Raw genomic sequence first — 144179 nt, forward strand, 5'->3', positions numbered from 1 at the left:
TGAATGGGGTGCTACGCCAGATGACCTGGCCTCCACAGTCACCAGACCTGAACCCAATCGAGATGGTTTGGGGTGAGCTGGACCGCAGAGTGAAGGCAAAAGGACCAACAAGTGCTGAGCATCTCTGGGAACTCCTTCAAGATTGTTGGAAGACCATTTCCGGTGACTACCTCTTGAAGCTCATCAAGAGAATGCCAAGAGTGTGCAAAGCAGTCATCAAAGCAAACGGTGGCTACTTTGAAGAACCTAGAATATAAGACATTTTCAGTTGTTTCACACTTTTTTGTTAAGTATATAATTCCACATGTGTTAATCCATAGTTTTGATGCCTTCAGTGTGAATGTACAATTTTCATAGTCATGAAAATACAGAAAAATCTCTAAATGAGGTGTGTCCAAACTTTTGGTCTGTACTGTGCATACATATATATTTGAACCTTAAATGAAAAACAAAAACAAATGCGCTCGTGATAATTAGATTTTTATTACAGTCATGAGAAATATTTCTGGTAACAAGTCACAGTTAAAGCAGAAAACGCTCAATAAAAAATATATACAACATTCATGTTACCTGCCTTAACAAACGTTCAAAGTAAAGTGTTCTGCTCCTTATACTCGCCATTTAGTGGGTGCAACCTATACATATATACAACGTGTAGCCTTCTAGCACAGAGTTACATTGGCACACTGCCTTAGTAATATCAGTAGTTTTCCATGAACCATGACAACATTTATGAAGAACAGTAGTCGGCATCGTATATAGGCCATATTTATTTATATATTTTATTTATTTGTTTTTCACTGTTTAACCACAAGACTTTTTCCTCAATCCCTTAACATATGCCATGTTCTTTTTTTTAGAAATAAGTGACTTTCTTCTGGTAACCCTTACAAACAAGCTATACTCGTTCAGTCTTTGTATTGTCATGAACTTCAAATTTTTCCATGCTGAGGCCTTTAGTCTCTGAGCTTTAACTCTTGTAATCTTTTTGCAATTTATTCGAACATTGCAAGAGCTCCATATACAGGTGTGTGTATATATATATTAAGGGAGTGATGTAAAATTTTTGCTTTTAAACAGTGAAAAACTGTTCAAAAATATATTTCATTTTAGTAAATTTCCCATTAAAAAAAATAATTTCTAAAGGAGTAATACTAGGCAGGGTATATTTAGGGTGCCACCATGTGGATGGCTGTGGTACTGCATTTACATTGCCCAAAAATTGATGTTACTAGGATTTATCTGTGAAATGTTGTAAGGCTATGTGCCCACGATGCAGAAATGCTCCGGATTTTTCCTGAGCATTTCTGCATCTCCCTGGCAGAAAAAATGCATGCGGATTGTACATGCGGATTGTACATGCGTTTTTTCAGTCAGAGAGAAGCGTTTGTCATGTGTTTTTCACATTCGATTTCGCATGCGGGTTGACAAGCGCTTTCCAAGCGATTTTAGCATCACTTGGAAAGTGCTTGACAACTTGGTCACACTATATAAATCCATGCAACCGGCATGGATTTATATAGTATGACCAATGTAGTTAAATAAAAGAATAAAAATGGTAAAAAATAAAAAAAAAAACATTATACTCACCTTCCGATGGCCCCCAGTCTGCTTCTCCGGTCTTCCCGGTGTCTCGCGGTTGTGTAAAAGGACCTTCCATGACGTCACTTAGTCATGTGACAGGTCACGCGACCGCCGATGTCAGCGGTCGCGTGACCCGTCACATGACTAAATGACGTTTTGGAAGGTCCTTTTAGACCATCGCGAGCCGCCGGGGAGCCAGGACGCATCACTAAGGAGACCGGGGGCCATCAGAAGGTGAGTATAATGTTTTTTTATTGTATATTCTTTTTTTTTTTTTTACAGGTACTATGGTACCCGGGTCTGGAGGAGAGTCTCCTCTTCTCCAGACCCGGGTACCATCCGCATATTGAATCGCTTAATATCCGCATGTGCACATGTAGTCATGTGGATATTAAGCGATTCAATGCAAGTCAATGGCGGTGAAAAAGCTGCGCTTCCGCAAAATAATTAGTAGTGCTGCGGATTTTTCCGCAATGATAATCTGCAGCAGAAATTTCCGCAGCATGTGCACAGCAGATGCGGATTATCATTGGGGAACATGGCAGACCTTCTACCAAGCGTTTTTTAAGCGTTTCTGCAGCGGAATTGCCTCTGCGGAAACGCTTAAAAAACACATAGTGGGCACACAGCCAGAATGTCCGTGTATAGACTGCGGTGCGCCCGGACCGACCACTGGTCTCCAGACCTGAGCGTACAGCTACATAGCCATATATGATGTTGTATGTTTGAGTTATGAGACTCTTGGTCAGTCCAAGCATTTTGGGCCATATACGGACCTGGAAATACGGTCGTCCATATCTGGCCCTATCTATAGCACAGGAGCGCTTGGCTGGGCTGAGCATTACTGTGTCTGGGGGAGTTGGGAAATCCTACATGTCATTCGAACTATAGTTTGGCCACAAGTTATTTCTTGTGTATGGGGGTCGGGGGGGGCTTTAGACATCACAATTTTTGGATGGTTGTTTTTATTTTATTTTTTTAGGCAATAGACATTAATCTTACAATTCCAACCCAGCTAGAACCGAAATGTACTATCTAAAATAAATCCTGTAAGAAAACTTTCCCAATATCTCTGATAAGCTTAATTTCTGAATATATTTTCAATAGTCCTGTGAAAGGCAACCATAGGTGAAATTACAAAAAAAATAGACTTATGTTGCCTAAAAAAGTGCAGATCAACTATGTTTTAATAATTACATGTATTTCCCAGGATATAATATTTGTGGAACATTTTTACTTAGAATTCTATATTGTGCCGCTCCTCTGTTATTCATCCTGGAAATGTCTGCATGGATGTGCTTTATCAATAGGGCATTGATTCGCAGACAGCATTGCTTGGTCAGTGTTAGGCTGGGTGCCCACGTAGCGTTTTTCAAGCGTTTATGCTGCGGAATTTCTGCAGCGGAAACGCTTGTAAAACGCTAGGTAATCCGCACCCCATGGTCCCCAAGGGGATTCCGCATGTTCTATGCACATGCTGCGGATTTTTCTGCAGCGTTTATGCTACGTACAAAAATCCGCAGCATGTCATTTAATTTTGCGGAAGCGCAGCGGAACTCCCGCCATTGACTTGCATTGAGACGCATAGAAACCGCGACTGTACATTTTTACAAGCGGCTTCTATGCGTCTCTGTGTGCGGATGGTACCCAGTTCTGGAGGAGAGGAGACTCTCATCCAGACCGGGGTACCATTGTACCTGTAAAAAAAGAATAAAATAACAAATAAAGTTTATATTCACCTGTCCGGCGTCTTCTCTCTGAATGCCGGCATCGCTGAAGGACCTTCGGTGACGTCACAGTCATGTGACCGCAGGCCCTTCACCGCTCTGTCTCGCGATATGCCGGCAGCCGGGAACCAGACAGGAACGAGCGCTGCAGCCACGCCGGGGCCTCCGGGGTGAGTATAGCTTTATTTGTTTTATTTTTACGGTTCACACTGTATAAATCCATGCTGTTTGCTGTTTGCATGGATTTATACAGTGTGACCTAGTTGTCAAGCACTTTCCAAGTGATGCTATCTCCTGGAAAGCGCTTGTCAATCTGCATGCGGAAACGCATGTGAACCCGCATGTGGATCCGCATGTATTCTGCAGGAAAAACGCATGCATAATCTGCATGCGTTTTTTTCTGCCAGGGAGATGCAGAAATGCTGCAGAAATTTTCTGCTTCATTTCTGCATCGTGGGCACATAGCCTTAGGCTATGTGCCCACGTTGCATTTATGAAGCAGAAAAATTCTGCTGCATAAATGCAAGTCCTCTCCCGGAAAAACGCATGCGGAATTCCGCACGCGTTTATCGCGCATTTTTCGCGCGTTTATCACGCGTTTTCCACATGCGGAATTGCCTTGCGTTTTTTATGCATTGGACAAAGGCAATTCCGCTTGCGGAAACGCAAAATTAAATGACATGCTGCGGATTTTTGAACGCGGCATAAACGCTGCGGAAAAATCCGCAGCATGTGCATAGAACTTGCGGAATCCCATTGGGGACCATGGGGTGCGGATATACATGCGTTTTTCAAGCGTTTACGCTGCGGAAATTCCGCAGCATATACGCTTGAAAAATGCTACGTGGGCACACAGCCTTAGATTTCTGTAGGGACGCACCCTACAAAAATCCAGGTATTGACTTATTGCCGCATTGCCAGGAGGAATAACAGAAGAAAGGAAGCTCCAAAATTATTATTTTACAGGGAATGTCAGGGGTAGGGATCTTATTTTTTGTAAACATATTATAAATAATATTTGTTTTATATGTTAATAAAAGGCTTATCAGGTACCTACATATACAATGTATTAATGTATTAGTAATTCACTTTTTTTTTTTTTGCAGCAGTGAGAAAATGCCCTAAAAATAATATCCAGTGTGTAAAAATAAATGTGGTAATCCCAGTGCACCGGAGAATTAAAAAAAAAAAAGAAATAAAAAAAACGCTGTGAAAATATGCCCTGATAGAAATCCTAAATAATTGGGGAAATAATTTTATTAACCCTTTTTTGAGTGTAAGAAAAAATACATAATAGATAAATAGATATAACTGATACCACAGACAGTAGATAGATATGAAACAGATATATAGATATATATATATAGATAGATGGTTGGATAGATAGATAGATAGATAGATAGATAGAGGAATAGATAGATGTATAGGTAGATGATAGAGGAATAGATAGATAGATAGATAGATATATAGATAGATGATAGAGGAATAGATAGATATATAGATAGATAGATGATAGAGGAATAGATATATAGATAGATAGATGATAGAGGAATAGATAGATAGATGTATAGATAGATGTATAGATAGATGATAGAGGAATAGATAGATATATAGATATATAGATGATAGATAGATGATAGATAGATGTTTGCATAAAACATATATACAATATTAATAAAAGTTACAGTCATGTCTTTCCCATATTGTATATAGATATAATCCACATAAAAAAGTGATTATCTTTGTAAATACATGCGATTCATTTACTTTTTTTGCACCGACTCTAAATTACAGCCTTTTTTTTAAATTATTTTTTATTCTCGTGTGTGAGAAACACTGATGTGTGAATGATCCCTGAGGATCAGTGTATGAAAAGGATTGGATTTACAAAATTAAAATCATTGTAACCCAACAGTGAAGTGAAAATTAAAGGTAAAGATACAACTTTGTGACATTATTACGGAACTGAGGAGTATAAATAACGAGGGGGTAAATCATCCAGCCGTTTATCCAACGACATGATGCGATTATTTGTGTGGGGGGTAATAAAGGAATGTTTCATTTTTCGAAGGCAAAATTGGCTACAACTTTTTGCAAATAGATGGTCACGTGTTTTATATTAACCAAGTAACTACTGTATGCATATATATATATATGGGAGGAGACACAGATTAGATATTAGAAAAAACTTTTTGACAGCTAGGGTGATTAATGAGTGGAACAGGCTGCCATGAGAGGTGGTGAGTTCCCCTTCAATGGACGTCTTCAAACAGAGGCTGGACAGACATCTGTCTGAGATGATCTAGTGAATCCTGCTTTGAGCAGGGGGTTGGACCAGATGACCCAGGAGGTCCCCTCCAACTCTACCATTCTATGATATATATATATATATAAAATAATACAATGGGAAGATGTTACCAAACAAAATCGATAGGGAGATACTGACCAATTAATAAACCAAACCTGCACCACAATCACAGGATTAATCTGAAATTATAGTCTATACATAAATGAATAAAAATACTAACCGCCAGTTAAGTATACCATAAGTAATATCCTATTTTAAAGAACCAACTAAACAGACCATGGATACATAGAAAGGGAGTCTGTTTACACTAAATGACTGTTCAAACCAAGCACAGTGTCACAATTCCAGTTCTTCTACAGTTTGACCACTAGTGGCTGCTATTGTTTACCTTAATAATTGTGCTGCAATCCCTCTCCTTACCACTGGAGGCTGCTGTTGTGTTCTGCAATTGCCCTTTACTAAGATGGCAGATTCTGAACCTGTGGGATCCATCTTGTTTTCTGTTTGGGCCTACTTAAAGCCGCATGGATCTCTCACTTATTGTTTGAGTATTGTGTCTAGCTGTTAGCCTAGTTGCAGTCTCCAAGCTCCTGAACATTCTTACCTAGATTGTTCTCACCTACTTACAGATTGTTTCCTTCAACTCCTTTTTCTAACTACAAGAACTTCTATTACTGCTTGCTGTTTTGCTCATGCTCCTTTGGCCACTGGTTTCCAGCAGTACTACACCAGTATCGTAACACACAGGCACTCGGTGCACCCTTGTCGTGGCCGGGCAGTCCAGTGCACCTTCCCACTTGCTTTTTTTCCATGTATCCCTGCTCTCCACTTCTTTGACTGACAGATCTGTGGTCAGAGAAGGGCAGAGATAGCTGTAAATTTGTGGGATGAGGCACTGAACTGTTTGCCCATGGTGAAGGTGCACCGAGAGGCTGCGCTTGGTTTGAACAGTCGTTTTGTGCAGACATGCTGCCTTTGATGACACTGGTGTAATGGTTCACACGATCTTTATATAGATTACAGAAAATAGTAACGATGTATCATGTGACCAAGCTAAAATAAAAAATAAGGAAGGTGATGTACAGGATATTCAGCAATAATGAGGCAAGAAATGGAGTTTTCATTCCTAAATTCAAAATAAAAATTAATATAGGATACATTTGTAATATATTGCTATTGTGTTTTTTTATTCTGAGCTCCAAAACTTGGTGAAGAGATAAAATTCCCTATATGTTGGAGCAGAGATGCAGTACCAGGCGCCGCCCAAGGAGTAGAGTGGCGCTGTTTCTGGATAAAAAGAAAAACTATTTTTGTAATAACAGAAAACCCTTTAAATAAAGTTATGCTACTAAAAGGGGGTTTCCAAAATAATAAAGTTTTCCCTCTATCCATAGGGTAGGGGGCAACTTACTGATCACTGGGGGGGGGGGGGGCGACTGCTGGAACCCCCAACAATGCCAAAAACTGACTTAAAAAAGCAGAGGTGTGCATGCTCCTCTATTGTTAGTAGGACTGCAGGCGAAATCAGAGTACAGCGCTCAGCTATTTGCAGTAGTCCCATAGAGGATGAATGGAGCGGTGGTTGAGCGTTCGCACTTCTGCACCATTCAAGATGGGGTTGTAGAGAGATCCATTCTTGGGATTGGTTCCACGGCCTCAATAATTGTGGTTCCAGCGGCCGGACCTCCAGCAAACAGCAACTTATCCCCTTCCCTATAGATAGAGAATATCTTCCTATTTTGGAAAAATTCCTTTAAGTGGCTGCATACTCAAAGTAACTTTGTTCCCAAATTTGCCTTGGGTTTAATATAATGTCCGGAGCACATGAAGCCGTGCTGCTGAGACCTAACGCTGCAATAAGCTGTAATCTGCCAGCAAGTTATCCCCTACCCAATAGATAGAGAATAATTTCCTTTCTTTTGAAAAATCCCTTTAACAGGTAAGTAGCTGCATACTTAAAGTGACTTTGTTAAAAATGTGCCTGTCCGAGCACATGAAGCCAAGCTGCTGAGACCTTCCGCAGCAATCAGCTATAATCTGCCAGCAAGTTTTAAATTACCTTGCCGCACCACCGTAGGGGAAATAAAGCATTATATGGCGCCCATCGAAATTAATTATTGCATGGATGTGCCGGGCACTCAGGAGATAGAGACAACTTTTGTAGCCACTCGAGTCTGACAAATAAAGGAGGCTTCTGAATTGTGGGTCCCTCTAGATCACATTAAGAGAACAGCAAGTGTTTTTAGGCGATGCACAAAATTATCCTAATTAGTGCAGGTGCAGACGAGCGTATTTTCCGTCTGAGTGTGATCCGACAAAACATCAGATCGCACTTGGACCAATGTTAGTCTATGGGGTCTCGCACATGTTGGATAGAGACTTCTCCATTTTTTTCTCCCTCTTCTCTTCATCCGAGAAAATCGGATCACACTATGATCAAACTCCGATCAGAGTGTCCTTTGCATAATCAGCCCGATTTTCTCGGATGAAAGAATCTACGGCCGTCTGCTCATGCCATTATCCAGGGAGACCTGACATCAGAGACTTTACATTCCTAATGACTGGAAGTATTCTTTCGAAGGAAGACAGCAGTTACCAAAATGAAATACACCAGACTATTCTTCCCTTTAGGATCCATAAATAATAATAATAAAAAAGTCCATAAATCCTCGTATTATAACCTAAATGTGCTCTTAGTGTTCACAGCATTTCACCTGTTAGAGACACAGTTTGTGCTCCAGAGCTGTTCTTCCTGCTATATTCAGGGACCCCTTTGAAGTTACAGAGCTGAGTCTTCTGGTTGTGCTGTCATTTATATGTATACATTTTATTACTTTTAATTGCTTATATGGTGCCATTAATTTCCATAGCGCTTTACATACATCATCATTCTGACGTCTTTCTCCTTCCTCCTCTTTTCACATCAGTTATGGGCAGCACAGTGGCTCAGTGGTTAGCACTGTACAGTGGGCAGCATGGTGGCTCAGTGGTTAGCACTGTACAGTGGGCAGCACGGTGGCTCAGTGGTTAGCACTGTACAGTGGGCAGCACGGTGGCTCAGTGGTTAGCACTGTACAGTGGGCAGCATGGTGGCTCAGTGGTTAGCACCATCACTTTGCAGCACTGGGGTCCTGGGTTCAAACCCCACCAAGGACAACATCTGCAAGGAGGTTGTATGTTCTCACTGTATTTGCATGAGTTTCCTCCCACACTCCAAAGACATCCTGGAATGTAGATTGTGAGCCTCAATGGGGACAGTGATGATGTCTGTACAATGCTGCAGAATATGATGGCAGGTGAAGATATTGGTTGTGTGATCCTGCCCTAAGTGTTACCAATGCAGATAAGTCTTGAAGTTTCTGTTCACTACAATGTAGGACTGAGAAGACTTCTATAATAAACAGCAAAACAGGCAGATTTTTTAAAAAAATATATAGTGCACCCAAAGGCACATCTGTATGAATGGGTTGAAAATATTTTCTTAGAAGTCTATGCAGGGTTGTTCCTCTGTTATTCCTCCTGGAAATGTATAATGTCACCATTGCCCTTGACCAGTATGTCAGACCTTCCGATGAATATATATATTTTCAGGATGAGTAACAGAGGAACAGCATCATGTTCTAAGTATAGATACCCTGTAATTGTTAATTTATAAGAAAAAGACGTCATTAAAAGGGGTATTCCCATCTCCAAGATCCTATTCCAATATGTAGTAGGTGTAATAATAATATTAGCAAATACCTCCAATTAGAAATGTAGTATAGTTCTTCTGATTAGCCATGTTGCTTATCCCATGTGTAGGGCATTGTAGTAGCTTAGATATCCATGATTATGACCATTAACAACTAACTGTCAATATCACTATATAAGTGGTCGTAATCATGGATACCTAAGCTACTGCAATGCCCTGCACATGGGGTAAGCGACATGGCTAATCAGAAGAACTATACTACATTTCTAATTGGAGGTATTTGCTAATATTATTATTACACCTACTATAGCTAATCAGGAGAACTATACTTTTCTAATTGGAGGGATTTGCTAATATTTTTACTACTTGGAGATGGGAATACCCCTTTAATGTGGGGCGTAAGGAGCACTATATTCCTATAACTACTACTCTTATCAGCCCAAGTGTGATGATAACGATAAAAAATCACAGGTATGATGATTTATTTAGGGTTATTCTGTAAGTATCTGATATAAAGACCGAAAAAAATAAAAATAAAACTAGAACCCTCCTATTAATACATAAAGTGCAACGTGTCATTTCATTATAATTAATGCGGGCAGAAATAACGAAATGGTAAAGGTCCGATTTAGAGTTAAAAAAATACTTTTGTGCCTTTTTTTCAATATACCGTATGCAAATATTACACATCTATCGACCTATTCTGATCAGAAGACTATATAGAAAAATAAGCCGGCACGGACGCCAAAATAAATATATGCTCTATATGGTATTGTGATTGGGCGACAATCTTAAAAAGGGGAAGGATCAATCACAGGTAAAAGAAAAAGAACTGATTTTTGTGCATTATGTGATTATTTTTGTGCATTATGTGTACAGATTTTTTTTAGCAGCTGATTTTGCTAGTCTTGGATAGGAGTTGCAGCCCCTTAATTTGTGACGATCCTGTCCCCTTTTTTTTCTGAGATTATTTTGCGTCATTAAGGCTTGATTAAAGACTGGCTTAGCTTATGCCTGAGATATCTTCCCTGTACATCTAGAACAAAAATTAAGCTGCATAATATTAGAAATCCATATCCGCCAACCACACTGCTCCCTCTGGTGGTCAGAATGAAAACTGCACTTCCAAGATTAGAGCACTCTTGGGGTGCACAATGGTCGTGTGGTTGTTGTTTTACGCAGGTAATACTGCATTATAATAATATGGAATTAGGAATGTAATACTGCCCAGAGGGTGGGCCGGTAACACGATAGCGTTGGCGTCCTTGGCTGGTTATGATGACTGTGCAACACATAGCTTGGAATTGGACATGCAGAACATGTATGCGGTATACCCAGCCAAATCACCTGTGTGCCCCCCATGTGCTTCTTTGGGGTCACAGAACAGACACATACAAATTGGATCGGTCACCCCCCTCCCGACATTTCTTGACCTTCGATTCGTATGGAAAAGCGCGGGCAACACAGCAGCTCAGCCACAAATCTTCACAGCCACGTGCAGGTAGGAGGACACTTCCACTGGTTAGACTAAGTGCTGTGGCAGCTAAATACAGGGTGTTACATCGCTCCCGAGAGCACAAGCGCACGGTGTATACTGCTGTCGGGATAAGGGATAGTTCCTTGCACAAACGATCCGCTGCGCCAAGTCCTGTACAATGACGTCCGGTGACATCACAAATCCGGCTCAACATAGAACTCCGTTCCCGCTTGGCAATTTTTTAAATTTTTTTTTTACACCACTCTTTCGTCACTCGGTAACGTGGCCGTTCTTCTGAGATTTTCCTTTACTTTTATAAACTCCGGAGCGTGAGATTCGTCTTTAGGTTCTTGTTCTTCTTTTTCAAGCTGAAGGAGCGAAAAGTAAAAATGTATCAATAATAAAAAATAGATATATTAAAGGAAATGTGTCGTCAGAAAATAAACTATTGTTTAAAGGGATCTGTCACTCAATGACACCCGTGTTTTGGGTTGTACAAAAACATAAATCAGGGCCTGGCTGCGTTAATGCAGCTAGGTATGTTTTACTCTGAAACACTCCGGCGTTACAGAAACTGAAGAGTGACCCGGTGACCCCAGGAAAAAACGAAACCTGCCCGATGCAGCGCAAACTTCTGGTAGACATCATATTGTATATTGGGGGCTGTTGTAGATATAATACTGTGTGGGGTGCTGTGGGGGCCATTATACTGTTCTATAAGGGACTGTGGGGGGTCATTATACTGTATATAAGGAACTGTGGAGGTCATTATATTGTATATAAGGGACTGTGGGAGACATTATCCTGTATATAACGGACTGTGGGGTCATTATACTGTATATAAGGGACTGTGGGGGCCATTATCCTGCATATAAGGGACTGTGGTGGCCATTATACTGTATATAAGGAATGGTGGGAGCCATTATACTGTATATAAGGGACTGAGGGGGACATTATCCTGTATATAAGGGACCGTGGGGGCCATTATACTGTATATAAGGAATGGTGGGAGCCATTATCCTGTGTATAAGGGACTGAGGGGGACATTTTCCTGTATATAAGGGACTGTGGGGGTCATTATAATGTATATAAGGGACTGTGGAGGCCATTATCCTGTGTATAATGGACTGTGGGGGGCATTATACTGTATATAAGGGACTGTGAGGGACTTTATCCTGTGTATAATGGACTGTGGGGGGCATTATACTGTATATAAGGGACTGTGGGGAAATTATCCTGTATATAAGGGACTGAGGGGGACATTATTCTGTATATAAGGGACTGTAGGTGCCATTATACTGTATCGGTGACTAGGGGGCCATAATACTGTATGGGGTGCTGTGGGGGCCACAATACTGTATGTGAGGGGCATTGGTGGACATCGTACCATATTATGGGGGGTTATGGTGGTGACCATACTATATAATGGGTGGTTGTGGTATGGGGGGCTGTAGTGGACATCATAGTGTATATTGAGGGGCTGTTGTGGATATCATACTGTATGTGCGGCTGTGGTGACCATCATAGTGTGTAGGGGGACAGCATGAGAAGAGGGTATAGTTTGGAGAGGACAGTGTGGTGGGCAGTATGAGGGCATAGTGTGAGGAGAGGGCACAGAAAGGATTTGGAGAGGGGACAACAAACTGTCCCATATGGCGCCGGCTTCTCCCAGCGCCGCTCCAGGTGATTGACAGGTCTCTTGCTAAGCACACACATGGTGAAGACCTGTCAATCAACTAGAGCGATGCGAACGATAGATCTTCAAACTATATTTTTTCCTGAAACACCGAAGCATTTAGGAGAAAAACATACCAGGTTTTTGTGGTTACATGTACATTTTAACATTTTTGTCAATTTTCTTTTCTTAGAAACAGATTAAAAATGGAACACATACTTTGTACCTCAGTGTTCCATCTGTTTTTAAAGGTTTCATTGCCAAAAGTCAATGGATAAAATTTTTTTCTAAGAGTTTCAGATTTTAAAAATGGATGCAACACGGATGGCACATGGGAGAAAAATAGAAAGCTGGGCTCAGCGGTCTTGGGTCGTCTATGTGAGCATAAAAGCAGAGGCCAGTGATTGGCTGCAGCGTTCACCTGCTATAGACAGGATATCACTGCTGCAGTCCTGTCAATAAATACCGACAAGGCACAGCAAAGAGGCACCGGAGCAGCAAGGGCTTCAGTAGATTAGAACTGCTGATTTTAGTAAAGCAGTCTTGGCCACCCCTTTAATCACATTTATTATTCCCAGCAACCCATAGTCTACATTCACACATTTTACATCCAGGAGATATGGATTATTTGTCGCTCAGGTGTCATCTGTTTTGTATCCCTGTTACATCCATTTTTTTTCTTTTCATCCATTTTTAAAAACTGATGAAGATATAAAAAGTTTGTTTTTTTTATCCATTGATTTATCGCACTGGATCATTTAAAATCAGATGAAACATGGATGGAAAACTCAGTTTAATATGAGTCTGATCCACAAAACAGGTGAAAATAGGACCTGCACTGAGTTTCAGGGGACAGACACACAGATCTGTTTTTAAAAGTGATATGTGTATGGATCAAAGAAACTCTGTGGGTCAGTGCCCTTCAAGCGAGCACCACAGCCAGGGCTGGGACAAGGGGTAGGAAGCACCTGCCTAGGGTGCTACTCATTGCCTCCATGTGGAAAGAGCACTTTGAAAAAAAAAAGAAAGCTGACATTGCTGAATGCCTGCGGCCGCCCGGCCCCTTCCCCCAGCCGCAGGCATTCAGCACACTGATGGCTGGGGCGCAGTCACACAAGTGAGCGGTATCAGTCACTGACACTGCTCACTCCTCTCTTTGCTTGCTCCCCGGCCATCGCTTCCTCCCTGCACTCAATTTTATTCGCGTTTACAATTGATATGAGTGCCGCTCGGCACAGGAGCAGAGGAGCTGTAATCAGCTCCCTGCTCCGCCAGGAGACTCCATCAGAACACAGGCTACTCCCGGCCTGCTCCCTATTTTGCCTCTGGATGGAGGCTTTTATACCTGGGGCCTGTGGGGGAAATTATACCTATGACCTGTGGGGGGACATTATACCTGGGGCCTGGGGGGGGCATTATACTGGTGGATGTGGGGGGCATCCTACTGAGGACTGTGGAGACATCATACTGTAAAGAGGGCATTATACTGGGGTCTGTGGTGACCATACTGTATTGGTGGCTGTTGAGGACCTTACACTGGGGTCTGTGGTGACCATAGTGTATTTAGGGCTGTGAGGCACTTTATATTGGGGGCTGTGGTGACCATACTGTATAGGGTGCTGTGTAGGACATTATACTATATATTGGGCCTGTGTTGGAAATCATATTGTGTATTGGGGGCTGTGGTAGATATCATACTGTGTGGGGTGCTGTGAGGGACATTATTCTGCATATAAGGGGCTGTGGGGGCCATTATACTGTATTGGTGACTTGTGGACTGTAATACTGTATGAGGTGCAGAGAGCGACCATCATATAATATGTGGGAGGCTGTGGTGGACATCATACTATATTATGGGGGTTATGGTTGTGACCATACTACATACTAGGGGGCTTTGGTGGACATCATACTTCATGGGAGGCTGTAGTGGACATCATTGTGTATATTGAGGGGCTGTTGTGGATATCATACTGTATGTGCGGCTGTGGTGACCATCATAGTGTGTGGGGGGACAGCATGAGAAGGGTAAAGTTTGGAAAGGACAGTGTGGTGGGCAGAGTGAGGGCTTAGTGTGAAGAGAGGGCACAGAAAGGATTTGGAGAGGGGGAAGAATGAAATGGGGGCACAGTATGGAGAGAGGTTAGCATGGTGGGGGGACAGTGTGGACTCATAGAGAGTGTAAGGGAAAACAGTGTAAAGAGGGCAGCCATGGTATAGGTAGTGGTTCATAAGGGCCGACGGTGTGGCAGCTATAGCTGATAATTTCAGACAGTAGGGTAGTTATAGCTCATAAGGACAGACAGTGTGGAGGTCATATATCATAGGAGGCTTATTTAGGTCACAATATGGACATATATTTTTATGCAGAGAACATTTTAATAATACTCTTATTTTTAAAGGCATAGTGTGGGAATGTGCTGCTTTAAACCGGAGAAGAGGGAAGTCGGCAGAGATGAGCTGTGGATGTGAAAAGTCATCATGGCATCTGGTAAAATGAAGACGAAAAGAAACGGCTCCATCAAAGAAGATGTCACCTATAAGGTACCAGTATACATATGTCTTCTTGTTGCTACTGACTACGTCTCATCAGCACTATTGTTCCTGTATTGTCTGCAGTCGGATAATGATCACTGCTAAGGATATACTGGAAGTTGAAGGTTCAAAAGATACAAATGTATATGGGTTGACTAGACATTAGATTTGATTGTGGTACTAAGCTTGGTGATGTTGTCATGTACTGATGGTGGCTCTGGTAATGTATTAATGGTGGTTCTGGTGATTTATACATGTACTGATGGTGGTACTGGTGTTGTATTTATTTACTGATGGTGGTTCTTGTGATGTATTCATGTACTAATTATGGTTCTGGTGATGCATTCATGTACTGATGGCTCTTTTGCTGATGCATTAATGGACTGATGGTGGTTCTGGTGATGCATTTATGTACTGATGTTAGTTCTCGTGCCGTATGTGTGTACTGATGGTGGTTCTTGAGATGTATTCATGTACTATTGATGGCTCTGGTGCTCCATTTACGTACTAATGATGATTTTGGCTTCATATTCATGTACTTATGTTGGTTCTGGTGATGAATACAGCACCAGAACCATCATCACTACATGAAATGAATACATTACCAGAGCTATCAGTAGTATATGAACAGAGCACCAGAACCATCATTACTACATGAATACATCTCCAGAGCTATCAGTAGTATAAGAATACAACACCAGAACAACCATCACTATATGTATTTTTTGGTAAAAAAGGTAGCAATTCTAGTGGAAGTGGTTGTCAGCGCCTCGTTACCTGACCCATCGGAGTGGGGGGGGGGGGGGGGGGGGCTGTGTTAAAGTAGTCTCTGACCCATTCCATTGCTGCAAGGCGAGGAAGGGGGAGATGGAGGGGAAATTATCAGCTTCATCTGATAATTATCAGCTTCATCTGCCTAGGGCACCAAAATGCCTTCTCCCGGCCCTGACCACAGCCCCTTCACTGTGCTGGATCATTGGGGTCCTGGAAGTTGGATCAGCCAAACATGCATGGCCTACACTAAGTATTTGGTCAGTATTTTACAGAGGGAAAGTATAATAGAAACACGTCACTCCTGATTTTGGCTATAAAATACTGAACAAATACTGAACGTGTGAACATGGCCTAAGAGTAAGCCATTGATGTAATGATCATTAAAAAAAGCTTTAATGAATATTCCTAGAGTCCAATTCTTACACCTGCATGCATCGATTTTAGACTGGCGCAGAGAAGAGGGTACCTGCTCGAGCCTCTGTTGTCTCTTTAATAACTCCTGCTCAAATGGCGACTGCATCTTCTTGGTCTCCTCCTCCTGTCTCTTCTGTTGTATGATCTGGTCTCTTCTCCGATTCTCCAAAACTCTTTGAAGCTCTGGCTTCTTGTCAATGCTCAGACCTCTACGAGAACCAGATGTGATTATTTAACTCGCAGCAATCACAGGTTACAATGAAAAACAATCACAGTAAGAGCAAAAAATCACCAAAATGCTTCAAAACAAAAAGGCCCTCATCAAAAATATGCTTCCCTTAAATTGAGATACTTCCGTTTATTTCAGTGACCTGAGCCGCTTCTGGCTGCAATGCCCACTTCTGCCACTAGAGAGCACAGTGGCACCACATAGACAAGAATGATCAGATCACAGCAGATACATCCTATGTAATCACAGATCCGTGTATTTCCTTTTGATGGTGACTTTCTTCCTTAGGCTACGTTCACATGTTCAGTATTTGGTCAGTATTTTACATCAGTATTTGTAAGCCAAAACCAGGAATGGGTGAAAAATACAGAAGTGGTGACGTGTTTCTATTATACTTTCCCTCTGATTGTTCCACTTCTGATTTTGGCTTACAAATACTGATGTAAAATATTGATCAAATACTGAACGTGTGAATGGGGCCTTAGACTTTGCCTTTTAACCCCTTTAAAGCCCAAGATGCACTAATATGTATCTGTGCCCTGGGCTTTAAGAGCCTGATACGCATTAGTATGTCTTTGCGATCGCGCCCACACACAGGCTGTGCGGGCGCGATGGCCGCCGGGTGTCAGCTGATTGTCACAGCTGACACCCGGTACTATGTGATGGGAGCGGTCCCACACCGCTCCCGGCACATTAACCCCCGCAATGCTGCGATCGAAGTCAATCGCACCATTGGGGTGGCAAGGGGAGGTGATCGCAATACTCACCTCCTCTTCCGTCCTCCAGCGTTGTCTGCCGCGGCTTCCCGGATGTTGCCATGACGACCTGATGTCGTCATGACAACATCCGGATCACCAGGAAGATATTTTGGTCATGCACAGTGCATGACCAAAGTATCTTCTGCATCTGCAGCGCTGACAGCCTGCATAGTACGGGGATGGTGCTCCATCCCTATGCTATGCAGGCGATCAGAATAAAAAAAATGAAAGTCCCACAGTGGGACAAAGTATAAAAGTAAAAAAAAGTGTCAGAAAGTGAAAAAAAAATTAAAAAAAATTGTAAAAAAATAAAAAAAAATAAAAAAAATAACCCACCAAAAATAAAAATATAATGTACCCATTAATAAATATTATTATGAAAAAACAAAACAAAAAAAACCCAACAAAAGTACACATATTTCGTATCACCACGTCCGGAACAACCTGACCTATAAAATTGTCCCACTAGTTAACCCCTTTCAGTGAATACGGTAAAAAAATAAAATAAAAAACGAAGCAAAAAACAATGCTTTATCACCATACCGCCAAACAAAAAATGGAATAACACGCGATCAAAAAGACGAATATAAATAAAAATGGTACCGCTGAAAATGTCATCTCGTCCAGCAAAAAACAAGCTGCCATACAGCTCCATCAGCCGAAAAATAAAAAAGTTATAGCTCTCAGAATAAAGCGCTGCAAAAAAATTTTTTTTTCTATAAAATTGCTTTTATTATGTAAAAGCGGCAAAACATAGAAAAACAATATAAATGTGGTACTGCTGTAAATGTACTGACCCGAAGAATAAAGCTACCTTATCAACTTTACCACACGCGGAACAGAATAAAAAAATAAAAATAATAATAATTCCTGAATTGTTGGGTTTTGTTTATTCTGCCTCCCAAAAATCGGAATAGAAAGCGATCAAAAAATGTCATGTGCCTGAAAATGACACCAATAAAAACGTCAACTCATCCCGCAAAAAACAAGCCGTCACATGACTATTGGCCAAAATATGGAAAAATTATAGCTCTCAAAATATGGCGATGCAAAAACTAGATTTTACAAAAAAATGCGTCTTTCAGTATGTGACAGCTGTCAATCATAAAAACCCGATATGAATCTGGCATTACTGTAATAACACCAACCCGAAGAATAAAGTCGTCTAATCACTTATACCGCACTAGGAACGGCGTAAAAAATAAACTCTCGGGTTAGGGTTGTGTACAGTTAGGGTTGAGGTTGGGGTTGTGCTAGGGTTAGGGTTAGGGTTGGGGTTAGGCTAGGGTTAGGGTTGGGCTAGGGTTAGGGTTGAGCTAGGGTTAGGGTTGGGCTAGGGTTGTGCTAGGGTTAGGGTTGTGCTAGGTTTAGGGTTGGGTTAGGGTTGGGGTTGGGATATGTGGAGCCCCTGAGGGTTCAGTCGCCACAGAGGTACTGCATCTCACCCAGAGGTGTGGTATCTCACTCTCAGGTAAGGAAGGAGTACAGCTCGGGACCCCAACACCTGCATTCACTACACCACATTTCCGGGGGACAGGGCGAGATTGCTCCTACGGGAGAGCACAGTCCCTGGTCCCTGGCTGGAGTGGGAGGGAACCACCTAGAGAGGGGGAACCATGTAGTGGATGGGGTGGAGGAAGTAGAAAAGGGGAGCACTTGCCAGGAGCTGTATAAAAAGAGGGAACCATCTTAGAAAGATCAGACAGTCAGAGGAGGAGAAGTGAAAGGAGCAGAGGCTCTGTATGAGCTCTGCTCTAGAGGCGGGCCTGGATAGTGAGGCCCAAGTCTGAAAGGAGAAGGAGAGTGAGCAGGAAGGCTTCAGGAACAGAAGGGATCCTAGGGGTACGGGCAGTGCTGGAGGCCACCCGTACGCCCGAATCTACAAGACAGTGGAGGGATCAAGCCGCAGAAGGGGGACCGGCCCCTAACTAGCACGGATATTTCAAGTCCATCTAGCAACCGGAGGTGGCTGTACTTTCAGGGTGCAGTTGCCCACTACCACAGTTAACAATCGCCGAAAAGGTGGCCACATAGGGCCCAGGGGACTGCAGGTCGTCCGCCAAGACCCGAGGCCACCGGCTTGGGACACTGACTGTGAGGCGCAGGGCAGGAGGGTGAGTGCCAGCGCAGGAAGACGACTGAAGAAGGCACATAGAAAGGGGTCCTGTGAAGTGCTCTGGAAATACCTGAGGGTGGACTGAGCACCACTCTGAGTAAGCGCAGCACGACGTGGACAGTTATACCGAGCTCTGTAACTTGGACTGCAATAATCGTGAGTAAAGACCCTGGGACTGCACTATCTTGTCTCTGTGTTCCTTGCTGCGCCACCCCTCACTGCACTACAGCGCCCAGCACAACCTGCACAACCACCATCATCCGCACACACTGCCCTGAAGCTACACTCTTCCTGTGGGGAGTTATACCACCCTTGCTGCCAAACCACCAGCTTCAGAGGACTGTTCCGCAGCGGCGGTCTCCACAGGTGGCGTAGTCGGACATTATATATAACCTACACACCTAAATTCCCCTTGGATTGACCGCCTGGGTCACAGACCGGGTCACCGCCACTGTGACTACAACCCCCAGCATCCCACCGGCCCGTCTCCGGGTACCCCACGGCCCAGGGGGCGCGTGAGATAGGGTTGGGGTTAGGGTTGGGCTAGGGTTGGACTAGGGTTAGGGTTGGGGGTGGGGTTAGGGTGGGGTTAAGGTTTGGATTAGGGTTAGGGTTGGGATTTTTTTCAAAAGTAAAAAAATAAATAAAAAAAAAATGACGATATGGCAACTAGTGTTGAGCAAGTGCTCACTACTTGAGTTTGCATCGGGTGCTCGGGTATGTATTGAGTATCGCGGGTGCTCGAGTGACATGCTCGAGTCTCCGCTCCATATGCTTCGCGGCCAGAAAAACCTCGCGGGGATTGCCTGCCATGCACAAGCGATCCCCGCATTTTTTTTTTGGGTGTCTAATAACCGTGAAACATGTGGGCGGGGACTCGAGCATGTCACTCGAGCACCCGTGATACATGGTGCATACCTGAGTACCCGATGCAAACTCAAGTAGCGAGCACTTGCGCTCAAGACTAATGACAACTTATTCAATATAATGACCTAATGTTATCAAATTCTGTGTTTTACCTCTGGGTTCAAAATGTTCACTATACCCCTTGATAAAATCCTTGAGGGGTGTAGTTTCCAAAATGAAGTCACTTGTGGTGGGTTTCCACTATTTAGGCACATCAGGGGCTCTCCAAACGCGACATGGCGTCCGCTCTCGATTACAGGGAATTTTGCGTTCAAAAAGTCACACAGTGGTCCTTCCCTTCTGAACTCTGCCGTGCGCCCAAACACTGTATTTTCCCCACATATTGGGTATTGGCGTACTCAGGAGAAATTGCACAAAAGTTTTTGGGGTCCATTTTCTCCTCTTATCCTTGTGAAAATAAAAAAATTGGGGCTAAAACATCATTTTTGTGGAAAAAGTTAGATTTTTTTATTTTCATGGCTCCATGTTATAAACTTCTGTAAAGGACTTGGGGGTTCAGGGTGCTCACCACACATGTAGATAAGTTCCCTGAGGGGTCTAGTTTCCAAAATGGTGTCACTTGCGGGGGGTTTCCACTGTTTAGGCACATCAGTGGCACATCCGCTAATTATTCAAGCAACTTTTACATTCAGAAAGTCAAATAGTGCTCCTTCCTTTCCGAACCCTGCCGTATGCCCAAACAGTGGTGTTCCCCCACATACAGTTAGGTTCATATATATTTGGACAGAGACAACATTTTTCTAATTTTGGTTCTAGACATTACCACAATGAATTTTAAACAAAACAATTCAGATGCAGTTGAAGTTAAGACTTTCAGCTTTCATTTGAGGGTATCCACATTAAAATTGGATGAAGGGTTTAGGAGTTTCAGCTCCTTGACATGTGCCACCCTGTTTTTAAAGGGACCAAATGTAATTGGACAGATTAAATAATTGTAAATAAAATGTTCATTTCTAGTACTTGGTTGAAAACCCTTTGTTGGCAATGACTGCCTGAAGTCTTGAACTCATGGACATCACCAGACGCTGTGTTTCCTCCTTTTTGATGCTCTGCCAGGCCTTCACTGTGGTGGTTTTCAGTTGCTGTTTGTTTGTGGGCCTTTCTGTCTGAAGTTTAGTCTTTAACAAGTGAAATGCATGCTCAATTGGGTTGAGATCAGGTGATTGACTTGGCCATTCAAGAATTAAACTCCTCGGTTGCTTTGGCTTTATGTTTTGGGTCATTGTCCATCTGTAGTATGAAACGACGACCAATCAGTTTGGCTGCATTTGGCTGGATCTGAGCACACAGTATCGCTCTGAATACATCAGAATTCATTCGGCTGCTTCTGTCCTGTGTCACATCATCAATAAACACTAGTGACCCAGTGCCACTGGCAGTCATGCATGCCCAAGCCATCACACCGCCTCCGCCGTGTTTTACAGATGATGTGGTATGCTTTGGATCATGAGCTGTACCACGCCTTCGCCATACTTTTCTCTTTCCATCATTCTGGTAGAGGTTGATCTTGGTTTCATCTGTCCAAAGAATGTTCTTCCAGAGCTGAGTTGGCTTTTTTAGATGTTTTTTAGAAAAATCCAGTCTAGCCTTTTTATTCTTGATGCTTATGAGTGGCTTGCACCGTGCAGTGAACCCTCTGTATTTACTGTCATGCAGTCTTCTCTTTATGGTAGATTTGGATATTGATACGCCTACCTCCTGGAGAGTGTTGTTCACTTGGTTGGCTGTTGTGAAGGGGTTTCTCTTCACCATGGAGATTATTCTGCCATCATCCACCACTGTTGTCTTTCGTGGGCGCCCAGGTCTTTTTGCATTGATGAGTTCACCAGTGCTTTCTTTCTTTCTCAGGATGTACCAAACTGCAGATTTTGCCACTCCTAATATTGTAGCAATTTCTCGGATGGTTTTTTTCTGTTTTTGCAGCTCAAGGATGGCTTGTTTCACCTGCATGGAGAGCTCCTTTGACCACATGTTTACTTCACACCAAAACCTTCCAAATGCAAGCACCACACCTCAAATCAACTCCAGGCCTTTTATCTGCTTAATTGAGAATGACATAACGAAGGGATTGCCCACACCTGTCCATGAAATAGCCTTGGAGTCAATTGTCCAATTACTTTTGGTCCCTTTAAAAACAAGGTGGCACATGTTAAGGAGCTGAAACTCCTAAACCCTTCATCTAATTTTAATGTGGATACCCTCAAATGAAAGCTGAAAGTCTGAACTTCAACTGCATCTGAATTGTTTTGTTTAAAATTCATTGTGGTAATGTCTAGAACCAAAATTAGAAAAATGTTGTCTCTGTCCAAATATATATGGACCTAACTGTATAGGGTATCTGCTTACTCAGGAGAAATTGCACAACAAACTGTATGGTGCAAATTCTCCTGTTACCCTTATGAAAATGCAAAATTGGGGGCTGAAAAACATTTTTGTGGGAAAAATGTGAAAATTTTATCTTTAAGGCTCAATGTTATAAACTTTTGTGAAGCACCTGGGGGTTCAAGGTGCTCACCACACATCTAGATAAGTTCCCTGAGGGGTCTAGTTTCCAAAATGGTGTCACTTATGGGTGGTTTCCACTGTTTAGGCACATCAGGGGCTCTCCAAACGCAACATGGCGTCTGCTAATTATTCAAGCAAATTTTACAATCAAAAAGTCAAATAGCGCTCCTTCCCTTCCGAACCCTGCCGTGTGCCCAAACAGTGGTTTTCCCCCACATATGGGGTATCTGCTTACTCAGGAGAAATTGCAAAATAAACTGCATGGTCCAATTTCTCCTGTTACCCTTATGAAAATGCAAAATTGGGGGCTGAAAAACATTTTTGTGGGAAAAATGTGAAAATTGTATTTTTACGACTCAATGTTATAAACTTCTGTTAAGCACCTGGGGGTTCAAGGTGCTCACCACACATCTAGATAAGTTCCCTAAGGGGTCTAGTTTCCAAAATGGTGTCACTTGTGGATGGTTTCCACTGTTTAGGCACATCAGGGGCTCCCCAAATGCAACATGGCGTCCGCTAATTATTCAAGCAAATTTTACATTCAAAAATTCAAATGGCGCTCCTTCCCTTCCGAACCCTGCCGTGCGCCCAAACAGTGGTTTTTCCCCATATATGGGGTATCTGCGTGCCCAGGAGAAATTGCATAACAAATTTTGGGGTCCATTTTTTCCTGTTACCCCCGTGAAAAAAAAAAAAATCGGTCTAAAGTAACATTTTTGTGAAAAAAGTTAAATGTTCATTTTTTTCTTCCACATTCCAAAAATTCCTGTGAAGCACCCGAAGGGTTAATAATGTGGTTTTGAGCACCTTGAGGGGTGCAGTTTTTAGAATGGTGTCACTTTTGGGTATTTTCTGTCATAAAGACCCCTCAAAGTGACTTCAAATGTGATGTGGTCCCTAAAAAAATGGTTTTGTAAATTTTGTTGGAAAAATGAGAAATCGCTGGTCAACTTTTAACCCTTATAGCTCCCTAATACAAAAAAAAATTTGGTTCCAAAATTGTGCTGATGTAGAGTAGACATGTGGGAAATGATTTAAGGGCATAAAAATGTAAATTTTGAAAATTGCAAAATTTTAAAAATTTTCGCCAAGTTTACATTTTTTTCACAAATAAACGTAAGTGATATCGAAGAAATTTTACCACTATCATGAAGTACAATATGTCACGAAAAAACAATCTCAGAATCAGGGGGATCCGTTGAAGCGTTCCAGAGTAATTACCTCATAAAGTGACAGTGGTCAGAATTGTAAAATTTGGCCTGGTCATTAACGTGCAAACCACCTTGGGTTGTAAAGGGGTTAAAAACCCAAATAATGATTTTTCCGAAACACTTGACACTAGTTGTGCTTTGCACAGATATAGCAGAGAATGTCGCTTGACCCACACCTAGGTTATCATTGCTCAATTTTTTCTTATGCCGGATCCCCTGCAGAGACATAGATATAACAGCTATGGACACCTTTGACAAAAAAAATATTGAATTTTACATAAATTAATGGCTACCTTTAGGCTATGTGCACACATGGAGTATTTGCAGCAGATTTTTCTGCAGCAAAAATGAGAGTGTTGGCAAGAAAAACGTTGCATAAAATAAGTTTTTTGTGTCCATTTTTGATGTATTTTTTACTTGCGTATTTTTCCCATCCGTTTGAACGGGGAAAAACCGCTGCAAAAATGCTGAATGAATTGACATGCTCCAGATTGAAAAAAATGCTTTGACGGTTGAAGTCTGCAAGGTAAAAATAAGCAGCGTATGCATGATATTACAGAATACTCAATCACTTTGCTGGTGCTGTAAAACTTGCCATTTTTGCCACGACAAAAACACAAGGAAAAAAAGACGCGGCAAAAACAATGTGTAGACAAACCCTTTTAAATAAAATTTCAGCTTGCAATCTTCATTACTTCATTCATTTTCAGACCCATTGATAAGCAGTTTGCAGTCTAATCCAAGTTTCAGATGTTTTTCTTGTGGGAGTGTCTCTCCCTGTAATACAGGTAGGATGTGAGGTCTTTGTGTACTCAGGCAGCTGTTGTCTTCATTACCTTATATATCATATACACAGTCGTGGCCATAAGTGTTGGCACCCTTTTAAATTGTTCCAGAAAATGAAGTATTTTCACAGAAAATTATTGCAATTACACATGTTTTTTATACACATGTTTAATTCCTGTGTGTGTATTAGAACAACACAAAAAATGAGGAAAAAAGGAAAATTGGACATAATTTCACACAAAATCCCAAAAATGGGCCAGAAAAAATTGTTGGTACCCTCAACTTAATATTTGGTTGCACACCCTTTGTAATAAAAAACTGCAATCAATCGCTTCCTATGACCATCAACGAGCTTCTTACACCTCTCAACTGGAATTTTGACCACTCTTCTTTTGCAAACTGCTCCAGGTCTCTCATATGTGGAGGTGCCTTCTCCCAACAGCAACTTTAAGATCTCTCCACAGGTGATCAAAGGGATTTAGATCCAAACTCATTGCTACGACTTCAGAACTCTCCAGCGCTTTGTTTCCATCCATTTCTGGGGGCTTCTTGAAGTATGTTTGGGGTCATTGTCCTGCTGGAAGACCCATGACCTAGAACGTAAACCCAGCTTTCTAACACTGGGCACTACATTGTGACCCAAAATCCTTTGGTAATCTTCAGATTTCAAGATGCCTTGATACAGTCAAGGCACCCAGTGCCAGAGGCAGAAAAACAACCCCAAACATCTTTGAACCTCCACCATATTTGACTGTAGGTATTGTGTTCTTTTCTTTGTAGGCCTCATTCCGTTTTTGGTAAACAGTAGAACGATGAGCTTTACCCAAAAGCTCTATCTTGGACTCATCTGTCCACAAGATGCTTTACCAGAAGGACTTTGGCATACTCACATACATTTTGGCAAACTTCAGTTTAGCTTTTTTATGTCATGTCAGCAATGGGGTTCTCCTGGGTCTCCTGCCATAGCATTTCATTTCATTCCAATGTATATGGATAGTTTCTGCTGACACTGATACACTCTAAGCCTGCAGGACAACTGGAATTTCTTTGGAACTTGATTGGGGCTGCTTATCCAACATCCAGATTATGCTGTGTTGCAACCTTACATCAAATTTTCTCTGCCATCTACGTCCAGGGACATTAGCTACAGTGTCATGGGTTGTAAACATCTTGATTATGTTGCGCAGCGTGGACAAAGGAACATCAAGATCTGTGGAGATGGACTTGTAACCTTGAGATTGTTGATATTTTTCAACAATTTTGGTTCTCAAGCCCTCAGAGAGTTCTCTTTTCCTTCTTTTAGTTGTTTACCTACAATTTTGGAAAGGTGCCAACAATTTTGTTTGGACCATTTTTGGGTTTTTTGTGTGAAATTATGTCTAATTTGCTTTTTTTTTCTCAGCTTTTTTTGTGTTGTTCCAATACACACAAAGGAAATAAACATGTGTATAACAAAACATGTGGAACTACAATAATACTCCGGGAGAAATACTTCATTTTTTGGAAAAATTTCAAGGATATCAACACTTTTGGCCATGAATGTATATATACAGGGTCGGTCTGGGCTGGCGGGATACCGGGAAATTTCCCGGTGGGCCCCGCCCCCTGCTGCAGAGTAGAGGGGGAGAAGAGAACAAAAAAAAAATTCTGCGGTTTTAAGGGGCACGGGCCCTTTAAAAGCGCAGGCACAGTGTATGCAGGGACGCGCGCACGCAGCGTTCATTACCTGAACCACCGCGGCGCACGTCCCAGTGAAGCAGCTGAAGCTGCGTGTCTCCCTTCGCCGGCCGGCGTATGACGTCATCGTCATGCGCCTGCTGTGAAGGAGGCGAGCAACTCAGGAGAAGGAGGACACCGCACGGGAGCGCAGGAAGGTAAGAGGTGTGTGTGTGTGTGTGTTGGTCTGGACCCACTGGCTGGACACACAAGGCGGGGGCCAGATGGACACACAAGGGGGGGCCCAGCTGGACACACAAGGGGGGGGCCCAGCTGGACACACAAGAAGGGGGCCCAGCTGGACACACAAGAAGGGTGCCCAGCTGGACACACAAGGGGGTAGGCTGGCTGGACACACAAGGGGGGAGCCAACTGGACACAAAAGCGGTGGTCCTGGATGGACACACAAGGGGGGAACCCTGGCTGGATACACAAGGGGGGTCCCAGCTGGACACACAAGGTGGGAGCCGACTGGACACACAAGGAGGGGCCCTGGCTGTACACACAAGGGGGAACACTGGATGAACACACAAGGGGGGGCCCAGCTGGACACACAAGGGGGGGCCCAGCTGGACACACAAGGGGGGGCCCAGCTGGACACACAAGGGGGGCCAAGCTGGACACACAAGGGGGGGCCCAGCTGGACACACAAGGGGGGGCCCAGCTGGACAGACACCAAGGGGGTAGCCAGGCTGGACACACAAGGGGGTAGCCAGGCTGGACACACAAGGGGGTAGCTGACTGGACACACAAAGGGGGAACCCTGGCGGGACACACAAGGGGGAACCCTGGCGGGACACACAAGGGGGGAACCCTGGCGGGACACACAAGGGGGGAACCCTGGCGGGACACACAAGGGGGAACCCTGGCGGGACACACAAGGGGGGAACCCTGGCTGGACACACAAGGGGGAACCCTGGATGGACACACGAGGGGGAACTCTGGCTGGACACACGAGGGGGGGCCAAGCTGGACACACGAGGGGGGAGCCCTGGCTGGATACGCAAGGGGGTCCCTGGCTGGACACGCAAGGGGGAACCCTGGTTGGACACGCAAGGGGGGGCCCGGCTGGACACACAAGGGGGGGCCTTGGTTGGACACACAAGGGGGCGAGCCCTGGCTGGACACACAAGGGGGGGCCCTGGCTAGACACACAAGGGGGAACCATGGCTGGACCCAGGCAAAGGGGGGTGGGCAGGATGGGTATATGGGGGGGCAGGCTGGACACATGGAGGCCAGGATGGATATATGGGGGGCAGGATGGATATATGGGGGGGCAGGCTGGACTCATGGAGGCCAGGATGGATATATGGGCGGGGGGCAAGCTGGACTCATGGAGGCCAGGATGGATATATGGGGGGGGGGCAGGCTGAACACATGGAAGCCAGGATGGATATATGGGGGGGGACAGGCTGGACAAATGGGGGGCTAGGATGAATATGTGGGGGGGGCGGGCTCGATACACAGAGGCTAGCATAAATATATGGAGGGGCACGCTGGATATATGGGGGGTGTCAGGATGGATATATGCAGGGGGTAAGGGCAGTATGGATATATGAGGGGGGAGGCTGGACACATGGAGGCCAGGATGGATATGTAGAGGGCAGGCTGGACACATGGAGGATATATGGGGGCGCAGGCTGGAAACATGGAGGCAAGGATGGATATGTGGGGGGGCAGACTGGCCACATGGGGGGGCTAGGATGGGTATATGGGAGGGGGCAGGCTCGATACACGTGTGCTAGGATAAATATATGGAGGGGTCACACTAGACAAATGGTGGCCAGAAGGGACATATGGGGGAGCCTGGCTACACAAGGGACTTAATTACTGTTTGGGAGCCAGATTGAGGAACATACTTTATTAGTTTATGGTGACCAGTGGGGAACATTATTACTTTAGATTCCAATTATTATTATTACATTATTACTTCTGTAATATAATTTACTTTTTAGGAAATAGTTTTCCATGGGATGGGACAAAAGAGGGGTCCTGTTACTGTGCAGGACGGCACTATGTTGCTTTTTTTCTTCAACTGGTGTAGTGTAGAAGTCGGGGGGGGGGGGAAGTGTGAATATTCTCTAGAAGAGATCAGTTATTGATAACTGTGTGTTATTTTCTGCAGAGATGATTCCTGGCTGGAAGAAGTGATGGCTGTCTGTGCCAGATGAAGAAGAAAAGCGAAGATGAAGGACTTCACCTAGAGACGTCACTGGTGAGTCAGTGTATTACATGTACACTTACACTACACACGTGGTCAAAATTGTTGGTACTCCTCGTTTAATGAAAGAAAAACCCACAATGGTCACAGAAATAACTTGAATCTGATAAATTACAAATTTTTGAAAATGAACAAATGAAGGTCAGACATTGCTTTTCTGCTTCCACAGAATAAAAAAAAAATTAAACTCATGAAATAGGCCTGGACAGAAATGATGGTTCTTCTTAACTTAATATTTTGTTGAACAACCTTTTGAGGCAATCACTGCAATCAAACCATTCCTGTAACTGTCAATGAGACGTCTGCACCTCTCGACAGCTATTTTGGCCACTCCTCATGAGCAAACTGCTCCAGTTGTCTTGTGTGTGAAGGTTGCCTTCTCCAGACGGCATGTTTCAGCTCTTTCCAAAGATGCTCAATAGGATTTAGGTCAGGGCTCATAGAAGGCCACTTCAGAATAGTCCAATGTTTTCCTCTTAGCCATTCTTGGGTGTTTTTAGCTGTGTGTTTTGGGTCATTATCCTGTTGCAAGACCCATGACCTGCGACTGAGACCAAGCTTTCTGACACTGGGCAGCACATTTCTCTCTAGAATCCCTTGATAGTCTTGAGATTTCATTGTACCCTGCACAGATTCAAGACACCCTGTGCCAGATGCAGCAAAGCAGCCCCAGAACATAACAGCGCCTCCTCCATGTTTCACAGTAGGGACAGTGTTCTTTTCTTGATATGCTTAATTTTTCCGTCTGTGAACATAGAGCTGATGTGCCTTGCCAAAAACTTCCATTTTTGTCTCATCTGTCCATAGTACATTCTCCCAGAAGCTTTGTGGCTTGTCAACATGTAGTTTGGCAAATTCCAGTCTGGCTTTTTTACTATATTTTTTTTCAACAATGGTGTTCTCCTTGGTCGTCTTACATGAAGTTCACTTTGGATCAAACAACGGTGGATAGTACGATCTGACACTGATGTTCCTTGAGCTTGAAGTTCACCTTTAATCTCTTTAGAAGTTTTCCTGGACTCTTTTGTTACCATTCATATTATCCGTCTCTTTGATTTGTCATCAATTTTCCTCCTGCGGCCACGTCCAGGGAGGTTGGCTACAGTCCCATGGATCTTAAATTTCTGAATAATATGTGCACCTGTAGTCACAGGAACATCAAGCTGCTTGGAGATGGTCTTATAACCTTTACCTTTTAACATGCTTTTCTATAATTTTCTTTCTAATCTGAAACAACTCTTTCCTTTGCTTCCTCTGGTCCATGTTGAGTGTGGTACACACCATGTCACCCATCAGCACAGTGAGTATCTGTAGTCCTATATACAAGCCCACTGACTGATTACAAGATTGTAGACACCTGTGGTGCTAATTAGTTGACACAACTTGATTTAACATGTCCCTTTTGTCACATTATTTTCAGGGGTACCATCATTTCCGTCCAGGCCTATTTCATGAGTTTAATTTTTTTTTAAATTCAGTGGAAGCAGAAAAGCAATGTCTGACTTTCATTTGTTCATTTTCATAGATTTTTAATTTATTATTACTTTTGTCAGATTCAAGTTATTTCTGTGACCATTGTGGATTTTTCTTTCATTAAACAAGGGGTACCAACAATTCTGACCACGTGTGTATATAGTATATACAGAACTCCTGTGTATGTCACTGGTGATCACTGTATTATGTATACACTATATACAGAGCTTCTGTGTATAATGTCACTGGTGACCACTGTACACTATATACAGAGCTCCAGTGTATAATGTCACTGGTGATCACTGTATTACCTGTACACTGACACTATATACAGAGCTCCTGTGTATAATGTCACTGGTGATCCCTGTATTACCTGTACACTATACACTATATACAGAGCTCCTGTGTATAATGTCACTGGTGACCACTGTATTACCTGTACACTATATACAGAGCTCCTGTGTATAATGTCACTGGTGACCACTGTATTACCTGTACACTATATACAGAGCTCCTGTGTATAATGTCACTGGTGACAACTGTATTACCTGTACACTATACACTATGTACAGAGCTCCTGTGTATAATGTCACTGGTGACCACTGTATTACCTGTACACTATATACAGAGCTCCTGTGTATAATGTCACTGGTGACCACTGTATTACCTGTACACTATATACAGAGCTCCTGTGTAATACAGTGGTCACCAGTGACATTATACACAGGAGCTCTGTATATAGTGTACAGGTCACTGCAAAGAACCCCTTTAATGCAAACTACCGTAATTGTACATCCAAGTTAGTGTCGCACAGTAGATGTGCAGGAGCTACCAGTCAATGCTCCACTATAACAGGGATAGCAGATATCAGATATTTGCATATGGCTGTAGGTGGGCCCCTAGAGTCAGTTCTCCCTGTGGGCCCCAGACACCCCAGCCCGACCCTGTATATATATATTCAGTACAGACCAAAAGTTTGGACACACCTTCTCATTTAAAGATTTTTCTGTATTTTCATGACTATGAAAATTGTACATTCACACTGAAGGCATCAAAACTATGAATTAACACATGTGGAATAGCCCTCCAGGCTGTGTAAGGGCTATTTCACCAAGAAGGAGAGTGATGGGGTGCTACGCCAGATGACCTGGCCTCCACAGTCACCAGACCTGAACCCAATCGAGATGGTTTGTGGTGACCTGGACTGCAGAGTGAAGGCAAAAGGGCCAACAAGTGCTAAGCATCTCTGGGAACTCCTTCAAGATTGTTGGAAGACCATCTCCAGTGACTACCTCTTGAAGCTCATCAAGAGAATACCAAGAGTGTGCAAAGCAGTCATCAAAGCAAAAGGTGGCTACTTTTAAGAACCTAGAATATAAGACATATTTTCAGGTGTTTCACACTTTTTTGTTAAGTATATAATTCCACATGTGTTAATTCATAGTTTTGATGCCTTCAGTGTGAATGTACAATTTTCATAGTCATGAAAATACAGAAAAATCTTTAAATGAGAAGGTGTGTCCAAACTTTTGGTCTGTACTGTACATATATATATATATATATACACACACAGCTCCAAAAAATAAAGGGAACACTCAAATAGCACATCCTAGATCTGAATGAATTAAATATTCTCATTGAATACTTTGTTCTGTACAAAGTGCTGACAACAAAATCACACAAAAATCATCAATGGAAATCAAATTTATTAATCAATGGAGGCCTGGATTTGTAGTCACCCCCAAAATTAAAGTGGAAAGACAGACTACAGGCTGATCCAACTTTGATGTAATGTCCTTAAAACAAGTCAAAATGAGGCTTAGTATTGAGTATGGCCTCCACGTACCTGGATGACCTCCCTACAATGCCTGGGCAAGCTCCTGATGAGGTTGCGGATGGTCTCCTGTGGGATCTCCTCCCAGACCTGGACTAAAGCATCCGCCAACTCCTGGACAGTCTGTGGTGCAACGTGACGTTGGTGGATGGAGCGAGACATGATGTCCCAGATGTGCTCAATCGGAATCAGGTCTGGGGAATGGATGGGCCAGTCCATACCTTCAATACCTTCATCTTGCAGGAACTGCTGACACACTCCAGCCACATGAGGTCTGGCATTGTCCTGCATTAGGAGGAACCCAGGGCCAACCGCACCAGCATATGGTGTCACAAGGGGTCTGAGGATCTCATCTCAGTAACTAATGGCAGTCAGGCTACCTCTGGCGAGCACATGGAGGGCTGTGCGGCCCTCCAAAGAAATGCCACCCCACACCATTACTGACCCTCTGCCAAACCGGTCATGCTGAAGGATGTTGCAGGCAGCAGATCGCTCTCCACGGCGTCTCCAGACTCTGTCACGTCTGTCACATGTGCTCAGTGTGAACTTGCTTTCATCTGTGAAGAGCACAGGGCGCCAGTGGCGACTTTGCCAATCCTGGTGTTCTGTGGCAAATGACAAGCGTCCTGCACGGTGTTGGGCTGTGAGCACAACCCCCATCTGTGGACATCGGGCCCTCAAACCACCCTCATGGAGTCGGTTTCTAACCGTTTGTGCAGACACATGCACATTTGTGGCCTGCTGGAGGTCATTTTGCAGGGCTCTGGCAGTGCTCCTCCTGTTCCTCCTTGCACAAAGGCAGAGGTAGCAGTCCGGCTGCTGGGTTGTTGCCCTCCTACAGCCCCCTCCACGTCTCCTGGTGTACTGGCCTGTCTCCTGGTAGCGCCTCCAGCCTCTGGACACTACGCTGACAGACACAGCAAACCTTCTTGCCACAGCTCGCATTGATGTGCCATCCTGGATGAGCTGCACTACTTGAGCAACTTTTGTGGGTTGTAGAGTCCGTGTCATGCTACCATGAGTGTGAAAGCACAACCAACATTCAAAAGTGACCAAAACATCAGTCAGAAAGCATTGGTACTGAGATGTGGTCTGTGGTCCCCACCTGCAGAACCACTCCTTTATTGAGTGTGTCTTGATAATTGCCAATAATTTCCATTTATTGTCTATTCCATTTGCACAACAGCATGTGAAATTGATTATCAATCAGCGTTGCTTCCTAAGTGGACAGTTTGATTTCACAGAAGTTTGATTTACTTGTCCTCTGCATATGCTTTCCTTCTTGTCTATAGCCTATTTTCCCTGCCCTCTCTTACACTAAACATGCTTTCTTCCCTGTCGACAATGCGGTGAACTGTTTAAAACTTCCTCCTCCTATCACTCACACTGAGAAAAGGAAGGGGGGAGCAGAGAGAGCATTCAGGACCATGAGCCCTGTCTGATTTGAATCAGTTTTGCAAAAGTACTCACACAGCTGGATAAATGACTTTTGGTAGAAATTTTGTAATGAGGACTCTAGAAAGTTGCTTAACTTTATTATTATTATTATTATTATTATTATTATTATATTATTATTAACTTTGTATCTAAGTAGCAAATAAACAATAAAAAAAGAAAATCTCTGTATTCATGTACTAATTTTGGTTCTGGTGATGCATTCATGTACTGATGGTTCTTTTGGTGATGCATTCATGGACTGATGTTGGTTCTCGAGCTAACGTGTATATGGCCTTTAAAGGGGTTGTTCGGTTTCCTCAACTGTTACCCAATGCACTTTTCTGAACTTGCATTAACAATATGAACAAATAATAAGTAAAGAAATACATAAAAAATACAATTTTAATGTATTAAATTAATATTGATTGTGATTATAAGATACGGTACTTAGCAGTATTAACTTTCATCCTTTATACAACTGCCAAAAAAAAGAACAAGCACTACCGTAGAAAATACTATAAGAAAAATGAAATATGATGCAGACTGGGACGACACAGCATCGGGGTTTGGCTACTTCTTAATGCATGTCTGTGCTATGGCCATGCGGTATCATCGCTGCCGCTGGTGCTGATTGTGGCGGTGCGGCGGCTGTAATGCATACTATATGAAGTCTCAGCCGTGTCTCTCTGCTGCTAAATGTGAGTATAAAGGTTACTTGTCGGACAGGATTCCCTGGTGACCTTGTCGTCAGACTTCTACCTGACTTGTAAATGGAGAGTGATACTGAGCTGACAACTGCTGTTCTGGGACAGAAGATACTCGCTGTTTTCAAGGGCAAAGTCAAGAAAACAAATTGGTCTTATAAGAACAGTAACCTAGTACTACAAAGCACCGTCACTACCAGATTTCTCCACTATATTATTTTACTATTAGCATCTCATAAATTTCGGCATTCTTAGGCTACCTTCATACAACTTTTTGGACAACTTCTTTTTTTTATTACATGCATTTTTTGGCATTTTTTTTTTTAAATTAAAGGAGTATTTATAAATGGGACATTTACGACAAATCCGCAAAATATGCCATTTTGTTGTTAATAGATATTGAGACCCGCACTCGTCTCAACAAAGGGCCGCCCGTGCCGCTGAGACTGTAGAGGTGGCCATGTGCGAGAGGCTTTTCTATCACCTCTACATGAGTTCTGAAAATAGTTGCAATTTTGATAAAGAGCAACAAACAAAAAAAAGGTAATAAAAAGTAAAATAATGAAAACAATGAAAAATATAAAAAGGCATTGAATATATTGCATTTATCTACTGACTTTGGTACTCAGACTTTTTGCACCACTTTAGTACAAAATTCAGTAGTGGTTGGCCGGTAAGAGGTCTTTGATATGGGTCTTGAGAGGGTATCTCTTTCTAGTAGATGTGACAGGGAATCTAATAGCCCAGACAATAGGTATGACAATTAGTTCTATAGAGCAAAGCTAATGTTCCCACCAGGTTCCCACTCCAATCTCAAAAAACATGGCTATTTGGGTATCACTTTAAATGAGTTTTATCAGAACTGACCAAATCAAGTTGTCCCCTATCCATAAGATAGGAAATAACTTGCAGATCATTGGGGGTCTAACCATGGCGGACCCCAGCAATGTCAAGATTGTGGCTCTGGAACCACCGAGAATGAGGCTGAGGTGCTCCATTCATTTTTAATGCGAATGCTTGGGAAAGTGGAGTACAGCACTCCACCACTGCCAGTCCAATGGACAATGAATGGAGTAGGGGTCTTGCCTGTGCACCTCTGCTCCATTCAGGACGAGGCTGCGGAGTTCCATTCTCGAGAACGATGGGGGTCAGCCCTGATTTCGAGAACGTTGGGGTTCATCAGAAAGTTATTCCCTTTTCTACAGATGTGATATACCTTGGGATTTTGGGAATAATATTTAAACTAGAGAACTGAAATGCTTTCATAAGTTATGAAGAATGGAAGCCATACCTCCGATGGTTCATGAGCAGTTCACGATGGAGCTCCTGGTGACTTCTGGAAGCTTTTACAGGATTCAAGAGTTTCTTGGGCTTGATAAGTTCTGCGTTTGATTCTAGGTAGTCTGGATGAGCCAAAATACTCCCAATATCAGGCGGCTCCCTCTGAATCTCAGAGTACATAGAAGCTGCAGGTAAAACACACATGAGGCAACATACATTAATGCTGAACTAAACACAACCTGAGAAATTGTAAGCACAGAATTCCTAATCAATCAATCAATCGGTGTGCTGAGGTCTGGAGGGGGGGGGCTATTTGTTACCCTTTAGATCAGTGCTCCCCAATTCTGGTCTTCAAGAGCCATCAACAGGTCATGTTTTCAGGATTTCTTTAGTATTAAATTTAGTATTAATTGCATCACCTGCAAAGGCTATAATTCCATCACCTGTGCAATACTAAGGAAATCCTGAAAACATGACCAGTTGGTGGCTCTTGAAGACTGGAGTTAGAGAACAATAGTCTACAAGCCCAATGTCATCTTCTGCCTGATCTGACATTGGGCATGTAGACCTAGTGTTCTCCAACTCCAGTCCTCAAGAAACACCAGGATTTCCTTAGTATTGCCCAGTTGATAATTGTATCTCCTGCTCAGGCAAGAATTCCATCACCTGGGCCATTCTAAGGAAATTCTGAAAACATGACCTGTTGGTGGCTCTTGAGGACCAGAGTTGGGGAAGACTGCTTTAGACGAAAGTCGTCCAAACCTGTCGACTTCCCCCGACAGATGACATTGGAATTTTAGATGCCGATCCTCTTGTTTTCAGGGAAGATAAGATGATGGCACAGTTGTCTGGCAGCGGCTATCTCCTCTCTCCCTGTTGAAAACACATGAGCGCTCGACGGAACTGAGCGCTCATGCACATGGGTGTGGGGGGGGGAGACGTAGCTGCCATTCCGCTAACAGCTATTTCATGTGTATTGTCAGATTTAGGTGCTATGTGGACGCGTTGCCTTTTTTTTTTAACTGCAACGTTCTTCAAAAATTGAATATGGGAGAAAAATAAAAGTACCGCAGCCTCAACGTGTTAAAGCAGCCTTGATGTTCATTGGTTTTTGCCTTTACTGGTGTCAGCTACTTTTTAAATAGTTGTCTAGGATCAGAAAGTAAGAATAACTTTACTTTCTAGAGCCACTTTTATTCATTGGCTTTGGTTGGTGTTGAACATTTTCAGTGTCATGTGAAAGTTTTAAACAGTAGGGGGTCAGATTACAAATAACACTATCAATTGCTAAAATAAAGGGGCCGAAGCTCCCAGCACTGAGTGCTCGACATTGATTTAGCTTCCTTGGAAAGTTAAGGATTTCTAGAAAGTTGGTATACATGCTCGACTTTCTCGGAAGGGCTGAGCAATGGATGAAAGCTGCAGGGACACGGTGACTCCCATAGAAGTGAATGGAGGCAGTATAGCAAGCTATGTCCATAACTCCTGGGTTAAGGAAACAATGTAGCTCGCTGTTCTACGCTTTTACCATAAATTCCATTCACTTCTGGGAAACAGCAGCACTTTGATGTTTCTGTAGCTCCATCTCTTCTTTTAGGTGCTTAATCATGAATGGCTCAGATTGAAGTTCCCCTTTGGGTATCAAATATATGGTTGACAGATGGGTGTGCCATGGGCATTTACATAAATAAGGCGATTTCCATAGTCTGTTCCCATTTTTTGGGGAAAAATAGCATAAGAAGGACAAAAGAAGAGCTGAACTTCTTACAAAAGCAACGGAAACCTTCTTTAAAATCAGTGCTAATTAGCCAAGAATTAGATCTACATGAAGTCGGTCAGGTGCGCAGTCATTCTAGGCCAAAAGGCCCTCCAGGGTCTAGCAGTGTATAAATGGAATTAGCAAACGTTCACAGCGTCCTATAAAATGACACATGTCCTGGTTAATATTAACTTAGTGTCTAGATGTTGTACAGATGGGGGTTGTGTGAGAGAAAGAACAAAAAAAATTTGAAAAGAAGAAGAAAGTTAAAAGTAAAAATGGAAGGAATGGAAACGGGGAGAGTAATGATAGTAAGAATAAAAAACCCATAACGTTATAAAGGAGCATATAAAAGTAAGATATAAGAATTAAAGGGGAAGTAGAGTTATAAACAGAAGAAGAGATGCAGCAGATAAAGTAGGGTCCTGAGCTGAAGACCCTTCTATTCATTAAAGGGAACCTGGCAGCGGGCGGCATGCATTGGGCACCGGATATGTGATCTCGGCCAGGTTTGTTTAATTCCGAAATGCTGCAGCGTTTTAGGGAAAAAAAACATACTTTAAATACCAGGAAGGGACAATGCAGCTCAGTAGAATAGTTGGAAAGGCTGGTCCCTGGCGGCTTCTCCCTGCCCACTGCCAATGATTGACAGGTCTCTCCCTATACATGCATGCACTCAGGGGGAGAAGGAAGGGAGAAGCCGATGGGGACCGGCCTTTCTGATTAGTAATAACAAATAATAATAATAACAAATAATAAATTAGTCTACTGTTCGGCTTTTAAAGTATGTTTTTCTCTGAAACGCCACATCATACATGGCTGAAATCATGTAGATAAGAGTCCCCTGTCTCTCTGTACCACTGGAAACCAGGTATGATATACTATTCCTCTCGCTACCCCGGACCACCGGGGATACATATTAAATTATTCTCTATTCTAGACTTCCAGAATTGTAGATGTTACCTCCTTCTCTGCTGAAGACCACAATGAATGCAAACAAAGCATTTAACTACCTTAGAGCATGAAGGATATTGGCCTTGACCACTTCAACACCCTTGACCACCGTGGATGTTGGCACAAAGACTATAAAATCATTAATCTGAATGCTGCATTCAAGAGATAGGACATAAATATAATATTCTTGGGGGTGGAATAATTGGCACCCACGCTATCGGCTGTTTTCAATCCTAGTACTGATCAAATATAAATAGTGAACGGAACAGAACAGCTTCAATCCAGGGGCGGATATATCAATGGTGCAACCTGTATGGCCGCACAGGGGTCCAAGAGGTAAGAGGATCCATTTCCATCTCCAAAGCAGGTGGAATTCTGCATTATTATGAGCTATTGGACTGCAAAGGGTCCATATACTGTTCTTGTACAGGGGCCCTCTTCTGTCTCTCTCTGCCAGTGCTCCCATCACTGTGTAGCGGCTGTTACCGAGAACTGCAGATTAGCTACTATTTCTATGAATTTGTGCTGATCTGCAGCGCTCAGCAATGTCCACTACACAGTGAATGGTTTTCTGATTGACCTATAAATAATAATAAGTCATCAACATAACATAACAAGGCCGTATAATATGGTTTGGCCAAAACTAGTAGTAGGGAGTCACTTTTTTCAGTGGCTCTTCATTCAGAGACTAAAATAGGGTCTCCCTGATCCGGACCCCCTTCCAATATATAGGGTATACTGTGCATCAATATGTCACACTGACACCAACTCTTTAAGACGGACTGGTGGGGTTTGTCTTTGCACATGGAACAAGAAAATTTCAGTTTTGGTCTTCGAGTGTCCTTCAGACTCTCTTTGAGGTGTCGAATTTGCCTTCGATAGAGAAGTCACAAGTCCGAACGGCCTTTAATTTGTTGTGATGCATTAATTATCATCCTCTTTATAACCTGAAACTATATTTGCCTGCAAAGCAACAGTCATCTGATATGCCTAAGACACAGCAAAACAGAATACTTTGAGGAACCCAAAGGCCGTTACTAAAGACACCTAATCCCATTACTTATTAAAAGCATCCAATGGATTGTGCGCCAACAACACAGTTATTATACATTTCATTTTCCATTTGGGAAGCAAACATGAATAATGTAGATGCAGCTAGTGAGTGGGTGAGGCATCTGCAGTACAGACAGATATTAAGGACCTGTAAGAATATTATTATTATTCTTCAAGTAGTGCCAACATATCTCACAGGACTGTATAGATCATGGATCCATTTATATGCAATCTGAATTTGGTTTCATTTCTGTGAGAGTGGGTCTGTCTGTGGTTGCCTGACAGCTCTTAAATGTCCACTACAGACAGTCTTAGCACAAGTAACTCCATTTACCAGATGCCAGGGGTTGACCTGGTGTTCACCCTCTAACCCATGTACGGGGATCTGGACTTACACAGGGGCCCCTGGGTTGGGGCCACAGAGTCAGTTGTTGGTCAGTGGTGCAGGCTCAAACAAAGTATACTCCAGTAGCGAGATCAGAACCAGGAGGTAGCTGAAAGGATTAAATCATAAGGCAGGAGAATAGTCAATAAACAAGTTAAAGTCAGAATGAAGTATGTCCACTGGGAATACAAGCGCAAGGCACACAGGAGTTCACTAAAGCCGGTCAAATTATAACTGACAGTGTAGTGTACTGCAGGATTTCAGGAGCTGAAATAGCTTGCAGCACTGCCCAGGCTACACAGCATGAAGCAAACACTGACATATGTTAAATCCCAAAATCCTAGCCTGTATGGACCTAAGTCCTAGAGGACATAGAACTAGAATTGTCACCTGTGACAAGTGCAGCACCACCCAGCGATAGAAGCACACACAGGAAAGGCAGGCAACAACAAAGATGTCACAATTTTCCCATCCCAAGCACACAATGTCACATTTTCCAATTTGCTTTGACTCTAAAAGCTTCCTTACATGTTAAAGTTGGCCGAACCCATCAATATTGGTGGAATAAGCCAACAGTCTAATGTGCAATTGGCCTCCTGACTGTAATTTGACAGAGGATGTTGAGGAGAGAAGGATTCACCTTGTTGGATTTCTAACTGCTGATCCTTTTGTTCTCTGCGAGATATACAGTACAGACCAAAAGTTTGGAAACACCTTCTCATTTAAAGATTTTTCTGTATTTTCTTGACTATGAAAATTGTACATTCACACTGAAGGCATCAAAACTATGAATTAACACATGTGGAATTATATACTTAACAAAAAAGTGTGAAACAACTGAAAACATGTCTTATATTCTGGGTTCTTCAAAGTGGCCACCTTTTACTTTGATGACTGCTTTGCACACTCTTGGCATTCTCTTGATGAGCTTCAAGAGGTAGTCACCAGAAATGGTCTTCCAACAATCTTGAAGGAGTTCCCAGAGATGCTTAGCACTTGTTGGCCACTCTGCGGTCCAGCTCACCCCAAACCATCTCGATTGGGTTCAGGTCTGGTGACTGTGGAGGCCAGGTCATCTGGCGTAGGACCCCATCACTCTCCATCTTGGTCAAATAGCCCTTACACAGCCTGGAGGTGTGTTTGGGGTCATTGTCCTGTTGAAAAATAAATGATGGTCCAACTAAACGCAAACCAGATGGAATAGCATGCCGCTGCAAGATGCTGTGGTAGCCATACTGGTTCAATATGCCTTCAATTTTGAATAAATCCCCAACATTGTCACCAGCAAAGCACCCCCACACCATCACACCTCCTCCTCCATGCTTCACAGTGGGAACCAGGCATGTAGAGTCCATCCGTTCTCCTTTTCTGCGTCGCACAAAGACACGGTGGTTGGAACCAAAGATCTCAAATTTGGACTCATCAGACCAAAGCACAGATTTCCACTGGTCTAATGTCCATTCCTTGTGTTCTTTAGCCCAAACAAGTCTCTTCTGCTTGTTGCCTGTCCTTAGCAGTGGTTTCCTAGCAGCTATTTTACCATGAAGGCCTGATGCACAAAGTCTCTTCTTAACAGTTGTTGAAGAGATGTGTCTGCTGCTAGAACTCTGTGTGGCATTGACCTGGTCTCTAATCTGAGCTGCTGTTAACCTGCGATTTCTGAGCTAGTGACTCGGATAAACTTATCCTCAGAAGCAGAGGTGACTCTTGGTCTTCCTTTCCTGGGTCGGTCCTCATGTGAGCCAGTTTCTTTGTAGCGCTTGATGGTTTTTGCAACTGCACTTGGGGACACTTCTAAAGTTTTCCCAATTTTTCACACTGACTGACCTTCATTTCTTAAAATAATGATGGCCACTAGTTTTTCTTTACTTAGCTGCTTTTTTCTTTCCATAATACAAATTCTAACAGTCTATTCAGTAGGACTATCAGTTGTGTAGCCACCAGACTTCTGCACAACACAACTGATGGTCCCAATCCCATTTATAAGGCAAGAAATCCCACTTATTGAACCTGACAGGGCACACCTGTGAAGTGAAAACCATTTCCGGTGACTACCTCTTGAAGCTCATCAAGAAAATGCGAAGAGTGTGCAAAGCAGTCATCAAAGCAAAAGGTGGCTACTTTGAAGAACCTAGAATATAAGACATATTTTCAGTTGTTTCACACTTTTTTGTTAAGTATATAATTCCACGTGTTAATTTATAGTTTTGATGCCTTCAGTGTGAATGTACAATTTTCATAGTCATGAAAATACAGAAAAATCTTTAAATGAGAAAGTGCGTCCAAACTTTTGGTTTGTACAGTATACAGATTAGATAGCTGTTGGCTGAACGAATATTTGTCCAACAATTCTCTCCCAACTTCCTATTACCCTGAAGAGCTTGACTCCTTGGTTCTCTATGAGAGCCGCTGCTAGAATTCTCTGTTCTTTATGAAAGAGCAGCTGGCAGACTCCTCTGCTCTCTATGACAAAGCTGCTGCCAGACTTCTCTGCTCTTGATGAGAGATGCTGCCAGACTCCTCTGTTCTCTATGAGAGAGCCACTGCCAGACTCCTCTGTTTTTTATGAGAGAGCCGCTGCCAGACTCCTCCGTTCTCTATGAGACAGCCACTGCCAGACTCCTCCGTTCTCTATGTGAGAGCAGCTGCCAAACATCTGTTCTCTATGAGAGAGCAGCTTTCAGACTTCTCTGCTCTCGACAAGAGATGCTGCCAGTCTCTTCTGTTCTCTGAGAGAGCCGCTGCCAGATTTCTCTGTTCTCTATGAGAGAGCCACTGCCAGACTGCTCTGTTCTCTATGGGAGAGCCGCTGCCAGACTCTTCTGTTCTCTATGAGAGAGCTGCTGCCAGACTTCTCTGTTTTCTATGTGAGAGCCGCTGCCAGACTTCTCTGTTTTCTATGTGAGAGCCGCTGACAGACTTCTCTGTTCTCTATGAAAATGCTGCTGTCAGACTCCTCTATTCTCTATGTGAGAGCCACTGCCAAACTCCTCTGTTCTCTATGAGAAAGCCACTGACAGACTCCTCTGTTCTCTATGAGAGAGCTGCTGCCAGTCTGCTCCGTTCTCTATGTGAGAGCCACTGCCAGACTCATCTGTTCTCTATGAGAGAGCCACTGCCGGACTCCTCTGTTCTCTATGTGAGAGCCACTGCCGGACTCCTCTGTTCTCTATGAGAGAGCTGCTGCCAGTCTGCTCTGTTCTCTATGTGAGAGCCACTGCCGGACTCCTCTGTTCTCTATGAGAGAGCCACTGCCGGACTCCTCTGTTCTCTATGTGACAGCCACTGCCGGACTCCTCTGTTCTTTATGTGAGAGCCACTGCCGGACTCCTCTGTTCTCTATGTGAAAGCCACTGCCAGACTCCTCTGCCCTCTATGAGAGAGCCACTGCCAGACTTCTCTGCTCTCTATGAGAGCACGGCTGCCAGACTCCTCTGTTCTCACTAAGAAAGCGGCTGCCAGGCTCTTTCATAGAGAACAAAGCCGCGTGTTTCAGTATATTAGGAACTCTGGAGAGATAACTGTAGGATGAATGATCATTCAGCCAACAGTTATCTAAAGTGTATGGGGGTCTTAAGGGAGTAACCCCAAACATAAAGAACATCTTCAAAGGACATGCAGACATTATCCTAGATGGACTCATATTCCAAGTATAATGACTTTACTTGCCTGAGCAATCTGTCTTGTGGCTCAAGACAACAATGGAAAGTAGAAGGAACGTTGAAGAAGTCCAACCTGCAGTAACAGATTCAGAAATGAACCAGGTGTTCCCAGAGAGGCTTAAGTAGATGTAGAGAAGACTGCTTCTAATATGGCAGAAATAGAGTCTGTTGCCCCAATTTAACCATCCTCCAGTCAACAGAGATGTAGACTTTTGAGTAGCAGAGAGCCAATGCCGCTTTTAGAACTTGCTTTTTCTCCGGATCTGGAGGAGCAGGTTGCTTCCTTCTACATTGCATACAAGTAAATCAGCTCTCCTTGCATTCGAAGGCTGACCCGAAGAATAAAATAGAACTACACTGTGTGCAGAATTATTAGGCAAATGAGTATTTGACAAGCCCATGGGATGGGGGATGACTCGGTTACCCAGGCCTTTAGCCTTAAGGAGGCCGCGGTGGTCGGCTCCCGGGCCCGTACTCTGGGGTCTCTCTTTAAAAAGGCGCTGATAGATGTCAAGTTTATAAAAGTTCGTGACGCCACCTATGGTTTCTGATGATATTCACCAGCGCTGCGCAGTCCACTGAGGCCGGTGATAAGGCCGCTAGATGATATGGCTCCCCACAGGTGGAGCTGGGCCTCAGGGCAGTATAAGAACGGGGATGCAGGACAAGGAGACTCAGCCGGTTCAGAGCAAGAACAGGGACGGACACAATAGTCACTTCAGTACCTTTTACTGATGGAAATTCAGGCACTCCCCGGAGCACTGTAGGGTGAAGGGTGTATGTCCGGATCCTCCCCAATGAGCAGGTTTTGGGCCTCCTGGTTCTTGCTGCTGCATAATAAGTTTCTGACCTGCCTGGAGCTAGGCCTAACTTTGTCTCTGTCCTGCGCTGGCTGACCTTGTGGTAGGGCCTTCTCTTGGAGTGCACGCTCCCGACCTACGGGGCCTATGTGTCTCCTGGCTCTGGTACGTATCAGCACTTTAGCGATCCTGGGACCTGTAGTTCTCCAGGGATTCCGGTTTATCTTACTGGGTCGTGGAGATCCCGGCAAGCTTCGGACCCGGTGTCCGGTAACCGCTTCTTCGGGGTGAGCTAGTTAAGCTCCTCTGCCCCCTATTAACTAACTCTCTCTACTCTTTTGCCTTCGGCCTACTCGGACCCTCAATAGGCAACTCACACTAACGGCAGCGTGCCGCTCTTCACCGATCTTATGGCGCCGGCACACCTAAAGCTCACCTCTCTGAGCTACACGGAGTCTTGATCTGGAAGCTCCACTGCAGGATAGCAATTGCAGGAGCTGGAACAGACTCTTGTCCTCTGAGGTAACTCCTCTCAGGCTGCACTGGACTCACTGTTAAACCAGACTCTCACTTAGACTCACAACTGTCTAACTGCTGCCTGGCTCCACCTTCCCTTTTATATGTCCCTAACGGGCTCCCTCTGGTGGTCTGAGGTGGAAGGTGGAGATGTGTGAATGGTTATGGGGGCCTCTTGTGGAGGAATCCTTCAATACACCCTTCTAGGAGTTGTGATACCAAGCACAGCTGGGCTTCACATTCCCCCCTAGTTAAACTCAGCACTCCCGGGCTGAAGTACATTTTATAAAACAGTAACAATAAGAAATATAAGCAATACTAAACAATCTTCCCTTTATGGGAGGCACAAATCTTAAACGTTGCATAACAATAACAAAGCAGAGTGTCCTCAGAATCCAAGTCTCTGGTGGTGAGGTTCCCAAGAAGGATGTCCATCTCACAAGGTAGAGTACTTTGCGGTTTTTGAGGGACCTGTCCTAAACCCTCTATGTAGGCCCTGGGGTGGCTGCAGGGCATGAAGATCCCGAGTTGGACCTCCACACGTGCCACTCCAGACAGGTTTTCCTTCTGAGGTCACCTCAAGGGCACTCCAGGGAGCGCAAATATATATAATAAAGAGTTTTTGGGCTGCACACATTCCTCAGCCACGCAGTCCTTTGATAAATAAGGAAGTAAATAGGCAAAGTGTCCATATCACTTAAACTGTTCAAAAATAAGCAAAACACAAAATAATGTACATATGCATGGGAAATACACAATTATGCAGTACATTACAATTTAATATACAATACCCCAGGGGTAACTATCTACACTCTCTGAAATTTTGCTACTTTACTCAGTGTACCTAGCAGGAGGTTTACCTCTTGTGCTGCGTACTGATCTACGTAGTGCAATAGGTGGTGGGGTGTCAGTATCTGTATCCTCAGTTACTCTACCAGTTCTACGTGTAACCATGTTGTAAAACTACCTTAACCTCTCTCTTGGACTGGCAAGTCTACCATTGGCTGGGCCCTCTTGCTCCGCTCCTGCCGGGGATCCTTCATCCGGGGACACTTCTTGAGCTGGCTCTTCTGCAGCACTTACAGGTTCAACTTGCTGTGGAGGGTTTTCTGGCTGTGCATAGAATTGGAGTACTGGAATGATTACTGCACCTCCTATCTGAGGCCAATCAGCTGGGAAGTCTCCTAGGTCAGTGTGTATCACCGCTTCTTTAGGTTCTTCCTGGATTGTGAGAGGCACTTTTTCTTGGGATCTCAGTAATTCTGGACACAACTTTATGTTTTTCCTCCATCACGACTGATTATACAAGTCTTTTTGTTGTCAAATCTTGACGGTAACACAGTGTAGGGGTCTTTTTCCCACTGGTCATCATATTTGTGGTTGCGTCTTTTTCTTTTTAGTACTGTTTCACCTGGTATAAAAGGTTCTGCTGGTGCGTTTTTGTTGTAGTGCATTTCCTGCTTTTCTCTCACCCGAGTAAGACTGTCCTTGACACAAGCATGTACCCTTCTGTACTGCTCTTGTCTGGTCTTGTCCCAGTCCTCAGTGGTCATATCAGCTTCATGTTCAACAACACCAAGCTCCAGATCCATGGGCAGCTTTCCTGGCCTTGCCCGCATGAGATATGCCGGAGTGCAATTGGTGGAACTGACTGGTATATGATTGTACAGATCCACTAGGTCTGGTAGTAGGTCTGGCCACTGGTTTCTCTCCTCAAGTGGTATGGGTTTTAGCAGGTCGATGATGATGTTGTTCATCTTTTCGCAGAGACCGTTTGTTTGTGGGTGGTACGGTGTAGTTCTTATCTTTTTACACCCGTAGAGATGGCAGAACTCCTTGAACAACTCAGCCTCAAAGGCTGGGCCCTGGTCCGTCAGCACCTGCTCAGGGTAGCCATGGGGTCTGCAGAAATAGGCTTGGAATGTTTTTGCTGCTGTCTCTGCTGTCAGGTCTTTGACAGGGGCGACCACCAGGAAACGTGAGTAATGATCCACCATAGTCAGAGCATAGGAGTACCCTGACCTGCTGGGTGACAACTTGACATGGTCCAGGGCCACGATGTCCAGGGGCCGAGTCGTCTTGATGGGCTGCAGGGGTGTCTTCTGGCTGCTGAAGTCTTTCCTTCTTAGGCCGCAGGGTCCACAGTCCCGACACCACCTTTCAATGGAGCTGCGCATTCCTACCCAGTAGAATCGACATTTCAGCAGGGTCTCTAGCTTTTTCCAGCCAAAGTGCCCCGCTTGATCGTGGAAAGCTTCTAATACCATCTGGATGTCTGTCTTAGGGACTACTATCTGCCATACCATCTCATGGGTTCTTGGATTGACGTACCTCCGGCACAGCTTCTCACGGTAGATAAACAGCCGGCTTCTCTCGTTCCACAGCGGCTTTGCTTGCAGAGACGCATCTTTCTCCATGGAGGCACCTTCTTGGGTTATCAGCTGTTTGATGCGGCTGACAACCGGGTCGCTGTCCTGGGTCTCTTTCCAGCTGTGGTGAGGAAGGGGCTTTAGCGTCTTTTCACACGGCTTCCTAGAGGCTCGTTGCTCATGGATCATCCCACTAAGGTGAAAGGCAGGTAGCTCAATCTCTTCCAGGTCATCCACTTCTTCTTCTGTGTCTGAATGGTGAGGCATCCTAGACAGGGCATCGGCGTTGGCGTTCTTGCGGCCCGCCCGGTATTTGATTGTAAATTGGTAGTTTGACAGCCGAGCCATCCATCGTTGTTCCAGTGCCCCCAACTTAGCTGTTTCAAGATGGGTCAAGGGGTTGTTATCAGTAAAGGCAGTGAACTTGCTGGAAGCCAGATAGTGCTTGAATCTTTCAGTGATGGCCCAGACTAAGGCCAGGAACTCCAACTTGAATCTGCTATAGTTCTCTGGGTTCCTCTCAGTCGGACGGAGCTTCCTGCTTGCGTATGCGATGACTTTCTCTTGCCCATTCTGCTTCTGACTTAAGACAGCGCCCAGGCCTTCGTTGCTGGCATCCGTATACAGCAGGAACGGTTGGCTGTAGTCAGGGTAGGCTAGGATCTCATCACCTGTCAGGATCTCCTTCATCTCCTGAAACGACTCTGCTTGCTCCTTACCCCAGTGGAATGGAGGGTTTTTGCCTTTGGGGGACTGCCCTACCAGGAGGTCTTGCAGAGGAGCTGCTTTCTTTGTGTAGTCCTTTACGAACCTCCGGTAGTATCCTACTAGTCCCAAGAACTGACGCACCTCCTTGAGGTTCTTCGGCTCCGGCCACTTCTGGATGGCTGTGACTTTCTCCGGGTCTGGTGCTACGCCTTCTGGACTGACAATGTGTCCCAGGTACTGTACCTTCTTCTTGAGCAGGTGGCACTTTGAGGGCTTCAACTTCATCCCGTACCGGGACAGTGACTCAAATACCTCTGCCAGGTGTTTCAAGTGGTCCTCGTACGTTCTGGAGTACACAATTACGTCATCCAGGTAAAGTAACACAGTCTTGAAGTTGCGGTGTCCCAGGCAGCACTCCATCAATCTCTGGAACGTTCTGGGGGCATTGCAGAGTCCAAACAGTATACTGTTGAACTCGCAGAGTCCCATCGGGGTGGTGAAGGCCGTCTTCTCCCGATCCTCCTCAGCCACAGCTACTTGCCAGTATCCACTAGTGAGGTCAAGGGTGGAAAAGTAATTTGCAGACTTCAAGGCAGCTAGGGACTCCTCTATGCGTGGTAAAGGGTATGCATCTTTATGTGTAATGCGATTTACTTGACGGTAATCTACACACATTCTCATGCTCCCGTCCTTTTTCCTAACCAGCACTAGGGGAGCCGCCCAGGGACTACAACTATGCCTTTTCACTCCCGCCTTCCTCATGTCATGCAGCATTTCTTTTGCCTTCTGGTAGTGAGCTGGGGGTATAGGCCTATAGCGTTCTTGAATTGGGCAATGGCTGCCTGTGGGGATATGATGTTGAACCCCCTTAATCCTCCCGAAGTCAAGTGGATGTTTACTGAACACCTGCGAGTATTCTTGAACCACCCGGTGCATACCCTGTTTTTGATGGGCAGGAGTGGTGTCTGTCCCAACATGGAGCTGTTGACACCAATCCTCCACTTGGGTTGCAGGGTCATTATCCTCTACTTCGTCTGGTGAGGTTAAGGACTCCGCTTCATGGATGCAGTTATTATTGACAGCATGTAATTTGGCAACAGTGGCATAATGTGGCAGTTTGACCTCGTCTTCCCCTAGGTTAAGAAGACGGACAGGCACCCTCCCATTACGTACATCTACCACCCCCCTGGCGGTTAAGAGCGTGGGTCTATGTTCGGAGCAAAGGGGTTCTACTACCGCCTGGTAGCTCTGTCCTCTAAGACCTATGGCAGCTCTACACCAGATGAGCATTTCACTCATTGGGGGGATGACAATGGGTATGGGGTCTGTTACCCTCACGTTACCGATTTCACCATCTGTTAACTTTACTTGCTGTTGATACATCAGGACGCGGATCTCTCTCTGCAGTGCCCTCCTCTGTCTCGGTCTGGCAGTGTCGGCGATCTGTTGGAGCAAGAACACAACCTCTCCCAAACAGTTACCAACAATGTTAGTGCCTAACACCATATACGGGTTGCTGTCATCAGGATTAGTCTCCACTACAATTAGTCCCTGGTCCTTCAGCTCCACTCTCCCCACCTTTACAGTTACATTCTTAACCCCGTGTAGGTTAAGGGGGAGTCCATTTGAAGCATATACAGACAAATTTGGAGCTTGCGGACGTAGATCGTCCATGGACCAGAACCTCTTGTAGAGGACTTCAGGCATGATGGTTACCTGAGATCCTGTGTCCAGCAGGGCATGCATCGGGATCCCGTCCAGTACAATGGACAGGAAAGGTCTTCCTCCGACGAACCTATTGTACCAGTCTGATTGACCTGGTGAATCTACTCCTGGGTGTCGGCCCTCGGACCCAGGGTTTTCTCGTTTAAAGGACACTTCTGGGCGAGGTGTCTGGTCTTACGGCATCGGTAGCAGGTTGGTTCCCTCGGTGGGCGGCGCTGGTCACTGGTCCTTGGCGAGGGTGGTGTTGGCCTCCTCCTCCTCCGCATCCAGGGGACATCCTCAGGGCTATCGGCTAGCAGGATCTTCCCTCTTTCCTCGGGCCCCGTCCGCAGCTGCAGGGCACTCAGCACGGTGGTCAGGGTTTTGCTCAACTGACGCACCTCAGAGCGCAGACTGTCCAGTTCTTTAGGGGACGTTGCTGGAACCTTAGCTTCAGCAGCCACTGGGGAAAAGGTGGGTGTAGCAGGCACTGGAGTAGCCCCACCCTGGTAACGTTGGATGGCATTTGTTTCCAGGGGCTGCAGTCCTTTTATAGCCATGTCCTTGAGATTGTCAAACGTGGCATCTGGATGATCCAGGGACCACCAACGCACAGTCCTGCTCTCCTCTGGAGACTTCAGTCCCCGGACAAACTGTTCCTTCAGCATTTTGTTCTCATTCTCAACGCTGGTTGGACTTACTTGGTTCAGAGCCCACGGGGCCCCTTGGAGACGCCAGGCGTAGTCCCGAACATTGTCCTATGGTTGTTGGGAGCAGCTGTAGAACCTCATTCGGAGGTCCGCCTCAGTAAGGTCCTCAAATACAGTCTGTAGTTTTTGGAATATTGCGGACACTGACTCCTGGTCTGCGGCTGACCATGTTTCCACTTCCCATTCCGCAGCAACGGTCGGTTGTTCTAATACAACGGCAGCTCTTTGTTTGCCGGTCATTGAGTACATGTCTAAGATACCACATATCTTCCGCTTGAATCCAGACAGGGTATCTGGTTTACCGTTGTACTGGGGGAGCCACTTTGCTCCAGGAATGTACGGTAAAGTCATAGGAATTACAGGTGTTACAGGAGCTGCCGGTGGAGCGGCGGCTTCGGCCTGCTCATCATCGGGTGCGGGCTGAACTTCAGGGACGTTGACCGGTAGGTCGGCGTTCTGCTGTTCGATGGACATCTTAGCGCCTCCCTAGTTAACCGTGGCCTACCTTCTGTTTTTTCTTCTGGTAGGCTGCAGCTCCGCAGGTGATGGTTATCTTCAGGACCTTGCGTCGCTTGCATCCTACGTCAGAGCGTTCAGCGACGCTCCGTACAGGACCTGGCGCTTCCTGATTTGACGTCGAGGCGTGGGGCGTGTCCGGGACTTCGCGCTCTTTTGCAGGTACGCCCCTTATTTTCCCGCGGTTACGCCCTTCTTCTCGCTCAACGGCCCAACAATGGCGGCTACCTTCACCACAACTTTACGTACACAGTCCAGAATAAAGGCACACAGTACCTGGTGGCAACGGGCAAAACACGGTGTCGTTGCAGCGGGCACGCAATCCTGTTCGTGACGCCAGAAAGAGAATGACCAGCCCAAGGGATGGGGGATAACTCGGTTACCCGGGCCTTTAGCCTTAAGGAGGTCGCGGTGGTCGGCTCCCGGGCCCGTACTCTGGGGTCTCTCTTTAAAAAGGCGTTGATAGATGTCAAGTTTATAAAAGTTCGTGACGCCACCTATGGTTTCTGATGATATTCACCAGCGCTGCGCAGTCCACTGAGGCCGGTGATAAGGCAGCTAGATGGTATGGCTCCCCACAGGTGGAGCTGGGCCTCAGGGCAGTATAAGAACGGGGATGCAGGACAAGGAGACTCAGCCGGGTCAGAGCAAGAACAGGGATGGACACAATAGTCACTTCAGTACCTTTTACTGATGGAAATTCAGTCACTCCCCAGAGCACTGTAGGGTGAAGGGTGTATGTCCGGATCCTCCCCAATGAGCAGGTTTTGGGCCTCCTGGTTCTTGCTGCTGCGTAATAAGTTTCTGACCTGCCGGGAGCTAGGCCTAACTTTGTCTCTGTCCTGCGCTGGCTGACCTTGTGGTAGGGCCTTCTCTTGGAGTGCACGCTCCCGACCTACGGGGCCTATGTGTCTCCTGGCTCTGGTACGTATCAGTACTTTAGCGATCCTGGGACCTGTAGTTCTCCAGGGATTCCGGTTTATCTTACTGGGTCGTGGAGATCCCGGCAAGCTTCGGACCCGGTGTCCGGTAACCGCTTCTTCGGGGTGAGCTAGTTAAGCTCCTCTGCCCCCTATTAACTAACTCTCTCTACTCTTTTGCCTTCGGCCTACTCGGACCCTCAATAGGCAACTCACACTAACGGCAGCATGCCGCTCTTCACCGATCTTATGGCGCCGGCACACCTAAAGCTCACCTCTCTGAGCTACACGGAGTCTTGATCTGGAAGCTCCACTGCAGGATAGCAATTGCAGGAGCTGGAACAGACTCTTGTCCTCTGAGGTAACTCCTCTCAGGCTGCACTGGACTCACTGTTAAACCAGACTCTCACTTAGACTCACAACTGTCTAACTGCTGCCTGGCTCCACCTTCCCTTTTATATGTCCCTAACGGGCTCCCTCTGGTGGTCTGAAGTGGAAGGTGGAGATGTGTGAATGGTTATGGGGGCCTCTTGTGGAGGAATCCTTCAATACACCCTTCTAGGAGTTGTGATACCAAGCACAGCTGGGCTTCACATATTTTAATCACATGATACTTTTTATACATGTTGTCCTACTCCAAGCTGCATAGGCTTGAGAGACAACTACCAACTAAGTAAATCTGATGATGTGCATCTCTGTAATGAGGAGGGGTGTTGTCTAATGACATCAACACCCTATATAAGGTGTGCTTAATTATTAGGCAATTTCCTTTCCTTTGGCAAAATGGGTCAGAAGAGAGATTTGACGGGCTCTGAAAAGTCCAAAATTGTGAGATGTCTTGCAGAGGGATGCAGCAGTCTTGAAATTTCCAAACTTTTGAAGCGTGATCACCGAACAATCAAGCGTTTCATGGCAAATAGCCAAGAGGGTCGCAAGAAGCGTGTTGGCCAAAAAAGGCGCAAAATAACTGCCCATGAATTGAGGAAAATCAAGCGTGAAGCTGCCAAGATGCCATTCGCCATCAGTTTTGCCATATTTCAGAGCTGCAACGTTACTGGAGTATCAAAAAGCACAAGGTGTGCGATACTCTGGGACATGGCCAAGGTAAGGAAGGCTGAAAAACGACCACCTTTGAACAAGAAACATAAGATAAAACATCAAGAATGGGCCAAGAAATATCTCAAGACTGATTTTTCAAAGTTTTTATGGACTGATGAAATGAGAGTGACTCTTGATGGGCCAGATGGATGGGCCAGAGGCTGGATCAGTAAAGGGCAGAGAGCTCCACTCCGACTCAGACGCCAGCAAGGTGGAGGTGGGGTACTGGTATGGGCTGGTATCATCAGAGATGAACTTGTGGGACCTTTTCGGGTTGAGGATGGAGTGAAGCTCAACTCCCAGACCTACTGACAGTTTCCTGAAGACAACTTCTTCAAGCAGTGGTACAGGAAGAAGTCGGTATCGTTCAAGAAAAACATGATTTTCATGCAGGACAATGCTCCATCACATGCATCCAACTACTCCACAGCGTGGCTGGCCAGTAAAGGTCTAAAAGAAGAAAAAATAATGACATGGCCCCCTTGTTCACCTGATCTGAACCCCATAGAGAACCTGTGGTCGATCATAAAATGTGAGATCTACAGGGAGGGAAAACAGTACATCTCTCGGAGCAGTGTCTGGGAGGCTGTGTTGGCTGCTGCACGCAATGTTGATTGAAAACAGATCAAGCAACTGACAGAATCTATGGATGGAAGGCTGTTGAGTGTCATCATAAAGAAAGGTGGCTATATTGATCACTAATTTTTTTTGTTTCAGCATGTCAGAAATGTTTATTTCTAATTTTTGTGCACTGATATTGGTTTACCTGGTGAAAATAAACAAGTGAGATGGGATTATATTTGTTTTTTATTAAGTTGCCTAATAATTCTGCACAGTAATAGTTACCTGCACAAACAGATATCCTCCTAAGATAGCCAAATCTAAAAAAAAAACCACTCCAACTTCCAAAAATATTAAGCTTGGATATTTATGAGTCTTTTGGGTTGATTGAGAACATAGTTGTTGATCAATAATAAAAATAATCCTCTAAAATACAACTAGCCTAATAATTCTGCACACAGTGTATAGTATCTCATACAATTAACGGGAACCTGGGGTTAATCTGCAGATTAATAATATTCTGACACTGTGCGGCACTCACACTGAGAGCCCCGCTGCCGGGAGGAAATGAACTTTATTCCCTCCTGGCCGCCTTGCTCTTTCAGTCACAGTGGTGGCGCTGGCATAGGTTCAGTCACCACTCTGTGTATAGAGAGCAGCGAGTGTAACTGTGCCCCGGCACTGACTGACAGCCGGGTTTAATGCTGAGCCACTGTCAGTCAGTGCCAGCGCCGCCCCTATGACTGGAAGCCAAACGCTCCGGGAGGGAATAAAGTTTATTTCCTCCTGGAAGCGGGGCTCTAAGTGCGGGTGCTGCACGGTGTCAGAACGCTATTAACCTGCAGATTAACAGCGTTATTTTACATGACAGGTTCCCTTTAAGTACCCGTTATGACTGAGGTGCGCACTCTTCAACTACTTCTTGATCAGTCCAAAAATATTTGTTACTGATAACTTAAAGAGAATCTGTCAGGCGATTTTTTCATAGCATACTAATAGTATCCTGAAATAGGGCTTGGGCAGCTGTTTCAGGGTATGTTACGTTTATTGCTGTACTTTTCCCCGTTTTCTTGCTGCAAGCTCCGGACAATTCAGAGTCGCTCACTGGCTAGTCAAGTGTATGTAAATAAAAAATCAATATTCACTCCTACCCCTAATCCCACCCGTCCCTCTGTGCCAATGTCAAGGATAGTTAGGACGCAGACAGCCATATTACTCGCGTGAGGATAGCACGGCAATCCTCGGAGAGGCCCTCGGCTTTCCTGACCTGAGTGTGACAACGTGTATTTCTGTGTGACTTACTGGGCTGCTTGCTGTAGTTTTGATAAAATCACAGTTTTATCAGCAGGAGATTATCACTAGAGGACTAGTAAACCTGCTGCCATGTAATCCAACCCCATCCCCACCATTGATTGGCAGGTTTCTGCCTATGCATAGTGTACACGGAAAGCTGCCAATCAGTGAAGAGGATGGGGTTATACAGGGCTCAGCATTTAGAGAACTGGTAGATCTGCAGCAGAGAAGACAGTTTTTAATCAAAACTGCAGTATCCAGTAAATAAGTGATGCAAAACTGGAATCAGGGTCTCTTCCCCTTAAATATGCTGCTTTTAGATGGGGTTGCAAAAACCTGGTGACAGATTCCCTTTAATGGCATTTTGGAGTATGCGACTGGGTCTGCCTCTAATTAGATTTTAAAGGAGTTGTCCAGGTTTATCATGAAAGTCTGCAGTCACTCTACGTGACTGCAGACTTGTGAATCCTCAAATCACATGCAGCATGCGCTGTAAGAATTCTCCGGTGTCGGTGGCGAGACCGAGGGGTCATATGACTGCAAGTATGCGATATGCATACTTGACGCGCCCCCTGGGCCGTGGGGTACTCGGTGCCGGGCCCGTCGTTGTTTGGGAAGATGTCACAGTGGGGGTGACCCGGTCCGTGACCCAGGGCGGTCAATCCAAAGGGAGTTATTTACAGGGGATTAATAAAGTTCTAGATATATATAGTTCGTGACGCCACCTGTGGTATGCGGCTAAAGGGAGCCACCGCTGCGGAGCAGGTCCTTTGGAGCTGGTGTTAGTGCAGCAGGGTTGGTTCAGCTCTCCACAGGTAGAGCTTAACTTCAGGGCAGTGTGGATATTATAGATGATGCTGGTCATTGTAGAGCAGGGGTTGGTGGCGCAGATAATAATCACAGAGACAGTGGGGTGCAGTCCTCAGGGTCTTTACTCACGGTTGTTGTAGTCCAAGTTACAGGTACCAGTGTAACTTCCCTCGTTGTGCTGCGCTTACTCAGGGAGGGGTTCGGGCAACCCTCTGATATCTCCGGAGTACTTAATGGGACCCCCTTCTGTGTGTTCTCTCTCTCTGGCCATCTCCCTGCACCTCATACCAAGTGTCCCAATCCAGTATCTGCAGGCCTTGTCGGGCGACGTTTGTTCCGTCCCCTGGGTCCTCTATAGTTACCTTCTTGGTGAGACCGATATGGACTGTTGGCTGCACGACTTGAAATACTGCAGCCTCCAGTTTCTAGTTGAGTCATAAAGTCCTCTGCTAGTTGAGGGACAGGTCCCCTTTGTGTGGCCTGACCCCTCCACCTCCTGGTAGATTCGGGCGTACGGGTGGCCTCCAGCACTGCCCGTACCCCTGGGGTCCCTTCTTCCGTTCCTGGAGCCCTTCCTGCTCCTCTCTCCTTCAGTCCTGGGCCTCTCCTCAGGCCCTCTGCCTGAGCAGAGCTCCTGCAGAGCCCTGCTCCACTCCTCTCACTGTAGATTGTTCTCACTCACTGCTCTGACTGGACTGGCCCGTCTTTACAAGATGGCTTCCCTATTTATACCTTCATGTGCTCCCCTAAGCTACTTCCTCCACCCACACCCACTACATAGCCCCTCCCAACAGCTAGGGACCCAGGACTGTGCTCTCCCTTAGAAGCAATCTCGCCCTACCCCCACTGCGGGTATGTGTTGGATGCAGGTGTTAGGGTCCCGAGGTGTGCTCCTTCCTTACCTGAGAGTGAGATACCACACCTCTGGGTGAGATGCAGTACCTCTGTGGCGACCGAACCCTCAGGGCCGCCACATACTCCCAGCCACATTCCGACTAGACGCGTGTGACCTCTAGTTGGGATGTTGCCGGGAATATCCATATTGTATACTTGCTATACACAACGTGGGATGCGAGTATTCACAAGTCTGCAGTCACATAGAGTGACTGGAAACTTTTGTGGTAAGCATAGAAAATTCCTTTAAATTCTAATTAATATGCCCTTATGATGAGGCTAAAATGGGTTGCTAATATGATACAACCATTTTAAATCCTACATGAAGTCTCCATTGCTCTTACGAGTCCACCAAACCTCAAAAAAACTCCTTTAAGACCCTAAAATATATTTTCCAGCATTTTCACTACAGTTTTCCTTTGTTTGAAAAGTTTAAAAAATGAATTATAAGGAATGACAACAGAATTTTAAGTTTTGAAAGCATATAATGCACTTTCTATATAACCCCCACTGGAGAACTATGTTGGCAGGGCGCTGCGGGCACCATTGTAATCTAATATCTAAATAACTCAGGCAGAATGCAGATCAAGATCCTCAGCACAATCTCGGCAGTGGGTAACGTTCCCGACAACAGTGGATCTTTGTTTGACAACAATAGTTAAGACATTTGTATTCCTCCGGTCGCTGGCGTATGGTGTAATGCAGATTCCTTAAGGCTTGGCTTCCAGGATCTGAGAAAAAAAAAGTTTTTATTTCCTCATTTTAAATGGTCTGAGAGAATCTGTCAGAGAAGAGGGACGTTTGGCCACGTATAAAGGAGTCTGGCCCAATGCCCAGATGAAGAGGGAACATTTCTCATGAGACTCGCTGAGCACATTGGTTCTGCCTGCACTATGTACTTGAACGGCACTGAATGACTACAGACCATAAGGACGGGTGATTGTACTGGGGAGATCTTCAAATGAGCCACTTGTGGGGTTCTTGGACAAAGACCTCATCACACTGGTCCAAACCAGCAGATTTTTGAGGCTGACCTCATTCATCTTGATGTTCTAGCTCAGATTTTTGGAGTACTCACTATCCAGAGTATAGGTGACCTGTATTCTACGCATGAACATCAAAAATTTATGTAAAATATGCATAAAATAAACCCAAAACAGAAAGAATTCATAAGTAAAATTTTCCCTACTTTAGACTATATGTCCATTCTTACTGCACACTAGGTCATAACTGAACTTTCTAGAACAAACTGTCTCTGTCTCTAGCAGTTGCCCCTTCCCATTGTGAGATAGTCCCATCATTAACTGTCTCTGACCCTGCAGTCTGTTGCTGGGCAGACTAAACCTTTCACAGTTCTATGCAAACATTATAACACCTATCTCTATCATGCCTTACATTATCACATCCTACATTACATATTACCAATCTTATAGCACTATGCATATTATACTTCAAATTACTTTACAATATTACATTACTATATTACATATGGTATGGAGCACTTTCCTGTGCAAGACTTTGGGGATCCCACTGCCACTTCAGCTGTTATAAGCAGGTAGACTACAGGAGAAATTAAGCATTGTGGGGCACCCACTGAAATAAATATGGTCCTTCATAGGTGATATCACCATGGGGTGGTCCTTTGTGCTCAGATTGTGCCACTAAAAGCACTTAAAGGAACCTGTCATATAGAAATGGTGTCTGATCTGCGGGCAGGATGTTATAGAGCAGGAGGAGCTGATCAGATTGATAGACGTTTTTGTGGGAAAAGTTTTAGTAAAACTTGTTTTCTATTCATTAAAATCCTTGCTGTTTCTATGCATGAGTCAAGTGGGCGGTTCTACTCAGTGACTGACAGTCTTCCCAGTATCACTGTGCATGCAGAGAAAGATGTTAATGACTTTTAGGACTGCTCCCTGGACAAGTGCATACAGATACCAGGGATTACAATGAATAATATACTGTATTTCCAACAAACCTATATATCTTTATGCTCAGCTTCTCCTTCTCTATATTGTGCTGTCCACAGATCGGACGGCATGTACAACGTGACGGGTTTCCTTTAAGCAGCATTAGATTGGCACTCTTTTATGGACATAAATTTGCCCTTCAGTGGTCTACAAAATGATCAGTGATAGTTTATTAGCCCATTCACAAGGTCCAATACAAATATTGGCACAGAATGTTCGTTAATATGTAAATGCAGTTTACACATAGCGATGTGCAGCCGATCACAATGATTTTTAGGTCAACCCATATATTAGAATCAGTTGACGATTGAGCACTTAGCTTATTAATCAGACGATGAGCGACATGTTTACACGGGCTGATGATTGTGGTTATGAATGCTGATCGGAATATACACAGTAAACTGGCATTTAGGGTGGACTTTTCTGAAGTCAGGTGATAAATGATTGATTGCTTGATGTCCGATCACTGGGACTCCCAGTGATTATGAGAACAGGGGCCCTCTTGTGCCAATAAAATGTAGAGTGGTGTGGGGCGGCAGTCGTGGGCGAGTGACTAATTCCTGGCGTCCTGGTACGCTACATGGAAGACACGGTTCTCACTGATTAGCCAGGACCATAAGACAACGCAAGAGACCAACAGTTCGCCTTAAATATTAGTTCTTTAATTAACTGTTAAACAGTTCCTCAGTTACATCTTCACACACGGAATAGCGGGAACATAACTTCAAATACGTTCCAGTTTCACACCACATCATCAGTTTCAGTTCCCACTGGGTTTTTCCCGATGTTACTGGTCCTATGAGTTACAGCACAACCCAGCCTAACACAAGAGTACAGTTTGTGACGGTCACCTTCCCTTCCAGCATTTCCATGTCTAGTCTCCGTAATGGTCCCATCATGAGCAGAGTGACAAAAACATAACACCCGAGCACGCTGAAGATACTCGGAAAACACCCGAGCATGCTCATAAATCTCGAGTAACGAGCAAGCTCGCTCATCACTAGTAGGAACGCGACAGCCATAGTTCACTACTCTTACAAAAGCATGAGTAATCACCTTTTTTTTTCAATTCTATAGGTCTATTTAAATGGTGCGTATGCGTGACCACCTATTGATTATACAATGAATGGAGCAGAGGACTCGCATACACACTACTGCTCCATCGACACAGAGATTGACAGTGACACCACTGCTCTCATAAACGCTGGGTGTCTACATAGATTTATCACCTAAAGTGTGAATAGGTGATAAATTTGTCATCTAACATCCATGCCAATGTCCATGCCATAGTGCTGAGTTCTTGTAGAGTATGACAGTTTTGTAACATTAATCAATGATCGATACTAGGAGGTCATCCTTCCAAAAGAAGGAGACAGAGGACTTGGGATGTGCTTGGGGTTTACCATTTTATAACCTTGTCCGGGCCCCTAGGACTTCCTCAGAGAAAATTATTTTTTTTTCTAATGTGGAACCCTATAGAGGGGACCGTAAGGGAGATAATACGAGCATTTTAATATAGAATGTGGCACCTAATTTTTGGGGGTCTCTGACAACATCTTGGTGTCCTAAAGACGGACCTATGGATTCCTCTGCTACAATGACAAATAACATATATAATATTTGTGATTGATTGTGCCGAAAAGTAAGTGCTTAAAAACTAAATATTTTATAGGGCTCTTATTGAACATTATAAGGACATATCAATAATTGATTCCTTGAACTGATATGAATTGAATTCCCTTTGGGACAGGAGAGAAATGTGGCGCTATCTAAGCGTAGTAAGTAAAGGTTGATTAATCAGGTGAAAGACATAAAGTGTCCTTACCAGAATGGGTTGTGTTAGCTGAGGCGTAACACTAGGAATGGCTTGTTCAAAATAATATGGGGTGCAGCCGACTTGATGTACTGCAGGAAATTCTTCCATTGGAATTCCAACAGTAGGTGATGACAGTAGACTTTCCAGGTATATGGCACTCCAACAATGAAAGATGATTAAAATAGAGACAAAATAAAGTCTCCAAAATAAAAAAACTAATTAAACTAACGCAACTTGTTTCGGCTTCTAACTGCCTTCCTCAGGTGTTTCTGGTAGACACCTGAGGAAGGCTGTTAGCAGTCGAAACATGCCATTTTTTTTTTATTTGTTTTTAAAATTAAAAAAAATCTGTTCTGGAGACCAAAAATTATTTTTGTCCCTATTTTATCCCCTTTCATTGTGGGAGCGCCATATAACTGGAATATCTACTGTGGTCCCTTGAACTGGGACCCCAGTCGGTGGCATAAACACATCGGTCCCAGTATTCATTTTTGGGAATATTATTTGAGTATTATATGAGTATTATTTCTGTGTAATATCTACGGTACAAAACAATTAATGTCTAAAAATAAATACCACTCGGTATATTGGTACATCTGCCTTAGTGCAAACGGATAGATAATTGAAATCTGATTATCCCGCTATGAAATACTTGTCATAATGATATCTCGCCATTTACCTTCCAGCTGATTTCTAGGATAGTAAAAAAGTATTGTAAAACACCTCGTTATGCAAATGCAGTTAATATAAAGTAAATATGATTTACAGAAATGGAAGCAGCCGTCCTGGCGAGGAATATCAGTCCACAGAGCTGGCAGGGATGGCGCTTACAAAATGAACATTTGGCAGGATGCGCACAGATGGTACTGTTAGCGTGGAGAGGAGGGGAGGGCAGTAGGGAGATAAAGTAAGTGGGCTCTACAGTTACAGTCCAACGAGAAGCAAAATAGTCACTTTACACCTAAGAATATCTTATTATTATAACTTGATATATAATCCATAGGGCTCTTGGTGCCAATGATCATGTCCACATATGGCGGAAAGGTTGCAGAAATTTCTGCAATAAAAAAAATCAGATCCATCCATCTTTTTTTTTTAATAGCATGTGCAGTAATTTCTGCAAATCAGCACCGAAATCTGCCGCACATGAACATTCCCTTAAAGTGATTAAAAGTTATCTCCTATCAAAATTTATAGGTTAGGGAGGCAGAACATTGGGACCCAAGAATGGGAATGGAGCAGAGGTGTAAATGCTCGACCTCTGCTCCATGCTTTATCTTTGGTACTGCCAGAGAAAACAGAGTACAAGGGTCTTTATTTCCGCCAGTCCCATAGAAAATGAATGCGCTCCTCCTCCATTCCATTCAGATGGGAGTCAACAGCTTTAGGACTTGTATTCTTCAGGTTATGTGCAGCTTTAGTGTAAACATTTTAGGTATTAAATAAAGTTACAGTAAAGTGATGCTGAGAAGGGGGAAAGAGACAAAAAAGAAGAAAGTGTTCTTAAGGAAAACTTTGTCCAAGAAGGACCTGTGGATGAGGGAGCTGCATAGTCCATTGTACCTGCCCTGGAGGTGTCACCATGGTAAAATCTAGATCGTAGGGGATCCCAGGAGGCTTAGGAGACTCGAAGGGGTCATATAATGCTGATACAGGTTGTGGGGTAAAGTAGCATATATCCAACTGCTGCCTTTTTGGGGTGTTCTGTTATGTACTAGGGGTGTTCTGTTATGTATTAGGGGTGTTAGGTAGATGGGATTGATTCCCCAGGGAGCCCATTACACTGTAATTGCTCCATCAGTCCCTACAATTCACTGTTTGCTCCTACTGCTGCCATGTTCCTCTGCGCTCTCTATGCTGCTCTCCTTTTCTCCACTTCTCATCTATTACCTGCAGCCTCCTCACTGCTGGACCATGTAGTGCTAACCAGAAAATGCAAATACCAGCTGTAATCAGTCATCAGATTTCGCAACACATACAACATGCATTATTATATAGATATTTTTTAGACCTAATGAGGCTGGTGTACTTAGTTTGAAAAATCAAAGTCAGAATATTTGTTTAAACCCAATTTTAAGATGAGCATTTTATCAGTGCAGCTATAGAGTGAAAGAGCTCATGAGTCCAGTCTCCGCTCACTCAGCCTTGCTGACAGCTGCAGCTTCTCCCGAGCAGAGTGAGATTTCAGCGAGGAGGAGGGACACTGAGGAGCTGTCCATCATCTTAAGTGGGCAGAGCTTGAGTTAAGCTTCTATAGGACTATGCAGCCGTTCTGATATTTGTTTTCAAAGTAAGTACACCAGCTTCATCGGGCCTAAGAGACATATTTAGAGTCAGGAGTTGCATATGCTTCAAATCCAGCACAGCTCTGGCCAGAATGTTGTACTTATATAAAATATATTAAAATAGATATAAAATGAAAAGTGATAAAACATTTTTTTCAAAAAATACAAGAATTAAAAATAATCTAAAATGGTGTGCATATTTGTATAGCAAAATATTAAGTTATTATTACTACTTGGATGCAGAAGTGGGTAGCAATTTTAATGGTCTTTCAAGGGGTGATCTCACAGATTCATAGGAAGCAACTGATCCCCGGTGGTTTGGCTTCTCCAATGGAGCAGGCTACTCGATCTCTTCGTGTTGAGTTGCAGCTGGCCCCCTACCCCACCGGTCCATATCATCATATTAGAGATTTCTTCTTCTAGTGTCATTCTTGCACATAGGGTTAACACAACTCACCGCCTGACATTTCTCCAGCACTTTTCAGCTCATCACGCTGTTTACATAAATGCTAGTAACTGCGCAAAAGCGGCCTCCTCCTCCTCCTCATTCTTACATCAGACGAACAGCAGAATTCACACTAAGGGACAAATTCACAGGTTGCAAGTGGAATCGATGATAATATCAATCAGGTTCTTCCTTTTTCATTTTTTTATTGCATCTTTTCTAAAGGTGCTGCCCACCTATCCTTAGCTAAAGGAAAGCGTTCTCTTCCAGAAATCCCACCCTTGGCTGATTTCGGCACTTAAACTATAATGTTTCTACACATATTATTATCAATGTTCCTTTAAAGGTAAAAAATTAAGAAACAGACATCTGGAAATGGTGAACCAACACCGTAGATTGAAGGATTTATGATAAATAAAAGGCATCAGGCTAAGGCTTACTTCTGCCTTAATTGCGTTTTCCAAGACTTCGATATTGATGACCTATTCCTATGGAAGGTCACCAATATCAGATAGGTAGGGGTCCGACAACTCGAGGGAAGTGAATGGGAGCTGAGCCACTACATGGTGTATAAAGCCCTGTATACTCTGTATACTGTATACTTCCGTCTCAAGCGGGACATAGTAACAGATGATCAATGGGGGTACCGAGTGTCAGAACCCCACTAATTAGATCAATGGTGTAACTGTGACGCCCTGCGGCTGCAGGCTGTCACAGAAATCCTGGGTGTTGTACAGATGGATTCTCCCCAGTGGCCTCAATACATGCAGACACCTCCACCCAAGTCCACTAGATGGAGCCCTGTCAGGTATATATATACTGGGTGGTGAAGTTCAGGAAGTCAGTGGGAAGCAGTGAGTGTGACACGCTGCTGCAGCACCAGACAAGCTGAAGTCTGTGTGGCTGAAGGCCAGGCTGGGCCCAAGCTGCGGGCTAGTCTGGCCAGTGAGAGCCCAGAGTGGACTAGAAGGCAAGGAGAAGAGAAGAGCCATGAGGGACAGAGGAACCACAGAGGATTTGTCCCCTGTTGCAAGCCGCCCGAGCCTATTGGGATCTCTATGCCCAGTAGGGAATCCGGCATACTCAGGAGGATTTCATATGAGAGAAACATCAAGGGAGCTAGACCCTGTTCCAGGCAGGTCAGAAGCTCCAGGTAGAGAGACAGGAAGATACAGAAAGGAGGCCTTACACCCGCTCACTGGGGAGCCAGACCTGAAGTGCACACCACATACAAGTACCACGGACCGTACCTGACTACCATCATCAGTAAAGGTACTGAAGCGAACCCCTGTGTGCGTGTCTGTTCTTCCTCTGACCCGGCTGGGTCCCCTCTCTCCTGCATTCCTTCAAACCATCCCTGCCCCGGGGGCCCGCTCCGCCTGTGGGGAGCAGAAAAATCCCAGCTGCCATCCCATCACCCCCCAAAGGTCTGCAGCAGCGCTGGTAATCCTTACCAGGTACCACAGGTGGCGTCACGAACTATTTACTTTATTTTTATTTTTATCCAAGTTCCAATCCCCTTTTTCAAGAGTGACCCCAGGATACGGGCCCGGGAGCCAACCACCGTGACATCCCCAAAACCAGGCAAAGGCCCGGGTACCGAGTCGTCCCCATCCCCTGGGTGCGTCATACTCTTTCTGGCGTCATGAACAGGACTTCGTGCCCGTTGCCACCGGGTACTGTGTGCCTTAGAGAACTGTGTCGCATACCGTGGTAAAGTTTTCCCGCCAATTGCGGCTGTTTCCCGCCATTTTCTGCCATTTTTCTGTTGCCTCGTGGGAAGAAGAGGGGCGCAACCACGCGAAGTCCAGGCCCCGCCTCAAGCACTGACGCAGCGTCAGGTCCTGGAAGGAGACTGCCGTGCCAGGAAGCGCACGCCCTGACGTCAGACGCAAGGGGATGCCGGGAACTGCTAGTCGAGCAGTTCTCCTCTTCCCGTCTGGGGGACCGCAGCCGCCTCTACAAGCAGGAAGGTAGGCCACAGTTAACTAGGGGGGTGTAGTGATGGCGGATGATCAGCAGAATGCCACGGCCCTCGACAACGCCCCCGCAGGAGTATCTGCACCCGGCGCTGCTCAGGCAGGAGCAGTCGCCGCACCAGCAGGAGCTGTGGCACGGATTATGCCCATGGCTCTGTCGTATGCCCTAGATGTTCAGAGGGTGACGGAACTTCTGCAGGAGGACACCCTGACTGAACGGGAGGATGACCAGGACGGGTCACCTACCTCCCATCCCCAGGCGCATCCCAGGAGGGGGCGCCTTTGAGCTACTAGTTCCCCGGTAGCTCTCATGTTTAAGCATATAACTTTCTGAACTAGGAGGTCGGGAACTGTGAACGACCCACCATTGTACATAGTTTGCACCTCCTGAGGTGCCCCCTGGTGGTTTTCACAAGACCACCACCACTAAAATCTGCTTGGCATGGCTGAACCAGTGGTCCTACACCAGTCCTGCAGCCCGCCCAGGACCTCCGTTGGGGGTTTGGAGCAGGTCCCCTACAAGCCAGCTTACCCGGATGAGAGGGACACACCCGAGGAGGGATCTCATCAAAACTGGCCGTTGCAGAAAGTAGAGTTGTGTTGCTGCTAATGTGCGTGTGCTCAATTGTTATAAAAGTATTTTATATATATTAAAAAGAAAGAAAATATTTTCGCTACAGTAAAGCATAAATAATGTTTATTAAATCTGTTATTGCAACGTTCAAGCCAAGTGCCTCCCATAAAGGGAAGAAAAATTGTAATGTTTAAAAATATGTTATCCTTGTGTTACCTGTTATACAAAAATTTGTTTCAGTCCGGGAGTACTGACTTTTACTAGGGGGGAATGTGACGCCCTGCGGCTGCAGGCTGTCACAGAACTCCTGGGTGTTGTACAGATGGATTCTCCCCAGTGGCCTCAATACATGCAGACACCTCCACCCAAGTCCACTAGATGGAGCCCTGTCAGGTATATATATACTGGGGGGTGGAGTTCAGGACGTCAGTGGGAAGCAGTGAGTGTGACACGATGCTGCAGCACCAGACAAGCTGAAGTCTGTGTGGCTGAAGGCCAGGCTAGGCCCAAGCTGCGGGCTAGTCAGGCTAGTGGAGAGCCCAGAGTGGGCTAAAAGGCAAGGAGAAGAGAAGAGCCATGAGGGACAGAGGAGCACAGAGGGTTCGTACCCTGATGCAAACCGGGCCCGAACCTATTGGTATCTATATGCCCAGTAGGGAATCCGGCATACTGAGGAAGATTTCATATCCCTCAGTCCACCCGTGAATACCGCACATTCAGAGGACTAGGTACCACGAAGGCCCCAGCGTCCAGGGATCGTGGTAACCAGTGGGAAAGCCCTCGCCGCCAAGCAAGAAGGGTGAGAGAAACATCAAGGGAGCTAGACCCTGTTCCAGGCAGGTCAGAAGCTCCAGGTAAAGAGACAGGAGGATACAGGCAAGGAGGCCTTACACCTGCTCAATGGGGAGCAAGACCAGAAGTGCACACCACCTACAAGTGCCCCGGACCGTACCTGACTACCATCATCAGTAAAGGTACTGAAGCGAACCCCTGTGTGCGTGTCTGTTCTTCCTCTGACCCGGCTGGGTCCCCTCTCTCCTGCATTCCTTCACACCATCCCTGCCCCGGGGGCCCGCTCCGCCTGTGGGGAGCAGAAACATCCCAGCTGCCATCCCATCACCCCCGGAGGTCTGTAGCAGCGCTGGTAATCATTACCAGGTACCACAGGTGGCGTCATGAACTATTTACTTTATTTTTATTTCTATCCAAGTTCCAATCCCCTTTTTCAAGAGTGACCCCAGGATACGGGCCCGGGAGCCGACCACTGCGACATCCCCAAAACCAGGCAAAGGCCCGGGTACCGAGTGGTCCCCATCCCCTGGGCGCGTCATAACTTGAAGCTTGTGGGCTCTAATGGAAAATCTCCAACAGAGCCCCTAACTATCATGGTCTTTAGTAGAATTGGTCTTCTCATATGGCTCAAAGGGACCTTTTGGGCAGTTCTAGGCTGCGGGTGCGACTTCAACCCTGCATTTACGTCCCTGAATCTGTTACTGATGACCTATCCTTAGGCCAGGGTCCCACCATTGTATATTCTCTCATGCGAGAGAATCGGCCGATTATGCTAATCACACTCTGACCAAACACTGATCAGAGTATGATCAGATTTTCTCGGTTGAGGAGTATGACGCTGAGTCACTTCTTATAGACAAGTTGTGAGTCGGGATAGTTAAGGAGTCTGAGGTCCATAGCCAGGAGTGTACGTCATAAATGGAGGGAAGAGACAAAGTCGTACTCAGGTAATGGTCCAAGGTCAAAATACAGGGAGGATAGCGGATCAGAGCAAAGGGGTAAAACAGACGGAGGGTCAGAATGAGGTCCAAGGTTAGGCAGCAATAGATCAATGAGGAAAATACAAGGCACACCGAAAACCAACCGCACTTAGCTGAAGCTATGGCTGACAGGTATCTGGGACTGTCAGCTCCATTAAATAGCTGAGAAATTATGGGAACTGATAACTCGTGACAAGAGCTCAGCACCTCCTGGTCTCAGACTGGACGGCCGAGCTGTCAATCAAAACGCAGACAGATCAGCACGCCTCTGCCGCAGACTGGACAACTGAGCTGTCGATCACAGCACAGATAGCTCAGCACGCCCCTGCACCAGACTGGACAACTGAGCTGTCAATCACTGCACAAACAGCTCAGCACTGAGGGCTGGAATCTTAACAAGGAGAATATGGAAAAAAGATTTTTCCATCTTTTCCATTCTGACAGTCCTTGGAAATCGGAGTAGTCTTAGATGTCATCCGAGTGCAGACCAATGTTTTCCATGTACTCACTGATTTGCATAGCAGAGTGCGATCCGAATATCAGATCCAACTCGGGCATGCTATGACTTTTTCCTCGGACCAGCTTGGTCTGAAGAAAAGTTTGGACATGTGCACGGCCCCAAAGAATAACATTGGTTTGAGTTCGATCCGATGTTTTGTTGGATCACAGTTGGACAGAAAATACGGTCGTCTGCACGAGCCCTTAAGAGATGTCATTATTACTGTAGTCCCACACAACCTAATTAAATTGATAAATTTGGTGCAGTTTATGCAAATAATAAATAAATAAAGGAAATCTTATGCAAATAAAGTCAGGACCGGCCTCGGCTGAAGCATAAAGCAGAAATTGATCGCCTGTGCAATGTTGTGTGCATTAGAAAAATTACATCACAGATACAGAACATACGGCTCTCCAGATGCTTCCATACAAGAAGTCCCTGAAAGACACCAATTCCCCAACAGATGCTGAGCGATCAGATGCCTAACTATGACTGACGTGCACAATAAAGGCATACTGAGAGTTGTAGTTCTGACTGTGGCACTATATATACGTGATATAAACTGCTCAAAAAAATAAAGGGAACACTCAAATAACACCTCCTAGATCTGAATAAATGAAATATTCTCATTGAATACTTTGTTCTGTACAAAGTTGAATGTGCTGACAACAAAATCACACAAAAATCATCAATGGAAATCAAATTTATTAACCAATGGAGGCCTGGATTTGGAGTCACCCCCAAAATTAAAGTGGAAAAACACACTACAGGCTGATCCAACTTTGATGTAATGTCCTTAGAACAAGTCAAAATGAGGCTCAGTATTGTGTGTGGCCTCCACGTGCCTGTATGACCTCCCTACAACGCCTGGGAATGCTCCTCATGAGGTTGCGGATGGTCTCCTGTGGGATCTCCTCCCAGACCTGGACTAAAACAACTCCTGGACAGTCTGTGGTGCAACGTGACGTTGGTGGATGGAGCGAGACATGATGTCCTAGATGTGCTCAATCGGATTCAGGTCTGGGGAACGGGCGGGCCAGTCCATAGCTTCAATACCTTCATCTTGCAGGCAGCAGATCGCTCTCCACGGCGTCTCCAGACTCTGTCACGCCTGTCCCATGTGCTCAGTGTGAACCTGCTTTCATCTGTGAAGAGCACAGGGCGCCAGTGGCGACTTTGCCAATCCTGGTGTTCTGTGGCAAATGCAAAGTGTCCTGCACGGTGTTGAGCTGTGAGCAGAACCCCCATCTGTGGACGTTGGGCCCTCATACCACCCTCATGGAGTCGGTTTCTAATCGTTTGTGCAGATGCATGCATATTTGTGGCCTGCTGGAGGTAATTTTGCAGGGCTCTGGCAGTGCTCCTCCTGTTCCTCCTTGCATAAAGGTGGAGGTAGCGGTCCTGCTGCTGGGTTGTTGCCCTCCTACAGCCCCCTCCGCGTCTCCTGGTGTACTGGCCTGTCTCCTGATAGCGCCTCCAGCCTCTGGACACTAGGCTGACAGACACAGAAAACCTTCTTGCCACAGCTCGCATTAATGTGCCACCCTGGATGAGCTGCACTACCTGAGCAACTTCTGTGGGTTGTAGAGTCCGTCTCATGCTACCACAAGTGTGAAAGCACAACCAACATTCAAAAGTGACCAGAACATCAGACAGAAAGCATTGGTACTGAGATGTGGTCTGTGGTCCCCACCTGCAGAACCACTCCTTTATTGAGGGTGTCTTGATAATTGCCAATAATTTCCATCTATTGTCTATTCCATTTGCACAACAGCATGTGAAATTGATTGTCAATCAGTGTTGCTTCCTAAGTGGACAGTTTGATTTCACAGAAGTTTGATTTACTTGGAGTTACATTCTGTAGTTTAAGTGTTCCCTTTATTTTTTTTGAGCATTATATGTAAAGCTGGTCTTGTCACCAGATCTGACAACACCAGCTGTCTACATTATTACTTACACTGCGCAACCTTGAGATTGCAACATCAAAAAGGAAAAGTTATGGAATTATGGAAATCACAGGCTGGATAGACATGTTACTGATGGAAAAATGGAAGCAAATTTTTCAAAACATCTCGATTTATTTAGTATTGAGTATAAGCTGCAAACACAGAAGTCCCCGCACTTATAAGACCTTGCTGTTATCAACGAGGTTTTCTGAGGAACGTTCTGCCAGGCTGGATGCACTTGGGAACGCAAACCATTAAGATCCACTGCTACTCCCGGGAGTGTGGTTGTATAATGTATGATAGCCGGACCCAGTGGCGGCGGACACAGACAGAAGAGGGTCCCCATGCAAGAATAGTATATGGGTCCTATGCAGTCCAGTAGCTCATCATAATGTACAATTCCACCTGCTTTGGGGGTAGAAATGGGCCACCTTACTTCTTGGGCCAAGGTGTGGCTGCACAAGTTACACCAATGATATGTCCGCCCCTGGCGAGATCTCTATGGTTTCCATTTCAGGTGCACTAACAGCTCAGAGTTACATCCATTTGGTGGTAGAACATTTCTCCAAAGTGTCCTAGGAGCCATTTTTCAACACAATGCCAGGCCGCATATTGCCCATGCTACTTTGAGCAGCTTGTGTGGCCTAACTGTGACACCATGGTCTCTGGACTCGTCTCGCATCAAGCATATCTGGGATGTCATTGGTCGGCAATTGTTAAAGGAGCAGAAAGCGGCGAATCTTGGTGACTTGCATGACAACCATTAGTAAAATTAATGATTGCATGCCAAAACGTGTAAGATATGATTTCTTCTAGACGTATATCATAAATATCTATGGTCAGTATTATAGATGAGAGAATAAATTTGCTGGACGTGTGCTCCTACGTTCCGGCATCTCCAGCTCCTCTTTTGATTAATCAGCCTGTTGCAATATCATTGTTGTAGTGTGATGCATGGATGACGTCACACCAGGTTAGCTAATCAAAATAGGAGCCGTGGATGCCGGCAGGTAGGAGATGGCTTGCATGGCTGCCGTTTGGCAGTCACGGAACATGGACCTGGCCACTGCGGATTGATTCGTTCATCTCTACTGAGGATACCCCTTCGAGCTGTCCAGAGAAATCTCACAGGTGCCACCATTTACTTCGAAAGAGACAAAAGATCCAAATTTTAAAACTCAATTTTTGAGGTCCTTGCTACCCCTAATGCCAAACATTGGGTACTGTCTGGCAGTCTACCTAGACTACTGGTCGACACAGACACAAAAGGGCCCCTGTGCAAGAACATACAGTGGGGGAAATAAGTTTTTGATCCCTTGCTGTTTTTGTAAGTTTTCCCACTGACAAAGACATGAACAGTCTATAATTTTAAGGGTAGGTTAATTTTAACATTGAGAGATAGAATATCCAAAAAAATCAAGAAATCACATTGTATAAATTAGATACATTTATTTGCATTTTGCAGTGAGAAACAAGTATTTGATCCCCTACAAACTATTATGAGTTCTGGCTCCTACAGACCAGTTAGACGCTCCTAATAAACTCGTTACCTGCATTAAAGACAGCTGTCTTACATAGTCACCTGTATAAAAGATTCCTGTCCACAGACTCAATGAATCAGTCAGACTCTAACCTCTACAACATGGGCAAGACCAAAGAGCTTTCTAAGGATGTCAGGGACAAGATCATAGACCTGCACAAAGCTGGAATGGGCTACAAAACCATAAGTAAGACGCTGGGTGAGATGGAGACAACTGTTGGTACAATAGTAAGAAAAGGGAAGAAATACAAAATGACTGTCGATTGACATCAATCTGGGACACCATGCAAAATGTCACCTTGTGGGGTATCCTTGATCATGAGGAAGGTGAGAGATCAGCTTAAAACTACACGGGGGGAACTTGTTAATGATCTCCAGGCAGCTGGGACCACAGTCACCAAGAAAACCACTGGTAACACATTATGCCTTAAAGGTTTAAAATCCTGCAGTGCTCTCAAGGTCCCCCTGCTCAAGAAGGCACATGTGCAGGCCCATCTGAAGTTTGCCAGTGAATACCAGATGATTCTGTGAGTTATTGGGAGAAGGTGCTGTGGTCAGATGAGACAAAAATTGAGCTCTTTGGCATTAACTCAACTTGCCGAGTTTGGAGGAAGAAGAAGGATGAGTACAACCCTAAGAACATCGTCCCAACCGTGAAGCATGGTGGGGGAAACATTATACTTTGGGGGTGCTTTTCTGCAAAGGGGACATGACGACTTACTGTACTGAAGGGAACATGGATGGGGTCATGTATCCTTCCCGCAGTAAGAGCATTGAAGATGGGTCGTGGCTGGGTCTTCCAGCAATACAATGACCCAAAACATACAGCCAAGGCAACAAAGGAGTGGCTCAAAAAGAAGCACAGTAAGGTCATGGAGTGGCCTAGCCAGTCTCCAGACCTTAATCCCATAGAAAACTTATGGAGGGAGTTGAAGCTCCGAGTTGCCAAGCGACAGCCTCAAAATCTTAATGATTTAGAGATGATCTGCAAAGAGGAGCGGAGCAAAATTCCTCCTGACATGTGCGCAAACCTCATCATCAACTACAAAAAAAGTCTGACTGCTGTGCTTGCCCACAAGGGTTTTGCCACCAAGCATTAAGTGTTGTTTGCCAGAGGGATCAAATACTTATTTCACACTGCAAAATGCAAAAAAAAAAATCTAATTTATATAATGTGATTTTCTTGATTTTTTTGGGATATTCTATTTCTCAATGTTAAAATTAACCTACCCTTAAAATTATAGACTGTTCATGTCTTTGTCAGTGGGCAAACTTAGAAAAACAGTAAGGGATCAAATACTTATTTCCCCCACTGTATATGGACCTTTTTCAGTCCAATAGCTCATTCATGCACGATTCCATTTGTTCTGGAGGCGGAAATGGGGCCTCACGCCTCTTGGTCACCTGTGTGGCTACACAGGTTGTACCAATGGTATGTCCGCTCCTGCCCTAGACATTGGACTGTCACCAGATCTCCTTGAAGTTAGCATCAACATTTTTCAGCATTATTACCGTATTTTTTGGATTATAAGACGCACTTTTTTACCTCCAAATTTGGGAGGAAAAAGTGGGTGCAATCTTATAATTCGAAGGTATGTTACTGGGTGGCGGCAGTAAATCGGGGTCACAGAAGGCCGGTCGCTGCTTCAGGAGGCTGGCGACGGCAGGAGTGAGGCGACGCTGCAGGCCCTGGGCTCTCATAAGATGTCGGCGACTGGAGTCCCTCAATCTGTGCATGCGTCACCTCCGGTGGCCATTTTCCCAAAACCCACAACAGGGAAATCTACGGGAAAGGGGACTTCGGTCACCGGCACCGACATCTTATGAGAGCCCAGGGCCCTCAGCATCGCCATACTCCTGCTGTCGCTGGCCTCCTGGAGCAGCGACCCTGGCTCTTGTGACCCCTCTCCACCACCGCCGCCCCCCCAGGTCAGCTACCATTAAAACAGGCTATAAGACGCACCACCATTTTATTTAAAACATTTTTTTCCTCTATTTTCCACCTCAAAACTTGGGGTGCGTCTTATGGTCCGGTGCGTCTTATAGTTCGCAAACTACGGTATTTAAGTGACTCTCTGTTCTCTCCTTTATTTTTGTTTTTTTATTTTTCTGCAATACATTACCACACAGCATTCATCATATAGGTACTCTTATGCTCAAGAGACTATGAGATGCATTTACCCTGCAGTTTTGATCCATTGTGCAATATCTAAATTTACAATCAGTTCTGCTCAAACACGGATGTAAACGGATCCCAACCACACCTAAAAGTCTACATTGTTTCTGGCAGAAACTTCCAGTTTACTTTTCATGGTTTCAATAGGGTAAGAAAGAATGATTGGTATGTGACTTGGAAAACAGGTAATTAAGAAGTTGATTTCAACTTCTGGCTAGCCTGGCTAGAAATTTCAGTTATCATCATATCATATTAACAAAAGAAAACTGAACTTTACTGCTGCCTTGATTGACTGATTAATGATTGGGACCCTTCATTTTAGGGATTAGTGGGGGTTTCCAATGAGATGAGATGGGGACTTCTGACTCCTCTATTTTTTTTCCTTTTGATTCCAACATCCACTTCAGCTTTGACATTTTTATAAATGGCTCATGTATATTTATTGGTGGAAAAAATGTATTGTAGCTATTTGATAAACAGCAGCCTTAGCAAGACATATACAGTACAGACCAAAAGTTTGGACACACCTTCTCATTTAAAGATTTTTCTGTATTTTCATGACTATGAAAATTGTACATTCACACTGAAGGCATCAAAACTATGAATTAACACATGTGGAATTATATACTTAACAAAAAAGTGTGAAACAACTGAAAATATGTCTTATATTCTGGGTTCTTCAAAGTAGCCACCTTTTCTTTGATGACTGCTTTGCACACTCTTGGCATTCTCTTGATGAGCTTCAAGAGGTAGTCATCGGAAATGGTTTTCACTTCACAGGTGTGCCCTGTCAGGTTTAATAAGTGGGATTTCTTGCCTTATAAATGGGGTTGGGACCATCAGTTGTGTTGTGCAGAAGTCTGGTGGATACACAGCTGATAGTCCTACTGAATAGACTGTTAGAATTTGTATTATGGCAAGAAAAAAGCAGCTAAGTAAAGAAAAACGAGTGGCCATCATTACATTAAGAAATGAAGGTCAGTCAGTCCGAAAAATTGGACAAACTTTGAAAGTGTCCCCAAGTGCAGTTGCAAAAACCATCAAGCGCTACAAAGAAACTGGCTCACATGAGGACCACCCCAGGAAAGGAAGACCAAGAGTCACCTCTGCTTCTGAGGATAAGTTTATCAGAGTCACCAGCCTCAGAAATCGTAAGTAAATGTGGCACCCCAGGGGTCTGGTTTCCACAGTAACAGCAATGTTATGTCTGAGAGCAGGTGGGAGGTCTCTTGGTCAGGAATCCTATGCATGCCACACCTCCTGCCCAGTCCTGGGAGGGGAAGAACTTCCCCTATATAAACCTGGGGCTGAGGCAGGGTTAGGGAGTTCAGAGGGAGAGTGCAGCCAGGAGGGCTGACAGGGAGCTGTGGCTCCGGCTGAGCCCAGCTCCTGGGCCATGCCAGAAGTAGAGACAGAGAAGCAGCATAGGAAGAAACAACAGGAGCTCTGTGGGAGCAGTGTTACAAGGAGTCAGGGGCTGGCAGCTGCAGAGCTCGCCCTGACTGAGAAGTTATCACCGGACCCAGAGTCCGAGGCTGTGGGGACTAACTCCTATCCAGCAGCAGAAACCGACCGGCAGGGGATTGCAGGTCCTCTGGCCCAGAAACCCGAAGGCACGGTCACACGCGTGGGACCAGCACCGCCGTCGTGGAGCGGAAGCTACTAGAAGGCCCCGAGTCACCGGCCATACGGGTGAGCACCACACGGTACACTCAGGGACGTGGGCTACTTATACCCGCTTCTAGCAAGGTAGCCAGAAGAGTATCGTTAGTTTGGGAGGCCTACAACTCCGCCTGGCCAGGGGAGATCCCATCTGCTCAAGGACTGATCAGGCCCCAATCGCTAGCCAGTACTCCGGGAGGGTCTATCGTTGTCACCAGTAAAGACCCTGAACTACACCGTACCGTCTCCGAGTGGTTCCTGCTACCCCCATCATCCACGTCGGCTGCCCTGAGGCCATACCCCTCCCGTTGGGGGTTATACTATCACGCTGCACAATCCTACCACCGGCCTCAGCGGTCTGCCCTGCAGCAGCAGCTCCTTAGCTGTACTCAATGGGTGGCGTAGTCGTCCAACATCTACCGCTAATACAGCGCCACTTAGTCTGACTCCCTGGGCACGGACCGGATCACCGCCACGAGACTACAACCCTCAAGAGATCCGGCTCCGGGTAAGCTCCCGCGTGCGCAACGCAGCGCGACACAGGCCCAGGGGCGCGTCAACTTTTGGCGTAGTCGGCAGGATCTCGTGCCCGCAACCACCGGGTACTGCGTGCCTGAAAAAGACTGTTCAAACTTACCAGTGGTGAAGATTCCCGCCATCCGGCGCCATCTTCAGCCTTCTTCCCGCCATCGGTGAAGATTCCCGCCATCCGGCGCCATTTTCAGCCTTCTTCCCGCCTTCCGTGGAGTTTTCCCGCCATTGGACGCCATCTTGAGGACGCCGCGCGGGAAGAAGAGGGGCGTGGACTCCGAAAGCGCGCGAGAACTGAAGCCCCGCCTCACGTCCGGACGTTGCGTAAGGTCCTGGAAGGAGCCCAGCAGACGCCGACGTCACAGGAGCGCGACGGAAGGTCCTCAACCCTGACAATTCACTGCGGAGCCGCGGCCTACGGAAGAGGATCATCGCAAGGTAGGCCACGGTCCACTAGGGGGGAGAAGGATGTCGGATACGGAGGAGAGCTTCACCGCTTCAACCCCCGCCAGCGCCACCGCTGTTGCGGTCATGCCTTTCACCATGCCCTATATCCCGGAGGCAGCCTGGCTACCCCAGTACTCAGGGGAGTCACATACCCTGCATGACTTTAGAGAAAAGCTGGATAGCCTCTTCCAGGTGTACCCCCTCACAGAGGAGCAAAAAGTGAGCATCCTGGTGGCCCAATTAACCGGGGCAGCCCAAAGGGAGGTAAAGTCCTGGCCACCTGGGAGGAGGACTGTCGCAGAGATACTAACCCAGCTAACCGAGGAGGAGCTGCAGTACTACCAATACGAGGAAAGCCAAGAGGACCCGGACGGGTCTGAGGACTACCCTCAGGAGGGAGCACAAAGAGGACATAGCTACTGAAGGGAAGTAGCGTGAATAAAGAGCTGTAAATAGTTACCCGTAAGGGTACAAGGACTGCTGCTAATTAAAATATGGTCCCCGTTGGGATTAGTGAATTGTTCCCCATGTGCCCCTATCTTAAACCAGGCTGAGGACTGTGAGCAGCCATTCCTTATCCCCACTGGCCGAGGACTGAGAGTGGCCATATCCTGTAAATAATTATGTGTTTCTAGTAATTTATAGGAGTCCTTGGTGGATTTACCGGGAATCCTTTGTGTATAGTTGGAGCGTAACCCAGGACGGACTAAAGACTGTTAAGGACTCGGGGCAGGACAGACCCCTACCTGGTTACGTCTCCCTGTTTTGGTGAAATGGACACCTTACTTTTCTTCAAAGACTGCACCCGGTTGCGGACACGCCGTAACCATCTTTATGTGTTTTTCTTATTGTATTATTATTGTTTATACCTTGTTATGTTTTTCTAAAAATATGTTTAGTCCCGGAGTACTAAATTTCACTAGGGGGGAATGTGGCACCCCAGGGGTCTGGTTTCCACAGTAACAGCAATGTTATGTCTGAGAGCAGGTGGGAGGTCTCTTGGTCAGGAATCCTATGCATGCCACACCTCCTGCCCAGTCCTGGGAGGGGAAGAACTTCCCCTATATAAACCTGGGGCTGAGGCAGGGTTAGGGAGTTCAGAGGGAGAGTGCAGCCAGGAGGGCTGACAGGGAGCTGTGGCTCCGGCTGGGCCCAGCTCCTGGGCCATGCCAGAAGTAAAGACAGAGAAGCAGCATAGGAAGAAACAACAGGAGCTCTGTGGGAGCAGTGTTACAAGGAGTCAGGGGCTGGCAGCTGCAGAGCTCGCCCTGACTGAGAAGTTATCACCGGACCCGGAGTCCGAGGCTGTGGGGACTAACTCCTATCCAGCAGCAGAAACCGACCGGCAGGGGATTGCAGGTCCTCTGGCCCAGAAACCCGAAGGCACGGTCACACGCGTGGGACCAGCACCGCCGTCGTGGAGCGGAAGCTACTAGAAGGCCCCGAGTCACCGGCCATACGGGTGAGCACCACACGGTACACTCAGGGACGTGGGCTACTTATACCCGCTTCTAGCAAGGTAGCCAGAAGAGTATCGTTAGTTTGGGAGGCCTACAACTCCGCCTGGCCAGGGGAGATCCCATCTGCTCAAGGACTGATCAGGCCCCAATCGCTAGCCAGTACTCCGGGAGGGTCTATCGTTGTCACCAGTAAAGACCCTGAACTACACCGTACCGTCTACGAGTGGTTCCTGCTACCCCCATCATCCACGTCGGCTGCCCTGAGGCCATACCCCTCCCGTTGGGGGTTATACTATCACGCTGCACAATCCTACCACCGGCCTCAGCGGTCTGCCCTGCAGCAGCAGCTCCTTAGCTGTACTCAACGGGTGGCGTAGTCGTCCAACATCTACCGCTAATACAGCGCCACTTAGTCTGACTCCCTGGGCACGGACCGGATCACCGCCACGAGACTACAACCCTCAAGAGATCCGGCTCCGGGTAAGCTCCCGCGTGCGCAACGCAGCGCGACACAGGCCCAGGGGCGCGTCATAAACAGCAGCTCAGATTAGAGACCAGGTCAATGCCACACAGAGTTCTAGCAGCAGACACATCTCTTCAACAACTGGTAAGAGGAGACTTTGTGCAGCAGCCCTTCATGGTAAAATAGCTGCTAGGAAACCACTGCTAAGGACAGGTGTGACGCCTCTACTCGAAAAGCCCTTTATTTTACCCTGGGAGATGGGGGACTCGGAGTCGGGTCCTGTGATGGAGAGATGGGGGTGCAGCCGTGGCCCGGACCCGACCCGTGCTCAGGGCCGTCACATTAAAAAGGATGGTGTGGGCTTATCCGGGTTGAGTGGCTGATTTACGACTACGCCACCTGTGGCACCTGGTGAAGGCCACCAGCGCCGCTGCAGTCCGGCCATAGTTTTTACTACTCCCCACAGGCGGAGCAAGGCCTCAGGGCAGAGGGACAGGATGGAGGGGGTAGTAGTAGAGGGAGACGGGCGCCGCGTCGTGCGGTGTAGCGCAGAATAAACAGTCCGGAGGCCATAGGGGTGAACTTCCAAGGCTTTACTCACTTTAGAGATGGCAGAAGGAAGGCGACTCCCTGCTCCCCGCGGAGTCCTGCGGTCACCAGGGACAGGGGTCCGACAACCTCCGAGTAAGTCCAGCCTTCAGTCGGGACCCTACATCAGAGTGTTCCTGAACTACAGACCGAATCCTTTCCTGTCCGTCTGTGTGCAAATAGGCCGAGTCTCCCTCTGAGCTCCTTTCAGAACAAGGGCACGGGTGGCAGCTCCGCTCCGTCCGATACCCGGTGGGATCCTCAGGGCCTACCGGGCTTTCCCGACCAGGACATGGAGTAGCAAGGTCGGGTGTCTGGGGCCGGTACCCCTCTTGCAGCCGGACTCCCTCTGAATATATCAGCATGGCGAGGACAGGTGGCGTACACCGTTCCTTCTGCATCCTGCCTGGGATCCATTTGCTGTGGAGCCACACTCTTAAGCTCCGGGCCTTCTTGGTCCTGGTCCTTGACCGGGTCGAGACATTCCTTGTCTACAACCTACCCCTCGTCCCAAGGCCGGGGCATGAGGGCTGTGTCTCCCTCCGATGCGGGCCCACACAAGTTCCACTATCAGGGTGGGAGCTCACAGTACTTGACAGCCAAAAGAACCATTACTAAGGACAGACTGCCAGAGACCAATGACCAAGATGGCTCTTTATTAAATATGAAATTTAAAGTGTAACTAACTTGTAAGTCCTCCACCCTCACCCACTAACTGGTTCCCCTAACTCTTGGTTCCCCAGCCTCCCTGTAACCAGGGGAGCAGCACCTAGTGCATAGTAGCCCCCTCTGGTGGAGAAATGTGGTGTTGGATGCAAAGGTTGGGTCACGACTATCACACTGTTCTTACCTCAGAGGAGAAACACTACACTCCATTAGAGAAGTGCAGCATCCCTGTGGCGGTCGAACCCTCAGGGGCGCCACACAGGCAACAAGCAGAAGAGACTTGTTTGGGCTAAAGAACACAAGGAATGGACATTAGACCAGTGGAAATCTGTGCTTTGGTCTGATGAGTCCAAATTTGAGATCTTTGGTTCCAACCACCGTGTCTTTGTGCGATGTAGAAAAGGTGAACGGATGGACTCTACATGCCTGGTTCCCACCGTGAAGCATGGAGGAGGAGGTGTGATGGTGCTTTTCTGGTGACACTGTTGGGGATTTATTCAAAATTGAAGGCATACTGAACCATGATGGCTACCACAGCATCTTGCAGTGGCATGCTATTCCATCCGGTTTGCGTTTAGTTGGGCCATCATTTACTTTTCAACAGGACAATGACCCCAAACACACCTTCAGGCTGTGTAAGGGCTATTTGACCAAGAGGGAGAGTGATGGGGTGCTACGCCAGATGACCTGGCCTCCACAGTTACCAGACCTGAACCCAATCGAGATGGTTTGGGGTGAGCTGGACCGCAGAGTGAAGGCAAAAGGGCCATCAAGTGCTAAGCATCTCTGGGAACTCCTTCAAGATTGTTGGAAGACCATTTCTGGTGACTACCTCTTGAAGCTCATCAAGAGAATGCCAAGAGTGTGCAAAGCAGTCATCAAAGCAAAAGGTGGCTACTTTGAAGAACCTAGAATATAAGACATATTTTCAGTTGTTTCACACTTTTTTGTTAAGTATATAATTCCACATGTGTTAATTCATAGTTTTGATCCCTTCAGTGTGAATGTACAATTTTCATAGTCATAAAAATACAGAAAAATCTTTAAATGACAAGGTGTGTCCAAATTTTTGGTCTGTACTGTATATATATTAGCACTTGTTGGCCCTTTTGCCTTCACTCTGCGGTCCAGCTCACCCCAAACCATCTCGATTGGGTTCAGGTCTGGTGACTGTGGAGGCCAGGTCATCTGGCGTAGCACCTCATCACTCTCCTTCTTGGTCAAATAGCCCTTACACAGCCTGGAGGTGTGTTTGGGGTCATTGTGCTGTTGAAAAAGAAATGATGGTCCAACTAAACGCAAACAGCATGGAATAGCATGCCGCTGCAAGATGCTGTGGTAGCCATGCTGGTTCAGTATGCCTTCAATTTTGAATAAATCCCCAACAGTGTCACCAGCAAAGCACCCCCACACCATCACACCTCCTCCTCCATGCTTCACGGTGGGAACCAGGCATGTAGAGTCCATCCGTTCACCTTTTCTACGTCGCACAAAGACACGGTGGTTGGAACCAAAGATCTCAAATTTGGACTCATCAGACCAAAGCACAGATTTCCACTGGTCTAATGTCCATTCCTTGTGTTCTTTAGCCCAAACAAGTCTCTTCTGCTTGTTGCCTGTCCTTAGCAGTGGTTTCCTAGCAGCTATTTTACCATGAAGGCCTGCTGCACAAAGTCTCCTCTTAACAGTTGTTGAAGAGATGTGTCTGCTGCTAGAACTCTGTGTGGCATTGACCTGGTCTCTAATCTGAGCTGCTGTTAATGTGCGATTTCTGAGGCTGGTGACTCGGATAAACTTATCCTCAGAAGCAGAGGTGACTCTTGGTCTTCCTTTCCTTGGGCGGTCCTCATGTGAGCCAGTTTGTTTGTAGCACTTGATGGTTTTTGCAACTGCACTTGGGGACACTTTCAAAGTTTGCCCAATTTTTCGCACTGACTTACTTAAAGTAATGATGGCCACTCGTTTTTCTTTACTTAGCTGCTTTTTTCTTTCCATAATACAAATTCTAACAGTCTATTCAGTAGGACTATCAGCTGTGTATCCACCAGACTTCTGCACAACACAACTGATGGTCCCAACCCCATTTATAAGGCAAGAAATACAACTTATTAAACCTGACATGGCACACCTGTGAAGTGAAAACCATTTCCGGTGACTACCTCTTGAAGCTCATCAAGAGAATGCGAAGAGTGTGCAAAGCAGTCATCAAAGCAAAAGGTGGCTACTTTGAAGAACCTAGAATATAAGACATATTTTCACTTGTTTCACACTTTTTTGTTAAGTCTATAATTCCACATGTGTTAATTCATAGTTTTGATGCCTTCGGTGTGAATGCACAATTATCATAGTCATGAAAATACAGAAAAATCTTTAAATGAGGTGTGTCCAAACTTTTGGTCTGTACTGTGTATTTATATATATATTTTTATATTTAAATGGATTTTTCAGCTTCATTAACAGGTAACATTACAAAGTGCTTGTAACAACAAGTAAGTTTAAAATTTTTATTTAATTATTTAACAGCACTCATCTCGCTCTCGAGTCATGATGACTTGATGGTTGAACGCTCTGTAGGAAGACTGATCTTGTGCAAGCCTAGAAAGGTCCACCAGGGTCTTCTCTACCGTTATCTTGATAGTATCAAGCCATCGGGTTTCTGGTCTTCCTCTTCTCCTTGTTCCATCTATTCTTCAAACTATGATGTCCTTCTCCAGTGATTGCTTTCTTCACATGATGTGCCCAAAGTCGGCAAGCCGTAGCTTGGTGATCCTTGCTTCGAGTGATATGTCATAAGACACGGCTCGTCCATGGTCTGTTCTTGTCTGTAGTAATATATGTATGCCTTCAGTTCAATCTTGAGCCATGGTGACTTAATGGATGAACGATCTGTAAGAAGATCGTTCTTGTGCATGCCTAGGTAGATCCACCAGGGTCTTCTCTGCCGTTATCTTGATAGTATCAAGCCAAGTTGCTGGTCTTCCTCTTCGCTTGTTCCTTCTATTCTTCCGACTATGATGTCCTTCTCCAGATGTCCACCTCCGGATTACTCCTGAAGGTGGACATGCCAGGTTCTCCTAAATCAACCCTGATCTGTCCCCTCCTGCTCTCTTCATATGATGTTCCCAAAGTAAGCAAGTCATAGCTTGGTGATCCTTGCTTTGAGTGACATGTTTGAAATGCATAAGACACGGCTTGTACATAGTCTGGTCTTTTCTGGTAATATATGGATGCAAAACCTGAACGATAAAGAAACAAGACAAAAGAATAATCGACACCTTCGAAATGTGGTGCTGGAGAAGGATGTTATCAATTCCATGGATGGCAAGAAGAACTTTACAATTTACCTTTTTAATTCCTGTAGACTATGATTTTTTTATTCCGTAGTCTACAGCTCATTGCCAATTTTTCCGGCTACCTCAGAAGTGGATGGTTTCCTGGGCATGGAGCACTCGTTTGCAAGCTGTTTGCTATACAGCTTGTAAGTGCTGCTCTGAAGCTAAACTGATCTGGTTAGCTTCAGTACCCCTGCATGTCTATGCAAAGCTGCTTCTGCTAGCGCACAGTTCGAACTGTCAATCATCAGGCGCGCATTACCCGGCATGCAGGAAGCCGGGAGGCTGGGAAGCGGTGCTCTCCTGAAAACTGAAGAACCAGGTTGTTCCATCTTAAAATGCCCCATCGGAAGGACCAGTGGCTGCGCATGCACAATACACTAGAGCTTTCCCACCTTATGCGTTCAATGTAGGGCATAACCAAAGTGTGAATACAGCCTAAGATGGATATGACTTTCATGTCTGACCAACTTACAATACAAGTGCATCTCACAAAATTAGATCATCAAAAAGTTAATTTATTTCAGTTTTTCAAAACAAAAAGTGAAGCTTATATATTATATAGAGTCATTACAGAGTAATCTATTTCAAGTGTTTATGTTTATTTCTGTTAATGTTGATGAATATGGCTTACAGCCAATGAAAACACAAAAGTTATCTCAGCAAATTAAAATAAGTAACAAAAAACACCTGAAAAGGCTTCCTAAGTGTTTAAAAAGGTCCCTTAGTCTGTTTCAGTAGGCTCCGCAACCATGCGGAAGACTGTTGACTTGACAGATGTCCAGAAGGCAGTCATTGACACACTCCACAAGGTCCCAGAGTCCCAATTTTCATTTGGAAATCAAGGTCCCATTGTCTGGAGGAAGAGTGGAGAGGCCACAATCCAAGCTGCTAGAGGTCTAGTGTGAAGTTTCCAAAATCAGTGATGGTTTGGGGAGCCATGTCATCTGCTGGTGTAGGTCCACTGTGTTTTATCAAGACCAAAGTCAGCGCAGCCGTCTACCAGGAAATTTTACAGCACTTCATGCTTCCCTCTGCCGACAAGCATTTTGGAGATGGAAATGTCATTCTCCAGCAGCACTTGGCCCCTGTCCACACTGCCAAAAGTACCAATACCTGGTTTACAAACAACAGTATCACTGTGCTTGATTGGCAGCAAACTCGCCTGACCTTAACCCCATAGAGAATCTATTATAGAGAATCTATGGGGTATTGTCAAGAGGAAGATGAGAGACACCAGACCCAACAATGCAGACGAGCTGAAGGCTCAAAGCAACCTGGGCTTCCATAACACCTCAGCAGTGCCATAGGCTGATCGCCTCCATGCCACGCTGCATTGATGCAGTAATTGATGCAAAAGGAGCCCCGACCAAGTATTGAGTGCATTTACTGAACATACATTTCAGTAGGACAACATTTTGGATTTTAAAAACATTTTTCAAGCCGTTGTTATAAAGTATTCTAATTTACTGAGATAATGACTTTTGTGTTTTCATTGGCTGTAAGCCATAATCATCATCATTAACAGAAATAAACACTTGAAATAGATCACTGTGTCTGTAATGACTCTATATAATATAGGAGTTTCACTTTTTGTATTGAAGAACTGAAATAAATTAACTTTTTGATGATATTCTAATTTTGTGAGATGCACCTGTATTTTACTGCTGTCCCAGACGTCTACCCTTGAAGCACTCCATAAGGAATAATAACAATTTTCTAATTTTTGTACTGGAGTTTCCCTTTAAGAGAGCGAGTGAGGAATCCTCTTTATGTATGACACTACAGATTTAATCTGCTTTTCTTTTTATGAACCTGGGAATTGTGCTCTTATCTTCATCAGTGATATTAAACATAAAATTGCGTTTCCATAGCAAACGCTCTTATTTCCCATCACAGTATTATTTGTCTGATATTTAATTTGGGAGAGAACACTGTTCTCATCAACGCATATCTGACTTTTTATTTATCTGATTCCTAGAATAGTGGCGAATTAACCCTAATGCAGAATTGGTGCGGAAACTGATCTCTCCAATAACTCTCGAATATAATAAGTATGAAAAACAGTAATCAGCTTTACGGCAATTCTCTAGACTCATTTGCCTTTATTATCTGTGTAGTGTTTACCGGATAAACTTCTATTTCTCAGTGGTGGTTTGGGTTAATTAGTAGTGAGTAATCATTCTGGAATGGAGTTCAGCTCACATTGCATTTACTTATGCTTCTGCTGATATACGGCAGCCAAACAGAACAAGCAGAGCTGCAGTATAAGACTGGTAGTCAAACAGGAGCCTCTGATGACACATGGACATTAGACACTCTTAAGGCCATGTTCACACTCGGTTTTTTAAGGCGTTCAAAAAAAATAATAACTTTTTCAAGTGGATGAGTAATCAGAATTGGCATAGGCTGGCACTGCTCCTCAGGCAACAAGTATGGAGTTAAAAAGTGCTATTCCACTAGACCCTTTTGCATGCACCTTCAGGTGTTCAGCTGAGGTGATATGTGATATTGTAGAAGATATGTATAAGTCAAGCAATATAAGAACAGTGTCACAATGGTGTTGGGACTATGAGCGCTAACCAGGTCCTTAGAACTTGGGGCGCCCTAGTCTTTCCCTTTCCTCCGGATTACTCCTGAAGGTGTAGATGCCAGGTTCCCCTATATCAACCTGATCTGTCCCCTCCTGCATCCAGGGTAGTGGAAAGCTGAAGTCTATAGGCACACACTAACCAGAAACACAAGGGAAGATGGACAGGGATAAATGAAAACACCAACCATACAAAATACACTCACCAAACAGCAGAGTGGAACACAGGTGAGTTAAAGGAAGGAGAAACCAAATAGGAGAGGATGAGGATGTGCACACAGACAAAACTCCAAGCAACAATCTCCTGAACAAATCTCCAAACGCCAACTACAACCATGAACTACACCTCCAACTCCAAACAAGGCAGTAAGAACTAACACTGGCAATCCCTAAGTGTCAGAGGCGAGCATATATAGCAGAGGGGAGTGGCCAACACTGAACAGCTGAGACAATCCAGGATGGAGAGCTCCAGGCACTTCAACTGAACAGTTTAACCCTTGCACTACTAGCAAGGAAAACAACTGCACTGTTTAATAAGTTGGTGAAGTACTTCTAACAAGTGCAGGCGTTCGTGAAACCAGACAGGCGGTCATCTGGACCCTCTCTGTCGTGGTATCCCTGTAACAAACAGTGGCACTAGCCGGGATTTGATTCTATGAACAGGTTGCCAGGAGAGATGGTGAGTTCTCCTTCAATGGAAGTCTTCAATCATAGGCTGGACAGACATCTGTCTGAGATGGTTTAGTGAATCCTGCAGTGAGCAGGAGGTTGGATAGGATGACCCTGGAGGTCCCTTCCAACTCTAACATTCTATGATTATGTGACTGACTCTCATGCTTCACTATAAATTCATATGAGAGGAGGTGTGGAACAGTGTTGAGAGCAACGGCCGTTTCACATGGACACACACGCTTCTTCAGGCTCACAACGTCATGGTGTAGGTGACGCACCCCTGGGCCTACTTGGTGTAGCGTTGCGCACGCGGGGACTACCCGGAGCCGGGCCTGTTGGGGGTAGTAGTCTCGTGGCGGCGACCCGGTCTGTGCCCAGGGGGTCAGACTAAGTGGCGGTATATTAGCAGTAGATGTAGGACGACTACGCCACCCGTTGAATGCAGCTATGGAGCTGCCGCTGCAGGGCACACCGCTGAGGCCGGTGGTAGGATAGTGCAGCGTAGATGGTATAACCCCCAACGGGAGGGGTATGGCCTCAGGGCAGCCGACGTGGATGATGGGGGTAGCAGGAATCACTCAGAGACGATGCGGTGTAGTTCAGGGTCTTTACTGGTGACAAAGATAGACCCTCCCGGAGTACTGGCTAGCGGTCGGGGCCTGGTCAGTCCTTGAGCAGATGGGATTCCCCTTGGCCAGGCGGAGTTGTAGGCCTCCCCAACTAATTGTACTCTTCTGGCTTCCTTGCTAGAGGCGGGTAAAGGTAGCCCACGTCCCTGAGTGTACCGTGTGGTGCTCACCCGTATGGCCGGTGACTCGGGGCCTTCTAGTGGCTTCCGCTCCACGACGGCGGTGCTGGTCCCACGCGTGTGACCGTGCCTTCGGGTTTCTTGGCCAGAGGACCTGAAATCCCCTGCCGGGCGGTTTCTGCTGCTGGGTCTGGGTTAATCCCCACAGCCTCGGACTCCGGGTCCGGTGGTAACTCTTCAATCAGGGCGAGCTCTTCAGCTGCCGCCCCTGATTCCTTTTAGCACTGCTCCCACAGAGCTCCTGATCTCTCTTTCCTATAGCTGCTTCTCTTCTTCTCAACTCTTCTTCTCCCTAACCCTGCCTCAGCCCCAGCTTTATATAGGGGAAGTTCTTCCCCTCCCAGGACTGGGCAGGAGGTGTGGCATGCATAGGATTCCTGACCAAGAGACCTCCCACCTGCTCTCAGACATAACATTGCTATTACTGTGGAGACCAGACCCCTGGGGTGCCACATTCCCCCCTAGTGAAAGTTAGTACTCCGGGACTAAACATATTTTTGTAACATAACAAATTACAAACAGAAACAACGCAATAAAGAAAAACATTAGGATGGTCACGGCGTGTCCGCAACCGGGTGTAACTTTTGAGGAAAACAAGGGTGTCCATTTCACCAACACAGGGAGACGTAACCAGGTAGGGGTCTGTCCTGCCCCGAGTCCTTAACAGTCTTTCAGTCCGTCCTGGGTTACGCTCCAACTATATACACAAAGGATTCCCGGTAAATCCACCAAAGACTCCTATAAATAACTAGAAACACATAATTATACACAAGCAACAATAAACAGGTAAACATTAATAAAATAACTTGAACATTTAGATCCTCCACCGTATGGGCAGCTGGCCTCTAGTGACCCTAGTGGACCTACGGAGCTGGCTGACTGGTCCGGAGCTACAGGGTATAGGAGCTGTCAAGGGTAAACTGGGCAGCCGTCTACGGACTCTTTGGCTCACTAGGGGTATGGCAGGCTCACTATAAGCAGAGGGTTGATTTTCCTGGTCTGCTTGTGTGGGGCCTTCTGCCTCCTGGACCGGCTGTTCTTCCAGTTCTACCTGTGTCTCCGTAGGCACTTGGGATGCTGGTTGGAGGAAGGTGAGGACGGGTACCACAACAGCACCATTGACTTGAGTCCAAGACCGAGGGAAGTCTCCGAGCACAGTACTAACCATATCTTCCCTTTCCTCTACGGGTCGAGGGTCTTCTTGTTCCTCTTCAGGGCTCCGTAGCTGTTCGGGACACTTCTTCAGGTGATCCCGGGATACAATGGCTGTGGTTTCCCCTCCGTCTTTACTGATTGTACAGATCTTTGGGTTGTCGTGGCTTGAGGGCAGTACGGTGTACGGGTCCTTCTCCCACTGGTCGTCCAACTTGTGGAGCCGTCTTTTCCTCTTCAAGACCTGCTCTCCGGGCACCAGGGGAACAGCGGGAGCATACTGGTTGTAAGTTTTCTCTTGTCTTTCCCTAGCTTGACAGAGACTTCGCTCCACGCTCTCCTGTACTTTCCGGTACTGCTGCTGCCTCTCTGTGTCCCAGTCTGCTTCTGGTGAAGTGTCCTCGGGTGTCAGGACTCCCATCTCCAGATCAACAGGAAGCTTACCAGGTCTTGCCCTCATTAGGTAAGCCGGGGTACAGTTGGTGGAACCTACAGGGATGTGGTTGTATAGGTCCACCAGGTCGGGCAGCTTCTCAGGCCACAGACTGCGTTCCTCCAGGGGCAATGTTTTCAGGAGATCTATCACCACCTGGTTCATTTTCTCACAAAGTCCATTAGTTTGCGGGTGATAGGGTGTTGTTCTTATCTTCCGGCATCCATACAGGGTGCAGAACTCCTGGAAGACCTCCGCTTCAAAGGCAGGCCCCTGGTCCGTCAGCACCTGCTCCGGGTATCCATGCGGACGGCAGAAGTGCTGCTGGAAGGCTCTAGCTGCTGTGTGAGCCGTTAAGTCCTTGACGGGGACGACAACCAAGAACCGGGAGTAGTGATCCACGATGGTTAACGCGTAGACGTAGCCACTTCTGCTTGGGGTCAGCTTTACATGATCCAAGGCTACCAGTTCCAACGGCTGTCTGGTGATGATGGACCGCAGGGGAGTCTTCTGGCTGGCACGGTCCCTCCTTCTTAAGTTGCATGGGCCACAGTCTCTGCACCACCTCTCGATGGTTCCTCTCATGCCTACCCAATGGAACCGCCCGCGCAGCAGAAACTCCAGCTTCTTCCATCCGAAATGCCCAGCTCCGTCGTGGTATGCCTCCATCACCATAGCTGCGTCTCTTCTTGGCACCACTACTTGCCAGATTAGTTCATGCGTCCGAGAGTTAACCATTCTGCGGCACAACTTTCCCTTATAAAGGAACAGTCGACTCTTCTCAGCCCACAGTTGCTTGGCTTCCTCCGGAGCGTCTGGGTCAAGGCGTGCATCTGGCCGAGTCAGCATCTCCTTTACCAGACGGACGGCAGGGTCACTGTCTTGCGTCTACACCCAGTTGTAATGAGGTAAGGGGTTGAACGTAGCGGTTTGCTTACTTCTTACACGGTGGGAATACTGGATAGTCCCATGACGGTGGAACGCGGGGAGTTCAACTTCTTCCAGTTCCTCTGAATCTTCCCCTACGTCCGGTAGGTTTGGCATCCTGGACAGGGCGTCTGCGTTGGTATTGGAGCGCCCTGCCCGGTATTTGATTGTAAACTCATAGTTGGACAAGCGGGCCATCCATCTCTGCTCTAGGGCACCGAGTCTTGCAGTGTCCAGGTGTGTCAACGGGTTGTTATCCGTGTACACGGTGAACCGGGAAGCAGCAAGGTAGTGCTTAAAGCGTTCGGTGACTGCCCACACCACTGCCAGGAACTCTAGCTTAAATGAGCTGTAATTCTTAGGGTTTCTTTCGGTGGGTCGCAGTTTTCGGCTGGCGTAAGCAATTACCCGTTGCTTCCCCTGCTGGTTCTGGGACAGTACGGCTCCTAGCCCGATGTTACTGGCGTCGGTGTAGAGGATAAAGGGCTGGCTATAATCAGGGTACGCCAGGATTTCATCCCCCGTGAGGGCCATCTTCAGCTGGCGGAAGGACTCTTCTTCCAGCTTCTCCCATCTGAAGGGTGGCTTCTGGTTCTTGGCCTTCCTGGACTGGCCTATCAGGAGGTCCTGCATAGGAGCTGCCTTTTTGGTGAAACCGGGAATGAACCTTCGGTAGTAGCCTACCAACCCGAGGAACTGCCTCACTTCCTTTACGCTGGAGGGGCTTGGCCATTCCTTAATTGCGGTGATCTTATCAGGGTCGGGAGCCACTCCGTCAGCACTCACCACGTGTCCCAGGTACTGCACCTTTGGCTTCAGGAGGTGACACTTGGAAGGTTTCACCTTTAGGCCGTAACTTGCCAGAGCTTCAAACACTTCCGCCAGGTGCTTCAGGTGGTCCTCGTAGGTCTTGGAGTAGACGATGACATCGTCCAGGTATAACAGGACCGTCTCAAAGTTCCGGTGTCCCAGACAGCACTCCATCAATCGCTGGAAGGTTCCTGGTGCGTTGCAGAGTCCAAACGGCATGCAGGTAAACTCGCTAAGTCCCATCGGGGTGGTGAATGCGGTCTTCTCCCGATCCGCCTCTGCTACAGGAACCTGCCAGTACCCGCTAGTGAGATCCAAGGTGGAGAAGAAGTTAGCAGATTTTAAAGCAGCCAAAGACTCCTCTATTCTTGGTAAGGGGTACGCATCTTTGTGTGTGATACGGTTAATTTTCCGGTAATCTACACACATTCTCATGGTGTTGTCTTTCTTTTTGACCAAGACTAGTGGAGCTGCCCAGGGGCTACAGCTATCCCTGATTACCCCAGCCTCCTTCATGTCTCTAAGCATCCCCTTGGCGTGTTGGTAGTGTGCAGGGGGTACGGGCCGATACCTCTCTTTTATGGGAGGATGGTCTCCAGTGGGGATGTGGTGTTCTACCCCCTTGACTCGCCCGAAGTCTAACGGGTGTTTACTAAACACTCTCTCGTACTCTTGAACCACCCGGTAGACTCCCTGTTTCTGGTGGGAAGGAGTGGAGTCAGTACCCAAATGTAGTTGCTGACACCAATCCTCCATTATTTTCGTAGAGCCGTTACCTTCCTCCGGGTGAGATGGAGGCAAGGGTTCCACAGACTGTATAGAATTTTGGTTGATAGTATATAATTTGGCTAGCGTAGCATACCGGGGCAGGTATACTTCCCTTTTCCCAATATTTATTATGCGAACGGGTACCCTCCCATGGCGTACATCAACTACCCCCCGTGCTGTCAAAATGGTGGGCCTACTGTCTGAGTAGACTGGTTCTACCATGGCCTGGTAATCTCTACCTCTCAGACCAATAGCTGCCCGGCACCAAATCATCATTTCACTTTTCGGGGGCATGGCAATAGGGAAAGGGTCACACATTCTTACGCTACCAATCTCACCACCGGAGAGTTCCACCTGTTGCCGTCGCATCAGTGCCCGGATCTCTTTCTGGAGCACTCGCTGCTGGCCGGAGCTGGCGTTCTTGGCAACCTGCTGTAAAATGAAAATCACCTCTGCAAGACAATTTTCAATCACATTAGTTCCTAGAGTTATCTTTGGGTGACTCTCGCGCTTGTCAATGTCCACAATGATCAGTCCCTGTGCTGCCAGTTCGACTCTACCGATTTTAATGGTCATCTCTTTGAATCCGATCTGTGGCATGGGTTGACCATTGCTGGCGATGATACTCAAGTCGTCGTCAGGGTAGCGGGTTATATCCGAGTCATTCCAGTACTGCTTGAAGAGCACGTACGGGATGGTGGTGACCTGTGACCCGGTGTCCAGTAGGGCACTCATAGGGATGCCATCCAGTACCACAGGCAAGACTGGACGTCCTCCCACATATTTGTCGCGCCAGCTCGATGGGCCTGGTGATCTTTTTCCTGGGGGTTGGCCCTCTACCCCAGGTTGTGCCAGTTTAAAGGACAGTACCTTGCCATATGTCCGGGTTGATTGCAGCGGCGGCAGATGGGTTGTCCGTCCTCGTTGTATCGGTCGCTGGGTCTTCCTCTGGCGGTGGGGTCCTCCTTGGTCGACGCCACGGGATGTCCTCCGGTCCGGATGCCAGTTGGATCTTCCCTGGAGTGGAAACCTGTAAAGACTGCACAGTTCGGGTTAGCGCAGCAACGCTTTTAGCTAGCTCTTGGACCTGATGGTGCAGGTCTGGAGCCGGGTCATTGTTCAAAGCCTGCGCATCAGCCCCCACAGGCCCTGCCGACAAGGGCGCCGCCTCCTGGTGGTAAGTGATAGCTGGGCGCCTGTGGGTCACAACGCCACCCGGTGCCGGTTCTCGGAGCACCCGGATGGCTCTGTCCTTGAACTGTGCAAAGTCCAGATGAGGATCCTGTAAGGCTATGGCCCGCAACTGGGTTCGGTGGACATTGCAATATAGTCCCTCTATAAATTGTTCGGTCAACAGCCTGTCCTCGTTTCCCACGCTGTCGGGGTCGGTCTGCTTAATGGCTCTCAGGGCCTCTTGTAGGTTTAGTGCATAGTCCCTTATACTCTCATGTGCTCGCTGCTTGCACCCATAGAATCTAAGCTTAATCTCGGCTGAGGTGCGGGTATCAAAGGTGTCCCTCAGCCGGGTTAGTATCCCCGCGACAGTCCTCCTCCCAGGTGGCCAGGACTTTACCTCCCTTTGGGCTGCCCCGGTTAGTTGGGCCACCAGGATGCTCACTTTTTGCTCTTCTGTGAGGGGGTACACCTGGAAGAGGCTATCCAGCTTTTCTCTAAAGTCATTCAGGGTATGTGACTCCCCTGAGTATTGGGGTAGCCAGGCTGCTCCCAGGATATAGGGCATGGTGAAAGGCATGACTGCAGCAGCGGTGGCGCTGGCGGGGGTTGAGGCAGTGAAGCTCTCCTCCGTATCCGACATCTTTCTCCCCCCCTAGTGGACCGTGGCCTACCTTGCGATGATCCTCTTCCGTAGGCCGTGGCTCCGCAGTGGATCGTCAGGGTTGAGGACCTTCCGTCGCGCTCCTGTGACGTCAGCGTCTGCTGGGCTCCTTCCAGGACCTTACGCGACGACTGGACGTGAGGCGGGGCTTCAGTTCTCGCGCGCTTTCGGAGTCCACGCCCCTCTTCTTCCCGCGCGGCGTCTTCAAGATGGCGTCCAACGGCGGGAAAACTCCACGGAAGGCGGGAAGAAGGCAGAAGATGGCGCCGGATGGCGGGAAAACTTCGCGGATGGCGGGAAGAAGGTAGAAGATGGCGCTGGATGGCGGGAAACCTCCACGGATGGCGGGAATCTTCACCACTGGTAAGTTTGAACAGTCTTTTTCAGGCACGCAGTACCCGGTGGTTGCGGGCACGTAATCCTGCCGACTACGCCAAAAGTTGACGCACCCCTGGGCCTACTTGGTGTAGCGTTGCGCACGCGGGGACTACCCGGAGCCGGGCCTGTTGGGGGTAGTAGTCTCGTGGCGGCGACCCGGTCCGTGCCCAGGGAGTCAGACTAAGTGGCGGTATATTAGCAGTAGATGTAGGACGACTACGCCACCCGTTGAATGCAGCTATGGAGCTGCCGCTGCAGGGCAGACCGCTGAGGCCGGTGGTAGGATAGTGCAGCGTAGATGGTATAACCCCCAACGGGAGGGGTATGGCCTCAGGGCAGCCGACGTGGATGATGGGGGTAGCAGGAACCACTCAGAGACGATGCGGTGTAGTTCAGGGTCTTTACTGGTGACAAAGATAGACCCTCCCGGAGTACTGGCTAGCGGTCGGGGCCTGGTCAGTCCTTGAGCAGATGGGATTCCCCTTGGCCAGGCGGAGTTGTAGGCCTCCCCAACTAATTGTACTCTTCTGGCTTCCTTGCTAGAGGCGGGTAAAGGTAGCCCACGTCCCTGAGTGTACCGTGTGGTGCTCACCCATATGGCCGGTGACTCGGGGCCTTCTAGTGGCTTCCGCTCCACGACGGCGGTGCTGGTCCCACACGTGTGACCGTGCCTTCGGGTTTCTTGGCCAGAGGACCTGAAATCCCCTGCCGGGCGGTTTCTGCTACTGGGTCTGGGTTAATCCCCACAGCCTCGGACTCCGGGTCCGGTGGTAACTCTTCAATCAGGGCGAGCTCTTCAGCTGCCGCCCCTGATTCCTTTTAGCACTGCTCCCACAGAGCTCCTGATCTCTCTTTCCTATAGCTGCTTCTCTTCTTCTCAACTCTTCTTCTCCCTAACCCTGCCTCAGCCCCAGCTTTATATAGGGGAAGTTCTTCCCCTCCCAGGACTGGGCAGGAGGTGTGGCATGCATAGGATTCCTGACCAAGAGACCTCCCACCTGCTCTCAGACATAACATTGCTATTACTGTGGAGACCAGACCCCTGGGGTGCCACATAGGTGCTTCAGAAATTAAAACTTTTTCAAAATTCTTAAATTCTTCGAAACCACTTAAGAAAAAAATCCTTAAAAATTTCACCAAAAAGTAGTTTTTTGAAGCAGTTTCCACTTGAAAAAAAACTCAAGCAATAGAAAAACAGCGGCACTCACCAGATTTTCACGCTTTACTAAAATTTTACATCCCATAGATACACACTTACGCCGTGACGCTGTGAGCCAAGACCAAGGAATTAAAACAAAGCCGCAAAATCAGCCTTTTGCATGGATTTATATAGTGTGACCAAGTTGATAAGCACTTTCCAAGTGATGCTAAAATCACTTGGAAAGTGCTTGTCAACTCGCATGCGGAAATGCAAGTGAAGAACGCTTCATATCTGCATGTCCCTGGCAGGAAAAACGCATGTACAATCCGCATGTACAATCCGCATGCGTTTTTCCTGCCAGGGGAGATGCAGAAACGCCCAGGAAAAATCCTGAGCATTTCTGCATCGTGGGCACATAGCCTTTCAGCATTTTTGCAGCATTTTTTCACCCATTGAAAGCAATGGGTGGTGCAAAAACGCAGGAAAAAACGCAGGTATCGCGTTTTGCTGAATTTTTGGTGCCAAAACCTGATGAAGTTGAATCAGGTTATTTTTTTATGCACTAAATAAAGCATGAACAAGAAACAAATGTACCCTGACAAAAACGCAGAAAAAAAACGCAGCAAAAAACGCTGCAAAAACTCATCACAACCTGCTTTTTTGAGGTTGCTTTTTTACTGCCAAGAGAGCAGGTTTTGACTGCAGAAAAAAAAGCAGCAAAAACGCAAAGTGTGAACATAGCCAAAGAATTGACATGCTGCGGATTTAAAAAAAGCATCAGTTTTCCGATTCAGTCAGAGAAAAAAAACAAGTGTGTGCATGAGATTTCTGAAATCTCATAGTTTTTGCTGGTACTGTAAAAGACAGCTTTTAATTTGCATAAAAAAGCAGCAAAAACACAACAGGTGAACATAGCCTTATGAGATTCTGGTCTGACTTTTATCTTCATATCTAAGGGGTAACATTGCTCCTTGAAGAGAATAACAAGCCAAGCCTGGCATGTCAGAGTGAGGAGACTTATATGTCATGCAATGCTCCTCTGGGAAATTAAATATGCAAATTGACTCTTCAGAGAGGAAGAGTACTGCAACCCCTGGCATTATGGAATCACTGGGTTGTTTAATGTTGTTGAAAAAAAGCAGATCACAGACATGGCACAAAACTAAAGTCATTTCAAATGGCAACTTTAAGGCTTTAAGAAACACTAAAAGAAATCAAGATTAAAAATGTGGTACTCAGTAAGGGTAATTTTTTTCAGACCAAGCAGAGGGAAAAAAATATGGAATCACTCAATTCTGAGGAAAAAATAATAAAATCATGAAAAACAAACACACAAAAGAACGCTCCAATACATCACTAGTATTTTGTTGCACCATCTCTGGCTTTAATAACAGCTTGCAGTCTCTGAGGTATGGACTTAATGAGTGACAAACAGTACTCTTCATCAATCTGGCTCCAACTTTCTCTGATTGCTGTTGCCAGATCAGCTTTGCAGGTTGGAGCCTTGTCATGGACCATTTCTTCAATTTCCACCAAAGGTTTTCAATTGGATTGAGATCCGGACTATTTGCAAGCCATGACATTGACCTTATGTGTCTTTTTTCAAGGAATGTTTTCACAGTTTTTGCTCTATGGCAGGATGCATTATCATCTTGAAAAATGATGTCATCATCCCCAAACATGGGATAAGAAAACTGTCCAAAATATCAATGTAAACTTGGGCATTTATTGAAGATGTAATGACAGCCATCTCCCTAGTGCCTTTAACTGACATGCAGCCCCATATCATCAATGACTGTGGAAATTTGCATGTTCTCATCATGCAGTCATCTTTATAAATCTCATTGGAACGGCACCAAACAAAAGTTCCAGCATCATCACCTTGCCCAATGCAGATTCGCGATTTATCACTGAATATGACTTTCATCCAGTCATCCACAGTCCACGATTGCTTTTCCTTAGCCCATTGTAACCTTGTTTTTTTCTGTTTAGGTGTTAATGATGGCTTATGTTTAGCTTTTCTGTATGTAAATCCCATTTCCTTTAGGCGGTTTCTTACAGTTCAGTCACAGATATTGACTCGTTTCCTCCCATTCGTTCCTCATTTGTTTTGTTGTGCATTTCCTGTTTTGGAGACATATTGCTTTAAGTTTCCGGTCTTGACACTTTGATGTCTTCCTTGGTCTACCAGTATGCTTGCCTTTAACAACCTTCCCATGTTGTTTGTAATTGGTCCAGATTGTAGACACAGCTGAATGTGAACAACCAACATCTTTTGCAACATGGCGTGATGATTTACCTTCTTTTAAGAGTTTGATAATCCTCTCCTTTGTTTCAATTGACATCTCTCGTGTTGGAGCCATGATTCATGTCAGTCCACTTGGTGCAACAGCTCTCCAAGGTGTGATCACTCCTTTTTAGATGCAGACTAACGAGCAGATCTAATTTGATGCAGGTGTTAGTTTTGGAAATGAAAATTTACAGGGTGATTACATAATTTTTTCCTCAGAATTGAGTAATTCCATAATTTTTTCCCTCTGCTTGGTCTGAAAAAAATTACCCTGAGTACCACATTTTTAATCTTGATTTTTTTTAGTGTTTTTTAAAGCCCTAAAGTTGCCATTTGAAATGACTTTAGTTTTGTGTCATGTCTGTGATCTGCTTTTTTTCAACAACATTAAACAACTGAATGAACATCCTCTGAGCCTGGTGATTCCATAATTTTTGCCAGGGGTTGTAGAACTCTAGTGCCACTAGTCAATAGCGACCCTTTAACGAGCCTTGCCACATTACTTAGGATAAAAGTCAAACCAAAATCTCAATTTGCAGACACTGTGTTTCAGGATATAGCCCCTCCTAAAGTGCAATTTTATCCAAAGAAATTTGGCTAGGCTCAGTAAAGGGTTGATATTGACTTTTAGGATTCCTACTTCCTCTCTGAAGAGACAATTTACATATTTAATTTCCTAGTGGAATATTGTATGGCCGATAAGTCTCCTTACACTGGCATGTTACTCTTCAGAGTGAACGGAGCCTTAGGTGATCAACATCCTACAAAAAAAGGCAGGTTGCTCAAAAGTAAAGATCAAAAGAATGAAGTTACTGAGCCACTGGAGTAAAACTGCATTGCTTTTACTGTTTTCTAAAGTGTCAGTCAATCCACCGGCTTTCAAGGGAAATGCTGCACTTAGATGAGGCCACCTAAGACTTGCAGCATAGTATAGGGTGCCTGGGAACTCCGCTGTGCAGGGAGAACTTATAAGTAATGCAGAGTTACACCACAGTGGTCACCGGTCACTGATCATGAAGTGATGACATATATTAGTACAATGCCATCACATTATAAGATGGGAATACCCCTTTAAGAAAAAGAATCAGATTTAGCCCGGATTAGATTGTTGTGAACTATAATTTTTGGTTGTTGCCGTAATACTCGTCTATGGAGGAACAATGCTGCAGTAGAGAAATGGCCAAAGTAACGACCATACAGTATATTTCAGATAATGAGAAGCCGAGCGAGTGGAAATGAAGCTGTTTTCTGTGTACTTAGTTTGCCATAGCTAATTATAAAGCTCTTCAGGGAGTCCTTCTGAGCCACTTATGTAGGTGTACAAAAGAAAAGTAGGTTTTCCAAGAAAATATATTTCCAAATGTTAAGTTCTATCAGTTGCGACACATTTCATCAGCAAATTACATTAGGGTTCTTAATAGTCAAGATACCCAAGAATTAATAAGTAACTGAGGGTCCCTATTGTCCTCTGAAGTGTCAAAGGGGTCTTTCCCTGTATCCAGCATGCAGCGTGAGTGGGTGGTCACGTGAATGCACAGCTACGATTTGCAAACTTGCGGTCACGTGCCGACTAGATTCTTGCGCTTCTCTCAATGATGAAGAGCAGGAGGATCTTTTTTTAAAACCCCTTTAATATTACCAGCTACTATCAGTGCCCCCATAACATTGATAGCAACATTCATTGTCCTTATAACATGGTCAACTGCAGAGAGTGCTTCCATAAAAATGTCAGCTACTACTAGTGCGCCATAATAATTCCACCAATAGGCAATGCCATTGTAACATTGCCAGCCAGTCAGTGCCTCCATAGTATTGTCAGCTACTATTAGTCCCCCTATAATATTGCCAGCCACACACAGTGCCTCCATAGTATTGTCAGCTACTATTAGTCCCCGTACAATATTGCCAGCCACAGACAGTGCCTCCATAGTATTGTCAGCTACTATTAGGCTATGTTCCCACATGTGTTTTTTTTCAGTCAGAAATCTGCAGCAAATCTGATCTCTGGAAGGAAATAAGCTGCGTCAATCTGCAGGTTTTGCTGCGTTTTTTCTGAGTTTTTTTCACTATCCTTCTGTCTCTATTTATGAATGTACATAACGTTCTGTGAAAAAAAAAAAAACATTCTATTTTGCCATCAAAAACGCTTAAAAAATTTACCTGCGTTTTTTTGGTGCATTTTTTCAGCATTTTTTTCACCACCTATTACTTCCTATGGGTGAAAAAACGCTGAAAGAAGTGACATGCTCTATTTTCCAAGAACACAACCAAGGCACAAAATATGCAGCAAAAAATAAAACACAAGATGTGGGAATAGAGAATTCTGGTTTCTCATAGACTTTGCTGGTACTACAAAACGCAGCTGAAAATTTGCATAAAAATCTGCAGCAAAATAAGCTGCAAAATACAACGTGTGGGACCATAGCCTTAGTCTTCCTATAACATTGGCAGCCATGGTCAGTGACTCCATAGTATTATCAGCTACTATTAGTCTCCCCATAACATTGTCAGCCACAGTCAGTGCCTCCATAGTATTGTCAGCTACTATTATTCCCCCTATAACATTGCCAGCCACAGTCAATGCCTCAATAGTATTGCACCTACTATTAGTCTCCCTATAACATTGTCAGCCAGTCAGTGCCTCCATAGTATTGCCAGTACTATTAGTCCTCCTATAACATTGCCAGGCACAGTCAGTGCCGCCATAATATTGTCAGCTACTATTATTCCTCCTATAACATTGCCTGCCACAGTCAGTGCCTCCATAGTATTGCACCTAGTATTAGTCTCCCTATAACAATGTCAGCTAGTCAGTGCGCCTCTATAGTATTGCCAGGATTATTAGTGCCCCTATAACATTTCCAGGTACAGTCAGTGTCGCCATATTATTATCAGCTACTACTAGTCCCCCTATAACATTGCCAATCACAGTCAGTGCCTCCATAGTATTGCACCTACTACTAGTCTCCCTATAAAATTGTCAACACTGGCAAATCCTCCATAATAATGTCACCTAATATAGCAAGGCACTTCCAGCTCCTCTATGACAAAGCAAACAGTCCTGGCATTGTACCAGCTCTGTGTGTATATGCCATAAATGTTGGGGGGGGGGGGGGCATTTGGAAACAAGCTGTTACAAACAATCCTAATATAATTATAACCTTATAACTGATGCATAACTTGCAGAAAATTCAGATCCGGTGCCATTTTACAGACTTTATATGCGGCTCATTAGAATGTCACATAGATGGAAAGAAAATACTGGAATTAAACTAAACAGGTTGTTTTATCCAAAGAGGGAGGAAAACAAGAAAGGAACGGTCTGAGACTTTGCAGCTCTCGTCAGCGACAGATGGGCCCATGAAACACATCACATTAGTGAATTAGAATGTAGCTGAAGATCAGATATGACAAATTCCAACCACACCGGAGCTTCATTATAACCGGACAGTATCCTGACCGCTCTGAATGATGAGGGTCTTTCTCATATTAAAATGATTACATATTTTAGGGCTTAGTTGTAAGGAGCCTGAATTGGGGATAGGGAGGATGTATTTGGCTTTTAATCCCTTTCATCTCTCCGAGTGTATTATCCGATCATTCCTGCTTGTAAACGGAGTCATTCCTATCATAATGTATATTAGGAAAATGCTGATAATTCTAGTCTTACCAGCGAGGTCTGCAGAACATTGGATATAACAGATGGTGTCAAGCTACATGTCTCATTACAGATAACCATTTTAGAGGAGTTGTCAGGACTGAACTGCTCACAACTTATCTGTAGGATGGGTCTTCAATATGAGATTGCTGAGGGGGCGACACCTGGAACCCCCAGTAATCAGCTGAAATCTGTTCTGGAAAAGAGCAGTTCAGTATATTTTTTAGTAGACTGCTGCTATATAAAGTGAATAGGATCTGATCTGCAGTGCCCCGAAGCAGCCACTAAGCAATGGGTGGCGCTGCTGCGCTCCATCGCATACATCGCTTATACCTGTTCACTGCTGGAGCAGATTTCATCTGATCAGTGGGGGTGCCGGACCCCCACTGACATCATATGTATAAGTCATCTACAATTCAGTTGCAGGCCACCCCATTATTAAGAATGCCACCTTGCCACAGCAAAAATGGAGTAATAGCTGCCCATGTAATAGCCTAGTGGCCCACGGGCACCAAAGTCAGAAAAGTCCGGTCCTGGTTAACGCAGGGAGTGGTTCCCCTTCTATGATGTTCATGTTCCCTTCCAGGGATCTGCGACCAGTCATATATGTGTTGTGACTATGGACCAACAACATTTAAAGGGATTTTCCCACAAACAAAGTTCATTTTAATCAATAGATCTTGGAATAATAATAATTTTCACAATTGGATGTGTTTAAATAAAATGTTCCTGTGCTGAGATAATCTTATAAATGTGCCCCTGCTGTGTACTGTGTAATGGCTGTGTCTGACCGTGCAGGAACATGGTCTGATCATACCACAGCTCCTGGGCAGGGGAAGAAGAAGCAAAAGAGAGGATCCAGACATTACAGTATGGGATCGTAAATAATTCTTTCTTTCAGGTAAAACATTTTTTAACCCTTTTAAAGCCTGGGGCGTATTAGTACGTATTAGTGATTATTACAGCTGACATGTGCCCGCAACAGCCGTGGGTGGAATCGCGATCCACCCGCAGCTGTTAACCAGTTAAATGCCGCTGTCAATCTCTGACAGCGGTATTTAACAGCGCCACGCCGGAAGCGCGGCACTTACCCCGCCCATCGGTGACCCCGTCACGTGATTGCAGGTCACTGATGGGTGGGCATGACAATCCTGGGTCTGCAGCAGACCCCAGTGGTTGTCATGTAATGATGGTCAGCGCTAGTGGTCGGCACTCATAGCACAGGAGCATTTCTGCTACATAGAGGTGATCTGCTCATCACCTCTATGTAGCAGAGGCGATCAGACAGTTGCTGCTTCTAGTCTCCTATGGAGACTATAGAAGCAAGCAAAAAGTGTAAAAAAAATGTTTTTAAAAATATTAAAAAAATCTAAAAGTTTAAATCACCCCCCTTTCGCCCCATTCAAAATAAAATAATAAAAAAAAAACAACACATACACATATTTGGTATCGCCGCGTTCAGAATCGCCCGATCTATCAATATAAAAAAAGAATTAATCCAAACGGTAAACGGCGTAACAAAAAAAAAAATTCTAAACACCAGAATCACGTTTTTTAGTCGCCGCAACATTACAATAAAATGCAATAACGGGCGATCAAAACATCGGATCTACCCCAAAATGGTATCAATAAAAACTTCAGCTCGGCTCGCAAAAAATAAGCCCTCACCCAGCCCCAGATCCTGAAAAATGGAGACGCTACGGGTCTCAGACAATGGCGCCATTTATTTTTTTTCTAGCAAATTTGGATTTTTTTTTCACCACTTAAATAAAAAAGAACCTATACATGTTTGGTGTCTACAAACTCATAGTGACCTGGAGAATAATAATGGCAGGTCAGTTTTAGCATTCAGTGAACGTGATAAAAAAAAAAAAAAAAAAACATCTGTGCTATTGCACTTTTTTTGCAATTTCACCGCACTTGGAATTTTTTTCCCATTTTCCCGTACACGATATAGTAAAACCAGTAATGTCGTTCAAAAGTACAACTCGTCCCGCAAAAAATAATCCCTCACACGGCCATATTGCCCAAAAAATAAAAACGCTATGGCTCTGGGAACAAGGGGAGCAAAAAACGAAAATGCAAAAACGGAAAATCCCAGGGTCCTTAAGGGGTTAAAAACAGGCAGGGAAATGTTTTATCTCACAAAAAGAATCAGCTGTGATCCCCTGCCGTAATGTCTGTATACTCTTTTGCTTCCTCCCCTGCCCAGGAGCTGTGGTATGATCAGACCATGTTCCTGTACGGTAAGACACAGCCATTACACAGTACACAGCAGCGGCACATTTATAAGATTATCTCAGCACAGGAACATTTCATTTAAAAACATCCAATTGTGGAAATTATTATTATTCCAAGATCAATTGATTTAAATGAACTTTAGTTTGTGGGAGAACCCCTTTAAGGCTTATATGGCTACCTGGTCATATGGATGACTACACAGATTATCGCATAGCTCAGTGGTCAGGATCATGAAACACAAGAAACTTTCTCTACTATTCAACTTTCAAAAGTCAGCATAGGCCCCACATTTTTCCAGTGCACCATTATCACAGCTCTACTAATTAACTGATTTGGGCATTTAATAGATTTTATTTTACATATTTGAATGTAGTTTTGGCCAAAAATTATTTTTACAATTGGGTTTCATTAAAAATTTTGGACGGTTTACCTTCCATAGCCTCTGAGTTGCATTAGACCAACTAATCAAAAGAGGAGCTGGAGATGTGGGTAGACAGGAGGAGGTTCACAGAGCTCCCGGATGGTGACTATGGAAAACTCACCTGTCTGCTAGAGATGAGCGAACCCGAACTTTAAAGTTTAGAGTTCGTACTGGACACTTAGTGTTAGGTGCTGAACTCCGAACACGGACTTCACCCTGAATGTTCGGAGTTCAGGGGTAAGGAAGGAAGGAGAGAGACAACGACAGAATTTTTCAGCTCCGAAGTTCGAGTCCCTATACATTTCAATGGGGTTCTGTTTCAAGTTCAAATTCGGGTTAAGTTCTGGTACCCAAAGCAAACTTTGGACCTACAGTTCAGTCGGGTACCAGAACACGAATTTCCACGGGTCCGCTCATCTCTGCTGGCTGCTGAATCGGGGACGGTGGTGGGGGGGTGTAGGGAATCGATTCGCTCATCTCTAATTTTTAGCTGAATCACCCATTTAAAAAAAATAGCCCACTTAGGTGTTCATATCCTTTAAAAAGGCTATCTACTACTATGCCTCAATATCAGATATGTGGGGGTCTGACACTCAGCACCGCCAACGATCTACTATTTGCAGTGCCGTATGTAACGTGTAGTGGCCGTTTTCAGGTACTGCAGCTCACAGCTGACTGAAATGAGCTGCAGTACCTGAGAACGGCCACTACACAGTGAAGGGCGCTGTGCTGTCCAGTTCACTGTTTACATCCAAAGGATAGGCCAATAGTATCTAAGTAGTAGACAACCCCTATGGTAAACAGGACATTCAGACTTTGGCATTTCTAACTCTTGCATTATCTCTTTAATTAACCATCAAAAACAAATGTTTATCTTGGCCTAGATGAAATCATTGATAAACGGACAGCAATAAAATACAATAAAGGAATACCCAGGTCTATTTCACAACTTATTTCCCATCCAGCGCTCCGGGAGCAGTAAACATATAACCTGATACAACTCCAGCTCCGAGCATCTGATGTGAGCAGCGTGTCACTGTAAAGCAATGACCCAGTGAGTTCAGGACAATGAAGAATACACCGAGTGTCATTTCAGATGAAGAAAGAACTTAAGTAAGATGTTTACTGCAGAATTATCCATATAAGAAGCAACCAGAACTGAACCAACATAAATACTAGAACTAATGCGAGGAAGATATACAGAGATTACAGAACAAACATATCTGGTGCCAATATAAGCAGAGCCGGGAACCCTGAGACAGGTGAGGTCCTCATCCTCTGGCGACCGAGGTCTGGGCAGGAAAACAGGGGTGAGCAAATTCCTCTGGATTTCAGAAGTTAAAATGGCGATCCTTTAGTAGCTAAGAGACCACGAATCAATAACCCAAAAAGTTCAGTGTCAGCGACACATTTTTGGTTACGTAATGATCAAATCAGTCATAGACTAAAGGGTCATTACCATCTTGGTGGAGGCAAATTGGGGGTCTCCAAAAATGAGTGGTCATCTACGAGTTTGGTTATCTTCATTTTAGCAACTCATATATTTTTTTTAACGGCCTTTGGCTCAATCTCGAGCCATGGCGACTTGATGGATGAATGATCTGTAGGAAGATCGATCTTGTGCAAGCCTAGATAGGTCCACCAGGGTCTTCTCCACCGTTATCTTGATTGTATCAAACCATCGGATACCCTTATGTAGAAGCTGATTTATCTTTCATTTTGATCATTTTTTTTTAAGAAAACTTTGGATTTTAGGCATTTTTATTTTGGTGACAAATATATTATGGCTGTTGTGGCATTTTGTTGCTAGTTTTTTTCAGTCCCTCTCATTTTTGGTGTTTGCTTGACAAGTTGAGCATAGTTTTTATTATATAGAAGATTTAGTCTAATTAATCATTTGCAGCTTTTCAAAATGTACTTTGAAAGGAATAGGGTCTGATGCTTGGTTGACCTCAGGTATATTATGATGAAATATACAGTATACTTGTCATATAAATATATATATAGAGCGAGATATGGGGATATCATTACCCTCCGCTGCTCTATCTCTGACGATATATATATATATAGATATATATATATATAAATATATATATATACACACACAGTAGGGATTTCACTTGCCCTATAAATAATAATGAATCTGCCATGGTAATGATCACAATGATATAACATCGGTTTGTACCGGTGATGGCGGCGGACCTCACGGTGAGCTACTTTTCGCCTCTCCTAAAATTGCCAAGTACTTGTCACAACTTCAATCAAAAAACGAGTCAAGTTTTGAAAACTTTTCGAACTTTGTATACAGTAATAAACAACTGATACAGAAGGAAATCCTGCTTGTATATCCGTAAAACAACGGCTCCAGATAGGATTTCCATATACCCACCTGTGATACACGCCAAGCTGTGACACATGCCCGACACTCACTGAACCAAGAATTCTACTTTTCCAGACTCCTGAATGGCAAATGTAGCAATATGGGAATAGAGGATGCAGTGTGGGAAAAGCTGGGTGACAGCCTGGAATGAAGCCGACACAGATGGAATAGAAAAGTATTATCTCTGGTTACTTATTTTTCTGCCCAGATTCATTGTTTGCACAAAGTAGCAAATATTGATCCCAGCAGATACATTGTATAAGAGTAATCTCTGCTTCTCCACCTGTTGTGGAATCACAGTTTCCAGCCAGAAGCCCTGGTATTATAAGCTGCTGCAGAACCTCTTGCCTTCTAAGCTGTGGATCACCACCTTGCTCCTGGGCTGCGTACTAAGGGGATGCTCTGCAGCTGCACCACTGCACACGTCCCAGATTGTGAGCGGAATACAGAATAAAGCCCCCGCTTACCAGACTTGACCAGCATGGCCCTGTGCATCCCGGTGCCCGCGGTATCAGGGACCCTCACCCGGTCAAACCACCTCTGTGACATGAGTGCGCCCCCTGCTGTCCAGCCCGCACACACCGAGCCGCGCTGCAGCCGCCGGGGATCTGCAGAGCGCTCACTCGTCCGCGGCGTTTTCTATGAGAGCAGCAGTCATGTGACCTGTGCCTGTTCTGTATTGTGCCGGAGCCTCCCCTGCTGACAGCATCCTCCCTGTATCACAGCCCACACAATCTGCAGAGCATCGCACCCACCAACTTTATGCATTCTTCATCCTACAGGATCCTGCAGAACTGGAGCAAAGGAGCCAGGATGATGGGGTTATTCATGGTGCTGCAAACAATGCTATAGACATTGGATCACAAACTAAAGGGGCTGCCCACCAGGCTGCAATACAGTTTGCTGCACATTATGTATGTATACTATATATATATATATAGTATATACAGTACACATACATACCCTGTGTATGTATATATATATATATATATATATATATATATATATATATATACACTGCTCAAAAAAATAAAGGGAACACTCAAATAACACATCCTAGATCTGAATGAATGAAATATTCTCATTGAATACTTTGTTCTGTACAAAGTTGAATGTGCTGACAACAAAATCACACAAAAATCATCAATGGAAATCTAATTTATTAACCAATGGAGGCCTGGATTGGGAGTCACCCCCAAAATTAGAGTGGAAAAACACACTACAGGCTGATCCAACTTTGATGTAATGTCCTTAAAACAAGTCAAAATGAGGCTCAGTATTGTGTGTGGCCTCCACGTGCCTGTATGACCTCCCTACAATGCCTGGGCATGCTCCTGATGAGGCTCAGTATTGTGTGTGGCCTCCACGTGCCTGTATGACCTCCCTACAACGCCTGGGCATGCTCCTGATGAGGTTGCGGATGGTCTCCTGTGGGATCTTCTCCCAGACCTGGACTAAAGCATCCACCAACTCCTGGACAGTCTGTGGTGCAACGTGACGTTGGTGGATGGAGCGAGACATGATGTCCCAGATGTGCTCAATCGGATTCAGGTCTGGGGAATGGATGGGCCAGTCCATAGCTTCAATGCCCTCATCTTGCAGGAACTGCTGACACACTCCAGCCACATGAGGTCTGGCATTGTTCTACATTAGGGGGAACCCAGGACCAACCGCACCAGCATATGGTCTCACAAGGGGTCTGAGGATCTCATCTCGGTACCTAATGGCAGTCAGGCTACCTCTGGCGAGCACATGGAGGGCTGTGCGGCCCTCCAAAGAAATGCCACCCCACACCATTACTGACCCAATGCCAAACCGGTCATGCTGAAGGATGTTGCAGGCAGCAGATCGATCTCCACGGCGTCTCCAGACTCTGTCACGTCTGTCACATGTGCTCAGTGTGAACCTGCTTTCAACTGTGAAGAGCACAGAGTGCCAGTGGTGACTTTGCCAATCCTGGTGTTCTGTGGCAAATGCCAAACGTCCTGCACGGTGTCGGGCTGTGAGCACAACCCCCATCTGCGGACGTCGGGCCCTCTTACCACCCTCATGGAGTCGGTTTCTAACCGTTTGTGCAAAAACATGCACATTTGTGGCCTGTTGGAGGTCATTTTGCAGAACTCTGGTATTGCTCCTTCTGTTCCTCCTTGCACAAAGGCGGAAGTGGCATTCCTGCTGCTGGGTTGTTGCCCTCCTATGGTCACCTCCACGTCTCCTGGTGTACTGGCTTGTCTCCTGGTAGCGCCTCCAGCCTCTGGACACTACGCTGACAGACACAGCAAACCTTGCCACAGCTCACCTTCTTGCCACAGCTCGCATTGATGTGCCATCCTGGATGAGCTGCACTACCTGAGCAACTTCTGTGGGTTGCAGAGTCCGTCTCATGCTACCACGAGTGTGAAAGCACAACCAACATTCAAAAGTGACCAAAACATCAGCCAGAAAGCATTGGTACTGAGATGTGGTCTGTGGTCTCCACCTGCAGAACCACTCCTTTATTGAGGGTGTCTTGATAATTGCCAATAATTTCCATCTATTGTCTATTCAATTTGCACAACAGCATGTGAAATTGATTGTCAATCAGTGTTGCTTCCTAAGTGGACAGTTTGATTTCACAGAAGTTTGATTTACTTGGAGTTATATTCTGTTGTTTAAGTGTTCCCTTTATTTTTTTGAGCAGTGTATATATATATATATATATATATATATATATATATATATATATATATATATATATACACAGTGCCTACAAGTAGTATTCAACCCCCTGCAGATTTAGCTGGTTTGATAAGATGCAAATAAGTTAGAGCCTTCAAACTGCAAACGAGAGTAGGTTTTATGAACAGAAGCATAAATCTTACAAACCAAAAAGTTATGTTGCTCAGTTGAATTTTATTAAATTTTAAACATAAAAGTGTGGGTCAATTATTATACAACCCCTATGTTTAATATTTTGTGGAATAACCCTTGTTTGCAATTACAGCTAATAATCGTCTTTTATAAGACCTGATCAGGCCAGCACAGGTCTGTGGACTTATCTTGGCCCACTCCTCCATGCAGATCTTCTCCAAGTTATCTAGGTTCTTTTGGTGTCTCATGTGGACTTTATTCTTGAGCTCCTTCCACAAGTTTTCAATTGGGTTAAGGTCAGGAGACTGACTAGGCCACTCCAACACCTTGACTTTTTCCCTATTGAACCAGGCCTTGGTTTTCTTGGCTGTGTGCTTTGGGTCGTTGTCTTGTTGGAAGATGAAATTACGACCCATCTTAAGATCCTTGATGGAGGAGCGGAGGTTCTTGGCCAAAATCTCCAGGTAGGCCGTGCTATCCATCTTCCCATGGATGCGGACCAGATGGCCAGGCCCCTTGGCAGAGAAACAGCCCCACAGCATGATGCTGCCACCACCATGCTTGACTGTAGGGATGGTATTCTTGGGGTCATATGCAGTGCCATCCAGTCTCCAAACGTCACGTGTGTGGTTGGCACCAAAGATCTCGATCTTGGTCTCATCAGACCATAGAACCTTGAACCAGTCTGTCTCAGAGTCCTCCAAGTGATCATGAGCAAACTGTAGACGAGCCTTGACATGACGCTTTGAAAGTAAAGGTACCTTACGGGCTCGTCTGGAACGGAGACCATTGCGGTGGAGTACGTTACTTATGGTATTGACTGAAACCAATGTCCCCACTGCCATGAGATCTTCCCGGAGCTCCTTCCTTGTTGTCCTTGGGTTAGCCTTGACTCTTCGGACAAGCCTGGCCTCGGCACGGGAGGACACTTTCAAAGGCTGTCCTGGCCGTGGAAGGCTAACAGTAGTTCCATAAGCCTTCCACTTACGGATGATGCTCCCAACAGTGGAGACAGGTAGGCCCAACTTCTTGGAAAGGGTTTTGTACCCCTTGCCAGCCTTGTGACCCTCCACGATCTTGTCTCTGATGGCCTTGGAATGCTCCTTTGTCTTTCCCATGTTGACCATGTCTGAGTGCTGTTCACAAGTTTGGGGAGGGTCTTAAATAGTCAGAAAAGGCTGGCAAAAGAGATCTTTAATCCACACATGTGAAGCTCATTATTCTTGGTGCCTGAACTACTTCTTAATACTTTAGGGGGACCAAACAGAATTCTTGTGGTTTGAGGGGTTGAATAATAAATGACACTCTGAATTAACTTTTTACGTTTTTTAAAAAAAAAAAAAAAAATTTGCTGCAGTGCATTTCCCACTTCCAGGCTGATCTACAGTACAAATGTCACAATGCCAAGTTAATTCCGCATGTGTCAACCAGCTAAATCTGCAGGGGGTTGAATACTACTTGTAGGCACTGTATATATATATATATATATATATATATATATATACAGTACAGACCAAAAGTTTGGACACACCTTCTCATTTAAAGATTTTTCTGTATTTTCATGACTATGAAAATTGTACATTCACACTGAAGGCATCAAAACTATGAATTAACACATGTGGAATTATATACTTAACAAAAAAGTGTGAAACAACTGAAAATATGTCTTATATTCTAGGCTCTTCAAAGTAGCCACCTTTTGCTTTGATGACTGCTTTGCACACTATTGCCATTCTCTTGATGAGCTTCAAGATGTAGTCACCGGAAATGGTCTTCCAACAATCTTGAAGGAGTTCCCAGAGATGCTTAGCACTTGTCGGCCCTTTTGCCTTCACTCTGCGGTCCAGCTCACCCCAAACCATCTCGATTGGGTTCAGGTCTGGTGACTGTGGAGGCCAGGTCATCTGGCGTAGCACCCCATCACTCTCCTTCTTGGTCAAATAGCCTTTACACAACATGGAGATGTGTTTGGGGTCATTGTCCTGTTGAAAAATAAATGATGGTCCAGCTAAACGCAAACCGGATGGAATAGCATGCCCCTGCAAGATGCTGCGGTAGCGATGCTGGTTCAGTATGCCTTCAATTTTGAATAAATCCCCAACAGTGTCACCAGCAAAGCACCCCCACATCATCACACCTCATCCTCCATGCTTCACGGTGGGAACCAGGCACGTAGAGTCCATATGTTCACCTTTTCTGAGTCGCACAAAGACACGGTGGTTGGAACCAAAGATCTCAAATTTGGACTCATCAGACCAAAGCACAGATTTCCACTGGTCTAATGTCCATTCCTTGTGCTCTTTACCCAAACAAGTCTCTTCTGCTTGTTGCCTGTCCTTAGCAGTGGTTTCCTAGCAGCTATTTTACCACGAAGGCCTGCTGCACAAAGTCTCCTCTTAACAGTTGTAGAGATGTGTCTGCTGCTAGAACTCTGTGTGGCATTGACCTGGTCTCTAATCTGAGCTGCTGTTAACCTGCGATTTCTGAGGCTGGTGACTCGGATAAACTTATCCTCAGAAGCAGAGGTGACTCTTGGTCTTCCTTTCCTGGGGGAGTCCTCATGTGAGCCAGTTTCTTTGTAGCGCTTGATGGTTTTTGCAACTGCACTTGGGGACACTTTCAAAGTTTGCCCAATTTTTCGGACTGACTGACCTTCATTTTTTAAAGTAATGATGGCCACTCGTTTTTCTTTACTTAGCTGCTTTTTTCTTGCCATAATACAAATTCTAACCGTCTATTCAGTAGGACTATCAGCTGTGTATCCACCATACTTCTGCACAACACAACTGATGGTCCTAACCCCATTTATAAGGCAAGAAATCCCACTTATTAAACCTGACAGGGCACACCTGTGAAGTGAAAACCATTTCCGGTGACTACCTCTTGAAGCTCATCAAGAGAATGCCAAGAATGTGCAAAGCAGTCATCAAAGCAAAAGGTGGCTACTTTGAAGAACCAAGAATATAAGACATATTTTCAGTTGTTTCACACTTTTTTGTTAAGTATATAATTCCACATGTGTTAATTCATAGTTTTGATGCCTTCAGTGTGAATGTACAATTTTCATAGTCATGAAAATACAGAAAAATCTTTAAATGAGAAGGTGTGTCCAAACTTTTGGTCTGTACTGTGTATATATATATATATATATATATATATATATATATATAAATTATTTTTTCTATAACAGCGGCTGTAATGGTTTAAGAAAGAAGAAAAAAAGTAAAATTATACATGAATATATATATATATATATATATATATATATTATTTTTTTTTAACCGTGCTACAGCCACTTCTAGAGAGAAAAAAGGCAGTGGGCAACCCGTTTAAAATGTGATCCAATGTCTACAGCATTGTTTGCACCATTATTTGCACCTTGTGTGTGCATATATATATATATATTTATATATATATATATATACATATAGTATATATGGTGCAATTTTTGCTATTAAAATGTTGAGGAGTGTATATATTGCACCACCAAGAAGGAAAAGTACTGGAATTATGTAAATCACAGGATAGACAAACATGTCACTGTCTTGCAAATGATGAAAATAGTGAAAAAAATATTTCTTTGAGGCTCTGATCACAAAATATCGGTCTGATTTGCATCCAGAAAAGTGAGATGATTTTTATCTCACTTGTCACATCCGTGTGAAAACGTTGTTTTTTTTACTCAGCAGCTATTAAGACCATTAAAGGGTTATTCCCATCTCCAAGACCCTATTCCACTATGTAGCAGGTGTAATAATTATAATATTAGCAAATACCTCCAATTAGAAATAGTATAGTTCTTCTGATAAGCTATTTAGCTTACCATATGCAGGGCATTGCAGTAGCTTAGGTATCCATGGTTATGACCAATAATATATTGACAGTTAGTTAGGTGTTAGAGTGTTGGAGATCGGAATACCCCTTTATGACTTTGTTCCCAACCTTTTGTTGAATTTTTGATGTTGCAGAATTTCTGCACCATTTCTGCACCTATAATTTAAATTAAATTACTTGTGTATGGGGAAAATCCACACCGAAAACCCAAGTGCAGTCTGATGTTTTACACCATAGACTTGAATAAGTGTGATTGATCCGATCATCGGAGGCACTTGCAGTATGCTGTGATTTTTTTATTACACTGAATCGGCATGAGACAAAAATCACAGCTCTGCACTGCCCCATAGTATAACATTGGGCCAAGTGCTATGCGACAAAACATCGCATAACACTTGTCCGATGTATATGCTGGTGTGAGCGAGCCTTAAAAGTTTCGTTCAATAAATAGTGTGTTGGTAATTGTGGTCTAATAAACATTGTATAGATACTTGTGACATTTCGGTCAACCTGACCTTTATCAAACATACACTGTAAAGACAATGAGACAAAATAAGGAAAAGATAAACAATAAATAAATATAGAAAATAGAAATGACACAAAGTAGAAGTCAGGAGCATATTGAAGCAGCAGGTCACATCATATCAAATCACTGAACAGTGATCAGTCCATATCGTGCATATAGGGAACAATAGGCAATTCTTGACAAAAGAATATTATGCAGAGGAATGTTCTGCCGTGTTGAATGCACTCGGGCAAATCATCAAGATTCGCTACTGGTCTCTTCCTGGGAAAGTCCGCAGACGCTGCGGGCCATGGTAGCACGTTTAGACCACGCAGGCTGCTCACAGTATCACAAGTAACATGCAGGCTGGCAATGTTGAGTTGAAAAACAGCTCATGGGCAATTTGGAGAAATGGCCGTACCACTGGTTCCACCACTAAATCAATGTAACATTGAGCTGTTAGTATCTCTGTATTGAAGACTAGATGGGTCCGTTTACCGTACATTATGCCACCCCACATCATAATCCCGAGAGTAGGTCTGGTATGATGTTCCCTTGTGAACCATCAATGTGGTCTCGTCAGAGTCAAAGAAAAACGTCATTCATTCTGTACGGCGTTTGCGTGACATTAGGCTACGAGCCCGACGTCCGGTACAGGTGCTTCATTGACTTCACACCACTGTTCTCAAAGGTTATCATGGTGCAGTGCAAGATTGCAATGGAGGCTAGAATGGAGGTCTCTCCTCTTCAGCAATGGGTCCCACTTTTGTTTTGGGTGCAATGATGGTGCAGAGATTGGTCTAGAGACCTCAAGGGTAAAGCCATGAAGAGGCCTTCATGATGGAAAGAGAAATTGTCTCAGGAGTCTTTTTTTTCAACATGATACATGTGCAAGCAGCCTGTATGGACTAAACATACTACCATGGCCTCCAGCTTCTCCAGACTTGTCTCCCATCGTGGACATCTGGGACATCATTAGCACACAATTGCAAAGGGAGCTGCCAGCAGCGGATCTTGATGATTTTTCACCCAAGTGCATTCAACACGGCAGAACATTCCTCAGACAACCATTAAGCTATTAACTGATAGCAGCCAAGGCTGTAAGTCCCAGGATTTCTGCATGTGGGACTTATATTCGATACTGAATAAATCAAGATGTTTCAAAAACGTTGTCTCCATTTTTTCATCATTTGCAGATCAATAACATGTCTACATGACTATCTATCCTGTGATTTCCATAGTCCCACAATCTTTCCTTATTGGTTTTGCAATATTTATATAAATACTTCAAATAGAAGGGTTTCATTCATTAGATTAAATGCAGAAACAGTATAGATCTTGAGATCAGATCATCCCTATTGTCCCCGTCTTCTTAAGGTATGGCCAGAACATAACTTTGGTTCACATTAGAATGGGATTGGTACACAATACCGGCAGATCACGCATACATCTCTAGCAAGTATCAGTAGAAGTAACATCAACTGCCCTGACTACATCTCGATGTGAAAATGAGTAACCTTCCGTTCTGATACCCATTGACCCCCCCCTGCATCGAGATCACAGGGTGTGGATGGGATGCCATGACAGATGGGGACCTACTAAAGGCCCCGTTGGCCGTCATCTTTGTACTCCTGTGAACCCCAGCCACATTTATTTCTATTATATACCACAATACTGAAGTATTGCAGCATATAGGTACAAGCGATCAAATAGTCATAGGTTTAAGTCCCCAAGGGGGACTAAAAAAGTAATAAACATAAATAATAAAAAAAAAATACAACAATACATTACAAAACACAAAAATAAATGCAAAAGTCAGATCAATAAAAATATAAAATGAACTATAAACTCCATAAAGAGAAAACAAATCAAAACGCTGGAATTGACGCTTTCTGGTCCTCAGATTTTGTCCCAAAAACTACAATAAAAGTGATCAAACTTCCATAAATGTACCAATAAAACTGACAGCTCTCCATACAAAAGCACAAGCCCTCAACCAGCTCCAACAATGGAAAAATAAAGAAGTGATAGGTCTCAGAAAATTGGGACAAAAATGACTATTTTGTTCTTATAAATATGTTTCACCAATAAGTAAAAAAAAGTTAGTAATCTCAGTGACCTGAAAAATCAAGTTGCCAGGACTTTTTACTACACATTGAGCTCCATAAAAACAAAACTCTAAAAAAAACGATATAAAAATTCAGGTTATTTTTGTTTGTTTCTTTTTTGTAACCATTTTACCCCATTTGGAATTTTTTCCCATTTTTTTTTTCCCAAAACTATACATATCATTACTGCTACACACGTGGTCAAAATTGTTAGTACCCCTCGTTTAATGAAAGAAAAACCCACAATGGTCACAGAAATAACTTGAATCTGACACCAGTAATAATAAATTCAAAATCTATGAAAATGAACAAATGAAAGTCAGTCATTGCTTTTCAACCCTGCTTCCACAGAATTTAAAAAAAAATTAAACTCATGAAATAGGCCTGGACAGAAATAATGGTACCCCTGAAAATAATGTGACAAAAGGGACATGTTAAATCAAGTTGTGTCCACTAATTAGCATCACAGGTGTCTACAATCTTGGAATCAGTCAGTGGAACTGTATAGAGGGCTACAGATACTCACTGTGCTGTTTGGTGACATGGTGTGTACCACACTCAACATGGACCAGAGGAAGCAAAGGAAAGAGTTGTCTCAGGAGATTAGTAAGAAAATTATAGACAAGCATGCTAAAGCTAAAGGTTATAAGACCATCTCCAAGCAGCTTGATGTTCCTGTGACTACAGCTGCACATATTATTCAGAAATTTAAGATCCATGGGACTGTAGCCAACCTCCCTGGCCGTAGGAGGAAAATTGATAAATCAAAGAGATGGATAATACGAATGGTAACAAAAGAGCCCAGGAAAACTTCTAAAGAGATTAAAGGTGAACTTCAAGCTCAAGGAACATCAGTGTCAGATTGCACCATCCGTCGTTATTTGATCCAAAGTGAACTTCATGGGAGACGACCAAGGAGAACACCACTGTTGAAAAAAAATCATAAAAAAAGCCAGACTGGAATTTGCCAAACTACATGTTGACAAGCCACAAAGCTGGGAGAATGTCCTATGGACAGATGAGACAAAAGTGGAAGGTTTTGGCAAGGCACATCAGCTCTATGTTCACAGACGGAAAAATGAAGCATATCAAGAAAAGAACACTGTCCCTACTGTGAAACATGGAGGAGGCTCTGTTATGTTCTGGGGCTGCTTTGCTGCATCTGGCACAGGGTGTCTTGAAACTGTGCAGGGTACAATGAAATCTCAAGACTATCAAGGGATTCTAGAGAGAAATGTGCTGCCCAGTGTCAGATAGCTTGGTCTCAGTCGCAGGTCATGGGTTTTGCAACAGGATAATGACCCAAAACAAACAGCAAAAAACAGCCAAGAATGGCTAAGAGGAAAACATTGGACTATTCTGAAGTGGCCTTCTATGAGCCCTGACCTAAATCCTATTGAGCATCTTTGGAAAGAGCTGAAACATGCCGTCTGGAAAAGGCAACCTTCACACACGAGACAACTGGAGCAGTTTGCTCTCGAGGAGTGGGCCAAAATACCTGCCGAGAGGTGCAGAAGTCTCAGTGACAGTTACCGGAATTGTTTGATTGCAGTGATTGCCTCAAAAGGTTGTTCAACAAAATATTAAGTTAAGAAGAACCATCATTTCTGTCCAGGCCTATTTCATGAGTTTAATTTTTTTTTTAAATTCTGTGGAAGCAGGGTTGAAAAGCAATGATTAACTTTCATTTATTCATATTAATAGATTTTTAATTTATTATTACTTTTGTCAGATTCAAGTTATTTCTGTGACCATTGTGGGTTTTTCTTTCATTAAACGAGGGGTGCCAACAATTTTGACCATGTGTGTATGTCATTCAAAACTACAGCTACAAAAGCAAACCCTCATATGGCTATGTCAACGGAAAAATAAAAGCAAAAATTGGCGCCATCAGAAAGGAGTTATTAAGGGGTTAACTGTTATTTTTTGTACAATGAAAAGATATACGGTGGCATGTAAAAGTTTGGGCACCCCTGGTCAAAATTACTGTTATTGTGAACAGTTAAGTAAGTTGAAGATTAAATGATCTCTAAAAGGCCTAAAGTTAAAGATGACACATTTCCTTTGTATTTTAGGCAAAAAAATATATATTTTTTTATTCTTTAAATTTTAAAAATTACAAAAAGGAAAATGGGCCCATGCAAAGGTTTTGGCACCCTTGGAGATATGTGTGCTCAGATAACTTTGACCAAGGTTTCAGACCTTAATTAGCCTGTTAGGGTTATGGCTTGTTCGCTATTATCGTTAGGAAAGGCCAGGTGATGCAAATTTCCCAGCTTTATAAAAACCCAGCCTCTTCTAACCTTGTGCCAAAAACAGCAGCCATGGATTCTTCTAAGCAGCTGCTTAGCACTCTGAAAATGAAAATGGTGGAGGCCCACAAAGCAGGAGAAGGCTATAAGAAGATAGCAAAGCGTTTTCAAGTTGCCCTTTCCTCAGTTCGAAATGTAACTAAGAAATGGCAGTTACCAGGAACAGTGGAGGTCAAGATACGGTCTGGAATACCAAGCACAAATTGAGTGAGAGTTGCTCCTAGAATTGCTAGTGGTAAATCAGAACTCCTGCTTGACTGTAAAAAAACTTCAGAAAGATTTAGTAGACTCTGGAGTTGTGGTACATTGTTCTGCTGTTCAGAGACACCTGCACAAATATGGTCTTCATGGAACAGTCATCAGAAGAAAACCTCTCTGTGTCCTCACCATAAAATTCAGCGTCAGAAGTATGCAAAAGATCATCTATACAAGCTTTATGCATTTTGGAAAAAAGTCCTGTGGACCGATGAGGTTAAAATAGAACTCTTTGGCCACAATGATCAAAGGTATGTGTGGAGAAAAAAGGGCACAGAATTTCAGGAAAAGAACATCTCGCCAACCATTAAGCATGGGGGTGGATCAATCATGCTTTGGAGTTGTGTTGCAGCCAATGGCACGGGGAACATTTCAAGGATGAAGGAATAATGGATCCATGAAATATCCATGAAATTTCAAGAAATTTTTGATGCAAACATAACACCATCTGTAAAAAAGCTGAAGTTGAAAAGAGGATGGCTTCTATAAATGGATAATGATCTTAAGGCTATGTGCGCACGTTCAGGATTTGATTGCAGAAATTTCTGCAGCGTTTCTGCATCTCTTAGCAGGAAAAACGCTGCAGAAAAAAAAACGTGCACGGTTTTGAGACGTTTTTGATGTGTTTTTTGATGTGATACATTTTTTTAATGTGTTTATATACATCAATGAATGCTTTGTGGAGTTCAATAAAGTTATTTGAAAAAAAGAAATGTTGGACATTGCTTTAACCCTTGGATTACCGTCAGATCAGGGGTGAGTATATTGGTTAATTTAAATGATTAATGAATGTATGTGTTATATTTCAAATAAAGTGTTTACTCTCTGTGTGTGTTTATTTAACTCTTTACTTTAGTTTAATTAGGTTTGGTAATAAAAGGGTCTGACTGACACCTTGTAATCACCACACCAAAGGGCTAGGTGTCAGCTAATCCCATACACCCAATCTCATTAGCATTCCCATCCATGTCATTTCTGGGGCAGCTGAGAGCTGCCATTTTTAGCCTAGGAAGGTGCCATTAGGCAAACATGTCCCCTGGCTATTAATAACAGCTCACAGCTGTTTCATTAGCCGCTACGTCCTCCCGATCAGCATTTAGCAGCACTTTGGACACAGCGTATTTTTGCTGCATCCAAAACGCTGTGTTTTAATGCCACACTTTTGTTGTCAATACATATATATAATGATATTTCAATCAGTCAAAATCTGAAGCGGAGACTAGCGTCTCCACTACAGAAATTTACATGCTGCGGGTGAGTTTGGGTACGTACCTACCATCAGGAGCCGCTGCCGGTTTGAAGCTGTGTGTTATGCAGTGTCAAACCCACAGTGTCCAGATGTTACAGCAAAGTGTACGGGATTTCTAGAAATCCGATGTCCACTATGCGTTCATTTGAGGCTCCGGATCACCCGTGGACACTGACATTCCGCACGTCTTTCAGGACCACAGCATGTCAAAATTCTCTTGTGGAGTCGCTAGTCTCCACAACAGAAATTTGACCACTAGAAAGTACTGAATGCGATAAATCCGCATGGTTCAGTGAACACATGTGGATTTACCTGCGTTCAATAGAACTCAGCATTTTGGACGCAGCAAAAAAATAACATCCAAAGCGCTACTACGTCTGGATTGTGGGCACGGAGACTAAAATTAAAAAAAAAAAATGGTGTTGGCTCTTGCGTCATTTTCATAACTAGCAGAGGGAAAGCTGACCGCTGGGAGCTGATATTAGTAACCGGGGAAGGGGCCATTAGCCAAAAATGTTCCCTAGCTATTAATAACAGCCCACAGCTGTTTGCTTAGCCTTTACTGGCTAGATTAAGGAAGGACCCCAGAAAAAAATTAACGTAGGGTCTCCCTATAAAATCTAACCAGAAAATGCTAAACAGACAGCTGCGGGCTGATATTAATAGCCAGGGAGGGGGCCATGGATACTAGCCCCCTCCGCGGCTAATAATATTACCCCTCAGCAGTCCCAGAAATGGTGCATCCATAAGATGCACCAAATCTGGCGCTTAGCCTCCGCTCTTCCCACTGTCGTGAAACGGTGGCGAGTGGGGTAATGGGGTTGGGGTTCATGTTAGCCTTGTATTGGCGGCTGACATGAAACCGGGTTAGTATTGGAGAGGCATCTATAAGACGCCCCCATTACTAACCCCGTAGTAAAGGTTTATGACGCTTTTTCAATAAAGACTCCGCCAGAATAAAGTCTTTTATTGAAATAAAATGACACACGGTTTTAACAGTTTTTTTTATTGTTCTCTTAATCACCGATGCCCTTGATCTTCTCTAAAAAAAATACAATAAAAAACAACCATTTCCCTCACCTGTCAGCCATCACGACGTAATCCGAGTGTCCCACGGCGATCTGGGTCACTTCTACAGCAGCCACATCAATCACTGATGTGACTGCTGTAGAAAACAGCACTGTACACTGACAGGAGTGTAAAATCACTCCTATTAGTGTACATTGTTCTGCTACAGGCTGAGGTCATGTGAGTTCATCAGCTGAAGATCAGCTGATCAGCCCCGGTGACCTCATAATGCATCAGTGGTACATGGGAACATTCTCACGAAATAGTCAAATACGTAGCAAACGACCGCAGAAAATCCACAAATATATTTATACCTGCTGGTTTGCTGCGGTTCAATTGAAGTCAATGGGCGGAAATGCTGCAGAAACGCTACAAAGAATGGACATGCTCAGTATTTAAACACAATGACAATCCTGAGCGGAAAATTCTGCATCATGTGCACAGCACATCGGGATTGTCATTGCATTAGCTGGCAGACAGATTACATAGCATTTTTGGTGCATTTGCGAGTGGAAAAAACGCCCCAAAAACGCATCAAAAACGCACAGTGTGCACATAGCCTAAACACACCTCAAAATCCACAATAGAAGACCTCAAAAGGCACAATCTGAAGGCTTTACAATGGCCCTCACAGTCCCTTGATCTGAACATCAATGAAAATCTGTGGCTAGACTGCAAAATAGCAGTGCATGCAAGACGACCCAGGAATCTCACAGAACTGCAAGAATTTTCGAAGGAATAATGGATGAAAATCCCTCAAACAAGAATTGAAAGACGCTTGTCTGGCTGCAAAAAGTGTTTACAAGCTGTGATACTTGCAAAAGGGGGTGCTACTATGTACTAACCATTTAGGGTGCCCAAACTTTTGCATTGGCCCAATTTCCTTTTTGTAATTTTTAAAATGTAAAAGATGAAAAAGTATATATATTTCCCTAAAATATAAAGGAAATGTGTCATTTTTAACTTCAGGCCTTTTAGAGATCATTTCATCTTCAGCTTCCTTAACTGTTCACAATAACAGTAATTTTGACCAGGTGCGCCCAAACTTTTACATACCACTGTAGGGGCTAATTCATCACAGGGTTTACAACAGTTTTCTTGTGCAAAACAGTTTGAAAAGTCACAACAATTTTGTGCATTGCGTAGCCGCTCAAAATTTTTTCCGATTTTGGCATTTTCAACCCAGTACCTGACATCTCTGCCAAAGTGGGAGGGATGAGGCATGTTTTATTAATGTTCAGTTGTGGCGTACTTTATGCTAGAAATCTTACTCCATTGCTTGACTGGAGTAAGATTTTCGGTGAGCCACGAGTCACTTTTAAGATGCGCCAAGCTCATTAAGTGGCACGCGCCTCTTAAGGAATTAGGTGCCTCTTAGGCCACGTTCAGACGTTCAGTATTTGATCAGTATTTTACATCAGTATTTGTAAGCCAAAACCAGGAGTGGGTGATAAATACAGAAGTGGTGACTTGTTTCTATTATACTTTTCCTCTGATTGTTCCACTCCTGGTTTTGGCTTACAAATACTGATGTAAAATACTGACTAAATACTGAAAGTGTGAACATCGCCTTAAGTCATATTGGTGGTCACAAAGGAGTTTTCTAATATCTGTATAAACTCTTTTTAGTATCTCTGCTTCCTATTGACTTTAATGTGATGATCACGTAGGTTCACATAGGTGCATTCTTCATTATAGGACAGTTATAAGAATTGCGCAACTGTGTGTCAATCATATGACCCGACAGATTTTTCTTCCTTGGAAGTAAATGATAAAAGTTCTTTAAAATGTCTGCAAGCAGAGATCTTATAATAATTAGTTTCTGAAACAAAAACTTACCTTAAAAGGGGTTATCCGCTAATATTTATTAGTTTAAAAATGGGCTCATGGTGTTCCTAATGTAAAAAAAGCAAATACCCTCTGGACCCTCACTGTTCTCCGTAGTACTGTGGCCCCTGACGGGCTCCGGGCTTCTTCGTCCAGCAGGGGACATGATGCTGTAGTAGTCACATAAGGGGTAAATAATTGTATATTTTGATAGATCAGACTTTTATGGACATGGCAGTATAACCCCTTGATGTACTTTCCTCCCCTTCTTCCCAGAGCCATAACTTTTTTATTTTTCCATCAATATGGCCGTGTGAGGGCTTGTTTTCTTTGGGACGAGTTGTAGTTTTGAACGACACCATTGAGTTTACTGTATAGTGCACTGGAAAACGGGGAAAAAAATCCAAGTGCAGTGAAATTGCAAAAAAGTGCAATTCCACAGTTGTTTTTTGAGTTTTTATTTTTACCATGTTCACTAGATGCTAAAACTGACCTGCCTTTATGATTCCCCAGGTCATTACGAGTTCGTATATACCAAACATGTATAGGTCCTTTTTTATCTAAGTAATGAAAAAAAATTCCTAAGTTTGTAAAAAAACAAAAATGTCGCCATTTTCCGAGACCTATGGCGTCTCCATTTTTTGGGATCGGGGCTGGTTGAGGGCTTATTTTTTGCGCATTTTATTGCAATGTTGCAACAACCATAAAAACTTAATTTTGGCTGTTTAATTTTTTTTTCGTTACGCCGTTCACAGATCGGATTAATTCTTTTTCTATTTTGATAGATCGGGCGATTCTGAATGCAGTGATACCAAACTTGTGTATTTTTTATTTTTTTCATTGTTTTATTTTGAATGGGGCAAAAGGGGGTGATCTAACCCCTTTCCGACCCTGTCAGTAATAGTATGTAGCTGCACCCTGGGCCAATTGGGCCAGCTACGTACTATTACACGTGATACAATCGCGCCCGCACACAGGCGGTGCAGGGTGATCGCCCCTGGGTGTCAGCTGATTGTCACAGCTGACACCCGGTGCTATGTGCCAGGAGCTGTCCCGCACCGCTGCTGACACATTAACCCCCGCAATCGAAGTCGATCGCAGCATTGCGGGGCAAGGGGAGGTAAGCGCCAATACTTACCTCCTCTGCCTGTGTCCCCCGGTGTCTGCGGCGGCTCCCAGATGTTGTCATTGTGACACGATATCGTCATGACAGCATCCGAGCCACCAGACAGCAGGAAGTTACTTTGCATGACCAAAGTAACTTCTCCCTGTGCAGCACTGACAGGCTGCCTAGCATAGGGAGCTGCTGCTCTCTATGCTATACTGCCGATCAGGCTGCAAAAAGTGAAAGTCCCATAGTGGGACAAAGTGTAAAAGTAAAAAAAAGTGCCAAAAAGTGAAAAAAAAATAAAATAAACTGTAAAAATTGTAACATACCTGGTGGCGGGCTTGCATGGTGCACCATCTCTCACTATGCAAGATCGCAAACTTGATCTTCAGTCCAGTCTGCTAGCCTGGCTTCTATTCATGCTGTCTGTTTGTCTCTGTTCTGACTGCTTAGGGCGGCGGCCCGGTTACTTCCTGGTTTTTGTAGCTGCTGTGGGCACACTCCTAATGCGCCCTCAGCCTATTGCTGTCTGTCACTGGATATTTAAACCAGCTCCACCTTGAAGCTGGTGCCTGAGCAGCTATTATCTTCAGAGGGCTTCTTGCCTCTCATGTGCCAGGTCCTGTTGTGTTTTTCTTGCCTGTCTGTCTTCCTGGAGGCTGTATTCCCAGGCCTGTCTGAACACGCTCCTAGCCTGTTTGTCCTGCCTTCTGGGGGCCACATACCCAGACCTGTTGTCTGTGTCTTCTAGCCTATTTGTCCGCCTTTCTGGGGACCGCATACCCAGACTCACTCCTGTATCTCGCTGCAGTGTCAGTTTCTGTCTTAACACTCAGTTCCTGTCTGAACACTCTCCTAGCCTGTTACCTGTTTTTCTTTATATCTGTACCTTTCCTTTTTCTGCAGAGTCTGAACATGCACCTAACTCCTACTCGTTGTCGCTGTACTTCCGTTTGTGAGTTTGGAGTCCACTCGCTACTTCTTTGCAAGTACCTTGTGTGTATCTGGTTCTGGTTTTCCCTTCCAGTCTGTTCCGTGTGAACAGAGCCCTGTCCCCTCTGCTCTGTCTTTGCTCACCGCTTTTGCGTTTTTCCCCTTGCTCTGCCTTGCTTACCGCTCTGGCGGTTCCTGCCCGCTCAGCCTTGTCCACCGCATCTGCGGTTTCGCTCTGCTCAGCCTTGTCCACCGCATCTGCGGTTTCGCTCTGCTCAGCTTTGTCCACCGCATCTGCGGTTTCGCTCTGCTCAGCTTTGTCCACCGCATCTGCGGTTTCGCTCTGCTCAGCTTTGTCCACCGCATCTGCGGTTTCGCTCTGCTCAGCTTTGTCCACCGCATCTGCGGTTTCGCTCTGCTCAGCTTTGTCCACCGCATCTGCGGTTCCGCTCTGCTCAGCTTTGTCCACCGCATCTGCGGTTCCGCTCTGCTCAGCTTTGTCCACCGCATCTGCGGTTTCGCTCTGCTCAGCTTTGTCCACCGCACCTGCGGTTTCGCTCTGCTCAGCCCTGTCCACCGCACCTGCGGTTTTGCTCTGCTCAGCCCTGTCCACCGCACCTGCGGTTTTGCTCTGTTCAGCCCTGTCCACCGCACCTGCAGTTTTGCTCTGCTCAGCCCTGTCCACCGCACCTGCGGTTTCGCTCTGCTTAGCCCTGTCCACCGCACCTGCGGTTTCGATCTGCTCAGCCTTGTCCACCGCACCTGCGGTTTCACTCTGCTCAGCCTTGTCTACCGCACCTGCGGTTTCGCTCTGCTCAGCCGTGTCCACCGCACCTGCGGTTTCACTTTACTCTGCTTGATTACCGCATCTGCAGCTCTGAACCCGTCTCCCAGTCTGTACTGGACCCTACACAGCCTGTGCTCTAACCTGCCTGTTCCTGTATTCCCCGGTGTGGGTCAACAGCCGTGTCCGGGGTCTGACCTGGAGTCGCACCTGGTCCCTCTGCTCGGTTCCTCCCTGGTGCACGGCGTCGTAGCCGTCGTGCGACCTGGGTCGGATCGGGTTGATACTTAGTTACGCCCCTCCAGGCACTCTCCGGTTCATGGCACAGTGGGATCACTAATCACGCACACGCCAGTCAGTCCGGGCGTGTACATAACAAAAATATAAAAACAAAATGAAAAAAATAATCCCAAGAAAATAAAAATATATTGTACCCATAATATTTATTTATTATGAAAAAAAAAATAAACCAATAAAAGTACACTTATTTGGTATTGCCGCTTCCGGAACGACCTGACCTATAAAACTACCCCACTAGTTAACCCCTTTAGTGAACATGCTAAAAAAAACCCATACAAAGTAAAAAATCAATGCTTTATCAACATACCACCAAACAAAAAATGGAATAAAACGCGATCAAAAAGACGAATGCAAATAAAAATGGTACCGCTGAAAACATCATCTTGTCCCGCAAAAAACAAGCTGCCATACAGCTCCATCAGCCGAAAAAGAAAAAAAGTTATAGCTCTCAGAATAAAACTATACAAAAATTTTTTTTTTCTATAAAATAGTTTTTATTGTGTAAAAGCGCCAAACCATAAAAAAACAATATAAATGTGGTACCGCTGTAAACGTACCGACCCGAAGAATAAAGCTGCGGAACAGCATAAAAAAAAAAACAATTCCGGAATTGTTGGTTTTTGTTTATTCTGCCAACCAAAAATCGGAATAGAAAGTGTTCAAAAATGCTGAAAATGGTACCAATAAAAACGTTAACTTGTCCCGCAAAAAACAAGCCATCACATGACTGTCGTCCAAAATATGGAAAAATTATAGCTCTCAAAATATGGCGATGCAAAAACTAGTCTTTGCAAAAAAAAAGCGACTTTTAGTGTGTGGCAGCTGTCAGTCATAAAAAAAGATATGAATCTGGCATCGCTGTAATCGCACCGACCTGAAGAATAAAGTCGTCTAATCACTAATACCGCACAAGGAATGGCGTGAAAAAATAAACTCTAGGGTTGTGCTAGGGATAGGGTTAGGGTTGTGCTCGGGTTAGGGTTGTGCTAGGGTTAGGGTTGTGCTAGGGTTATGGTTGTGCTAGGGTTATGTTTGGGCTAGGGTTAGGGTTGGGCTAGGGTTAGGGTTGGGATAGGGTTAGGGTTGGGATAGGGTTGGGGTTGGGCTAGGGTTATGGTTGGGCTAGGGTTAGGGTTGGGGTTGTGCTAGGGTTGGGGTTGTATCAGGGTTGGGGCTAGGGTTGTGTTGGGGTTGGGATTTTTACAAAAGTGAAGAAAAAAAATAATGACGACAATATGGCGAATAGTGTTGAGCGCAAGTGCTTTTTACTTGAGTTGGCATCGAGTGCTTGGGTATGCACCGAGTATCGCGGGTGCTCGAATCTCCGCCCCATGTGTTTTGCAGCTGTTTTACAGCCAAAAACACCTTGCGGGGATTGCCTGCCATGCACGAGCGATCCCCGCATGTTTTTTTGGGTGTCTAATAAACGTGAAACATGCGGGGCGGGGACTCAAGCATGTCACTTGAGCACCCGAGATACACGGTGCATATCCGAGTACCAGATGCAAATTCAAGTAGCGAGCACTTGCGCTCAAGACTAATAACAATTTATTCAATATGATGACCTAATGTTCTCAAACTCTGTGTCGTACCTCTGGGTTCAAAATGTTCACTATAACCTTTGATAAAATCCTTGAGGGGTCTAGTTTTCAAAATGGAGTCACTTCTGGGGGTTTCCACTGTTTATGCGCATCAGGGGCTCTCCAAAAGCAACATGACATCCGCTAATTATTCAAGCAAATTTTACATTCAAAAAGTCAAATGGCGCTCCTTCCCTTCAGAACCCTGCCGTGCACCAAAACAGTGGTTTTCCCCCACATATGGGGAATCGGCTTACTCAGGAGAAATTGCACAACAAATTGCAAGGTGCAATTTCTCCTGTTGCTCTTATGAAAATGCAAAATTGGAGGCTGAAAAACATTTTTTGTTGGAAAGGTGAAAAGTTGTATTTTTACGGCTCAATGGTCTAAACTTCTGTGAAGCACCTGGGGGTTCAAGGTGCTCACCACACATCAAGATAAGTTCCCTGAGGGGTCTAGTTTCCAAAATGGTGTCACTTGTGGGGGGTTTCCACTATTTAGGCACATCATGGGCTCCCCAAACGCAACATGGCGTCCGCTAATTATTTAAGCAAATTTTATATTCAAAAAGTCAAATGGCGCTCCTTCCCTTCCGAACTCTGCCGTGCGCCCAAACAGTAGTTTTCCCCCACATATAGGGTATCGGCGTGCTCAGGAGGATTTTGGGGTCCATTTTTTAATGATACCGTTGCAAAAATAAAAAAATTGGGGTCAAAAATAACATTTTTGTGGAAAAAAATTTATGTTCATTTTTTTCTTCCACATTCCAAAAATTCCTGTGAAGCACCTGAAAGGTTAATAAACTTCTTGAATGTGGTTTTGAGAGGTGCAGTTTTTACAATGGTGTCACTTTTCGGTATTTTTTGTCATAAAGGCTCCTGAAAGTCACTTCCAATGTGATGTGGTCCCTAAAAAATTGTTTTGTAAATTTTGTTGTAAAAATGAGAAATCGCTGGTCAACTTTTAACCCTTATAGCTCCCTAACAAAAAAAAAATGTGGTTCCAAAATTGTGCTGATGTAAAGTACACATGTGGGAAATGTTATTTATTAACTATTTTGTGTGACATATCTCCCTGATTTAAGGGCATTAAAATTCAAATTTTGAAAATTGCAAAATTTTCAACATTTTTGCCAAATTTCCAATTTTTTACAAATAAACGCAAGTGATATCGAAGAAATTTTACCACTATCATGACGTACATTATGTCATGAAAAAAAATCTCAGAATCATTGAGATCCGTTGAAGTGTTCCAGAGTAATTACCTCATAAAGTGATAGTGGTCAGAATTGTAAAAATTGGCCTGGTCATTAACGTGCAAACCACCTTGGGGGCTAAATGGTTTAAACTTTTATATTTTTAAATTTTTTTTTACATTTTTTAAACTTTTTCTTTTACTTTTTACATGCTTCAATAGTCTAGTCTTCACAGGAGACTAGAAGCTGCGATGCTCATCTGCTACGAGCGCCGACCACGGGGCAGCGCTCATGGAAGTTCAGCAATGACAACCACAGGGGTCTCCTGCAGACCTGGGGTTATCATGCCAACCTATCAGCGCCCCGCAATCATGTGACAGGAGTGCCGATGGGCAGAGCTAGTGATGCTCTTCTGGAGCGATCATGTTAAATGCCGCTATCAGAGATTGACAGCGGCATTTAACAAGTTAGCAGCCGCGGATGGATCACCTTTCCACCTGCGGCTGTTAGGGGCACATGACAGCTGATGAAATCAGCTGTCATGTGCCTGAAAAGGTGCAGGCTCAGTGCCAGAGCCCACACCAAAATAGTCATACGTTATAAGTCGTAAAGGGGTTAAATATGTTTCTTTTTACACTCTCCCCTTTTTCAGTGATATCCGTACCTAATTTCTACAATTTTTAATTGTCTTATTTTAACTATTTTTTAGTCCTCTTAGTAGACCTGAACCTGCAATCATCTAATAGCTTGTTCTGTATACCACCTTACAACTATTTAGCAGTATATAGCTACACTCATGATCTCTATGAAGCCTAGCCTGTGGTTAGCTGGGCTTCACAGGAGTACCAACAATGGCAGACAAGGAAGCCCATAAACTTCCCAGAATGGCTTAAATGTTACTGTAAGGGATTAGGGGGTTAATAGCAGCAATAGAAGCTGAACTCTGGTTGCTGCTGTTTCAGGCTCACGCTCCTCAGCCCGCACCTGTTAATGTACGGCGGATGTCGGGTTACGTTATCTTCTTATACTCCATATTGTATTATGTGGTTATGACTTTGGGACTGGATCCAAGTTGGTGGAATAAATATAAGTTAATTTTATTTAATCAGTGCTTAAATTCATCTGCTTCCCTTCACACATTCATTTAGCCAAAGGATAAAATTCCTTCTGCTTGGAGCCACCAGTAGAGGGCTCCACCTGTATGTGAATCTATACAGCCCCCATTTTTATTCAATAATAATCTGATTGCTGCGAGCTCCCTCTACTGCCAGCGGCATTTACCATAATTTTGTAACTCATTGTTACTTCTTAAACTGTCAAGGAAAGTCAGAAGAGTCAGAAGACCGCAACATCTGAGTTCATGTACTCCTGCATTCAATAGACGCACTTCTTCCGCTTATTATATGGTGCTGGTTTCTTTCGGCAGTGCAGGAGTTAATCTCAGCGTTGAGTCTCTGTAGCTTCCTTCTTGGAAGCTGTCAGCTGTGCAGCATCAGCCACTCCCCTCTCCTTTATAGTCTCTGCTCTGCCTTTCAGGATTGCCGGTGTCTTGTACTGCTTATTGAGGAGTAGAGTGGAGGCATTCGATAGAGGCATCTAAGGAGAGTTTTTCTGTGACTGTTGCTTGGTGTTTTGGTTGTGTGCATAGTCCCTTCCACTTCTATTTTTATTTACCTTGCTAATCCCTTCGGTGTCTCCCTCTGTTGTCTGCGAATGCATATTTTGTGTGTTTGATATTTTATTTTATCCCTGTACGTCCTTCCTTGTTTGTCGGGTTGGTGTATTTACATACACTATTCCTCCCCACTTCCCTGGGTGGAGGTGGTGACAGATAAGGGCTGATTCAGGAGAACAGCAAGGTACGTGGCCCCAGCATCTTCACCATCAGAAGTAATTTGCGGAACAGGGATAGATAGGGTGCTCCTAGTATTAGGGACAGGGCAGGAGTCCCTGGTTCCGGGTTGTCAGACAACAGCATCGTGACAAAGTCTTTCCAGATACTAGGAAAGCCCCCGCCCATACATTTGCCCGTGATAAGTCTCAGGACGACTTCTTCCAGCTACAACTCTCTTAGTGGACTGTCACCCGAAACGCATTGATGTTGCATTTCTTTTAGCTGTACTGCTGATCTTGTTCTCTGTTATGCACTTTGTGTGACTAAAAGCCTATTCATGGTTCGTTGAGCTGGATTAATTCCTATTTATGTGCCTGCTGCTAATTGCACAGTAATAAGGGCTTGTTCACATGTAGCGTTTTTTGATGTGATTTTTACACATTTTTTGTGCAAAATCTCATTTGCACAATGTTTTTTTTACCTTGCATCTATGACCTGTGGATCTTTTATTAAACAACACAGCATGTCAATTCAGCGTTTTCACTAATGTTTTTCCACATTGTGGTCAAACTGGCTTAGCAACAAAAAATCGGATAAAAACACATAATAAATAAACGCACATAAAATACCGAACTTCAGCTGTGACTTCCTGGCTATAGCGTGCGATATTCATGCAGAAAAAAAAAAACGCTTTATGTGAAAATACTCTAAAAGTTCTCCACAGAAAAATTGTGCCCCCAAAAGATATAGAGCCCCATACTTAGTGGTATTAAAAAAGGTATAGTGCCCCCCAAAAAGTAAGGTGTCATCATCATGCGAATATTTTTGAATGTGATGAATCACATTCCCGGGATTGGAAATGCCAGGACTGGGGATAAACAAACTGTGTGGGCCGCAAAGACAGTCTTTGTTGCCCATAGCAACCAATCAGAGCTCAGCTTTCATTTCTTAAACTGTTCTGGCAAAATGAAAGCTGTGTTGTGATTGGCTGTTATGGCCAACAAGGCAGCTCTTCATGTCTGATCCTGTTGTTTCCATAGAGACGAGTAGCGCAGATGTGACTATTAGTCACTCATCTCCATCTTTTCTAGCATTGATGAATATATTGAGAATATAGAAACAGATTATAAATAAAAACTGGCGGACACAGACAGAAAGGGTCCCTGTGTAAGAACAGTATATGGGCCTTTTGTAGTCCCATAGCTCCTCATAATGCACAATTGCACCTGCTTTGAGGGTGGTAGTGGCCCCCTGACCTCTTAGGCCCCTGTGCGGCCGCACAGGTTGCACCAATATGTCCGCCCCTGTAAATAAGTGACTATATACATTACAATCTCACAGCTCTGTGGGTTGCTTCTACACAGCTAAAATCAATATGAGACGACGACTCCTTCCAAGACAAGTGTATTGTCAGAGACTAGGAGGGAGCGCTTTATAATATCTGATAATATCTCTTAATTACTCTCCCCTCCTTCAGGCCACAATTATGGTCGTTATCTAGTATATAATGGCAGGAGCGAACAATTACTAATGCGACCATCCGTCTCTCCTCACAGTACACGTAATACCACATCGGGGATTGATGGCCTTTCCCTATATACAGCCCTAGCAACGCAGTCGATGAAAGGTTTCATAGTACGTCACGAAAATCTCAGGAAGAAAACCGAGGTGTGTCCTTGACAAGAGCGCCATTGTCAAGTAGCCGCTCTGTAGTTTCATTGATCCAGGGCCAGCTATAGAAATCCTAACGAGAGAGGCACAAAATGTAACTATTGTGCAAGATAATTAGGATCCCTGGAAATGACAGAATGACATTGAATTCTTCAAGTGCCATTGGAAGCGGATGCAAAATCTAGCACATGATAAATGCAAATACAGTGGCAACCTCTTATTGGGGCTTCTATGGCCTCCAGTCACCAAAACTAAATGCTACATCTACGAGGGTCCCAGGGGTCAGACCGCCACTAATAAAATATTTATCGCTTGTTATTGCCCATAATTAGAGATGAGCACAAGTGCTCATTACTCGAGTTTGCCGAGGGTGCTCGGGTATGCACTGAGTAGCACGGGTGCTCGAGTGAGATGTTCAGGTCCCCATGTTCCACGGCTTTTAGACAGCCACAAAACATGCGGGGATTGCCTAACAAACACAGGCATTCCCTGCATGTTTTGTACTGTCTAACACTCGCAAAACATGTGGCCGCAGGGACGTGAACATGTCACTCGAGCACCCGCGATACTCGAGTAATGAGCACTTGCGCTCATCAATAATCATAATATTATTAACCATTATACCCCTTTGAGGCAAAGTTCACACAAGAGTATAAAAAATTCATCCGATTTTCCATCTGTATTTTCATCAATCCGTGTGTCTGTTTTTGATATCCGTATGTACCGTATATACTCGAGTATAAGCCAACTTTTTCAGCCCATTATTTAGGCTGAAAAAGCCCCCTTCGGCTTATACTCGGGTATATACTTGAGTATATACATAGTCCGGTGGTGGCTAGTGGGAGGGGTTGCGGCGGTGGAGGAGCGGGGCACATGCAGTAGCCAGCTGCTGCAGCTACCACGTGTGCCTGCTGCTAAAGGTAAATGAATATTCACCCTTCTCCACGCCCATGGGAGTGGAGAGGGGTGAATATTAATTTCTTTAATAACGTGCGCACAGTGTCAGCAGCGCCGCTAACTGAGACCCAGTCTGAGTGTGCTCCATTAATAACCACCCTTTGTTTCCTATCACTGAGCCAGTTCTTAACCCACATACATATATTTTCCCCTATCCCCATTGTTCTCATTTTATGTATCAACCTTTTGTGTGGAACCGTATCAAAAGCTTTTGAAAAGTCCATATATATACAACATCCACTGCATTTCCTTGGTCCAGTCGGGATCTTGCCTCCTTATAAAAGCTGATCAGATTAGTTTGACAGGAACGGTCCCTCGTAAACCCATGTTGATATTGGGTCATGAGGTTATTCTTCTTCGGATACTCTAGTATAGCATCTCTTAGGAAACCCTCCAGGATTTTACCCACAGTAGAGGTTAAGCTTACTGGCCTATAATTTCCAAGTTCAGTTTTTGTCCCCTTTTTGAATATTGGCACCACATTTGCTATACACCAGTCCTGTGGTACAGACCCTGTTATTATGGAATCTTTAAAGATTAAAAATAATGGTCTATCTATGACGTTACTTAATTCCTGCAGTACTCGCGGGTGTATCCCATCCGGGCCCGGGGATTTGTCAACTTTAGTGATTTTTAGACGCCGCCGTACTTCCTTCTGCAAGTGACATTTAATGAAGTATTTTTGTTATCACTGATCATGTTTTCTGTCATGCGATTTTCTTGTGTAAATACTGTTGCAAAAAAATCATTTAGCATATTGGCTATTTCCTCATCCTCATCCACCATTTCACCCAGACTATTTTTAAGGGGGCCAACACTATCATTTTTTAGTTTTTTACTATTTATGTAGTTAAAGAATATTTTGGGATTATTTTTACTTTCTCTGGCAATGAGTCTTTCTGTCTCAATCTTTGCAGCCTTGATTTGGTTTTTACAGAATTTATTTAATTTTCTGTATTTATTTAATGCCTCATCACTACCTACTTGCTTTAGTTCTTTAAATGCTTTCTGTTTGTCACTTATTGCGCCCCTTACAGCTCTATTTAGCCATAGTGGTTTCCTCCTATTTCTAGCATGTTTATTCCCATAGGGTAAATATTGTGCACAGGTCCTATTCAGGATGCTAATAAATGCTCCCATTTGCTTTGTGTAGTTTTATGTGTCAGGATATCATCCCAGTTTTTTGCACTAAGATCATCTCTCAACCGTTGGAAATTTGCCTTCCTGAAGTTTAGTGTCCTTGTAACCCCTCTACTACACATCTTATTAAAGGATACATGAAAACTTATTATTTTGTGATCACTATTACCCAAGTGACCTCCAACTCGTATATTTGATATGCGGTCTGGCCTGTTGGTTAATATTAGGTCTAGCAGTGCCCCCCTTCTTGTTGGGTCCTGAACCAGTTGTGAAAGGTAATTGTCTCTCAAAGTTGTCAAAAACCTATTACCTTTGCTTGAACTACAGGTTTCTGTTCCCCAATGTATTTCAGGGTAGTTGAAGTCCCCCATAATAATGACTTCTCCTTGAGTCGCTGCTTCATCTGTTTGCGTTATGAGGATATTCTCCGCTGCTTCCATTATTTTTGTAGACTTATAACAAACCCCGATCAGTAATTTATTATTTTTTCCCCCTCCCCTTATCTCCACCCACAGGGACTCTACATTTTCATTAGATTCACATATATTCTCACGCAAGATGGGTTTTAATGATGATTTTACATATAAACACACACCCCCCCCTCGCTTGTTTGTACGGTCATTTCTGAACAGACTATAGCCCTGTAAATTAACTGCCCAGTCATGGCTCTCGTCCAGATATCACCACCATGTCATAATTATTTTCCAATAAAATTACTGTATTTTTCGGACTATAAGATGCACCGGACCATAAGACGCACCCCAAATTTTGGGGTGGAAAATAGGAAAAAAAATATTTTTTATAAGATGGGGTCCGTCTTATAGTCTGATTAGGTATCTTACCTGGGGGGTGGTGGAGCAGGAGGCAGGGTCCTTCAGGAAACCGGCCTGGCGGAAGTGGAGGAATGCTGCGGACCGTGGATATATGAAGCCGGTGCTCCAGCAGCTGTGAGTTGCGGTGATGGTGGAGCAGGATCGCAGGTCCCTCCGTTCCCTGCCTCAGGAACACAGCGGCAGCAGAAGAGGTGAGATGACGGTGTCTGGTTGGGGCCTGTGGACTTGTCTGGGGCCTGTGGACTTGCCTGGAGCCTGTGGACTGGCCTGGGGCCTGTGGACTTGCCTGGGGCCTGTGGACTGGCCTGGGGCCTGTGAACTTGCCTGGGGCCTGTGGACGGGCCTGGGGCCTGGACCTGTGAGTGGCATCCGGCGGTGAGGCAGAGGAGCTGGGGCCTCTGCCGGGCTGTGACAGGTGTCCGGCGGTGCAGCAGAGCAGCGTGTGCGGCTTCCAGTGGCCGTGGCCATCTTCCTGAGGCTGTGAGCTACAGGAAAATGGCCGCCGGAGCTCCGGGTCGGCACATGCGCTGACTCCGGCGGCCATTTTCCCGTGGATCACGGCCTCGGGAAGATGTCCGCGACCACTGGAAGCCGCACACGCTGCTCTGCCGCACCGCTGGACACTGCTCACAGCCCGGCAGAGGCCTCGGCTCCTCTGCCTCACCGCCGGACGCCACTCACAACCCGGCACAGGCCCTGCCTCCTCTGTTCTCCACCCGACACCAGCAAAGGTACAGGCCCCGGCTCCAGCCACATCTCACCTCTGCCGCCGGAGGACCCTGCGATCCCCGCTCCACCACCACTGGTAAAGTAACGTTCGGACCATAAGACGCACCCCCCATTTTCCTTTCAAATTTTGGGGGAAAAAAGTGCGTCTTATGGTCTGAAAAATACGGTAATTCTAATTCCTCCATTTTGTTGGTGAGGCTTCTGGCATTAGTGTACATGCATTTTATGTATCTCTCTATACCTCTATTCTTTCTTACTATATTGACTCTTCTAACCCCCAGTTTCTTTATTTGTGCCCAGGTCACTATCTGCACTATCTTCCCCACCTACAAAATGAATACTCTCCCCCTCAATCCCTAGTTTAAACACTCCTCCAACCTTCTAGCCATTTTCTCCCCCAGCACAGCTGCACCTTCCCCATTGAGGTGCAGCCTGTCCCTAGCGCAGAATCTGTAGCCAACTGAGAAGTCGGCCCAGTTCTCCAGGAACCCAAACCCCTCCTTCCTACATCAGTTCCTGAGCCACTTATTTATCTCCCTAATCTCCCATTGGCTCTCTGGTGTGGCACGTGGTACAGGTGGTATTTCAGAGAAGCTTGCAGCCTAATTCCCTGAAATCATCTTTAAGGACCTTCCACCTACCTCTAACTGTGTCATTTGTGCCAATGTGCACCATGACAGCTGGGTCCTCACCAGCCCCTCCCAGTAATCTGTTAACTCGATCAGCGATGTGCCGGACTCGAGCGCCAGGTAGGCAGCACACTGTTCGACGATCCCTGTCTTTGTAACAGATTGCCCTATCTGTTCCCCTAATAATTGAGTCCTCCACTACCAGCACCTGCCTGGCCTGCCCTGCTCTCCTATTTCCCCCCTTACTGGAGCTGACACTCCTCCGGCTTTCAGAGGACATGCCTTGCTGCAGCAGTGCTACCCCTGTACCGAAACCCCCCTCATCTGCCAACTTTGCAAACTTATTAGGGTGTGCCAGATCAGGACTAGCCTCCCTGGCACTCTTCCCTCTATCCCCCCTTCTGACTGTCACCCAGCTAGCTGCCTCACTGTCCTGCAGCTCCCTACTACCACCCTCCCCCACATCTACCCCAGTGAGCAGCAGACTCCTTTCCATATTGTCAATGGATCTCAGTGTTGCCAGCTGCTCATTTAGATCCAGTACCTGGGCTTCCAAACGCACAATGTGCACACATCTCGTACAGCAGTATGCATCCACGACCGGCTGTTCAAGGATTGCATACATGTGGTCAGATGTACACTGGATAGCATTGTCAATAATGGAGCTCATTTCCTAATGGGGATTGCCCTAGACAGAAATGTTAAGTAAAAAGAAATGTAAAGAATTAATAAAATACAGACAGCAATTCAGTCCAAATTCCTCCCTTCCAAACCCCCTGAATCCAAGTCACTGAAAAACAAGCACACACTTACTTCCGTTTGCACTTACACACAGGTCACACTCAGCTCATTCACACTCGCTAAGGAATAAGATTTAAAGAGGTTTTTTTTTTTTCCCTTTTAGCAGCAATCCCCCTGTGACAGTGTCACTGGTTTTATATGTGAGGGGAGGTATGTGTCACTCAGGATTCTCTCCTGTGTGAACTAAGACCTACTTTATTTTTCTGCCAGCGTGTTATATGCTGGTAGGCTTACTCTGTTAAAGGGTGTGCGGTTTTATGGGAATGGCAAAGAGGGCGGGACGCCATTCCCCCTGCCTCCCCTCAGGGTGTGGCTGAGCAATGTGTAAAAGCTCAGTCCCTTTTTTTTTCTCTGGAGTGTGGTCTGGAGAGGGAAGTCTCCAGACAGTATTGTGGAAGCTGCAGAGCTTTTTACATGGACTTTAGCAGTGCAGTTTATGCTACCGAGAGCGGGCGGAACCCGCTCATCTATGGACTGAGTTATACTTTGTTTTGTTTTTTTTTTGTTTAACCCAGAGGGGTCATGTTTGTTTTTCCTGTGAAACCTGCATGAGTTTATGGCTGATAATAAACCAGCAGAAAGGAAACCTGAGAACGTGTGTCCTGAGTCTGCCTCCAGGAGAGCCGAGCGAGTCTTCTTACCACACCCCCCTACAGCTCAATGCACTACCCTTAATTATGACCCCTCACCTTTAATTAACCCCTTGTGAGTATAGCTACACCTCAGCATTTAAATGCAATGTAGTTAACCCTTAAATACACAGGTAGTAAAATAAGAGACTGTAAAACTGTAGAGAGAAAATAGGTTTTAAAAAGCCCAGTAAAACTAAACAGGTAGAAAAGCACTCAGCAGTTCACAATTCAACAAAGTGTTGGCACCTTTCCAAAATTGTGGGTAAAACAACTTTGTTTCAAGCATGTGATGCTCATTCAAACTCACCTGTGGCAAGTAACAGGTGTGGGCAATATGAAAATCACACCTGAAACCAAATCCAAAGGGAAGAAGTTGACTCTTTGCATTGTTTGTCTGTGTGTGCCACACTAAGCATGGAGAACAGAAAGTGGAGAAGAGAACTGTCTAAGGACTTGAGAACCAAAAATTATTAAAAAATATCAACAATCTCAAGGTTACAAGTACATTTCCAGAGATCTTGATGCTCTTTTGTTTTCGGTGTGTAACATAATCAAGAAGCTTAAAACCGATAGCACTGTAGCTAATCTCCCTGGATGTGGCGGCAGAGATAAATCGATGAAAGGTTGCAACACAGGATAGTCCAGATGGTGGATAAGCAGTCCCAGTAAAGTTCCAAAGAAATTCAAGCTGTCCTGCAGGCCTAGGATGCATCAGTGTCAGCTCAAACTATATGTTGACATTTATACTGCTGACACAGAGACATAAAAAAGCTAGACTGCAGAGTTCCAAAATGTACGTGAGTAAGCGAAAATACTTCTGGAAAACATCTTGTGGACAGATGAGACCAAGATAGAGATTTTTGTTAAAGCACATCATTCTACTGTTTACCGAAAACTAAATGAGAAAAGAAGACCGTACCTACAGTTAAATATGGTGGAGGTTCAAATACGTTTTGGGGTTGTTTTGCTGCCTCTGGCTCTTGACTGTGTGCAAGGCATCATGATATCTGATAATTACCAAAGGATTTTGGGTCGCAATGTAGGGCCCAGGGTTAGAAAGCTGGATTTGCGCCCTAGGTCATGGGTCTTCCAGCAGGACAGTGACTCCAAACACATTTCAAGAAGCACCCAAAAATAGATGGCAACAAAGCGCTAGAGAGATCTGAAGTGGCCAGCAATGAGTCAGCGTCTAAATCCCTTTGATCACCTGTGGAGAGATCTTAAAATTTCTGTTGAGAGAAGGCGCCATCAAATATGAGAGACCTGGAGCAGTTTGCAAAAGAAGAGTGGTCCAAGATTCCAGTTGAGAGGTGTAAGAAGCTTGCAGATGGTTATAGGAAGCAATTGATTTCAGTTATTTATTCCAAAGGGTGTGCAACCAAACATTAAGTTGAGGGTGCCAACCATTTTGTCTAGCCCAGTTTTGAGGGTTTTGTGTGAAATTATGTTCAATTTGTGTTTTTTATTCTGTTTTTTTTGTGTTGTTCCAATACACGCAAAGCAAATAAACATGTGTTTAACAAAACGTGTAATTGAAATAATTTTCTGGGAGAAATACTTCATTTTCTGGAACAATGTCAAGGGTGCCAACACTTTCGGCCATAATTGTATAAGCCCATTGTGTGTACCATGTTAGTTATTTGTGTGTACATAAAAGCCCATTGTGTGTACCATATACAGTGGGGAAAATAAGTATTTGATACACTGCCGATTTTGCAAGTTTTCCCACCTAGAAAGTATGGAGAGGTCTGTAATTTTTATCGTAGGTACACTTCAACTGTGAGAGGCAGAATGTTAAAAAAATCCAGAAAATCACATTGTATGATTTCTACATAATTCATTTTCATTTTATTGCATGAAATAAGTATTCAATACAATAGAAAAAGCAGAACTTAATATTTGGTATTGAAACCTTTATTTGCAATTACAAAGGTCAGACGTTTCCTGTAGTTCTTGACCAAGTTTGCACACAGGGATTTTGGCTCACTCCTCCATACAGATCTTCTTCAGATCTTTCAGGTTTCAGGGATGTCGCTGGGCAACATTGAGTTTCAGCTACCTCCAAAGATTTTCTGTTGGGTTCAGGTCTGGAGACTGGCTCTTACGGAGCCACTCCTTAGTTTCCCTGGCTGTGTGTTTCGAGTCATTGTCATGCTGGAAAACTCAGCCATAACCCTTCTTTAATGCTCTTACTGAGGGAAGGAGGTTGTTGGCCAAAATCTTGCTATACATGACCCCATCCATCATCACTTCAATACGGTGCACTCGTCCTGTCCCTTTTGCAGAAAAGCACCCCAAAGTATGATGTTTTCCCCACCATGCTTCATGGTTAGGATGGTGTTCTTGGGATTGTACTCATCCTTCTTCCTCCAAACACGGCGAGTGGAGTTGATACCAAAGAGTTTTATTTTGGTCTCATCTGTGGTCCCAGCTCTCTTCAAGTCATTGACCAGGTCCTCCTGTGTAGTTCTGGGCTGATTCCTGACCTTTCTTAGGAAAAGCCTTACCCCACAAGGTGAGATCTTGCATGGAGCCCTCAGACCAAGGAAGATTGACAGTCATCTTGTGTTTCTTTCATTTTCTAATAATTGTGCCAACAGTTATTGCCTTCTCACCATGCGGCCTGCCTATTGTCCTGTAGCCCATCCCAGCCTTGTGCAGGTCTACAATTTTGTCCCTGGTGTCCTTAGATAGCTCTTTGGTCTTGGTCATGGTGGAGAGGTTGGAGTGTGATTGCTTGAACTTGTTACCTGTATAAAAGACACCTGTCCACGCACTCAAACAGGTGCAATTAATACAGGTAATGAGTGCAGAGTAGGAGGGTTTCATAAAGAAGGTCTGTGAGAGACAGAATTCTTGCTGGTTGGTAGGCGATCAAATAATTATTTCATGCAATAAAATGCAATTTAATTATGTAAAAATCATACAATGTTATTTTCTGTTTTTTATTTTTAGATTCTGTCTCTTACAGTTGAAATGTACCTACAATAAAAATAGCAGGCCTCTCCTTTCTTTGTATGTGGGAAAACTTGCAAAATTAGCAGTGTATCAGACACTTATTTTCCCCACTGTAAGTTCCTTGTGTGTACAGTACATAAAAGTCCACTGTGTGTACCATATAACTTCATTGGGTGTACCATACCAGCCCATTGAATGTAAAATATAAGCTAATTATGCGTACATATAAGCCCATTGTGTTTACTACATAAGTTCTTTGTGTGCACCACGTAAGCCCATAAACCACATTAATCACATAGTAACCTGGGTAGTTGCTCCTTTGAAAGAAGGAAATGATATCCTAATAGTTACCAATAATAGACTTCATTGTAACCTTCAATTAGTCATGTGGGGTTCATTGGCCTCCAAGCTAGTTTGTTTTCATTATACAGTATTTCCGCAATTATTGAAAGTGGGTAACCGTCCATTTCGGTAGCTTCCTAGCTCGGGTGCCACTTCCTTCTAAGTGCATCGCGAGATGCGTTGTCCACTATACATGCCACAGCAAGGTACACGTTACTAATAGTGTAAGTATTTTGGTGTGACTAATTGCAATAGAGATTTTCTCTGATTATCACTTATAGACAAAAGTATATATGATGTCCCATAAGGCTTTGTTCACATTAGTGTTCTTTAAGGGGGTTGTCCAAGACTAATGAATATTAGATGGGTGGAGGTCCAACACCCTGCACCAGCTGTTGTCTGGTGGATGCATGTAAGCAATGTATGGAGCAAGAATAGCACGACCCCATTAATTGGATAATGGTCACTCCCAGGTACCCCAGCTCATCTTCCATTAAACACTCCGTACATTGCATATATCCATCCACCACTGGAGAAGATAACAGTTGCCAGGTCTCAGACCCAAACCAATCTGATATTGATGACTTGCCCTATGGATGGTTCATCAATATTTAACTCCACGATAACCCCTTTATTCATTAAATTAATGACAGCTTCAGGCCCCTTACATGTCAAACCTCAGCGGCACCAAATTGACCATAAAGAGAGTTGGGTTTCCATCATGGTGTCCTGTATTATACAAAAGACAACATAGTGATATACATATATATATTGTGACAAAGTCACTGGTAAAGTACTGGATGGGAGATATGTATCACTGAGGTTGTTAGCTTCAGTGATATGAACCTAAGGAAATGCTCCAGCACACTAAGTACTGAGAGGGGTTAACCGGCCATATTCAGGGCTAGGTTTTATGTGATCAGCTGAAGAGCAGGTGGGAGGTTGTTCACCATATCTCCACCCCATGGTTGGGTTTAGAAGGTAAATAGTCAGCCTCCTGAGTCATTCGGTGTTCGGCGTGCCTGGAGGCGAGAGCTCCAGAGCTCTGTTTATAGTATAGACTAATTATTGCAGCCATATGGACTGTGCTATTTTATTATTGTTTTTCCGTTATGCCAGAGAGGCCATATTTATTTTGTTGAACCCTGCACTGGTTTATGCCGTATATTTTAATAAACCAGCAGAAGATTAAAATGAGAAATGTTCATGAGTCTACCTCTGTGAGCAGCTGAGTGAGCCAATCTTCCACTATATATATATATATATATACTGTATATATATATATATATATATATATATATATATATATATATATATATATATTGTAATGCAGCGGCTTGCTTGGCATTACTGTAATGGTACAGGGTGTGTTCTGGGCCGACCATGTACCTCCCCCTCAGGTGACTGGTCACATGACTGTGACATAGCACAGGTCCTGTGCACACAGAATGTCTGATCACATGACTGTGACATCAGCACAGGGCCTGTGGGTGTGTACTACAGGATATATAAACCCTGGTAGTTTAGAGACAGGGTGTGTAAGGCGTGAGGCCTGTTCCTGTATGGGACACCGCTAGAGTGTGAGGCCTAGTAAGGCCTATTGAAGCCTGGTGAAGCCTGAAGGGCGGAGGCTGGATCCTTAACTGTGTAAGCATACCAGTAGCCTTGGAGGGCCGGAGGCTTGAAAGGCAAGAGCCTGAAAGGCAGAGGCTGGATGTTGGCTGTGTAAGCATACCAGTAGCCTTGGATGGTACGAGGGCTGGAGACCCCCATCTGGGAAGCCGTAAAGCCACAGTGGTGGCAGAATAAACCTGAAGCAGCTAAAACCCGCCAAAGGTAAAAACACTGCGTTATATGGACCTTTATGTTGTTGCCTAGCTGAGGGCTGTAACTGGAGCCAAGTGGACGTGACTGTCGCTGGAAAGGCTCCCGAATGTTATGTGTGTAATATGCCGGGGAGCCACTAAGATGGACTGTGTGATAAGCAGTTATGAAGTGCAATAAACTGCTGAAGTGTGAAAACTGAAAAACGTGGCTGGTGTGCTTTAATTGACCCGATGCAGCGAGTATCCCCCAGTATGATGACTAGCGGTGCCTTACAATATATATATGTATACACACTACTCAAAAAAATAAAGGGAACACACAAATAATACATCCTAGATCTGAATGAATGAAATATTCTCATTGAATACTTTGTTCTGTACAAAGTTGAATGTGCTGACAACAAAATCACACAAAAATCATCAATGGAAATCACATTTATTAACCAATGGAGGCCTGGATTTGGAGTCACCCCCAAAATTAAAGTGGAAAAACACACTACAGGCTGATCCAACTTTGATGTAAAGTCAAAATGAGGCTCAGAATTGTGAGACTATTTCAGTCATTCAGATCTAGGATGTGTTATTTGAGTGTTCCCTTTATTTTTTTGAGAAGTGTATATATATATATATATATATATATATATATATATATATATATATATATATATATATATATTGTGGTAAGATGACTCGCTCGGCCGCTTCTGGAAGTAGACTCAGGAACCGGGTTTTCTCTGCAGGCTTTATTATATGGCATAAAGCCCTGCAACTCCAGCAAAAATGAACACGGCCTTACTGGAAAAACAACAAAACAAAAGATAAATGATAGCACAGTCCATATGTATGTGGAATTCGCCCAAGCATGGTGTAATCCCAGACTTCAGCTCTGTCCTGAGCTGAAGCTTTCCCAGTCTGGAGACCTTGCCTCTCCAGACCACAACACAGAAATAAAAACAGGACTGAACATTTAAACCATACTCAGCCACACCCTGAGGGGAGGTATGGTGAATGACATCCCTCCCATCTCTATGTTATTCAGTAGGTCTCAGTTCACACAGGAGAGCAACCTGAGTGACAGATACCACCGCTAGGGCAACGAAGGAGTGGCTTTGTAAGAAGCATTTCATGGTCCTGGAGTGGCCTAGCCAGTCTCCAGATCTAAACCCTATAGAAAAACTTTGGAGGGAGTTGAAAGTCCATGTTGTCCAGCCCCAAAACCTCACTGCTCTAGAGGAGATCTGCATGGAGGAATGGGCCAACATACCAGCAACAGTGTGTGCCAACCTTGTGAAGACTTACAGAAAATATTTACCTCTGTCATTGCCAAAAAAGGATATATAACAAAGTATTGAGATGAACTTTTGTAATTGACCAAATACTTATTTTACACCAAAATTTTAAAAAAAAATCTTTCCAAATCAGACAATGTGATTTTCAGGATTTGTTTTCTCATTTTGTCTCTCATAGTTGAGGTCTACCTATGATGTCAATTACAGGCCTCTCTCATCTTTTTTAAGTGGGAGAACTTGCACAATTAATTGGTGGCTGACTAAATACTTTTTCGCCACTGTATATAAATGATTATTTGTTTGTTTTAGCTGTTCAAGAAAACATCCCTGTTGAACGATTCACCGGCCATGCCGGACACTACGTGCTCAGCGGTACATTGGTGGCGGACGGCTGCATTGAACACCAACAGTGACATTGGGTAAACAAAGGCATAAGTCAGATGTGGTAGTTCTGTTTGTGAAAAGCTTTTCTGTCGTCTGTCAGTAGCTTGTACTTGCCAAGGTACAACTTGTTCTCATAATGCTGCTCAGTATAGGTCCATTTCCATGGCAACCGGAATAATTACATGCCATTGGGAAGCCTCTTAATATATATATATAGCAGGACTGGTGGGCGAGAAGTTTTTTCGTTCTGATTGACATCTCCGTGCCACATCCCGGAGTTGCCAAGGCTTAGTGAATTCACAGGTCGTATACTGCTGTTTGCCTATTTATCTGCTTTATTTTATGCTTCTCTCACAATTGGGTTTTGAGTTCCTGCAAAAATAGAAGCGTTAGATTTGCTGGAATTAGCTGTGTAGAAGCCTCCCCCCCCCTCCAAACACACACTCTTGCCATATATTAGTTGCTAACATCTTAAGGTATGTCTCCACTGACTAATATGTCAGCTAAGTGCAGGAATATGGGACTATTATGAAATGGTTTGTGCCTTAAAGGAAATTATCGGGTGTACTCTCCTTTATTATTAATAAAAGTGTTTTCTATTATTTTCTTCTAGCTTCTCATATTTTCATGATTTGCAAGACTGGGCATGGATGTGTTGTGATTGTTGGCTGCAGACATTCCACGAAAAACTAGACACAACACTGATGTACCTTACCCTTGTGCTGATGGGTATGGTCACCCACCAGACTGCAGGATTGCCCCTACCTTCTTACTGCACCAGATCCAGCAGTATATTCCTGGATTTGGGAAGCTGTCCCGGGAGATAGTTGGCATGTACCGATTTCAACTATATCTGCGTCCTGGAGACATAGATACAGTTAAATACAATGTCAGCTCCTTGCTATACTTTTCAATTTGTGCCCACCTGAAGCTCAGCACAGCAGGCGCGATTGGTCTCACTTGATTGCACTTGCTATGCCAAATCATAGCGCAAACCAAAAAATACCTGTGTCATGCTGGTGGGTTGTGGATCCACTGCGCTACGGGCCAGGCTTACTGTGGAGGAGTGGCTACCTGATTTTCACTAGAGCCCCTGATGGCGGAGTTAGGCTTGAGTTGCAGGTAGCCGCCAGGTGCTACTCCAGGGCAGTGCCTGGTAATGTAGCAGCTGACCCCAAGGGTAAGGAATGCAGACACAGACTAGGAGTCACAGACAGGACAGGATTCAGAATCATGGGTAGAATAGATTTCAGAGCCGGTTCTGATAGAGCAGGACTAGATTCAAACAGAACTGGATGTTCAGACGGGACGGACTCAGAGTTTAGACGAGACAGGTACTGTAACACTGGCAGGTATTGCAAGTACAGGTTCAGACCGGATGGGTTTAGGACTTAGAATCAGGTTCAGACAGGATGGACTTAAGAACAGGTATGGGTTCAGACAGGATGAGTTTAGGAACAGGTACCTAGCAACAGACTAGTGGGAACAAACTCAAAA

At 44.8% G+C, this 144179-nt stretch overlaps 1 protein-coding gene across 1 annotated transcript; it reads right to left on the reverse strand.

Annotated features, from left to right (window-relative positions):
• Positions 1 to 9775: 9775 nt before the first annotated feature.
• FAM107A (family with sequence similarity 107 member A) lies at positions 9776 to 105419 on the reverse strand. Its single transcript, XM_073644640.1, has 4 exons — positions 105217 to 105419; positions 35391 to 35565; positions 16235 to 16391; positions 9776 to 11155 (listed from the first exon to the last, which is right to left on the reverse strand). The coding sequence occupies exons 1-4, from the start codon at positions 105296 to 105298 to the stop codon at positions 11042 to 11044; spliced, it is 528 nt and encodes a 175-aa protein (XP_073500741.1). The 5' UTR covers positions 105299 to 105419; the 3' UTR covers positions 9776 to 11041.
• Positions 105420 to 144179: the final 38760 nt, after the last annotated feature.

Source organism: Phyllobates terribilis, unplaced genomic scaffold (genome assembly GCF_046119375.1).
Source record: "Phyllobates terribilis strain yellow unplaced genomic scaffold, ASM4611937v1 Scaffold_8__6_contigs__length_399053987, whole genome shotgun sequence".
NCBI classification, from domain to species: domain Eukaryota; kingdom Metazoa; phylum Chordata; class Amphibia; order Anura; family Dendrobatidae; genus Phyllobates; species Phyllobates terribilis.

Coding starts and splice junctions, on each gene's coding strand:
- FAM107A (XM_073644640.1), bottom strand. CDS start 105,298: ATGTCACAGAGGTGGTTTGACCGGGTGAGGGTCCCTGATACCGCGGGC. Junction 16,392..35,390: donor CTGCTCATGAACCATCGGAG/GTATGGCTTCCA, acceptor TGGTTCTCGTAG/AGGTCTGAGCATTGACAAGA. Junction 11,156..16,234: donor GACAACAGAGGCTCGAGCAG/GTACCCTCTTCT, acceptor TCGCTCCTTCAG/CTTGAAAAAGAAGAACAAGA.